This window comes from Accipiter gentilis, chromosome 6 (genome assembly GCF_929443795.1).
Source record: "Accipiter gentilis chromosome 6, bAccGen1.1, whole genome shotgun sequence".
Classification (NCBI taxonomy): domain Eukaryota; kingdom Metazoa; phylum Chordata; class Aves; order Accipitriformes; family Accipitridae; genus Astur; species Astur gentilis.
This window is the reverse complement of record NC_064885.1, coordinates 26,041,116-26,185,294: the sequence shown is the minus strand read 5'-3', so window position 1 is coordinate 26,185,294 and position 144,179 is coordinate 26,041,116. Positions and strand designations below refer to the sequence as shown.

Below are 144,179 nucleotides of genomic sequence, written 5' to 3'. Positions count from 1 at the left end.
TAACCCCCCCCCTTGCCTTTTTTTTTTTTTTTTTTTTTTTTTTTTTTTTTTTTTACTGGGGCTTTTTCTGGAACATTGTATCAGAAGTACTTCAGTCACTTATAAAAATTAGCATTAATAGAAACTTCTCTTTTGCCCCTATTAACAAAATTCACTACAGAGCTATTTTCTTAAGCAGCTTGCTTTTTATGAGCGTTCCTTGTCATCAAGAACTTATTTTTCACCATTTCTGTGAAAAATACTACTTAGCTGTTCCCATGCAGTTCATGAATGCTTAGTCTCCTGGCACTGAGTAACTCCAGCCTAGGCTGCTGAGGCAAGAGGCACAGAAATGCAAGCAGAAAAGCTCTCTCGCTTCTGGGTTTCAATGCTTCTGCTCCTCTCACCCAGGCAATATGGTGAGGAAAGCAGACTGGTAGGTGGGACAAGAGCCAGGATGAGACGGTGGAAGGAAGCACAGACTGAAACAAGGAAGCTGCAGGTGGAAGACTAAAAGCACAAAGTAACTTGATTATTTTTTTTGTTTCTACTGTGTTTGCTGAACTTTCTAACCTTACTGTCCTCCTACATAGCTTTTGTGTTATGAAGTCAAAAGTTTTACTAGGTTTCTTTTCTTGATCTATATTTATCTGTGCATTGTCTGACTTAAAGGACAAGATGACTGTTTAAATAATCATGTCTTCATTTGCTGCTGTGAACATGCCCAAAACTCCACATATGCAGGAATCTGCATCTGCAGCATTCTCAGTAAAAAAAATAAAATAAAAAAAAAATTCAGGTTTGTGTCCATACTCAATACAACTTTTCAATATAGAGTAACAACATATAAACAATGCTAGTTCAAGAGGAGAACTAGGTATTTCTAATAGTACTTCTTTTTAGATGTAAACATCTTTTATGGAATTGCTGTGAACTTAACAAATATGCAATGGCTTCCTGTTATTTGGGACAAGAGCTCATATGGGCATATGAGGAATGAAAAATGAAATGGTGCTTCTGCACCAAAATCCCTTTTAGACCTTGGTATCACTAACCCATTGGAAATGCACATGCACCCCAGATATCTACTTGACTAACACAACTGACATTCATGATGTTAAAGCAGCAGATTGTTAACCCCAGCTATAACTAGATTTTGCCTACAATATAAACCCATTTTTCCTTCTGCTCACAGGACTAGCTTTAAAGTGGCCCGTGCCAACATGAGTAACTATGATGTAAATATTATGTAGAATTGGTTTTAGCACAGCTCCTCGACTCATTTCTCCCAAGACCAGTGAACTCTGCAGAGCCACTCTTCACTACATCTCACTCACTGTAACTTCTTTTTGGGTGCCACATCATGTGCCTTGATCATTTCCATCTTCATGCATTTGGAAGGAAAACTCGGTGCATCAAAAACAGTGAGTCAATGCAATTATATAAATGACTAACAGCACTATATATACATACTTGATACATCATCCTGTCCCCTCAACCCCCCAAAAATGAGAAACCAAAAAGCCCCCACACACATACTTTGTTCTTGACTAGGATTTGCTATCTTTCACGTCATTCATCCTTCCCTTTGGGTTTGATATTGGCCTAAATAAAAGGATAATGACCCTGGATATGAAAATCCAGTACTTTCTTGCTGTTACACAAATAATTATCCAACAAATCCTCTGTATACTCAAATTTTCCTTCTGACATCTCTATTTACACTAGCAGCAGTAGCTCTTTCTTTCTCTGAGCCACATCATCCTCACAGGTACCAGGCCATCTTTAAGTGCCTAGGAACTGCTGTTAAGGACTTGCCTGGTACTGTTGCACATCACCTACTGCTTCTAAGAAGCAGCCCTTTTTCATTAACCCTTAGCACTCCTGTTTTCAAAATCACAGGGTCATGGTTCCTTTACAAGTTTATACTTGCATTTCTGCAGCTTGTATAGCTACTGTGGTCTAATAAATGACTGTTCAAATTCATAGGCTTTAGCCTGGGAAGTCAGTGGAGTAAAATTAGGAGGGAAACCTGTAGTTATTTAATCACTTAGATCCCAGCTCTGCACAAACGCGTGCATTCCAAACAGTGGTTGTACTGACTTCAATGAAGTTGGCAGAGCTTTGACAGAGCTAATTAGCACCAAAACGTGCCCAGTCAGGGCCTCTGCTACATCACCTGCAAAGGTCTGATCGACAGAGCAGTTAAAATGCCTGTAGCCATCTTATGCTAAAACTAGTCATGTGAACACAATAGCTGCTGCATGCTTTGTGTTGCAATTATGTTACAATTAGGACAGCAGCTACACATCTGTCAAGTATTAGGTATTTTTCACATAGACCCTCTGCAGAAAGATCACTAGATAAAAACCTCTGGGAGATGCCTGTTCACTCTAATCGCAGGATAAAACAAGATATGTGAGTATAACTGAACTGTGAAGTCACTGTGCTCATCTCTCAAGCCTATCACCGAGAGATGTGAACAGGCAGTTTGCCTGCCTGAAGCAATGCCGCAGTCCTACAAGAACAGTCTCCGCAGCTTTGGTCCTTTCAGTCCTATGGACACTGCAGGCATCTGACCATTCTAGGTCATCTCTTCCTGAATGAAATGTTAATACACTTAAAAAGCTGATTAGCTGAACTGACCCATCTTTTTTGTGAGCTCTTGGGTCTGGCTTCAGAAATCCCATAAGAGGATTTACTCTTCTGCAGCAGTTTGCATAGGAGCCCTGTAAATTCGGTCCAAAGGGCTTTTACTACAGGAAAATAAGCTGGTATATCATTTCACTGCAGTATACTTCAGATACAGCAAAAGCACTAAGAGTATCCAGGTTCAGCATTGATTTACATGAGGTCATATGAACATGATTATTATTCCTACAGAAAGCACATGTGTTGTAGCAAATGCAAACTGCATTGCAGGAACATGATGAAAGATGGAGAGCGAGCATAGGAACTCTCTCACCAGCTCCCTTACCCACTGAACAAAAAAAGACAGCAGCCAAGAAGTTAGACGAAGTAAGCAGGAAGCCTATATTTGGCAGCTCATCTCTACATGCTGCTCCATTTCAGAGCAGCAAACGAAGCACCTCTGGTAGCGCATTTCAATCCACAATCTTTATTCAGCTATGCAGAAATTTTCTAGACTCTGCACATGGCTGAAATTTTCTGTTTTCTATTTCAACCATTCTTGAGGTTTTTCCCAAGATGAAACGTGTAATAGCTATTAAAAAAAACCCCAAACAACAACAACAGTACATACACATCCCACCCCAAAACAATCCTGGTGACCTTTACTTTGCCAATGTTCAATGCTCCCAGGCTTTAGAACAGGAACCTGAAATTTGGAAGAATAGCATGTTTGTGCATATGCTCTGTGCTGTCCTAAATTTGCACAAATACATGACATTTTCCAAAGGTTTAGTAACTGAATCCTGAAACTTGTTGAACAGGGTAAAGGGGAGAGGGGGGCAGTGGAAGTACCTTGGACAGTTCTGATGTCCTTTCAAAAAGCAGGGCTAGACAAAATTCAGAGAGGACACGAGGTTGTTTAAAAGATAGGGAAATGCCTGTCATAGATGTCGAAGACTTTGAAATCTGGAAAAACAAACAACAGACATATGAGGTAGATCTTCAGAATTATGAACAGCATAGAGATAGTTCGGTGAGATAGCCCACTCACCATCTCTTTCAGTGCAAGAACCAAGTGGGCTCAAATGAAGCTAGCAAGAACCAAACCCCAAAAAACCCAAAAAGGGTTGGTTTTTTTCATACAAAAGTAGTAGAGCTGTGGATCTCCTTGCCATATGAAAGCAAAAGCTTATATGGATTAAAGAGAAACTGGACAAATTCATGGAAGAGATATCCGTCAGCAATTTCTGACTACATAAACACTGTCCCACACAACATCCTTGTCTCTAAATTGAAGACACATGGATTTGATGGATGGGACACTCTGTGGATAAGGAATTGGCTGGATGGTCACACTCAAAGAGTTTCGGTCAACAGCTCGATGTCCAAGTGGAAAGCACTGAGAAGTGGCATTCCTCAGGGGTCAGTATTGGGACTGGTGCTGTTTAACATCTTTGTTGGTGACATGGACAGTGGGATTAAGTGCACCTTAAGTAAGTTTGCTGACAACACCAAGCTCTGTGGCGTGGTCAATGCGCTGGAGGGGAGGGATGCCATCCAGAGGGACCTTGACAGGCAGACCCATACAAACTTCATGAAGTTCAACAAGGCCAAGTGCAAGGTCCTGTGCATGGGTCGGGGCAAGCCCAAGCACAAATAGGCTTGGATGATGAGTGGACTCAGAGCAGCCCTGCAGGACAGACTTGGGGCTGTTGGTTGACAAGAAGCTCAACATGACCTGGCAATGTGCGTTTGCAGTCCAGAAAGCCAACTGTATCCTGGGCTGCATCAAAAGAAGCGTGACCAGCAGGCCGAGGGAGGTGATTCTCCCCCTCTACCCCACTCCCATGAGACCCCACCTGGAGTACTGCGTTCAGCTCCAGGGCCCCCAACATCACAAGGACATGGACCTGTTGCAGCGAGTCCAGAGGAGGGCCACAAAGATGGTTAGAGGGCTGGAGCATCTCTCCTATGAATACGGGCTGACAGAGTTGGGGTTGTTCAGCCTGGAGAAGAGGAGGCTCTGGGAAGACCTTATAGCAGCCTTCCAGTACCTAAAGGGGGCCTACAAGAAAGCTGGAGAGGGACATTTTACAAGGGCATGTAGTGATAGGACAAGGGGTAATGGCTTTAAACTGAAAGAGGGTAGATTTAGATGAGATGTAAGGAAGAAGTTCTTGACTGTGAGGATAGTGAGGCACTGGAACAGGTTGCCCAGAGAGTCTGTGGATGCCCCATCCCTGGAACTGTTCAAGGCCAGGTGGGATGATGATTTGAGCAACCTGGTCTAGTGGAAGCTGTCCCTGCCCATGGCAGGGGGCTTGGAGCTAGATGATCTTTAAGGCCCCTTCCAACCCAAACCATTCTATGATTCTATGACATTACCTCAGGATGTTTCTGTATTAAAAATACTTGGCACTGGGGAAAGGGCTAGAGGATGTTGCTCAGACATATTTGTCCTGTTCTCATCCTCTATCCTAGACATTTACTTTTGAATTCTATTTGAGGCAGGACCTTGGGCTATAGTTTTTATTATTTAAAAAAAAAGCTTTCAGAAAAATCTCTTTATGCAGTTATTTCCATGCTGTTTTCTCTTAACTGATTGTAAGCTGTAAAGGACAAGCAGTATGTCTATTTGTGAAGTCCCAGAGATTTAAAGAAGGCCCGAAGTAGACAGGTCCCAGAGGACATCTAATGGAGTCCTCGTATGTATTATATTTTTTTTTATTCTTCCCAAAGGTTGGTCTGTCCTGACTTTGCTCCTTGCATATGTACCCTTGTCCCAAGAACAATAAGGAGGAAAGGAGAAGCATGGCATGGAGTTTGTCAGCTTACATCAAGAGGGGCCACATTATATCACGGGGGAAAGTCACTCTGCCTAACTTTCAACTATTATGTAAAGGAGGCAACTTGCCCAATAAAACAAGGAAAAAGAAGCTTCAGTAGGCTCTCCCAGACAGTGATTCAGAGTTCAACACCTACTCAAAAATCCTCTGAAGGTGTTTCCATCTCTCCTAGGCAGACCAAGAGACAAGCTGGAAAACACAGAAATCCAAGCAAAATGGCTAAATTTAGGCAGATAAATACCCCTTCTTGTGCAGATTGCAAATAAAGACAGAGCCTAAAGAGAGAACTATCAAATAAAGTGATAGCGATTACTTTTAGACTGTCCAGGAGTGATGGTATTTTATCATGTCATCACATCTAATAAACAGAAAACACAATTGAGTCACTCCGTGGGCAATTTGATTTGATTTTTCATTTCTCTGATGCTTATAATTCCATCTTATGTTAGCAACAGAGAGGGTTGGGCTGTGACAGTGATAACAGATAATCTAGTAGTGCATATTTTTGCCTACAACATGAAAGTAGCAAGTCATGATAACCCCTATCAGCAACAAGGACTAAAGATGAGACTTGCACACAGAGGCTTTTGCCAGCATTACTGACATCATTACACTGCCACTCTGTAGAAATCAGATGGCATTTTTCAGTGTAATAGAGCAACCTTCCTTCAGCAAAATGCTGGTGTTAGCTGAACTACTCTGCAGCTCTGGAAAGCTTGGAGGGGCTCATTTACACAGGTGTCAGTGGACTGAATTCTGCACTTGTATTCCCAAAATCCTCCATGAAGATATTCTCCTAGTTTTACTATCACTCAGCAACCTTTGCCTTCTGTCCTTCTGACTAAATATAAATTGTACGGATTAGCTGTTTTCACAGCTATACAAACTACTTCAGCTAATGGTTACCTACCTTTCACAAGCATAACAGCACTCATATCACAATCCAGGCAAATACTTCACACAATTCCACTCTATTCCTCTTCTAAATGTCCTTGAATTAATGTAGGTTCATAATTATCTGAGTATACACTTAATTGTTTTCAGATCAGTCCTTTTATTATGACTTTTTTTTTCCAGTTTCCCTTCAGTTAGGGTCAATTTAAATGTTTCCAGCTGAAACATCCTAAAATAAATAATCCTGTGACTACTATCACAATAGACAGTTCAAAGCACAGCATAAGTGTAGCAGAATTTACCTGTTGGGAACACAAAAGTAAGATAGTATCTTGAACTTGATAGTTAGATAAATTAAGTTATGCCTACTTGTCTCCTGCTGTTTTAATTCAGTGAGTACTCTGTGCTCCTGAATTGTGGTACAAAGGCATCTTAAACTGCTACAATGCTTAAGTGCATTGCCTAACCAGTGCTCTAAAGCACAGGAATAGACTACCTGCAGTGGTTATGGAAATGTTTAGCAGTGAGACTTTTAAAGAATACACTGAACAAACTGCTTCTGACAGTTGTTTAAGTATAGTTGGCATTACTTTCAGAGAGGGGGATTATCTTTCATGGTTTTTCCCCAGACCTATCTTGTAGAGTTTCATGGCATAGCCACATTTAAACCACAGTACAAATTTATAAAACAGCAGCAGTTCAGATACTTTGGGATTTGATGTGACTATATGGCCTTCTGAAGTTCCTTCCAGCCTGAATTATCCTCTGGATCTCTGTACAGAGTGCTATGTATCAAACTGTTCCCCTCTGTACACCACTGTGATTTTGGAAGTCAACGCACCAAATATGGAGAACTACAGAGGAGACTGGTAATATACATGCCTGCATATAAACATGGTTCTTCTACTGTACATTTCATACCCTTAATCTTGGTGTGTATATACATCCCCCATCTGTTTCTCTCTCTATTGTGGTCTGTTATACACACACACACACACACACACACACACCATTTCTTTCATCTTTTCCTCTGGGAAGATGGACCATGTTCTCTTTTCCTCTGAGAAGCACCACATTCTAAGAATTTCAATGGATGCTTTATGTGCTTAGAATTTGTCCAAAATGTTTATCATTCTGAAAGATCTTCACATCTAACTGAACTGTACTTACAGGTGAACATTCAGGACAATGAAAAAGTATTTGTCTGAATCTTAATTTGCAGTAAAAGTAACAACTTGGCTGCTACAGCAATAAACTTTTATGTAACTAACTTTGTGAGGCAGTAAACACTTTTCCCTATATATAATGGATTATGAGTATGTAATACATTGAGTTGGCTCTAAGATCTCAACACAGAAATAAAGAAAAATCCCAAAGAAATTATCACTTTAAAAAAAATGCAACATTCTTGAGTTCAATCTTCAGTGTAAATAGCTTCCTAATCTGACTAGTATAAATGAGCTTTTGATAAATGGTGTAATTTACATGTACTTACAAGATGTTATAAACCCACACAATAATTTTTTTTTCTTTCTCTAGAATTTGCTTCTTAGCAAGTGTTTTCTAACAAGAAAAACAGCTTCATGACTCCCTAAGAACAAGAACATTGGGAGATTGCTTCTGGTGACAGAAAAAACGTAGCTATGCCCAAAGAACCAGCAAAACTATAAAGCTAGTCTATTTTTTTTTCCCTAAAACTTCAGGATTACATAGCTGATACCCCAAAGACAAATTAAAGTTGATTTTATTCTTTCCTCATTATTATTATTTCTGGTTTTCTACTCCTTAGGTTAAGAAGGATTTGGAGATGCTGAGAACTGAATTGAGACGTGAAAACCATGTAACATTGTACTTCATACAAAACAGAACTCAGTCAAGTTTAAGAGGTTCATGTGACCTGCCCTGTTCATACAAGCCTGGGAGGAGAGGAGGAGTTCCCTCTAAATCATATGGCATTAATAGCCTTTGTTTTCCAATCTCAAAGCAACCAATTCTGAACAATATAAACCTTACTTCAGTCTAATGTTTATTCCCTGCTGTTTTTCTTTAATTCAACCAGAAATTAAGAACAAAAGCAGAGCTTGCATTTATATTTGTTAAATAAAAAATTTTAAAAAACCCAACCAACCAAAAAATACCATCCCCCCAAAAAAATGAAAATAAACACAACCAAACACTACACACCCCAGAGAAACCAAACTTACAAGGCAAAATTCCAGTACTGCACACATAGCTGAGCCCTCAGCTGAGCCTGCTGGCTTGTATGACACGTATGTCAACACTACTTTATTGTTCGCTGAAAGCAGGATCTAGGCACCCATGTAGTTGTGTGGTGTTCCATGCATTGAAATTATTCAAAACTGAAACCAAAGTTACTGAATGAAAGAATTTTTAATGCAAAAGCTCTGCTATTGCTATTTTCCTGTATATTATGATTTTAAAGAAATATGCCAAAACAATTATTTTGTGAGTCCACCTACAAGAATTAATAAAAGCCAATTGATAAATACTTTAAAGACTTCTAATGTGAGTGTCTTGACAAGCTTTACATGACTTTATTAAGGCAGAACAGCACAGTTTTTCAGAGTTATTTCATAAAAGGAAACAAATTCTTAGTTTAAACTCATGGCCACATTTTAAAGGAAAAAGAACTGAATTTTTAGGTGAAAAGAACAAAAAGAATTTTTAAGAACCAACTGAATTAGAAACACAAACCATGAAACAGCTGGTTCCACTGCTTTAATAAGTGACTTAGAGGTTTGCATCCATTCCTGGATAATTCCACATGGAGGGATATACTAATCCTTCAGAAAACCTTTCCTGCCACCAAGATAACCATACTAAGCAGGCTTGCAGACATCCTTCCCAAATGCTAGTCACTGGGAAAGTCAATCTAACCCGACAGAACTGAGAATTATGACTATATCACTTGAGTCTTTAAAAGCCTTTTTAGAACATACTGAAAGAATAAAAATTAGGGTTGTTCTTAGAGAACCATAATTAAGTATAAATGTTCATTTCCACCATGAAGAACATGGTTTAAAAACTATATTATGATAGTACCATTCCTGATGAAACACTGAATAAAGCCATTGACTTACACCTAGAATATAAGGGGGATGTTTTCCCCCCCTGTAGTTGTCCTTTTGATGAAAGAAACCAAACATGTTGTGGCCAATATCTCATTCTTTAACATAATAGCAAACGCGAAGATCAAGCCTTGTGTGCATAAATATGTAGTGAGAGCCCCTCATCTGTCATGAAACGGAGAAATGCACCACCACATCGTCACAAGGTTTTCCAAACTTTTGATACCTAACATCTGACACAGAAGAGTTTAGGCAACACACAAAACATTTTGATGTTCCACTGAGAAACAAGACCAATAAACTACAACCAAACTGAAAATATTTGCTCCAACAAACATGATAAAGTCATTGCATAAATGTTGGATTTGAAGATAATTATACAAGATATCAGACAGTATATATATATACAGGTATATTTTCAAATATTTATATTTTATCCAGGAACTTACATATATACTAATATGTGACTTTCAGATAAGGCACCACATATAAATGTGCATTTCTAATGGTGTTTTAAGGAACTGGAATGATGCCTATTTCCCATTCCCCCCTCCCCCCCCCCCCAAGGTGTTTAAATGCAGCCTCGAGTATAAATAGTATGGTTGTCCTAAGGATTTTATAAAGCAGTCTCATACATCCAAGTAGGCAGTATTTACTTATAAGACTCAGATTGTGCTAGGGAAATTCAAAAGTTCTGCCACTGATGTTGGAGAGAGCAAGACTGGACATTAAAGTGGATTCATCAACAGAAAAATAATCTAATGAGCACAGGGTCCAATAACATTACCTAGTGTTCAGCTTTGTAAAAAGAGTAGGGGAGTGGTTGCACGGATTTTGTTTTGGAAGACTGACAATAAAGAAATTTGAGCATGTACTATGGAGCAGTGTGTAAATGCATACTCCTGAGGTCTACTCCAAATATTTTATAGTATGTATATATAAAGTATATATAGTATGTATATATAAAGATATCTATTCAGTGTGACATAAAATATGAAAGTAAATCATTCAGAGAAGCAAGACACAATATAGTTACCATTAGCTTAGCCTTTCCCTAAGGTTTAAGAACCTGTATTTGAGAGCCATGGGAAAAAACCACGAAAGTAGGTCTAATTTTATCAAGCTTTAATTAAACACTGAACTAACTCAGTATAAAAAAAATGGTTTTGTATGGCTCTACTGTTATTCCATTTTGATTTTTTCTGTAATAAAAGTGAAATGCAAGGCCTAAATTCAGGAAATTATTTAAACATACCTTAGTTGTAACAGTGGACTACCCTTAATGAGATCTATACATGCTTTATACTATCTTGCTAAAGGCTGATTGAATAGATGCTTAAAAAATAAAAAGAATTTTTAAGAGAAAAAAAAAAAAAAAAGGCACAAATCTGAAACTTGAAGCCCAAATACTGAGCCTACTCCCACTTGGGCAATCACACAAAGAGCTCCACTGCTGCTGGGCTAGAGTTTTGAGCTCCTTAGTGGATATTCAGGTATTTTGAATTGCATCCAAAAATATGCTGAGCTATTAACATGGCAGATGTCAGAGAGTTGCATGACTGGAACCTCTGGTGTGTTTGGCAGAAAATTTTAAGTTTAAAATTTGCTATAAATTCTAGGAATCTGAAAGCAAATGGTACACTCCAATTTGAACAGAAACTGAAGAAACTGCCATTGACTTTAGTGAGAGGATGAGAGGACTTTCAGTCTGAGAAATCAGGGATCTGAGTAGGCTCAGCCTTCTAGCTAGCATTCTGATCACTAGTCACACTGCATTTATTACAATCTTGTCTAGGCTTCTTTCATTTCCTTCTCTAATCAGTAATCAATATTGAATTGAAATTTGGGTCCCTGGAAAGCTGCAGTGAAACAGTTCACTCATTTCTGAAGTATAAATGTTTTGGCAAGCCAAAAAGCTGCAAAAGTCAAATAGAAGCTCTGTCCTATTGTGTATTCCAGCTCTCTGGCATGAGTTATGAATGGCACTAAAAATCAGAAAAAAGGAACAGGCATTGTCTTAGTGCTCTGTCCCTACTCAGCCACCCCCAGCAACAGTTGCATTTGGAAAATGTACAGTTGCCTCCGAGAGCTGGAAGTTGAGATGTTAGTGCAAAATTTTCAGACACCACCACCACCACAATTTAAAACTCAGAAATTATACATGATAATTAATGTCAGGAGCTATACAAGGAACCCTGACCAAAATATCCCCAGCAGGTGGCATGGTCACTAAGCACAAAAAGTCCAAAACCAGTGTTAGCGCATCTAGGTACACACACCCAAACCCAGAACATAGCTGCTATATGGATGGGTTTAAAGTGCAATGAGAAGTCAATGCAAAAGGAGTCTGCTATCTGTTCTCTTTTTTGAGGATGCCGTGGTTTAACCGCAGCCAGCAACTAAGCACCACGCAGCTGCTCACTCACTCCCCCCCCCAACAGTGGGATGGGGGAGAAAATCGGGGAAAAAAGAGAAGTAAAACTCCTGGGTTGAGATAAGAACGGTTTAATAGAACAGAAAAGAAGAAACTAATAATGATAATGATAACACTAATAAAATGACAGCAGTAGTAATAAAAGGATTGGAATGTACAAATGATGCGCAGGGCAATTGCTCACCACCCGCCGAGCGGCGATTCCCCACCCCCACTTCCCAGTTCCTATACTAGATGGGACATCCCATGGTATGGAATACACCGTTGGCCAGTTTGGGTCAGGTCCCTTGGTTGTGTCCTCTGCCAACTTCTTGTGCCCTGGCTGGGCATGAGAAGCTGAAAAATCCTTGACTATAGTCTAAACACTACTGAACACCAACTGACAACATCAGTGTTATCAACATTCTTCGCATACTGAGCTCAAAACATAGCACCGTACCAGCTACTAGGAAGACAGTTAACTCTATCCCAGCTGAAACCAGGACAGAGGACATCTCAAAAGCACTCAGGGAGAAAAATGTAGACTGGACTAATTACATTGGTAACATCTGCCTCCTCCAAAAAAACCAAACCCTCTTTCCTAGGGTAAATGCAGAGTGCAAAAGGATTTGCTGGCAAGCAGGTGTAACAGAGTACATAAGGAATAAATTCAAAATTTGGAAAGAGTTACATTTCTCATGCATGCACTGTACTCTTGTACAGAAACAGAGCATGTACACATACACAGAGCAGTTTTATGGTGCAGGAGATGCAATCAGAGAGAGAAGAGGTACAATTCATGAAGAAGAAAAATGTCAGTCCTGCAGAGGACTGAAATTAGTCTGCTGTGCCTATGAAATGGCTTGCATAGACTGAAGCATTTTTCAGATTCCAAACAAATAGGTAATTCCAGTTCCCAAGGTTTTAATTAAAAGTCCAGCTTCACTCTGCAAAAAGTGGTGGACCTGGCATAGTATTTTTCATGCTTTTAGGTGATCAAGAGAGCAAATATGACAGAACGGCAAAGAAATCTATGGAGAAAGAGAAAGATGAGACAGTTTTTAAGATTATTGAATTATCAATTACTGACTGACAGCTGAACTAAAAATCCCACTGGGACAGTATGACAGTCACTATGGAGAGTTTGGATAATGCTGACTGCTTTTGAAAAACCTTGCCAGTGAAAATGTAATACAAGAAATGCAGGAAAAGTCATCAGGCATGCCCGTAAAAGCCAAAGCTACATGCGATAAATATGCAGTGCAAAATGTGAGCATGGTAGAATTATGTGGTTTTGTATAGGATCTTCACACCACACTTCTTAGCCATTAAAATTTAAACAACCTGGACCTTTGCAGTGGTTTTTAAATTCTAAATTGTCATCATTTTCAAATGAATTATGCCGTAACATTGCAAACTTCAGTAAGTAACAATAATGCAACATTGTAAGTATAAACTAATTCTTAAAGAATAACAAAACCTTCTTCCTGATTTTAATAGACTTAAAATGGGATGTGCATGACAGATATTTTTACAAACTTAGTCTATTATAATTTGTGGTCTTGATTTCTGTTCATTTTGCAAAATACTTTACATACAATATTTTCATTTCAAAACCAAATACCTACTAATTAATGTTGTCTTTTTTTTTTTAAGCAATCTAACGCTAGTCCTTCCTATTTCAAAATAAAACAAATAACTAGCCATTGCTTATCCACTTGAAAATAAATACATTTCAGCTTTGGAAAATTAAAAGGTTAGTGACAGGCACCATAAAATCTAATCCTTGTCAGAAGTCTTTATCAATGTAATAAAACATTTCCACTTTTGTCAGACCCTTTGCCATATTGGTATGTATTTTCACCATCAGAACATCAACATGCAAGATTAAACTTCTTAATAATAATCTTCATATTATATGTAGCTCCTTAAACAGAGCCAGTCTACCATTTTTCCAGACTGAACCTTAACACACCTCTTTATTGTCACTGAATTACTGTGGCCTGTTTAAAGTTTAATGGCTGCTCTGGTGATGAGTCCCTAGAGACTATCACTTACTGACAGACCCATCTAAGTTTCAAGACAACAGAAGTGCTAAAAGTATATAAAAGCAGTAGCTGTACAGTGGCAAATTAGCAGCACTGCCTCCTCTAAAGACATACAGTACAGCAATTGCAGTTTGACCCTGTGATGTTATTCACACACTGCTCAGTAAGCTGCTGGCCCCAGAGTGCTCTAAAAAAACCCAAACAAACCAACCCCAAGCAAACAAACAAAAAAATCAAACCACAAAACACCACCAAAAAAACACCAACCCAAACCAAAATCCCATCACCTAGTGAAGTTAGCTTAAAAATTACACAGATTTTGATTATCAATAGCTAGAATTTCTTGAGAGGGCTTCCAAGAGCTTTGTCTTTCAGAGCTCCATTTCATCAATTTGAATAGCTGCTTTCTCACATAACCAATATCAACTGTACTACAGAAATCTCCAACGTGCAGTAAAAACCCCCAACATTTACAACAGCTTTCTCCAATATTGGCCTTACTGTGTTTGCTCACGTTAAAGCAAACTAGTGACAACCTACCTTCTCCAAAACTGTGACAGATCCCCTTCTACAGCAACTGAAAACACTAACTAGGATGTGCTAAAGCAGACTCACCAATTTTTTACATTTGCATCAGAGAGAATAACAATTGTATTAGCATTACTGTATTCTTAAAACACTAGAAAAGAAAGTGGATTCTTGAATATACATGTAAATTAGTCATCTAAATTATTAGCTTATAAATACGAGTTAAACCTCAGAAATTAATTTTCTATTGGAGGTCTTTGATATTAAATATTATGTTCATTTTCAAAGGATTATTCATTCTAGCCTAAAGATGAAAATTCATTCTGGACAACAACCAAAAGCATTAGCTCTTGCAAAAAAAAATTTCATACAAAGCATATTTTCTCACTGCTAACTAACAGTAATTTTGAAATTCTGAAATAGTTTCTTCATTGTTAGGGCCAAAGATGCTATTACCTGCTCAGAGCACTTTAGAAATGCATCGGTGCAACAGTGAGCAGAATCTAATCCAATGTATTAAGATAGTTTTAGAGAAGCTTCTAAGATGCAACAATTACTTTGCATGGACAACTAATAAGCAGGTAATAGTAGTCAGTGAATAATTGGTAACAATATCTTCAGCAATTATAAAGACTTTATCCATAAGCCAAAGGATGTAATCTGGTGGTTTTGTTGGTTTTGGGGGGGGTTTGGTGTTTGGTTTTTTTTAACATTAACACTTCACTTAAAAAACAAAAATAAGGCCAAATATTGGCCGTAAATCCTGCAATTGTAATTTCTGAAGTAGGAGGGCCTCCATTAATGTGTCCTCTCTTGGTAACCTGTGGGAGCTGAGGGCTAGAAGAGGCTTGTCATGCTTCCAACTAGAATTTCTTGGTGCAGGCAGTAGAAATGCAACCCTTCTGGAAAGCAGCAGACATACCATGCACGTGCCACATGCATAGTCTGGGCATACACTGTAAATCTGACATTGTCACACATTAAACATACTCTGCATGTAGTGATCAACTGTGTAGTATATTTCTGATAAACTAAACATTTCTGCACACTGTGCAGTTTCTTAGCATGTGTACTATAGGAATACCTGGGGTTTCCAGCAGGCAGCAGCCCAGAGGAAGCTCAGTACGACGGTTCTTGTTAGACTGCCTAGCATACAGAAATATTAGACAAATGATGAATCCTCCCAGACCAAAATCAGCAGCCTGGGGAGAGTCCAAGGCAAAAATCAACGTGCATACCTCTAGAAGCAAGACTGAAAGCCCTGACAATTCTCTGAGGGAATCGCCCTTTAGACTAGTTTCACGTTCACCTCCCGCCCTGATCTATTTATGCACTTTTCATGCCTCTCTGTCAAAGGACTTAGAAGAAGCTGTTCACTCAGCTACATAACTAGTGGATGAAGCTCATCAAATGAGTGTGACCCTTATATGTATTATAGCCTGCTCATTAGAACAATAATCCAAAAATGAAAGACCTGGGTCTAATATCCTTCAGAAGGTTCATAGCCATATAAGCAATCTGTCAGGGGGACACTCTAGTGATCCCAAACAGCCCAAGATGGCAAAAAACATCTTCCCTGCTGAAACTATGCCATTGTATGAAAAAGATTTTGAGATTCAGTGGGGTACAAAAATACCAGAAAAAGAGCAAAACTCACCTGGGAAGGTACAGCCTTGACTCCATTCCATACTCCCAAGCTAATTATGCATTTTATTCAGAAAACGTCTTTATTTGAATGTTGTCTCTTTGAGCCTACAGTCATGAGCCTATAAGGCCAAGTAATTAATTTTCAATTCAATTTCATTTCATTTCACATTTCAAGATATAAATAGTTGAGTGCTACAAAAATATACACACCCCAAAGCCAAAACCACCTGTAAATGCTTTAGAGCTTTGCAAAGTAGTTTTCTGTATCAAATTGTATACCTTGCAGATGACACTTTACTAAACCACAAAAAGGTCAACTATAGTTTACAGCAGAAAATGCTAATTTACTCCCATCTTTTGAGTTTCACATCAGAATATCATAATCTTACATTATAAAATAGTCTCAGTATTATATTTGTATAATTTAATAGTTTGTTAGCACAAATCTTTTTGCCAGAATAAAAATTTAATGACATTACATATATGGACCAATTTTTAATATAACACCTACATGGTAATGGCCTGATCATTCCTTCATGTTAGTTTACCACATATTAACTCAATGTCAGAGCCATACTCATCATTTATAGCAGCGTGAGAGGACAGTCTTGTAGGAGAGGTCATTAAAGTGTGAGTCCTTCTTTTATTATGCTAATATAGGTAGGGGTTTTTTTCAAACAAGCAAAATCCATTACCAATTTTCTCACTTTTCATATAGAAAATGGGACTGGAAAGAAACTAAAGAAGTTATCCAGTCCATATTGTAACATCAGTGTAATGCCAAACCCATTCCTTACTGATGGCTTCCCAGCCATTCCCAAGAACAACCTGTGATAGAAAAGTCACAGATCCCACAACACTTTATTCCAGTGACTGACTGTCTTTAGACTTCCAGTCCTTCACCTAAACCAAATTTCTTAAGACACTGAGAATCCCTAAGTACTGTCATCTGCCAGGACAGCAGACCTTGGTAATGACTTAACCACAAAGAAAGAAAATTCAGGGGAAAACAAAACAAAAAATAGACCTGAAAAAAAGCCAAACCATCACCAAACTAGGACTCATTATATATTTATTGTGGATTTACTCATTTCTGGGAATGCCTAGCCACACCAGAAATCTGCTGATTTCATCCTGTTGTGCATCTTATTCCTTTGTTCTCCACAAATTCACAACATACATGATCGAGACTTCTGTCAAACAATTACAACTAGTGTTCTAAAAGCAGCGTGAATTGATTGCAAAAAAGGGGGGGGAGGAGGGAAATCAGATGTTTCAAAATTTTTCATGAAAAGACAAATTTATTTCACCCATTCCTCTTCCAATCATAAGCAGTTCATCTAATTCAAGTGAAGTTGTGTTGAGCGTCCACACGAATCACTCACTTATTTCTCAAATATACCATTCCCTATATGAGTCTTCAGTTATATTTCTAAATGAAGCATCTCTCTGGCTCCAACTAATTCTGCATTTAGCACTTAAAAGTCAGATACATAGCAGAAGTATACACCTTGCTTCATTGTTATCAGTTTCCTATATCAAAACGTAAGTAACAAACACCGAAGTACAAATTCACTGACAGAAGCCAAAAAGCATGTATTCAAAAGCAGAGATTTGTGAAATGAAATGCTTGCCTTCACATGCAGTTACAATATCCTAATTCTTATTTTTCCTCATAAAACAAAAAATTATTTCAGGACCCCATCAATCTCTAAACACTTGCCCCTTCGTTCCAAATCTAGATAAACTTTTTCTGTGCTCCTTCACCGCTATAAATGAAATTGCCTTTGCCTTCTTGAAACCTTCCCAAAGTGTGCCTTATTGTTAAAGTTACATATCTGCCTTATTCCTAGGTTGCTTTACAAGCAAATTTTCATTCAAAAGTGTTTAAGCTCTTACAAGTTTAGGCTCTGATGCAATCCTAGTTCTCATGGTTATCTCAAATAGTTATCCCGTAACTGGCAATTTTACAAGCTTCCTGAGAAAATTACAGAGGATTACTGGTGGAGGGACTGTTTTATTTAAACTTCCTCAGAAAAGAGAGTAGGTCTGAACTACATTTAAGGGGCTGCTCAGAGAGGCTTTCATGCCTGTGGCTCAACTGTACCTGTTGCAGTAGAAATATGCATTTCAGTTTAACAACTGGTATTTATGATTCTGGAAATACCATTAGCTACTATGGTGATGCAAATTGATTTAATAGTAATTTTGAAACAAACTTTTAACTCCATAGGATTTTGCACAAGACTGTGGGCATCTATTTACAATCTCCCCTTCTGCAGCTATTTAAACAACTGTACATGGTAATTTAGCAGCATAAAGTACGAAAAAGAAGAAAGGTCAGTGTTTTCATGTTTATTTACATCCTTCTGGCTTGCACAAAGGTTGCTAGCTTTTTGTTATTCTCTTGAGAGTTCAACCAGAGATGTCCAAAATGAGATTGAAGGACAGTGGACAGTCAGATAGAATTTTTTTTTTTTGGTAGTAGCTGCCCTAGCCTTTTCATACACCTGCATTTCATTGTCAGTATATTGTGTCATTTATTCAAATATATTGCATGAGCAATTTCTCACATTGCATCTCATGAATATATAATCCACCCAGAAAATTAACACACAGCAGTTGGCATACGCTTACATGAAAAAATCTACCAAAAAAGGAAACCATTTTCCTTCACATTTTAATTGTATGTTCTTACCACCTATGCAATTTTAATGCCTCAGTAGACATCTTAGAAAGCACAGAACACTATAGCTACAGAAAACCTCTATCAAATCAGACTTTCTGCATTATCATTTGCATTGGTCTTTGAATGTCCTTTTTCAGCCTCTTTTTCTGACCTCTTTCAGGTTTTCTTGTTTTCTGCTTGCCTGTCTAAATGAAGAAAAATGGATAGTACTTATTCATAGCTGCTATGAGGCCTTTTTAGTATGTCTCTTGGCTTGACTTCTTCTTCTACAGATATACAAAATATAATTCCTATTTAAAAAACTAACTGCTCCCAACACTTGAAAATTTCACCCAAGAGAACAGCCAAAAGTATGAAGCCTGTGGGACACACTATGTTGGAGGATCGTAGCTAGAATTAAGATAAAACTTCCAAAAATAGTTTAGTAATGAAAAATGCCGGTGACTTTCGGGAAGACTTAGAATTCCAGATCCCATTTTCAATATTTATTCAGAAGAAATTAAAAAAATCTATATCTATTCTAAATACAAAGCTGACCTACATAGTCACATCTGAACAACCTCTGGAGTTGTAGGAAGGGACAAGAATGAGCACATAGCTCATGCAACATTAAGTTTGAATGCTCAGAGAACAGGGGGAAGCCAAAAGAATTTTTTCCTCTTTATCCAAAAACCCAGGGCAGCATAGATGAACTTAAAGAGTATATTTGTGAATGTGTCTCCTTCTGTCTACTCTATATGCATCATCACCTTTAGATGACTAAAAGATTTCAGTTAATGCTACAGATGATGGCTCATTGCCTACCAGCTGGTTATTATTATCAGCTTCTAGCACAATTCTAATAAAAGTGAGTGCATTAGTTTTGACCTAAGAGGAACTAAATGGCTCACTTTTAGTTTATTGCAAACACCAGCTTCTCTCCCTGTGGAATAATACAGTTGAGATCAGCTGAAACACTCAGTTATAGGAACTCTCTAGTTTACTGGAATGAGACTGACAACAAACCATTCAGAATTTCAAAAAATCTGGGAACAACTTGAATATTCTTAATTTATCTTCCAGAATTTAAATGCAATCTCCTATCCCCTTCTCTTCCCCCACCTTTTCTGGGAATGCAGGTAGCCTGAAAATAGTGTAGGTTTGGGAGTTAGAGACAGACAGACTGACTGAATGAGTAGGTTTAATATTTAAACTTGTACATTAACTAAAAAATTTTGAGGTTATGTTAGAAAAAATTCTTTTTATAGTTACATATATGTATATAGATGAAAAATAAATACATCTACCACCCACATTCTATGGTGATGATCTGGATTTATTAAACGTGGAGCCATGTCATGCAGTCTGGAGCTAAGTGACAAACGAGAGAACTACGCAACCTCATCAATAACCTGATAGCACATGAGGTGATAGATTATGTATGATAGTCAACTACACAGTAATACAGCAAACTGTAATATCCATTTCAGTAAACAAACATCTCATAGACAAACATAAACCATGTTAGATGATCTATATTTTAAAAAACTTTTCAAAATAACTACACAAAAACCATGTAGCACCCCTTTTACATTCATTGCAAAAGGTAAATACTTTAGTTGTAATGGAATAACTACACATCCATCAAGACAGTAATCTATGTGCACAAACCAACAGCACAGCAAACGTGGACAAGGAGGATAAATAGAGGTGCATCAAAAATATTGTTTGATTAACACTAAGAGTGGCTGGAAGGCTACCTGGCAGAAAAAGACCTGGGGGTGCTGGTTGACAGCCAGCTGAATATGAGCCAGCAGTGTGCCCAGGTGGCCAACGGCATCCTGGCCTGTATCAGAAATAGTGTGGCCAGCAGGAGCAGGGAGGTGATTGTTCTCCTGTACCCGGCACTGGTGAGGCCGCACCTCGAGTCCTGTGTTCAGTTTTGGGCCCCTCACTACAGGAAAGACATGGAGGTGCTGGAGCGTGTCCAGAGAAGGGCAATGCAGCTGGTGAGGGGCCTGGAGCACAAGTCTTATGAGGAGCGGCTGAGGGAAGTGGGGTGGTTTAGCGTGGAGAAGAGGAGGCTGAGGGGAGACCTTATCGCTCTCTACAACTACCTGAAAGGGGGTTGTAGTGAGGTGGGTGCTTGTCTCTTCTACCAAGAAACTACTGATAGGATGAGAGGAAAAGGCCTCAAGTTGCACTAGGGGAGGTGCAATAGATTGGATATTGGGAAAAATTTCTTTACTGAAGTGGTTGTCAGACATTGGAACAGGCTGCCCAGGGAAGTGGTTGAGTCACCATCCCTGGAGGTATTAAAAAAGTGTGTAGACAAGGCACTTCAGGACATGGTTTAGTGAGCATCGTTGACGGTTGGACTTGATCTTAAAGGTCTTTTGCAACCTAAATGATTCTATGATTCTAATGCCCAAAGGCTTCTATTAGGATTAGGACCTGGCTATCCTAACTGGATGAAATTTTTTATTATGTAAGAGACATGGTCCCTGTATTGGGGATTTGACAATATCATATTTATTCTGGAAGTATTACACCTCTGTCCAGAAAATGCTAAGACATTGAGAGCTTTTTTGATCCTGCTTTGTAAACATACACCACATGCTAAACTTTCCACCTTTGTATTTCTAATTAGGTGAGTTTTATAAAAAGCAGCTCATAGGACAAGCAAAGGGAAGTGAAAAGCAAAACACTGTTTTCCCCAGTCCCCTACAACATTGATCTATTCCTGAAAATACCATTCAGTTACAGAATCAGTATAGACTGGCTAGATTTCCTGGGCCAAACCAAGCCATGCATAAGCACAGTTTTCAAGGACAGTTTTTTACTGCAGATGAACCAAACTTCAAAGCCACAGAAGCACAGAATTGCTTAGATTAAAAAGGATCTCTTAGGGTCATTTAGCCCACCCCCCCTGCTCAGCAGGGTCAGCCAGAGCAGGTTGTCCAGGACCATTTCCAGAGGGGTTTTGATATCTCCAAGAATGGCCAAATCAAAGTCTTAGTGTAAGTTTGGCTTCCTCTGACTTTTCAGGAATGATTGATGTTTTTTCTCACATGACAGTTAGCTCTGTTTGGGGCTATTGTTTCAGTTTCTGTCAGCTCAAACTAACAATGCTGCAGCAGTTTATTCTGCCAATCTTCCCAACAGAAGGGCCGATTAATTACTTTTAAGTAGCCCCTTGGATTTTTATAAAAGTCTAAACCAGCAAAATCTTAAGGTGAACAAGTAGAATAGTCTACATCCTTAAAATGTAAGAATATTGTATTCTCTGGCTGTGACTTTCTGTTATCCAGTGTCCTAGGCTGACACATAAAAGACAGACAGCTAACTAAAATGCCACAGTATTCTCTTCCTGTTGCCAATTCATATCTAAAAGCTGAGGGAAACATACACTCCCAGTGACAACTCTGAAATAAGTCAATGTGTGACAGTAATCGGGTCTCTTCTGTCAAGTCGAGTTCCAGGAAAAAGAGTAGGTTTTTTAAGCTATATGCCAACATTGTCAAGGAATAAGAACAATGGCACAAAGTAGTACTTGGCTATTTCCCTCAGAAATAAAGACTATGGGCTTTCAGCAAAGAGGAGAGCCAGCTACCTGAAACGAGAAAGTTTCTGGTAGATCTTGAAGAAATCAGGTCACAATGGCTGGCTCAAAGAGGGGATCTGAAATGGTGAGAAGCAGCAGTAGAAGAATCCGTGTCTGTACAAGACAGGTTTGTGGAGTTTTTGCAGGATGATGGAGCCGGACAGTAAAGAGTTACTAATGCAAAAAAGAGAGAACGAATCAAATTACAAGGTAAGAATCAGAGGGCTTCACAACAACTCTTGAGGATGTGATAAAAATCAAAGCAAACTATCTGCTGGAGTAAGAGACAGGTGAGTGGCAGTGTCTATAATGGAAAAATGATGGTTCAGAGCCATATCACGTCAGGGAACAAAGACCAAATGTAAAGGCGAGACTGAGCAACAAATATCCCCACCTCTAATGAAGGAAAAACCTCTCCTCTCTTTTTCTGTCACAGACCTCTTCCCCCTGACAACTCACAAAAGCAGACAATCTGAAATTAGAGAGTGGAACTGGAGTGCAAACATCACTGACATAACACGGTCATTTCCTTTCTCTGAACTGTCCCTAGCTGAAGGTCTCTGTCTTTTTCCTCCACAACAGAAGCAAAGCATCTCAACAGTACTGACAAAACTGTTCTGAAACCCAGAAACAGCAATGTGAAAACCGTATCTATAAAGTTAAAGGACTTAGAGCAGAATAGTTGAGAGAGCAAAAGTAAAGGGAGTAAAAAAGAAAAAAAGGAGTAAAATAAAAGAAGGGTGAAAACAGAAAAGATACAGAGAGAAAAGAATTGCATGCTGCTAGGGAAAAGGAGGGTAACAGGAGAGTTAAGGATGAGAGATGGTGTAAGACAGTCAAACAGAACATCTGTAGGCAAGTAACATCTGAGCCCCTTCTCCAAAATCTGTGAAGGTAAGTAAAATATAATATCACAGGGATAAGTTAATGTTAACAACCTTACCCTTGGTGGTGACAAGGTTTAAGTAACTAGAGTACATAAAACCAAACAAGGGACACACAGAATGGAGAGAGGCTACGATGCTCAGAATGTGTCCAAGGGAAGGCATCTGAGAGGTTAGATAAGAAATTTGAGCGTATTAATAACTGAAATAGACAGCCATGTTACGTGACTGGTAGTGTCTGTGTATGCTGTGTCTATGTGTGTCAACAGAGTCAGGCACAGCCCTATGATCAGTTGTACTCTTTAATTGTTAGTGTTTTCTGTTCAGAAAAAAAAAAGAAAACAACACAACCAGTCTGGATGAGGTCACACTGCTTTAAAAACTAAAGGAGTTTAGACATGAGCTGTGCCCTACTCCGTGCCCATGAGACCAGTGAACAGGCCTTGACCAGCTTTAATTAGTAGCCTAAATGCAACCTAAGAGACACCTAGGTAGAGTCACATGTGGACTCAGCCTGAGGTAACAGTAAATATATGGGGCAGAAGAAATTCTTGAACAGTGACAGAAAAAGGATAAGATCATGACAGTGAAGGAGGAGCAGACAAGCTACTGAACAAGGAAGAATGTGTGAAAGATTAGAAGCTCAGTGGCAACAGGATTGAATTTATCAGAAAGGGAATGCCGTGACAAGGAAGAGAAAATAGGACACTTAAAGTGCAAACCTGGAAATCTGATGTAAAGTCATGTAAAAATGACTTAGATGAAATTATAGTAACTGATCAAGTGGAAGCTGATAGAAAATATTAAGCACTGCATGGGTAGGGCAATGGTGTCTATTAGAGAAGAGCTGATGAGAAACAGAGTCAACAGGGTTGAGGGACACAACAGACCTGGGAGTCTGAGTGACCCCAAAACATGGAATGTACATGGTGAGGACTGAGGAGGAAGAAAGGGCATTAGAGCCTGTTTCCAGGAATGAAGCAGTGCAAGAGCATTGGAAGAGTGTGAAAAAGGTATGGCATGGTGCTGAGGGAGTCAAGTCAGTGAGGCTGACATGCAGGTATTAAACAGAGTGGGTTATGTTTCATGCAGACAAGCAGTTTCAACAACAACCTGGGCTTGCATTTCAGCAGGTAAAGTCTCCTGTTTGTCTGGCTCTGGATGTCAGGAATTTCCACTCACTCAGAGAAAGATTCCTCAGGTCTCCATGCTGTTACATGGGCTGGCTTTAGGTCAGCATATTTGAAGTGCTCCGCTAAGAGGCTGCTGTTTTCTCAGCTTCTCCACTTTCCATTTAAAACCCAACACTTCCCATTGCTTTGATTCCCATTTACCCTTACCCACCACAATGTAGCTATCAGCCTTGCCATCTCTCATTTGTTGCTTCACAAGTTGACAGATGACTGCTACAACAGCAGGGATAATCCATATCCTTAGCGCAAAGCCTTAAGAGGTATTTAAAAATTAACATGAAACTTTCTACTCTCGGTTATGCAAAAGTCACCAAGAACAAATCCTTCAGGTAGCCTTTCTTAACAATGAAAATTGTTGGTTCAATAGTTAAATGATACCATGCCTCTAACTGCAAAGTTGGTTTAAGAAATTTCCGCGCTGTAAATTGGAACAGAGAACAAAACCTGATTTAATATATAAAATAATTCCTTCCACATGCCCCAGGCCGTTCCAAAACTCACTAAACTTCATGATTTCATAATGTTGTGCCAACAAAAGGAAATAGCAAGGTGTAGAAAAGACACAGGAATGACATATTTAAAGGAGAGAAACACAGTATCTTTATTGCAGAAGGAAAAGATGTTTGTCAAAGCGTGGATTCAGCTGCCCTTGCTACCTGCCCTTCCTCTTTGTCTTTGAATTCGCTCCGCAAATCTCTGAACACAGCACTGACTAAAGAGCAGGGCTCACCATACCTCAGTCAAGTTTCCAGCAGTATTTGTGGACATGTATTAAGCTCTTACCATGGTTTCACTGCTGCATTCATCTGTTGAGCACAGTGTTTGCTCCATAACTGACAGAAGTAAAATACTCATCACCTAACTGGACAGAGCAGTTGGGCTCTGACATACATCATGAATGTATCGAAAACAAATCTCAGCAAAAGGGAGCTCTTGCCAGCATCTACAAGGTGATGACAGTTGTCTCCAGCCCTACAAGTTTCACATCTGAGCCAAAGGACTCCTACCGAACCCGGGAGGCTCTGAGTACACTCTAGCTCAGGGTTCACAAATAACCTGTGTTCGCACAATGCATCACCTGCGACTCAGATGCTTTTAATCTCACTTCTCCAGGACTAGAGATCAATTCTAATAATTTGTACTGCACAGATTCTCAGACGTGGGTGCACAAACATGACAAAGTCAAGCTACGAGACATTTAGTATTTTCTTGAAAAGAAAAAAAAAACCACCCCAAACCTGCTGCAAGTAACCGAATAAAATAGTCTAAAGGAGCGCAACGCAAGACATAAGTTGTAGCTAACTACGTAGGCTCCTTGTCTGAATTCTCGAGTCTCTCACCAAAGGCAATAAGACAGAAACCCGCGTCATTCAAATCGCATGGTTTACGGGGCTGGGGCCCTAAGTACATCACGACGCTCATAACGAGGAGTCAGCAACGACTGCCGGTTCACCCAACACCTCGTTGTCACGTCCCAGTTCCCACACCGCCAACAGAGCGCAACACCAGCAACTTCTTCAGGCGTCCTGCCCTCGGCGCCGCCCGCTACATCGCTTCAGCGAAACCGCAATAACCCCGAGCAGCTGCCTCCTGCCTCCCCTCATGTTCCGGCTTGGCACCCGCTGCCAGACGGCGCTTTGCAGGTGTGAAGAGTCCCGGGGACGGCGCTGCCGAGGGTGACCGCCGCTCGCCCGGGCAACCCCTGCCTGAGGTGCCGCTTTCGGCCCCGCCCCGGGCGGGGAGCCGCGCTGACCGCCGCCCCGGGGAGCGCAAGCCCCCGGCCCGCCGCCACCGCGGGGCCCGGCCGTGAGGGAGGGACGAGGGAGGCGGCCGGGGCGGGTAGGGGAGGAGTGAGGCAGAGGGCAGGGCCGGGAGGCGCCGCGCCGCAGCGCGCCGGGGCCGCGCTATTGCTGCTCCGACACCGCCGGAGCGGACGGTCCCACCGCCGCCGCCGCCGCCGCCTCCGCGCCCGCCATGGCCGGCCGCCCCCGGCCCGCCGCCGAGCCCGGCCGACCCCCGCCCGCCGCGCCCAGGTAGGGCCCGCGCCCCCGCCCCTCCCCGCGCGCCGCCGCCGCCCGCGCGCGTGGGGCTGCGCCGCGTCGCGCGAGGGGCTGCCGCCGCCCGCGGTGAGTAACGGCTCCGGGAGCCAACCCCTCCCCGCCCCGCCCGGTGAGGAGCGGCGCTGGGCGCCCGCGGGTCCCCGCCGCCTGCCCGGTGAGTAACGGCTGCGGGCGCCCGCCGGGTGTCCTCCCGGTGAGGAGCCGCGCTGGGCGCCCGCCGCCCCGGTGCCGAGGACCCCCCCCCCCTCCGCCTGGGCTCACTCACGGCGCGGCAGTCGGGAGCCCGCAGGGAAGGGGGTCGCCCCCCGCCCGAGGGCGGTCACGGAGGAGCGGGGACACGGCGGCCGGGCTTCGCTTCTGCGGTACCCGCGGGGAAGGCGGGTGGCGGCCGGCCGTGCGGAGCCGCGGCCGGCCGGGGCCTGGGAGCGGAGGGAGCGGCCGACACGGGCACGGCAAATTCCTCCGCGGCTGCGGAGGGGCTGGGGATGCGCCGCTACCTGCCGGGTGGTGGTCAGCCGCCCTGGCTCTGCTCTTACACGAAAAGCAGGAATTAAAGGGCTTTTCTTAAAATCGACCCCCCTCCCCCCATGGATTTTTGTCATCTAATTTTGCTGTAACAGCTGGGTTTCATACCATAGCGTCTTGAGAGTCGTCCAGTTAGTTAGTGCTTAATAAGATACCTTTAGGATATCGTGCTTAAATCCTCCGACGCATGTACGCTACCTAGTAAATCAGATTCTTTCACAATGAAGGAAGAACCTAAAAATCACTTTTATTATCCTAGCTCCACCGAACATGTGTTTATAGCTTTTATGAACAACAGATTAGGGCAAAAACTTCCTTCAAGACAGAAACTGATGCACAGGTAGGAGTAGCCTACTGGAGATGCGGTTAAGCATAATTTTCAACAATCACAAGTAAATTGCATTTTGATGATAGCAGGCGGAGAAAAGTATTATAGAAATTGTACCATTTAAGTATGATACGGACTATGGGAGATAAAAGGCATGTGTTGCAAATTATTACAATTTGTTTTGTTGTAGTTGCTTCCAGTGCAGCATCCCGATGAGGGGTAAAAATGATAGAAATAAAGTTCGGAGAAAACACAGCCTTGAAGGGAAGGCAGTGAAACGATATATAACTACCTGAATACTCGAGATACACTGGTTGGGGAAGGGAGGGACAACCACACTCAAGTTGGTGATAATTACTTGCAGGAGAAATTGCTTTTATTTACTTGAAGGAAACAAAAGGCTTTAAAGCAACCCCTCAAAGAGAGTTGACTAAATAGCATTTCATATCAGTAGACTTTTACTGACAAAAGGTTGATGTTTTCACACTTTGATCCGAATTGCCTGATCTAGAAATAGCCCTTCCCGATTTTTCCCTTGGCATTTCAGGGTGAAAGGAGCAAGATTTAGCTTTTTATTTTGTTAATCATGGCTAGTAATTTTGTATACAACTTTTACAACTAAATACCAAGGTGATTATACAAACTTTAGTATTTTATGGGAAGCCACAACCTGAAAGTGGGAGGGACTCAGAGTTTAAAGCCAGAGAGACTTTTAGGTTATCTGATGTGACATCCTATATTTCACGGTCTACAAGAAAAATTGGGTAGAATGCAATATTGACCCCAGTAGCCTGCGTCAGGATAAAATAGGTATTCCAAAGAGACATCCTTAAATATGCTAGGAATTAGACAAGCTGCTGCTTTCCTTGCTTATGATCTTGCTTTCATTGTTACACATTTACCTCCTCATAGGCATACAACCACCTTCCAGCTCCACACAATTGTTGCTAGGCTTTTCATCACTGCATAAAACTGAGGAAACCAGTCCTACTCCACTCCAGAGCTCTGCCATATGGTCATCTATTCAACCTGGCTAGGCCTGTTGCCCAGAAAACATTCTCTATTTCTGTAACAAAGCCAAGGCTTACCTTGCTCCTGTGTGCAACATACCTCTTTCTTCCTCCTGAAGTGTGATAGATTTTCTTCCTGTAGCTTAAACAAGTCAGAATTCCACACACCAAGAACTACAGCTCTCTTTTTCATCTCTTATCTCCTGCAGCTGGTATGTTGACAGGGGCATGTTAGTTGTTAATCAAGGTAACCCTTTCTTTGCTGAACAACCATGTAAACGTCATCCTTTCTGTCTGTGAATAAGGGTCAGAGGACTCCAGGAAAGAAGGTAACCAGAACAGTGAGTAATTTATTCAGGGCATTCCTGTCTTCACCAGGAAACCTTAGGAAAAAAGCACACCTAGGAAGCCATGGGACAGAAAACTTGTCCTCATACACCTTTAGCTCATCATGCCCACCATACAACATTTGGGCAACTTTAATTGGGGGCTAGTTAAAACAGCTGTCGAGAAATATGAACAATGAATGTTGGCATTTACCAGTTAGCTTTACAGGCCTTACCAAAGAAAGGTTTCACTGTCGAACTGTTATAAATCAGATAGTATTTTGCTTCTTCCCTACAGAATCATTTCAGGCATTGGCCTGTTTCTGTGGCTATTCATGCCTGATCTTACTCACCTACACCTAACTTCCTAAACCAAGGCCGCGGCTCTGCCCACCTTGCTGACTTCCTATCACACACTACAATCACTGCCTGAGTTCAGGATAAACTCAGGGTGCATGTTAATTCCTGTTCAATACCTTCCCTTGCTTTGTCTTCTGTATCTGAAGGCAGAAACATAAGCCATGGGTCTGGATGCCTGCAGCCACTGTGGAGCGGAGCAGAGCAGGGTAGTGGCCTTTGGGCATCCACCGATAAATTAACAATTCTGGCAGTAGCTTCTTGCAGTGAACGCTTACCCCGGGGATCAGTTGAGCAGCTGCAGAGAACTGCATGGAACTGGTAGCTGTCACTTTTTCTTCAAGCAGCTAAAAGGCATTTTTATTGCAGATCACAGTTGGGAAGCTGGAACTGTGATTATAACGATTTATTGTTTTGTAATGGTGGAAAAACAAAACTGCATTAAGACCTTAAACGTACCAGCTTGCCTCTTCAGGTGAGAGGCAAGAAGAAAATTACTTGAATTTTTTACAAATGAGCCAGGAACTTCTGTGCTTCTGTCCCCTGTGTAAGCCAGTGACTATTTGGGATGCTGTTGCACAGCTGCCTAGGGAGATACAACCACCCCTTTTGGACTATTTGGGATGCTGTTGCACAGCTGCCTAGGGAGATACAACCACCCCTTTTGGTAAAACTGCAGTTTCTCTGCTCAAGTTTATAAAACTAGACCTATACACATACGCAATTTTTGGCCAACCTTGTATATCTGTCTTAGCTGACAAATAAGAGTCTTCAGACACGTCTTTGAACTGGCACATGCTTTCAACACGCCTTTTGTGCGAATAGTAGAAAGAAAAGGAGGGGTAATAAGTGTTCTTCAATTCAGAATTAGAAGCAGCACTGGGGCTTAGAAGCAACATTAGACTTAACAGTAATTCAAAAGAATTAAAATGGATATCCACCCAACAGAGATGAGAAGTAGCAGATTTTATATTTTAAACAGTGAAAAGACAAGCCCAAAGAATATCTGGCTATTTCTGAAAAACTTACTCTCCATGTAGTACAAAAAGTTTTGTATCACCAACACGAAATTAAATATCTTTGCTACATCTTAATAATACCTGGCATAGTAGGAAACTTAGGCACATAGAGCACAGAGAATGGCTAAGAAAAACCTTTCTGATTTGTAGGGTCTTGTTGGAAACCAAACATTTTTTACATTTTATGAATATGCTAGGGCTGACCACAGATGCAAAGAGGTAGGTTAAGATATTCAAAGCTAAGAAGAGATCCAAAAAGCTGCAGCTGTATCAGACCTTTATTACAACTAGTAGGCATGTGGCACGCACTCATTGCCATTGGTAACTTATACAGTAACACTAATGTCACAGATTTCAGCTGACAGCTGCTCCTATGGCCCAGCAAAGCAGCCCAGCTCTTGTGTAACAGAGAAAATAGATTTTGTGGCTTTGTACTAAGATGCTTTTAGGAATGAGTGAAATAAAACTTTGATCCTTTAAGGAGACAAAATTGCAGGCAAAGACTCAAATTAGGAAGTTCAACAGTCATGGGACTAAGCTAGAGATAACAGTTTCTTTGAAGAAATCATTAAAAAATAATAATAATAAAAACTAAAAAAAAACCCAAACAAACAAACAAACAAACCAGAACAGCAGCACATAAGCCAACAGGAATTAGTACTAAGAATTTATTTTGAACAATTGTCAGTGATGAGTGGAATGAAATAAGCAAAGCCAACTACTCGGGGGGTGATGGGGTGGTATTTGGTGAGACTGACCACATAGCTCACAGATTTGTTCTCCGTATTTTTCTACCTCTGTGAGTAAAAGAGAAACAAATGTATTACAAGTCTTATTTAAATAGAAGAGGGCAAATGAAGAAATCCCCTGAACAAGAGTGTAATGTCAGAACTTTCATTATCAAGACAACTGCATGCATTAGAACAGTAGCTGGTGTCACATATGAGGATGAAATTTGTTTTTCTGCACTCGTGCAGAACCAGTACTGTAGCCCAACCAGAGAAATCTGTTTAATACTTGCTGGGTATGCTTTTCATTTGCAAATTAGCAGATGAATTTACCAGATGCTTTGAGTGGAGTGGCCAGAAAATTTGTCTAATGTGATGTGATCATATTGGATATTCACTACCTTCTTACAATGTCAGTTTGATTGTCAGTGGTGGGAATTCTTGAAATTACGTGCTGCATCCTGTTTTCATGGAGAATTACTTTAAACAGTTCATTATCCTGGCTAACCTATGTTGTCAAACACAGGCAACAATTCGCAGAGATGTGTTCCTTCAGTGAGGTAAGGGGAGAAAAAATTCAGCTAAAACCATAAGGAACTTAAATTGTCGAAGGTCATAAGCCTGTGGATGAGGAATCTGATCCCTTGAGGAATAGGACTGCGGGTGGCAGGAGGAGGAGGACTTGCAGAAGTAGTGAAGAAATTAACTATATAATTTCCATGCTTTGTTTCACTAACCCAGTATGCACTATAGTGACAAAAACCTATTGCTTATTTCGAGACTTGCATCTCCACTTCTTCCTTTATTTTACCAATCTCATCTGTTTTGAATTCTTTAATCCAGGTTACGCTAGCCTCCCATATGAACTTCACACTTCTTTTCCTGAAAACATCCATTAATCTGCTCCTTCAGTTCCTGCTCTGCTCCCGTACATCACTTCTCCCCTTTCTGACTGCAGTGCCTCTAATAGTGTCGGTCACTCTGTTCACAGTTCTGCCTATGTGTACCAACTCTTCTTCTTCATCACTCAGTCCTCTCTTTCTTCAAATGTCCTTCCCCTAGCACTGACTTGAGAAACCCTAACAAGTATCAGTGGTGGTTTGTTATGTCCAGAATTCGTTGCTATGCTGTTCGTTTTGTATATGATTTAGGCTATGACCTCCTTCCAGTAATCATTGTAAGCACAATTATTAGGTTAGCACGGTTTTGCCATCTCCTTCCTCAGCCCTATGTTAATTACTTTACTATTTCTTGTAACATGTAGTTTGTTAGGCTACACCCTGAGTAGGAGAGAGGGAGGCATGTTTAGGCTGGTGGGAGCCTTTATCTGGACTGTGCATAATGAACCCTAGCGCTAAAACCTGCTTCAGGTCGCTCCCTCACGCAGCTGTCATTCCCTAATGACCTGGGTCTACAAACATTGTAAATTAGAGCACCCTCTAAAGAACAGTATTTTAAGCCATGATTGGCACCTGAACAGCCAGAGGTCAGAACAGTAAGTCCCATATTCATACAGGAGCGTCTTGTGTGCTAGAGCTGCTGAGGAGCAGGAACACGCAGATGGGAGAGAGAGACTGAGAGAGCTCACTCCAGTGAGGATACCAACCAGCCTGGGATCACAGCGATGCTGGCAGTGGTCACTCCAGGGGTCCCTTCAAGAACACTGCTCTGTATTACATTCATTCAAGCTCGTCTGGAATGCCGCAGCTGTCTCTCAGGGACAGTATTTAATTATTTAACAATGGGGAAAGAGTTTCAGTATGAATGACCAGGAACGCAAGTGCTAATAGCCAAGTAGTTTTGAGCATTCACCGAGAAGTGGAAAAGGCAGTTTTAGTTTTCTATCAGAAGAAGAAAAATGAGTTAAACTTCTACATCAAAACAATAGCTTCAATTACCAACCCACTGGACAAAATGCAGCAGCAGCTCCCCCTCTCCTTGCATGTTGTGCAGGGTCCTGGTGGTGCTGGCTGTGATCTCTGGGGAAGAGCAGGAAGGGAAAGCCTGCGTGGCACCAGTAGAGACAACGCACTTTGAAACACTTTACACGTACCAGGAGCTCAGTGTCAGAAACTTGTGGGGATTGTTTCCTAAATTTTTAACCACCTCTTTGCTTATCAATGGATTAGATAGTGCTTCAGACTGCATGTACAGTACACCTTCCCTTTCTCCTGCTTCACTGAAAACAGAGGGAAAACTTATACTGGATATTTCTGTTTTTCTGTTAATAACAAGTACAAATTTAGTAGGTGCAGATTAATACTACAATTGCTAGGATTTGTTTGGTGCCTAGTGTGAATTTTAAACCTCCTTTTTTAGTCTTGTCAACCTTGGATTATTTTCATTAATCTCTTTAGTTTCCCTCATTAATTTTCTTCACTTCAAGACTTGCTTGATTATTATTAAATATCTGGCTGCTGCCAATGCCTGTGACACATAATAGGTAGTCAGTGGGGTTTTTTACCAAAGCTATGTTTTTTCTTGGTTGTGGCATCACAATTTGTTATATATCTAATTATTCTTGACCACGACTTAAGAAAGTTTCCTTTCTAAATCTTGATTAAATGTAATTTATAGCTGAAAGAAAAAGGACTTTTTTAAAAATTCTAACACAGAACCTGATGTGGCAGTGCACATTTCCCAGCTATTCATAACTGGTCAACAAGCCCTGTATAACCCTAAGTGGTCACTTTTAAGACTAGGATCTATCTTCTACAGTCTATTCTGAGCTGGCTCCATGCACTTGCAGTAACCAGCTTCTGAGTATTACAGGAGTTTTTTGTTTTCTGGAAAAATTTTGATTTATTATATGAACTGCTGAAAAACTGGAATTCATTGAACTAAGACATATTTGTGTTACAGTTAAAATTTTTTAAACAGAAAGATGCACTGAGTTTAGGAGGCCTAGACTTGGAGAATAGTTTAACTTCCATGACTGGCTTTCCCAAACACACACCAGACACCCATGTGGTGGGACATTGTATAGAATTAGTTACCTAGTGGCAGCTATGTAACCGGTTAGATTTGTAGATTATTTTTTTCTTGCATGGAGGTAAATGTTCTTGCTGAAGTGGCCTCACAGGGTGTATGGACTAGATAAGTCCAGAAAGCTTGAGTGTAACCGTTCAGCCCACAGACAGAACTGTTGTAAAAGTACAAGTGTTCAGCAGGACAGGGGGGCTGCCGTGCTTGTCTGTGCAGTAATCCTAAATTACTTGGGTACAGTAGTTTCACTTCAGCAAAGGCTCAGTTTACTTAGAACGTCCCATAAGACTGGACTTGTATTTTCTTTCAGCAATGAAAAACTTAGGTGGTCCTCATGTAGTCCTTGTGAGACTGCATAGTTATCAGAATTTCATATACCAGGCATAGTGCTTCTGCACCAGCGGTGGAGCTGATCATTACATGCAGTGGATCTTCAGAATAATAAACGGAGAAAGAAAAGATGTCTCTTAGTTTTCAGAAATGTGTTTAAATTAGGTCCAAATCCTTTTCCCCTGAGATTAATTTATAACTATCTATGCTATTTCAATTTGAAAAGGGAAGAGATCAAATCAGCAGGGTAACAGTTCAACAATGTGCTTATAGATTGTTCCTCTAATATGTTGTCAAGGCAGTATCTTCCTTCTCAGTGAAAAAATGTGTATTACCATTGTAGACACCGAATAAAAATGAACAGCTGATTTATTTTTAAACGGAAAAGATTTGCATGCTGTGATATTGAAATGAAAAACCCATCATCCTCACACAAATTCTGGAATAAGACCCTCCCCTCAGAAAAAAATAATTGTTTCTTGAATATGTGAAAATACAGAAGTGATAGCACGGCTATTAAGGAGCTTAGTTAAATGGTCACATTGTACCTGCCAATAAAGTCAATGCTAAGCATAATATATGCCATAATTTAGTGAAATCCCGTTATTCACATGCTTAAAAGTAAGTAGCATATATGAACTGTATCAGTGGTTTCCATGATGTAATTTAAATGTTAATGTAGTTACCAAATACAAAGTTTTGATACTTTAAAAAGTACAGCCATATTTCTAAGATTACAGAAATCAATACCGTACGTTATGGAACAGTGCATCAGAGTGTAAGAGAGAGGTGTCTTTGGGTACTACCATTAGCAGCAGATTTTTATTTAATATGAGGAAAATTAATTCATAGGTAAGCACATATTTGCTGCATGCAACAGGTGATTTTCTGATTAAGAAGGCACGGCTTTTAAGGTATCAGGTATTAGAAAAATAATTGAGTAACTACTCAAAAACCAGAGATGGACAATAAACAAATGATACAAATAGGAATAATAATCCAAATCCAGTAATTAAAAACATAAAAAAGAGGCCATAGGACCAGGTTTCCTTTGGCATGGATTACTTTTGGATACACAGAACTAGACCTCTCTTTCAAACTTTCTCCACCAGGTGAAGTTGCTACAGTGATTCCCCACTAATAAAACTAGTAATTTTGCAAACCTGGATTTAAGTGCATACATCTTTTTTGTTCCTTTGAATCAAAAGAACTTAAACCTTGCAGTGCTGATCAGGGTAAAACTTAAACACACCCAAGACATGAAACAAGAGGCAATCTCTACAATGAAGTTAATAGGAAGACCATGGCTGCTGCTAGGCTCTGCTGAAGCAGGGCAATATCCCTGCCCCAGAGACAATGAACACCTTCGGCATCATTTGTTCTGTGAGTTATGGTCATTTGGCAGTTTTGGATGCATTACAAAATACAAAAATTTCATGCTGGCATATTATTTTTTCAAAAGAAGCCTGGACAAGCTAATGGTTGTGATACAGATGGTTAATTTAGACACCTTTTTTGTTCATCATGTATGATCCAACTACATGGTCAGCTTCACTTAAGTTATTGTAGGATCATTCCTAGACTGTGGTGCAAGTGAACTTGTCTGTATCTGAACTAACAACTAATAGAAACGCTTCTATCTGCAAGGACCAAGCATGAAAAAGAGCAAGCGGCATCAATTTAACCTTTCTTAGATTCTCTGCAACCAAATCTCCTCTTGATTTCTGAGCGGATAACTGAAAATCCATGTCTACACATAGTCTGGTCTATATTTTCGCATTACATATAAATGCAAGAATACTAATTTAGCAAGTACTCACATAATCACACTGTGGGTAATGATAAGGTTATATGAGAGTTTAGCAAGCTCAGTCAGTGGTGCAGATAGTCCTGCTGGACCTTGTGCATCCCAGCGAGAACAAATTAAGCATTTCAAGCCCAGTTATCACAATAGTTTCATAGTTACTCTGCAGTTCATTGCAAAGCAGTGGCTGAAGATCATCTGTGGTTTATCTACATCATGCCACCAAAGAAAAAATTTAGATTAAATTAATAACGCATTGATATGATTCACCTTTTGACTCCCAGAGATAATGTCCTATGTTCCTTATAGATCGTTAGTAAGGCAGTAGATTTTAGGGCGTAGAAAGAAGAAGGATTCATCTTGCTAAAAAAACCAAACCTCAATCACAATTTCTTGGACTGAAATGTCATGCTTTCCTTATGCTGGTATAAGCTAGGAAAAAATTGAGAATGTTGCCTTTATAGCTACCACTCAATGCTGTTAAACACATTACAGTCCATGGAAAAAAGTTTCACAAATTCAAGCAAGCTAAACCAAAGACAATGCTTGTAGTTTCTTGACAGAATTATACAAAAGAATGTTTTATCATATTAGAAGCCATGATAATTAGAGGCAGCTTCATTTTTTCACATCTCTGACAATGTTATTATGCTTTTTAAAGAAAACAAGTGGGTTTTGAGGCCTTGCTTTCTGTAAGTTATCACAGATTGCTATTTATTATTAAATTAGCATCAAAGTTGATAAGATCTGTGTTCCTTTGGGATATCAGTAGCAAATCAGAATTGTTCAGGAATATTTCAGGCATGTAAATTATGTTAAAATGTGTTGTGAATAAGCAATGACAGAATGTATTCTTTAGCATTAAAATAACTTCAGAATGTACCCTGACATTTTAACTAGGTAGTTTATGAATGTAACTGCAGGTGGTCATAGAAACAATACTGGATTAAGGAGAACAGGAAATTTCTGTGAATATTTTAGGTGAAGACACTTATTTTTAGACTATTGTTTTACTTTTCTGGTATCATTAGTTAACATAAAACCGTATTGGTTTCTGAACACTATTATAATCCTAAAGAACATTTCGAAAGATTTAGCAGGTATCTAAACCAATTTGGCTTTCTTTCAAATAAAAAGGGTTGGAAACCAGAATAAGAGTTGAAGAAATAATACATAGGCAGGTACTTTTGAAAGTACTTTAGGTGCTGTTAAAGTAAAATATTTACCATAATCAAACTGAGTTTAGTAGGGACCAACATCACAACTCCATAGAGTAGTTTTGACCAATTTTTTGATATATAAATATGTTGGTGAAGCTTCCTGTCCAAGGAAATGAATGACAGTGGACTATGATTTGCCTTCATTTTTACAGCTGTAGAAATGATTTTACAATTGGTTAACTTTATTTCTGAGAACTGAGGAAGAAGGGTAGACTCTCCATGGAAGAATATCAAAGCTTCCATCTTTGCTCACAGCAGCAAAGTCTTGGTTCTCTCAGGGGCAGGCGGAAGGGAGTAATTCAAGCAGGTGGCTTCAAAATACCTGCTTAGATCTTCTGTTCTGCCAAACAGAAGATCAAAATGTCTTTTGTTGCTTGCCAAAATATCTGCAAGCCACCATTATGTTGGGGATGAGGGTAATCTGACCATTCAATTTAACACACTGCCTCCTTTATGAATTAGAACAACCACACAGGCTAGCATGGTTATTTGGTGCTAGGAGAGATCATTCTGCAGTAGCACTGTTGCTGTGTTATAAAAAGCTTGTCATAACACCAGTTCAGCTACTTGTATGCCACACGGATTCCTGATAATAGGTTCACCTCACTCTATTCTTTCTCCCTCTACTCTGTTTGACAGGTATCTCAGAAATGCCCCCCAAAAAGAAAAAAAAAAAAAAAAAAAAAAGAAAAGAAAAAGGAGGTTCTTACGCTTTACTGATTAGTTCTGTGGCTTACTGGTGGCTGAAGAGTCTTCAGGCTTTTGGAATAAATATTTTATTATAATTTCCTTTAGTATTCAGAAACATTAACTTCTGTGATATGGAAAACTGCTTCTTCAACTACACTATGCTGAAGTCAATTCTACGATCTCATAATTTGTAATAAAGAACACTACAGCATGATATTATGGCCTCTTGGCTGGTCATACACATACTTTTTTTTCCAAGACCCCAAGCTGTTCCATAATTCAGATTCTGTGTTTAAAAAGTTGGTTTTCCAGTTTCACCAGTTCCTTTTCATTAACAGCTTTGCCCTTTACCTTTTTTTAAGTAGCTGAAAGCGATTCTGTGACGCTAGGAAATTCCCAAGCTTCTCCCTTAAATATCTGGGGACAAGTCAGCCCCTTCTTAATCTCAGATTTCCAAAGCCAGATTTATTATTTGATTTATTATTTCTGAGGAGACCTGGTACAAAGAATTCCAGAAATTCTGTCGAACATTAGAAATATGCCATTCAAAATATGAAAGCAATGTTCACCTTCCTATCACGCACATAGTCCTGAGTGCCTACCACATTTCAATTACACCTTTTCAGTCTATTTGATTTGTAATCAATCTAAAAAGGAAAACACTGGAACAGCTAGCAAGTTTTGATTAGCTACATGCATTTTCTATTCAAATAAAATCATGACATACGCATTTACTTTTAAGTTACAAGCATCTTTGTCACATTTCTCTTCCTTTCAGAAATACTTAGTATCTGTCTTGAATTTAATTAATGAAAAGCTTTTATAGAGTAGATTTGAGATCTTTAAAAAGTAACCTTTAAGAAAAGTTGTCAGACAGTGAAATACTTGATTGCACGTGTTACACTTTGAGGCCTGTTTTGTCAGTATTTGATTCTTGTTGCTCTAATACTGGGAATCAAAAACACACTGCATGGGTCGATGACAAAAGCTGATTGAGAAGCTTGACTGTGAAGTTTGGCTATATAATATAAACAAGATGCCAAAAATTACTTAACAATCTAGTTAAGCCAAGATTAATATCCTCCACATGAAGTCACTGGTTTCTTGCTACGTCATGTTCCACTGGTTCTCCTGAAATGCCCACTTGACAGTGTGCATAGCAAGAGGATGAGGAGCAGTCAGAGAACACAACTTGTTTGTTAGATAAAAGAAACGTTTAAATCAGACTTTTAAAAGTTACCCAGTGGCTTATGGCATGAAAGCCTAATTTACAACATATTTTACTTCATCTTGAAAAATGCTGAGAATTTCCATTTCTAGTTGAAATCTGTGGGAGCTGCTTGCACGTTTGTTATGTATTTAACTTGGACCATATTTCAGCAGATTCCAACTGTGTCACAATGTTTTTTCCATTATCTTTAAAAGAAGTAAGATCAGATAACATCACACACTTGGAATATTATTCTGTACTGCACCAACAACATTAAATCAAGAATAGGCATTGCCATCAAAAGTGCAGTAATAATATAAGTTCCTTAATAAATACAGTCATGAACATTCTTGTTTGAGAGGAAAAACAAGTGTTTCCTCTTAGGTCCTCCTTTCTATGGCAGGAGAACAAGTGCTATTGTACAGTACACCTACATATGCTAAGTGAATAAGGAATTTTTTGTGGAACATCTTTTTTAGAATATTTCTGATTTTTTATTGCTTCTTGCTGACTTAGTAGGCTTAAATAGTAGCAAGTCTATCGCTTTGATGTAGAGAAAATTAAACTGGCTTATTCTGTTGTTTCTGTAATACCTGTGCCTGGATATAGTGAATTCAGTCTGTATATCTCTAAAATCATCTTACTGATCAGCACTACCACTAAGTCATGTACATACAGACTAATTAGTTTGAAGAATCCTTCCTTTAACAAGATTTCTTATCTTTCCTGCAGTCAAATCCTCAACAGTGTCTTAGTTTCCCACCTAGCTAGGACTCCAGAGCTGAGTATAGACTCCTTGCTTTTAGGGCAGAAAAGCAGTCTTGCCTATCTTTCAGTCCATCTCCATAAGGTGCAGTCCTTTAGCCCTCCTCAAGTTTAAGGGTCTATTCCTTAATCTTTCCCAGGTTCAGTCATTCTTCCTCATAGACCTTGTCTGGTCCCTAGTTGTTGATCCAGGGCTTCTTTTCATACCTTCTAAAAATCCTCCAAATCAGGAACTCTTCAAAAATGATTGTTACCAATACTGCATCCTACGTATCATTCTAGGTATTTTCTTTCATTGCTTAATGCACCCTACCAGGAGGAGATCTCATGGTTCCTCATGTGCCTTTTCTGTAGTCTCTTCTGGCCAAGGTCCAAAGCCTCTCCTTTCTAAGCAGGTTTCCTTAGTAAGCAGCCATTCTACCAGCATAACAAAGGTCCACCTGGAATTGTCCTAAAGGCATTTCAAATCCAGGGATAGGTGGGAAAAAGGCAGGATGCCTATCAGCAATATGTAGAAGCCCAGTTTATATTGGGTTGGCTGTCTGTCAGTAAACTACCGAAATATAGTTAACCATCATCTGTCATTTAGCTCCTGATTGCCACCTCTTTGATTTGATTGTCAACTTTTTCATCTGAGTATATCCTGCCGTAACTATTGAATGTGGAGAAGTTTGTCAGACTTGTACATAAAACCTTGTTATTTTTCCTTTAAGAATTCAATCAGTAAATAAAGGAAGGAATACTTCTAAGTAGATCGTGTAAAATTTAGTTAGTTTGGTTTACATTTATTCTTCAGTAAAACTTGTCTGTTCTTTTATAATATTTTTGAAATATGATTTGAAAGAAGGCTGATCATTGCTAATGCTTGCAGAGGCTTCCAGATTTGTTTGGTTTTTTTTGAATTTGGACCAGAATAAAGGGCATTCAGGACTCTGTGAAAACAGAAGGAAAAGGCTTTTTTATTGTGTGGTGTACCATAGTATGGGTTGTCTCTGCTCCTGTTTTTTATTAGCACATAGCTAAAGACATGGCCTTTTTGCAGCTGTATCACTGATAAAAATGAAACATAAATCAAGAGTACCCAATAGACATTATGAAATGAGCAATCTGAATATAAAGCACTTAAATTTCTATTCTTTTTAGTGCACTGATCTGTAAAACTAGCAACCCAGTCCTGTACCTTTTAGACTGTACAGAAACTCAGGTCTGACAATGACAGGAAGTATTCAGTATTTTCAGTTCCCAGTCAACAGCAGCCAAGGGAGACTGAAACAAGTCTATGAATACCTTACAAGATCAGACCCTGATATTGCCAGTGATTATACTCTGCCCATGGGTTCCAAATCCATAGCAAAATCAGAAAGACATTTGTTTGAGGTATTTATAGAGCGTCTGTTTGACTAACCATCTGTGCTCTGATTGAAGTATACACATGGTCCAGACTGAATAAAACCCAATTCTATGGATTAAAATAGTAACTTTGACACTGTTACATCTAAAGATTTTACTGCTAGTGACTTTGTTGACCTGTTTACATGTAAAGGTAAATTTTAAAACTGTAAAATCTGACACGTAGCATGAGGAAAGAGTGTGACTAGTTTGTCCACTTCAAAAAGGCTTTGAAATTAAGGGATGCTGTTTGAGTGCTGCATGCCTTTCGAAACTGCTGCTTTCTTAGGGTCTGGATTAAGCTAGCTGCCTTCCTCAGTTTCTGAGTAGCTTTTGGGGTTATTCTTGAGTGTAAAGGTAAGAAAATGCTAAAGTATTTGCCATGCTTTCACTTGTCTCATATTTCTATTTCAAAATGAGATTAATTCCTTTTTTTGTTTTTTATGGTGTTCAGTACAGTATTAGCAAAACATTAGAAATGTAGTTTACTATAGCTTGGAGTTAATTGTACTGAGAAACCTCACTGTGTTCGTTCAGTTTGCTTCCTTCATCAAGATTATCTTTTTCATGGATCAGTATGTTTTGTATGTTCAAAATGCTGAGATTAGGAATCATAATGAAAAGATGAAAAGCACTAATCTGTAATAGGATTGGTTCAAAATAGATATATAATGGTCACTTATTATTTATTGAAATTGCTCCTTAGGAACGATTATCGAACAGCAAGTTTTTGGAAGCTGGTTATGCTTGTTCAAAATGGTAGGAAATTGAAGTTTCTGATATAGTTTCACAAGATTAGTTTTCTTTAGTGATAACCTGGGGAATTCTTTAAATTACCTTTTCTTAGTTGATGCAGCACCATCTGCCACATCTGCAAAGATGATAATTATTTTTAGGAGCAGCTGTGTTTTTTGATTAAGTCTCGAGTCATCAAGGTAAGTATTTTTGAATTATTCAGTGTCAGAAAATAGAAGCAATTGTTTTGCATTATGGTCAATAAGAAAGGATGTATTTTTATTACAGTTAGTGCCATAAACTTCATAGCTATTTACTACAGTCCTCTAATTTCCAAGAAATTCGAGAGCATTTAGTCTTGTAGGAGAAAAAGTATCAGTCATAATTCATGAATCAGTAAGACAGCAGCTGGTGGCAAATAAGTGAATGTGGAGACTCTTCTGTTAAGGAAATATTAAAGTGAAAATGGTATACTTCTTAACACTGGGTCATAGGTCCAGGTTCCCAGTTTCAAATGCTGAATTGTAAATTAGGATCTCTCACACCAAAGGAAAAATCCCCAAATGAGCCATCCTTTAACAGAGATTCCTTATTATGCCTGTGGCCTTCCATGATAGCTCTAAATTCAGATAAGCATTCTCCATCACATAATAAACAAGGGGAGCCAAGCAAAGGTGAGAATCAGGACCTGAAACCTTCAACAGCTTCTTTTACCTTGTAGCAAAAAGGCTCTGATCTGTGCCAGATGCCTGGAAAGACTAGTGCTTTGTGTGAACTCCTAATGTGAAGTAACGAGTATAGTACGTGAATGCAGAGCTATCATTTGATGATGAGATGGCTACATCTCTGCAGCAGTTTCTTTCAGCTTCCTGCTGTTGAGGAACTAATGAGAGCAGGCAGCTTCTCAAAGATAGAATAGTTTTTCCCTGGGGACTTAATGAAAAGTAGGTTTATCTTACTGGCTTTGCTACAGAGCAAAGGTGGCAGAACTGCATGGCCCAAGGAGGGTCTCTTAAGACATCACATACACGTTAAAAATTAAAGCTTAGAAAGGGTGCCCACAGGATAAAGAAAGAGAAGGTGAAACTTTGATCTGAGGTGAGATAGTTGAAAAAGAGATGTTGAAAAGCCAAACCTGTGTTCCATGTTGAAAGACAGACCTGTGAATCTGAAGGTATCTAGACAGAACCTCATACACTGCACCTCCTTGACTTGCGGAAGACTCAGGCTTGTGACCTGGATGCCCAACCTGAAGAAGCTCAGCTAGGTGCTCATTTTTTCCATCAGTTAGTATGTACTACCACATATCTACTTTACTTGATACTTAGAGGTGTTCATGTAGCTGACCATCAATGGTGGCCAAGGTGTGTGAGTATGTGTTTCTCCATATTTCTTTTAGAAATTGTGTACCCATAAACTCACTGAGGAAGATGCTGTGGAGTCTAAGACTGTTTCCAAATGTAGCGCTCATAACTTAGCATTTCTTTGTTAAAATTATTCCGCTTTTCAATGACTGTGAACCCTGACTGCATAAATCTGTTTGCAAACAGTGGGAGCCTGGAGTTCGTATCACTAGCTCAACATTAGAGTTGAGCTGCAATGCAGCATGAGAATAAGGGTTCTGCTCTACAGTTATAGCACAGGAAATATGAACCCTAAGATAAAAAAGAAGCTCTGAAAGTGTTACAGATACTCATAAATGCATTGTCCCTTGTTCTATGAAACACAGTTGCTGATTTTACCTGTGCTCTGAATAATTGACTGGACGTGAAATACAGATCTGAGGACTGTGATAGCTGATGAGAATTTAGGTTTACCAGATTTCAGTAACACCAAAGGCAGTTGCTGCCTGTCTGACCTTAAGTCTGAGATGGAGCCTTTTCTTGTTCAAAACATTTAGTGGCATTCTACATTTACTTCACTCATCACTTACTTTTAACAAGCTTTTCTATATTTACAAATGAGGGTTTGTTTTGGAAAGAACACATATTTTAAAGAATTAAGAAGATTTTGCAAATCTTTGTGCCTTCCATATGACTAGGAAGACAACTTTACTTCTGTATGGAACGTGTAATATGCTACCCCTTACTGGAATATCACCCAGAGGTAGCACAAATTTGTTAATACTCCAGAATATGACTCTTAAACTACATTTTCCAGCTAGGCTTTAATGTACTATTCTATTTGTACTGTTTAATTAAGGTCCAAAAAGGCCTTCAGATAGTGGCCACACTATCATCTTTGTTGCTTTTAGACTCAGCAACACTTTATACACTGGAAGTTCAGTTCCCTGCACACAGAGAGCAAATAGTCATTATCAGCATATCAACTCCCTGTAGGGCAAAGCAGTGGCAAAGCCACTCAGTCTTCCTCTCAGTGAAGAGCAGGAGAAAACAATGGGCCTTGTACTTGAACCTGCAGGTCAGATTTGATTTGTAATTTACTATTAGATTGCAGAAGTGATGCATGTTATAAAACAAGGCAGTGCACAGCTTCTGCTAGGAGTACTGAGTTGTACCTAGTACAGAAGTTGCATTTAAATGTGGACTTAATCAAGGATGGTACTTAATTTAGACAATATTTGACCCTCTGAATATGAGGTTCTTATTTTTAATGAAGATATAAAACCAGAATGACTTCATATGTTTAGTGTCCTTCATTCTCTTAAAAGAACTCGGTATGAGGCCTATAAAAAGCTATTTTCTTTGTCAAATGCCACAGAAATTACTGCCCAGAAATATTGCCCTTTATCTATATAATCTGAGCAATGGAATAGAATTTTGTAAACAGACAAAAGTCGCCCTTCTACATACAAATGATGCTGATATCTTAGAAAGTATTAAGTGGTGTCACACTTTTCAAGTGAAGTCAGTTAACCTGCTGGTCTCACTTGTGCATATTTATTCAATCCTCCTGTGCAATTCATGAAGCTCGCCCCCAATTAGCAATTAATAAATGCTAAGTTAGTTTTATATTTTTCATTCACTCTTCTAATTCCAGCACATACACTTTTTTTAATAATCATGGAACAGCACCACACACATCAGCAAAATTCATATTGACAAAGTTACTTATCAATGGGAGTGGATATATTCATAATTGGTCCTAATTAGTAGTAGGACTACTACTACTAATAGTAGTAGTACTACTAATAGTAGTATCAAGTGAAATATACATATATGAATCTTTGAGAGAAAGGTAGCCTTACTGATGTTTCACTGTGGATTTGCGCAAAATGTGAAAGTAGCCTCCACTTAACATATTGGCTTAAGCTCCAGTGAAAGTGACTTATAAAAATGCATTTTAGTTTTTAATTGAGCATACTCGGAAATTGCACATGGTCTGTTATCTCATTGTAACTGATGAAAGATTATTAGTTAAGCCATGGTAACCTGGTCATTTGTTACGGTCTATCACAATGTGTTCCACATCTTCTCATAGATGATTTGCAATAAAGCACTCTAGAGACCCAATTTGAGAAGCAGAACTTGATCATGTAGGATACTCTTTCCCTAGTACATTTCTGGAGGAATATCCCTTTAGCACTGTATGGTCTTTAACTAAGATTACATCATGTCCAGAGAGAGAAGATTTAGTGAGCTTGCGACAATTTGATTATATGGAGGGAGATCTTACAAGACTGGCCTGAACTATTCCAAAAGAAAAGTGTGAGGGGTGGTACCAGCTGTGCATGCAAATAACTTGGCTGGGGGAACTTGGTTTTATGGTTTTGTATTTCACATCTGCACAGTCCCAAAGTAAACACAGTTCTGTTGTGTACAACTGACTCCCAAGAGTATGTGCATGACTTACCTTTGCTCTAAACCTACAACGTATCAAGCTATTCCATCTAGATTATGGAATTCAACTACTCCTGTTGTGTTTTTTAAATTTTAGTCAGTACCCCTTTACTTCTATCCAGGCAGGTAGAAATTCAGCAAACGTTTCTTTTGTCTACCAAGCTGAAATAATGCAGCAAGTATTTCATTCGCTGCTCCAAGCTGCCTGCTTAGGAAAACAAGCTACTACCACTTTTTATAGTGTCATTCAAGACAGGTGGATATGATTATAGGCACCTATATGCTATCCTCTAGTCTTCAAAAGACATTGGTCTGCTATTTTATATCCAAAGTATGTAGCTCAGGAGAGTTCCCAAAATTTTCCCAAAAAGGGAAAATTAAGGTAATAATAGACCAGTAATATCAGCAAAAGGAGAGTATAGACAGCTTCTTGTAATCTAAGTTACATCTCTTTACTGAACTGTATTTTGGTATCATTTGAGTTATCTATGTAGCTGAGTCGCTGGAAAGGTTTTTGGGGGTTTGTTTCTTTTTTGTTCTTCAGCAACTTTGAATCTCCACTGATGCGTGAAGTCCCAGAGCACCAAGGCAGCAGCACAAACAGTTCGGCAAGCAGTTTGGGAAGCTCTGTCACAGCATGTAAGAAGGTAACTTCTAAGTTTATGTTATATTCAAAGGCAGATATATCCCAGGTTATAGCTTTGCTTTTTAGCTTTTGTCTTTATTGTGGAATAAAGAAATTCAGCTGATACCTAAAAAAGAAAAGGTCTGATACAGAAAAATAAATTCTGCGTGCTGTGATGGTATCTTGCAATTTTGTCTGCCTGGTCTATACCTGTCTGGTCCCAAAGTATATTATACATATATGGGAAATAAAATCCCCCTGAACATTTCTATTTTTCTTCATTATCTGACAATATGAAATAAAAGCAGTCCGTAGTGTGAATACCTTAGGACTGCTCTTCAATAGGTGGCAAGTTTCCGGGACCCAGCCTGAAGGTCCAGAGCTTTGCTTCTCTCAGGTCAATACAATGGAGGGTCCTTCATGAAACAGCTTTTCTGCCTTCCCTAGTATCTGACTGGAAGGTTTTCAGCAACCCAGGATGTAGTATAGATTTGACTGTTGCTGATTTTGTTGCCTCAAAATGGGTTTATATGTAGTTATTTAATTTAGAGGATGCGGGGGTGGCGGGAAAGTGGTGCCGGTGTGTGTATGTATGTATGTCATTAGGAGAAGTCATATATCACAGATTATTTTACGTATGTAGGTGATTTCAGTACAACTGAGAATACACCAGTGAAGACCACGGATGCTTCCTTTTATTCCTCCTCCCCAGGGCCAGGTTATGGCAGTACAGTCCAAGGGAAGGGGGTACTTTGCAATAACCCTCAGAGCTCTACTGTCTCCTACAGGCATAATTCTAGAGCTGACAAGAAAACATTTGTTCTAATACAGAAATGTTATAAAACTTCACAGTTCATTCAGTTTTCCCATAATTCTTACTTTTTTTCCTTTTCCTTTCACTAGCAATAATAATGCTTTCCTTTTGTTCTTTTTTTTTTTCAAAATTAAAACAGTATGTATTTATATATGCAAGCAGAGAGAGAGAAAGATAAAACATGTAGAAGATAAAGATTTATTTTCCTTACCCTGAAAACCACACTGTGGGTGTGTGGGGTGAGTACTGTCTGTCTACAGAAATTTTGTTCAATGTAAAATCATTGGCATAAAAAAGAACTCAATAGACTGATGCATATGCTGAGACTGGGCTTCTCTAGCAACATGGCTAAAAGACAGCGTCAATATTTCATTTGATCAAAGGGTTTGTTTATTTGCAAAAGAATACCTGATTTTTTAAAAATGCTACTGAATGCAATTGGAATCTTCATATAAGCAGAAATAGGCAGAAAATCCATTGTGTGGGAGAACATCTTAAATTTTCATTTAATCTCAGAGTTGTATATTTTATGTAAGACTGAAGGACAGTGGCACAGCACTGAGAAGTGCCACCATTGTGTTTACAAATGGTCCCAGCTTGGTCACCTTCAGAAGCACTGCTCTCTTTTAAAGGCCAGCCTTTACCACATGATTTAGAGATACTTCACCTGTCTGATCACTTATATTTGAACTTTTCATTGTAACAGGAGTTGATTTTATGATCGTTGGCACACTGAAAGTGACTCACTTCTGCCAACACTTCTGACAAACAGCAGGATGTTTTGGGCTTCTTGACAGCATTGTTACAAAATGTGTTACCATTCTTTTATTGTGTGAAAAAGGATAAAGTTACCAAAGTAGGCCATTACCTTCTCTTTTAGCCTCTGTTAGTTACACTGATTTTTAAGTTAGATGTGTAATTGGTGGTGGAGTGAAACATTATGGGTTCCTGTTGCAAGGGAACAGTTTAAACAGTTAACTTGCAGTTTTGAGTAATTGTATTTGGCATGAATGGCTCCTGGCAGGAACCATATGAGATGTGGCCTGTTACTACACACACAAATCCGAATAAATGCAGAAGAGGTGCCCCTTGATATCTCATCTTATTCTGTATGTCCCACTTTCATATCTTTTTTGATGAATAGTAATTAACCAAAGCAATTAAGATGATCAGCCTCGAAGACGCAGATGTTTCATTTGTGGAGCAGAGCCTTTTTAATGTTGTCTCAGTTATGGATATTTACTGTATTTTAATGTCTTATGATCTAAATCAGGGAGCAGGAAGCTGTTACACTAAACTCGTATGCAATATTTTCCTCTGGGAAAGAGTGACTTTTCCAATCCACACTCTGCTAGAGGCTGATTTAGTTCATTGATTCAGAACACACTGAGTAATGCTGACGGCTGAGTCTCTAGATGAGAGTGGAAAAATTTATTTTTTTTAGAACCATGAATTACTGCTGATTTTACATTTAGTGCATGATGCAAATTCATCCTGAATTATTTTCTGAGTGTGATGATCCTGCTCTGAACCAGATATACAGCAGTGTGTGCAGCTGTTACATGTAAGTATGGTCAATGAATCAAGTTCTGCTTTCAATTGTACCAATGCAAATCAAAGGCAACCTCGCTGAATTCAGCAAAATTTCTAACAGTGTATGTCAGTGGGATTGGCCCAGAACTTGTTTCAATTAGATAAGAATGAAGTACAAGATTGGAGGGGGACATTTGGGCAAGTGATACTGTTTGCCTTAAAAGTGCAGGCTATATAAAAGAAGGATGCTGACTGACAGCTGAAGTATAGGTTTAGGTTTCTTATCCGTTGGTACAGACCAGCTTAGTATATTTTGAAAATATGCTTAAATGCAAAAATAACAATCAGAATGTACTGGTAGACTTACATCTCTGCAGAATACCAGTTCTCACATTGCATTTGATTAATTAATTAGCCTTGTTAATTTAGGACAGCTCCTTCAAGCTTATACACTTTTGATCATCACAGTCATACGTTATTTTACTATAAGGAATTCAGTATATTCCTTTAAAAGCATGACTATCCCAGCAAGTTTTAATACATATGCAAACTCCCACTTTATATAAACACATGCACCTAGTTAACAGGGAGAATTGCCTTACAATAGCAAGATGCTGTAAGAGGTATTACATTCACTCTTACAGTATGTTTGTCTTTGAATGTGATAATATTGCTGTCTGTTACGAAAGAAATATGCCCAAAAGTTCACATGGCTTCTATATATGCATTTTTGCATAGCAGGTGTGTGTAACTCTACTGTGATCAGCATTGCGGGGTGGCCCAAATTACCCTTCGTCCAAAGAAATATTAACGGGAAGGCTCTGAGCAATAGTATGTCTGTAATGGTCCTAATGCAGAAACTTGCATTTCATAAGGTAGAGTTTAAACTCATTCAAAGTTTACCCCTCATTCCTGCCACTGCTTACTCAAATGTCACCTTCCGTCTCCTGAACACCATTCAGATATGTGTTAAACCAGACCCTATGCAAGGAGGCCTCCCCCATGTATTCCTGCATGCCTCCGTTTCCCACAGCACTGTCTTTTCAGAGTAATTTCCAGAGGCTTATCAGATGATTTTGGGCCAAACTGTATTCCTTGGATTGCTGACCTCCGCCAGCTTCTGCTGCATGGACTCGAGTATACCTGGTTTTGTTTTTCTTACCTGTCTTCTTCAGATCCAAATCGCTGCAAATTATTTTCTCCGGCCTCCAGTAGTAAAAGTGTTACGCCTATTGCACCCTTCTTCACATTTCTGGCTGCATTCTCAAGTGCATGTGCAGAACTACTTATGCACACATGAGACCAAAATCTGGCCCAGGGAAAACATCATCCTACTAATGTTGTTCATCTCCTTGAGGTTACTTAAAAATCCCATGCTGTCCAAAACTTTCCTGTAATAATTTCTACCTTTGACTTCAAAGTCTATTATGAAAAGCTGCATACAAAAAATTATATGTACCATAAAGCCTTGCAAGTTATAAACCATCCTGGAGTGACCCAAGCTTGGCAACTATGACTTGACCGAACTGAAACATTTGTTCAGGAGAGTTATTGCTTCTGTTGGTGCTTCACCAATATTTGCTTCCTGATAAAAACATCCTCTGAAAGAAAGGTAGAGCTATCAAGGGTCATTTAACATCCCACAGGAGGAAAACTAGGTGAAGCTTGGACTACCCAGCTCTTCTCATGGGTTTATCATCTACAATTATACATCTGCTATGACCTAGCTGTTCTGAAATGTTGGGTGTGCACAGCAAGTCCTTACGACAAAGAGTAGTACCAAGGATTTCTGAAGTTTGTTTCTACATGATCATTTCTGCCTATTCCAGTTTCTCAGAAACTGTCTGATATTTGGGAAAGCAAGCTCTAAAGTGATTAAGGCTAAAGACAAATTTACTGTGATTTTTAAGGAAATGAAACAAGACTGCTTGTTACAGCAAAAGCTATTTGAGCTAAAGAGAATTGTTTGCTGTCAATGTTATGTCTTAACAGGTAATTAGAACTTCAACCCTTTAGAATGAGAAGATCTAGAATCAGATGAAATCTGAAGTCATATATGTGTGTGTGTGTGTGCGTGCTTGCATGTTTATATATGTTCAATTCTTTATGTCTTCATAAAAGCCTCAGAGGATGGTAATTTTTGGAAGAGAGTTAAAAAAAAAAAGCTTGATCCTAGATTTTACCAACCAGCTTATAATGGCTCAGTATTCCCACATTTGAAAATATTTCTAAAAAAAAGAAGAAGAAAAAAAAAGAATCATTTATAACACTGATAGGAAATTGTTTCTTTGGGAAATGAAATATATTATTTTCCCCATCTAGTCTCAGATTTAGTTATGGTGGCAGGAATCTTTTTGCACTGAGACAGGAGGTTATAAAATTTATTGAGCCCAGAGTCATTCAACTGGTAAACAAGATTAGCTAGCAGCCCCCAAGAAGAGACTGGTGTTCATGTGAAGCATTCATGAGCCTTTGTCATTCTCAGAAAAAATCATTTGGGCACAGTGCTTTTTCTGAGTATTCTGTGAACCCTAAATTTGTATTCAGCAGCTCTTTGGAAGAAATCCCGTAGCAGGGCTGGAGCACTGAGAAACAACTGCCACAAAGGTGCAAAGCCTTTGTGGAGGGCACCAAAGAAGGGCACTGAAGCAGCCCAAACTTAATGGACCGTGGTGTTCCCCATTGCCTCCTCATCCATCTTCTGCTGACTTTTATTCAGAAATCCATATAGAATAATACAGGGAGTGCAGTATTAACCATCTCACTGGCTTTCTGCCAGAAAGATAAAAATTAGAGTGGGTAGTAGTCTGTGGGTGGTAATAAGCTTATTTCTGGATTGCCCCGAGTGTTAGAAAATTGTGTCAACTGGCCAGATCAGCTTTCCACAGTCATTCATCTTCCCTGAGAAACGAAGAGGCCTTGCAAGTTCTTCCCACTTCTCTTCCTAAGAAAGGGATCTAGGCTTACAGATCAAGTGTTCCTGAAGTAGGACAAAGGTGTGTCAATGCAAAACATGCAGTAGCGTCAAGTACTGTGGATAGATTTTTTTTCCAGGTAGAGCAACAAATGTATATTTTAAAATATCATTATTCAAATAAAAGGCTAGAGAGCTAGAGTACAGACTGTTTCCATGTAATGCAAGAATTGTGAGAAGTACAAATAAAATATACATCCATTTCACAAACATACTTGTTAATATTGCTGCCCGAGGAAGACAATAAGCCATATAAAATGTTCTATAAGTAGCATAATTGTTGCAGCTATTCTTTTCCTGTTGTTACCTAGTTGTTTTAAAAATACTAAGGGTCCTTTTTTCATGGAAGACTATTAGGACAGAGACAGCAAGTAAGGAATTCAGTTCAATATAAGCATCAGACTTGCAAAACTGGCTTTGCCTCTTTATGGACTACAGATATCTGCAGCCCCATTTTGCTTTTGTTTGAGCAAAGCTTGTGGCATAAGCTGTAGGACTTAGTCAACACAGAGATTAAACGCAAAATTTTGGTCTTAGGGTACTGACTGAGCTCAGTACTCATTACAGCAGGTCTTAAGTACTTAGCTTCTCAAAAAGCAGAAATATGTGTTTAAGAAAGAGTTTGCAGCCTATCTAAGAAGGTGCTGGCAGAGTGAATAGTACTGATCTATTGTGGAGAAAGATACAGTATATCATAAAGGCTGCAACTTTGTGCACTCTGGTATAATTAAATAATTCGTTTTTCCAACATCTATGTTTATCACTTTAACACAGAACAAAACTCCTAGCAGTATTTTCCAACAAAAATGTTGGGTTTAGGCATCTCCTTCAAGTATCTCTAAGGACTTTCAGTTCTGAATGAATATAAGCTAATACTTTAGAGGATATATAAATCACTTGATCTAAGGCACATTAATGGACAGGTCCAAAAGGAACAGGGGTCCCAGTCTTGCCTCCCAAAGTTTTGTAGGCAAGATTACCTTTGAGTTACAACAATAGAGTTCAGGCCCCCAAAGCACAGTAGGACTGAGTAAATTTTTTAATTATTTTAACTATTTTTAACTATTTTAACAGATTCTCTGCAGTAACAGTCTGCTAGAATCAACAGACTACTGGCTGCAGAATCAGAGGACACCATGCCAAATTGGCTTTCTGGAAGACAAGTCAGAAAGCAACTGTGCCTCAGTAAGTACTCACTGTAATTTCCTCTGGGGAAAAGTCCACTGAGAGTTATTTGGGTAGGATGTGGGGCCAACCACAGTACATGTTAAATTAAAAAAAGTCAATGACTAACTGACACTGAAATTATAGCAATCTAGTTTCTGTAATTTCTAGCTTTCTGTTGAAAGCAAACATACAAAGCAAAAATGAATACAGATTTCTACATAAAGCACATTAATAAAGATTACTGCAGAGGTTCCCCCACATTTGGTTTTCAGACTTTGTGGCCCTCCATATTTTTTTATGTTCATAATCTGCAACTTACAACAGAGGAAAATAAGCCAAACAGAAAATTATTCCAAACCACAACTTGGTAAGTGGCAGGTTTAAAAGAGCAGATGTTTAAAAGGCTGCTCAATGTTCCTGAAGGCATAGAGATACAATTAAAGAGAAAACTCTTTTTATAGCAGATGAGGAGAAGCTGCTAAAGAACTCAAACAGAATTATTTTACATTTGAAATGAAATTTAAATCTCACTATTGTGGGTTATAATGCAATTAAGAACAGCTTTTGGTTAAGAGGGTACATGAAGAAATAGGAGTTATGTTGTTGCTTTACACACTAGCTACATGAAACTGGATGGAGGTACATTGCTATGATTGTAACAGTTTTTTATTTGATGAAGGACTCAAGAGAGCAGATCCTTACTTGGAATCCTGTTTGATTGCTACTCCTTGGCCTCAGTGAGCCAACAAAGGCTTTAGAAAGAGCAGTTTTGTCTCAGGTGAAAGGTTTCCAGCACTGCTTGTGCTGCACACAACCTAAAGACCAGCGGAGGACTCTCATGGACTCTGCTGGGATTCCCTCAAGGACATGGACATTTCAGCTCTAGCTGATGAACCCAGATGCCTGCTGTCAAGAAACTGAATCGGCATCCCATGGTGGTGATGACTGGAGGCTTTGTGTCTTGCCTGGGGGTGATGCTGCATGCTTGAGAACAGCAGCAGTGATACAACAGTGTAAGTGCAGCAGTTAAAGGTTAGGAATATGGTCAAAGGTTATAGGGCTCAATTCACTGTCATGCTGTCCACTGGACTATCAGTTTCCACAAGATAGAGTGAGCAAAAGACACAAGCTAATCAGAGTGTGCTAGTAAGCAACAATACAAGGTATAAGGTGAGAAACTAAAAAGACTCCTGTGTCTATTTTAGATGATGCTGGGTGAAAAAAAATGAAGGGGATATTAAGGAGTAGTGTTTAGTGGTACTAATTTCCTAGACTCCCCAAACTAGACAGACGGCAGTTCCCTGTTTTTTGAGCATTCTGCATGAATTTCCCAAGCAAAAGGGTCACAGTATTAGGAAGTACAAACATTGCTCAATTGCAGCTGAAATGCTGTCACTTGGAACAGTTTCCTGAGTACATTCTTAACCAGAATGGCATCATCAGGCAGGTAATCAATGGTATCCTTGTTTGATACACGAAAGGATTGCTTTTAATGCAGAAATCATTGACCACAGTCACTTGGTTTTACTATTTAGTACTTCATATCCTAAAAAAAGGCTTATTTTCTCAGAGGAAATGATTACTCCAAATAATAATATAAAAATGAATTATGACTTGCTTTTTGATGTGTTGAGCTTTGACTTTTTTCTTCATATTTCTTTGAATCTTATAGGAAATTATATCTATCTCTGATAGGATGGGGCTACTGAGAAAAGATAGCCTGTTAAAGTAAGACTATGCTCAGATTTGATTTAAAAATACCCAATATAGCTGCTTGATACACACTTTTCCTCTTGAAAGCACAGATCAGCTTTTATCTAGCCCTGGTCAGTCATCTTGTAGAAAAAATAAGCATTACTCCCACCATTTTGCAGATATGAGAGAAGAGGCAGAAGTACTGAAATGACTTTTCATTACAATCCCAAAAGGAGATTCTGAGATAAAGGGTTTCAGCAAGTCAAAGACCCAAATCTCACATGTGCTGAATGCCAACAATTTTCCCTGGTAAAGTAATGCAAGTTGTTAATTTTCTTTTAATCCCCTCTTTGTCAAAGAAAAGACAAAAAAGACAAAGGTCCTTCCTAAGAAAACAGCTTATGTTACTATAGTGTAATGGTGTAGTTCCTGCTTGCAGGCAGAGAGTGGGCACAGGTGCTCCATGAGGCTTTCAGGATACAGAACTGCCCCACAGTTCCTAATGCCATCCTAAACTACAAGACCCGGACTGACCCCTTTCTTAGATGGGAGGAATATTAGGATATGCTTTAAAACAAGGTCTGCCAAGCCATCTTGTCCCATTGCCTACTCCTTGTGTAGTGCACATACAGGACAGCCAGCTTTCCCTGTATGGCTTTCTGAACACAGTGCCAACTATACACACACAAAAAATTTCACAGTTTTCAAAGCTAAATTTATACCTAGTTGATTCTGCAATTTACAGTTATCACGATAGAAGAAAAGAGATTACATTGAAAGAATTTTATATTAATGAGGTTGAAGTAGAATGTACAATAATATATTGAGTGAAATTAAAATATCATATATAGAGAGCATTGATTTAGAAGCTAAGAAGCTATATATTATTTTGGAGCATTGCTGTTTACATCAAGAGAAAAGGTATTTGGTAGCCTGGAAGCATAGTTCTTGATCTGTCCCTGAAAGTTATGCTTTTGAGTTACTGTTGAATTGGTACTCATAAACTGTTACGAGCAGAACTGAAGTTTTGTTCATATTCCTGGTTAATTTATTCTGAGTGATAGTACAGTACAGAATTTAAATTTGGGTGCCTAAAAAGTTGCACAACTAATGTAAATACAAGCAGTAAACTAGAAAACTGAAATTAATCATCAAACTTGATATGTGAATCAGAGTGTAAACACTTTTTTTTTTTTTTTTTTTTTTCCCACGAATTGCTCTCCCCACTTTAGATATGTGGGTGGTTCATTTTGCTGTGCACAGTACATGAGCAAGCCAGGGAACAGGGAATACTTAACCACTGTGCAAGGATTAGGCATTAGTTCAGTACCATACTCGGAACCTGCAAAGCATTTCATTGTGAGTCCTTTCAAACAAGCAGAAGCTGCAGGAATGAGGGAGGAAGAAGGATATGAACATGGAATAGTTTCCCTAGCTTCTCAATTAGCAAGCAAACCAGACTGCCCTTAGCAGAAAATATGTTCTATCTTCTCTTTCATATGGAAGATTTTATAAATTGCTGTTGCCAATGGTGCCAGAGATGTTTTAATCAAACTGCCTCTGAAAGTTGTCATTATGTTTGCAGAAGGAAAAAAAGAAATCTCAAATGTAGTATATCATTAATGGTTGCTTTTCCCAAAGATAGCTCATGATACATTTAGCTATAGTGTTCAGTTTTCATTTGGAAGAGTTCATGTTTAGTTATAAGGGGTCTAATCTTACTGTAACTATAAATGCAACAAGATCATATGAGCATAGCTTTCATAAATGTTATATTCATTATTTTCCATTACAGATTAGCACAGTTAGTACAAGTAAAAATAGACTCATGGCTGTCCTACAACTATACTAACATTGATTTATTAAAACACTAAATATTTAACTCAGTTATAGAAGACTACTTTTTCAGAGAGAATTTTTTTTAAGCAGAACCGGCATTTTGGTACATGTAATAGTCCATCCATTTCCAAACTGGTTAATGAGAATGTAGCCATTATGATATGAAAATAATAAATTGTGTTAGAGGAACCGTATTTCATATTTGCTTAAGTTGGAAATCTTCTCAAGAGCTCTGAAAATTGTTATTTCAAATTCTGCCACCTTACAATAATAGAAGAAATGCTAGTCTGTCCATATTTAATCCAATGTTTCTGGTCATGTGCAAGGATGAACAATAGAAATCATAGGGAGAAATAATAGGGAGATGTGGTGTCTGTTCTCCATTTTTACGCCAATTTAGCAGTATGTGGTGATTTGTCTATGAAAAGAAGTGTTATATGTATAATGAGTATGATATGAACAGAGTTTGAAAGATTGTCTTGTCCTAACTTTCCTTTTCTACTTTCTGTACATAAAATTTTTGTCCAATTCTCTGTGTTTACATTTAGGAAATCAGATTAGATACACTGGGATTGAGTCCAGGGGGACAGGACTGACTGGCTTATGTTATTAGGGCTTTCTAGGGAGACTTCGCACAGAGGCTAGTCAGGAAGGAGCACCTGAAAAAGATTTTTCTGTGCTTGAAGTGAAGGCACAGTGGGAGAGAGTAAAGGCAAATCCTAGGTAGTAGTGCTGTTTGTTTTCATTTCTGTATTGGAATAAAACATTCTACCAGCTCTCTTTAAACGTCCCGTGGGTTGAAGTGTGCTACCCCCCTTATTTCAGATGACTCTATCTGATTTTGCCATGCTGTCTGCTTAAAAAGGTTAAACTCCCTCAAAGAAATTCTTCTTCTACATCAATGTTACGAGTGTTGTTTCCTCTTCAGAGAATATTTGAGTAATTGCTAAACACTAAACTAAACTTAGTTCAACTAACAATGATACTGTTTAGCAGCAGTTTACTGCTACAGATTAGAATATGTAGTTTCATACTAATATCATAATTAGATAGTATAAATTTTAAACATAGTTTAATTATGGAAGTCTTGTTTTGTTTGTTTCCACTGAATGAGAACTTAATCAAAATTCACCTAATAGAATAAAATACATGGATTCATGAGACATTCATGAATCATTCATAAGCTGCACTTAGTGACTTATATATGTAATTAAAGTATCTGTAATGTGACATTCTTATTACCCCATGGAGAGACTTCATAAAATAAATGTAGTTCCACATAAATATATATACCTTTGTCCACTCCATTATTGCCATCTTTCTCAGGACCTACATCAAATGCTTTGGACATGCTTTTAAGCAAACCTTATTTGAAAAGAAAAAACTGATAGATACTTTGTCCCTACTTTCCCTCCAAAGATCTGGGTTATATAATTACTAGTGCTGAACATTTGTAGTTGGCTTATTTTAGTACAAGTTAAGAAATTGAAATTCTTCCTTAATTAGATGATTTATAGTTTCTTCTAGCATTGGACTCTCCTAAAGTACAAAGTCTTAATCTTGCACACAGAAAAGTCATTTATGATTCTTCTTAGCACTTCCTAAGATTTGACATTTTTCTTTTCAATGCCTGTGCAGTAAGCATCAGCATGAGTAAGGTGGTATTGCCATGCTTCTAAAGATGTATCTTAATTGTCTTTTAGGAATTCTTAATGAAGAGTTATTTAGAAAAAAGTAAGATTTAAAAAAAAAAAAAAGTATTATAGTCCTGCAACAAATTTGGCATTCATTTACCTCAAGATGCTTAAATCATAGCAGTGATTTTTCCAGAAATTCTCAGGACTTTCATACTCTAGAGCAGCAACAGATATAAAAGCCATTAGAAATTATATTTGCACTGAAAAAAGATTTTCTCTCAAAATGGACCCAGACTCCAATAATCTCCCCACAAAATGTGATATCATGCCCTCTCTCTCTTCACATGACCATCTTGTCCCAACACAGAAGGCCTGGGAAGCAGGCCTTCCCGCTCCACACAGCCTAACAAAGCCCTTGAGAACCACTGATCTAGGAAAATACACCCTTCCCTTCCCAAGCAGTGTGCCTCCCAATGAGAGATAATGGGATTTCCAGACTTTGGCGGAAATACTGCAAACATTTTGTCAAATATCCTGGAGAAGTAGAAACACAAACTTTACACCCTTGAACAGCAGTGATAGATATGGAAGGTAGGAAATCTCTGCTTTTCAATTAGAACAAAGCAATTAAAAACAGTGCTTATTTCTTACTTTAGCATAACAAGATACCACTTTTTAAAGAATCAGGATGTGTCAAGGGCTCTAAAGCTCATTTTAAAATAATTTTATGTCTCCTTATAGCTGAAAGAAAGATCTGGCTTTGCAGGAGAGAACGGTTTCAATAAAGGGTTTAAAGATTTGAAACAGTCTTGAAATAGTCCAGCAACTTTTCCACTTGCAAGTACTCCTACTCTGTAATAACTTAAATACTCCATACAAGTATGCGTGTAATGTAGGCTATATGCATAGACATACGCAGCTGTATATTGGTTAGATCCAGCCCAAGGTAGCAGTGGAAGCACATGGCCAGAGTAGAGGGAAAAGGGAAGGACAGCAGCCCAAATTTCAGTCAAATTCAGTCTTGTTAAAGTACCCTCTCATTTAATTGTTGGCTGCTTTTGTCTGACCCCGTGCCATCTCCACTTTTTCTCCAAGTGGTCTGATGAGTGCTGGTGGTAGCACAAAGGAGAGTAGAGGACAACATGACTAGGGAAGTGGGGAGGGTGGAGACAGTAACCAGCAACTGGGTGGGCTTATGCCACATGGAAGAACCTCAATCCATCCACAGTACAGGAGAAGGAAGAATTGCAGATTGGCGTTGTTAGCTGCTTAGTTGAGTACAGAAGAACATAACCAGTCTAGAAGACAGACATTAGCATCTCAAGGAAAGGAAGCAATGCTTATATTAGTGAAGGGCGGCAAGGCTGTTGCCTTGGTGAGAAATAAAACAGATTGCTAAGAACGCAAACAGGTGATGTAATTATGGATCACGTTGTCTATGATCTCTCTGTTTACTGAGATAATGAAGAATGTAATTTTGCCATCATAGCAGCTAGATTTAAAGTACTAGCTGCTTAACTTGCTACTGTATAACTTCACTCTCCTAAGCAGGTATCTAAGCATTGCCAATTTCATTGCAGTTTAGCCATCAAGCTTTTAAACAGATTCAGGAGGAGGTTAAGGATGCCTTTATGCACTAATTTGAGCTGGTCAAATCAGGGCTTCTGTGGTCTCACCTCCTCCTCTAGCCCCTGCTTCATCTTTTTTACTACCCTGCATTTGTACAAATGTGTAGTAAGTCGGTTCAGACAGAAGAGAACCTATGAGAATAAGAAATTAGTTCTCCTGGCCAGTTCTTCCTTGAATCATCTCACTGTATTGTCAGACAAATGCCAGTGCTCACTCAAGTGATGGAACAAAAACATCAAGGAAACAGCTCCCACAAATTAATTCAAGTGGAATGATAACATATGCAGAAAGGGAAAATCTTTGGCAAGGTGTATTTTGAGGGAAAAAAAAGAAAGCAGCTTTTGGTTGAATTAAAGTAGATTATGAGTGGTTTTCATTCATTTCTTCAGCCAAGTCTTTTTAAAGATTTGACACGACATATCTTTGGATGTTTAGGTGCAAATATACAGAGTTATATTTTACAGCAGTCTTTGATACCAGAATTACTTCCAGGTAACTTGCTAACAGTAGTGTGGACACTGGGTCAGGGTGCTGAAATCTAAGCACTGGAACATTGAAAGCACTTACTTTCCCATACTGAAGGGTGGAGATCTAGTCTTACAGGAGTTCAGAAAGGAGGATGTTTCTTCCCAGGATTGGTAGCAGTCACCAGGGCTCTATATACAGCCAAGTATGGAAGTGCAATCTTGAATCCCAAAGGAGGGGTTTTTTTGTTTGTTGTTTTTTTTTAAATCAAAACCATATGTGTGTTCCTAAGTAGTGACCATACATAGCTAAAACAACTGTTTTGTTTTATTGTGTTTGAATGAAGATTTGCATTTCCTAGTAAACATAGCAAAGCTCTATTTGTCTGCATAAAATAGATAGACCTACATACTAAGATGTTTGCCCTCCCTCATGAGGCTGCATGCACACTCCCAGCAGTATGTCATATAGACAGGGGATTACAAGAGTGTTTATTTTACCTTTCACTCAGTAATTACTCAGCCATCTTCAAGAACAGCATTGTCTCTTTCAGAAATCAAAATCCATCCATTGCTTTCCAGATCTAAGCCGTAATTACTAGAGGTATTTTTAGTTTTAAGTCCCATCTTCCTATTCAGCCTGACGATACCTTAATTATATCCTGACAAGGAGCAGGAATCAACAGCTGCAGGCTAAATTGTGGCATTGAGTCTTAGTCATTTCTCAGGCTTGTGTGGGTGTTCATGCTGCTGTGGTAAGGAATTGTACCTTCCAGAGAGCCCCTCTCTCACTTGCACAGAGAAATAAGAAACCCTCCTCTTCACCAATTACTCTCTGCCTTATGGATCCCAGTGCAGGCCGAAACACTAGTTTAAACAACCACTGAAAGAATTACTTGTATAATCTGTAAAATATGTTTCTCATGTTGGTCTTGTTCATACTTGGCTCTGAAAAATATATCTTCACATATGAGCTAATGTTAAGGCAGAAATTAAATATGCCCTTAAAGGGTTGTATTTCCATATTTTCAGCACCATGCATGTATTTTATACAGCAGCCAAAAGCTGCCTCCTTAATTTTGGGGTGGGTAAAATTGACAACAGATTTTCTTCTCTTTTCTTCTAACTTCAGACTTGGACACACTTTAATCTTCTGTCTAGATCTGCCATCTTCTTTCCTGTCCCTCTGTGATACTTTCACACAGCAGTGTTTTCCTGTCTGTATTTAAGCAAACTGGATGCTTAGCCTTACTCTGGCAAAGCTATAAATAAACACCAGGAGGATCAAGTGTGGTGTCGCAGCTGTATCCCCTTCAGCATTTCACACTGGCATATCTTCAGTGCCTCCATGGTCTACCTTATCAAGAAATGGGATTCTTGTGCTACCTCCAGAGTGGACATCTGTAACTGCTTGCTGCTGTTATAACCACAGGTTCCCTCTAACATGAATTGCAGTGTGAGGCTTATAGAAATTTGTTAAACATAAGTATACAGGGCACTGGAGAAAGCAGATGGTGCATGTGGAATAAATATTTATTGGCATATTTTCTTTAAGTCATAAGTGACAATTAATTACATCAAACCCAAAGGAATAAGCCTTAATGGGAAGAATATGTTCACAGCTGGTTTTGAAGAAACAGATTATAAAGAGATGACTTGGGGTGATTCATTAATGCAGTCCAGCCACTAAAATAGGGATAGTCTCTAAAATATCAAGACACATAAATCAACCAAGTCATTTGAGATAGGCACCTTCTGAAGAGTAATTGGGACTAAATTTCAGGTATGTTACTGCTAAAAATGCTGGAGGGAGAACAGTATAAGACATCCTTCTGACAACATACAACATGCACCTAAAAAAGAATTGTGGCTGGGCTGGGGAGACACAGGAAAGTCACATCGGGACCTTATTTAGATGAACTTGAGTGACTCACAGAAGATAGTATATACTAGGTTGTCTGCTTTTAGAAATGCTTCATCAGGGCTTGCAAGAAGAGCAGTTGGAAACCTCATCTGCATGTTAGATAGCAGTTGTGCGGCTCACGGGGGAGATTTTTACATAGAAACTGAAAGTAGTAATGTGGGGTTTGTAGCTGTCCTAATGAAAATACAGAGCAAGAAGGGGAAAAATACTTTCTCCACTCACAGCTAGAGAGGGAAACTGTTACTCTCTAATCATGCGAAGGACCGTACAACAGAAGGAAGGCCCATACTTGGCTTCAAGTTGATGTTTCCCCAACCTGTCCTGCATCCTGTTGAAGTTCTAGGCAGAGAAGGTGTCAGTAGACTGCCATGGTCCTACTTTGACAAGGGTGGATTTTTTGATGGTTTGCAGTAGCCTGATTGCACTTTGGTGGGTCAGGAAGGTTACCACTGTATAGCTGAGGGATACCTGTCATGAAGCCTTTTGAGTTATTTAGACTACAGTGCAGAAGGGTGCCTGAGCTGCTTCATACTCTGGGGTTATCACTTGTAAATTCTCCCACCTGTGTAATACTGCTGCCTCACATTTGTGTACATCCTTTTGCAAGCAGCTACGTGGCATATCTAGAACTTCCAAACTAATATTTTTATTTCCACATCTCACAGCTGGTTCCTCTGCCAGAATCATTTTGGCAAGCATGGAAATTAATGCGAGACAAACATTGCATCCAAATGTTAATGGATAATTAGCTCTGTCTTCCAGAAGATGCTTTTTTATTCTGAGTCACTATCAGGCTATTTCAAACACCTCATGTAAGACATATTCCAATTCAAGATCCTCTTTAACCATTTAAATATAACGGATCAAATTCTACCGTGTGTGGAGGAGAGAGCTACATCTCTTATACCGTTCCCAGTCTCCTATCTAGCAAAAAGTTGAGCTATGTATATTAGTTATAACTGTTAATGATTCCAAAAAGAAGTTATGAGAGCCAATGGCAGGGAAAATAAGTCACTAAGATTTAGTCAGTGGGGCAAAGGAAACTGTAATCTAAACCCAAATAATTGCAACATAAAAGCAACAACTGGTAATTTTCAGTTTCCTTATTTCTTATGAAATATCTCGAATTTCCACAAAAAAAGTGATGTCAATCCTTATAACACATCCTTCTTCAGTAGGCATTTATCTCTATGCTCAGGGGAGGGAAATACTTGGAAATTACCCGATTACATTCTTCCATCCCATGACAGCACACCAATTCAATAGCAAGGCAGGAACCAAAATCCTGCCTGCTTCCCGAAGTTACTCGGAGGCTATTAGGAGCTAATAGCCTCCAAAGTTATTAGGAGGCTAAATAATAGTAATGGCAAAAAAAAAAAAGCGGGGGTGGGGGGGGTGGGGGTGGGGGTGGTGGAGAACACTATAGAATATTACCTGACACTCAACAAATTTCAGCTAGCAGTTAGTGAACAGTTGGGATCTCTCTCTCCCTCAGAAACCATAGGAAAGTGTCTTTTCCCTTACATGCTTTAAAACGTAGGTGTCACAAGCCTCACTGCTCTGCATGAAGGCATTTTAAAGAAGCACAGTATAAAACCAGAAGGAACCTGAATGAAGATCACACGTTAGGCATAATGAAACTGTACACACAAGAAAGCCACACGCACACACTCCTACTTCAGATGATGCTAATTTCCTCTTCATTAGGGTGGGTGTGACTGCATAGTTATATCTTTAAATAGCTGAGAAATTTGTGAGTGGGCCTGAGTGAATGCAGAGACCGTCTGCCCCCCAGGCAGCTTGTCTAATTGCCTCTGTTCCAGTTCAGTCTGCTGCTGGCTGCAGCAGTAGAGCTTCTGTTAAGTAAAATGAGCAGTTGCTTATTACACAGATAAACACCCATTCCCAGTGACACTGTGAGAACTTGAAGAAAGTACTAAGTTTGGAAATTCTTCTGTGTAGCTTTGTGCTCTTAGCATTCAGAGCATGAAATCTAACTTCCACCGTAAGTTGCACCTAACTGCAGTCGAATGTTTTGCCATAGGTGTTTTCTTCTCCAGAACTCAGGACCTTGTATAGACAAAGTGTAAGTTCATGTGCCCTCTGAACTGAAAGATCCTCTACAGCTGTCCATACAACATCCATTTTACCATCATAGTGTTAGCATACAGCTTTTTTTTTCCTAGCTACACTAAGAAAAAGTTACCAGGGGTAAGCAAAAGCAGGGATAGGAGTTTCTGTTTTGTAGACATGTTTACCTTCTCAAAGTATCAGCATAAGTAGGAGAACAATCAGGAACCACTCTACATAGTGTTACTGAAATTACCTAAAACACCACTCCTGATAATAGTGCAGGAAACTGGCTCAGGCTGAGGTTTCTAGCTCCTTTTCCAAAAAGGTCAATCCAATCCTCAACTGGATGCCAGAAATTTCTCATCTCTGCTTGTCTGCAAAGAAACTGGGAGCTACAAAAGCTGTGACTTTAATCATCACTGTAGGAGCTTCCAGGCCCCTTTCTGTAATATGAGCCCAATGTAGGGATGATGCCACATAAAGCATGTCAGGGAGCCTCACAGTCCCATTTGCACCACTGCTTTGGACCTACAGGTTTAAGAAGGCCATGAAGAAAGCAGATGTTGCCTTGGTAGAAACTTGTCTAGGGGAAGAAGAAAGTTCAGACCAGAAAATCTTTTTAATTTCCAGTTTCGTCATTTCAGATATGAGAAATTGAAAGCTAGGAGATTCTTGCTTTAAGGGGTTTGTTCTAAACCCATTAAAAGTGTTGTTCAGATATTTCTTCTCCAACCACATATACAAATAAATATGTGGAATGAACAACTCATTTTTTTAAGCTGCAGAGCTTAAAAATGGTAATGATAAAGCTAATAATCCAACTGACTCATGGATAGAAAAGATCTTTATTTCTGTCTGCTGCTGTTTAACTTGGTAGAAAAACAACCATGATTTCAGCAGCTGTGTGGTCTGGCTCTGGGAACACAGAGCTTGCGAGAATGGGTGAGTGTGCGGAAGTACAGGTACTTCTGCCTACTCTCTGCGTGGGATTAGGGATGGTTTCGATAATTCTGATGCAGTAGCCACCTCCTGCAGATTCCAGCAGATGTTTAACTGAGATATTCCATGCTCTTTTTAACTGGTGGTATGCAAATGTGGGTAGCATCATATTTTTCTAAGTAATTTTTCTAAGCATTTGGGAAGAATCAGTATCAAATCCATCAAAATGAGGTTTCCCAGTTAAAATCATTTTACGTATTATGAACAGTTTAAAGAATTTCCCAGCTTGCTTCTTAAACAGTGTATTTGGGTAAGATAAGTCCTTCCAGATACACACCTCTCCCCCCCCCCCCCCCTTCCCCCCCTCCTGAAATGTGCTTAAAGAACTGTGTGAGAGGAAATTATTTATCTTCACTCTCTCATACTGGATTCTGGAAATAGATCAGTATTTAATAGACAAATCAATAGATCAGACTTCAGCTGGGGCAAGACCTAAATCTGTCAAAACCTACATGTATTGGGCAAAACATTGTCCCAAAGCAGCTGTGGATTTGTGTGCATAAAAATAGTTTGACAAAGTAGTTTAATTAGATTCAAATTAGTTTGATTAAATATTTTTTTAAGAACCAAGAGAATACCTAGGATTACAGCCTCAGTAAAGAAGCATAATTATGGTTTCTGGTTGCCTGTTTACCAACAGAAATAATTTCAGGCTCAACTGAGAGCAATGAAAGAGCAAATTCAAGTTGAGGAGAGAGCAAATAAAGGAGAATTGTGGAAAAAGGAAATTTCAAAGTTCAGTTAAGGCTTTCTTTCTAATTATGCAGTGGCATTTAGGGTTTTGAGAGCATATATTTAAGATGTCAAATTAACTGACTTGAAGAATCTTTTTAATGTGACTGAACAACAGATTCTGCAAGCATGGTAAGCATGGTGATTCATGATTTCATTTCCAAAAAATTTGTGAGATCCGAGATGGTGGTATCATAGAAGACACTTTTTTTTTTAATGGATGCTAACACAAAGCAGTTCTCTAAAAATAGGCAGAGAAAAAGAGAGGGCAGCATCAAAGTAAACCCCTACTTATGCAAAAGCAGGCAGACCTACAGGCCCACTCCTTTTAGGGACACATTTGGCAACAGAGCGTCCCCCGATGGCTCCGAGAGGCTTAAATAGAAAGACAGAGGAGTCTGGTGTCTTGACAGAGCCATGTCAAATAACCTCCCACAGCAACAGGCTCCATCAGCAGAAGTTGAGCATTGGGCTTCAGCTTTTTTCAAGCCAAATTTTAAGCCCTTATGGTCTGTGGGAGGCAGGTGAGAAGAACAAAGAAGGCTGGAGGGTGGGTAGCTTTGATAAGGAGACAGACTGTGTCTCCACCAGTGCTGACAGTGGGAGAAGGAGGAACTGGTGCTTCTGCCCCACCAGTGTTCCTCTTGTGACTCCTCTGCAGTTTGCAGGATCTGGTGTCTGATGTGCTTGACTTGCCACACAAAGCTACCATTCTGCATGCTGGAGATTAGATCTTCATTTCCAGTCAAGACATACCTTACGACTCCATGTGGGTCAAGGCCTCCATGTGACAATCTGTAGTCACTTTCAAACTTGCTGGGTCGTATCTGTCTAATCTGACAATAGGCCAGAGGTCCCGGAGGTAAAACTTCCTACAGGTTTCACAAACAGATTGAACTGGGAGATTGTATAGTGCACCAGCTAAGCGTGAACTCAAACCTTGCTTATACAACAGCGAAATGAGACAAAGCCACTCCTTCAGAAACACTCTACTGACGGGAAAGTGGCAGTCAGATCTTGCACCTCAAGGTGCTGAAAAGTTAACGTAGAAATGTTAATATATAGGTAAGCAGGCTTTTCTAATCCCAACGCTCACGTAGCCAATCAGAAAATCAGCTGTTTTCCAGACCACTTCCTAAGCACAAGAATGTGTAATATTTCTTCTTTTTCAAGTAATCTTGCTGCTTCAGAGCTCTACCTATTTATAACCTGTCTAACAGCTGGAGCGGAGCTGCCCTGGAATTTGTAAAGCATGCGTGAGCAGAGAGATGCTATGCAAGTCTCCTTCAGCAGAAACAGAGGTCAGTCCCTAAAGGTTTAGTTTAAAATGACTGAAGCCGCTGGCAACCATATGTTATCTTTCTTATAGAACTTTAGTCAAAAATGATGAAAAGAGAGATTGGTGAGCCACAGCAGGAGCAAAGCCCACAGTGAAAGACTGAGCCGGTGAAGTTGGGCAATTAGCTTTTTGTTTGAAGCATACTGTTAAGAGGGCACACAAAGCAGAGGGCATCGCTGCTGTTCTGGGCTGCTCCTCGACTCTGACAAGCCTGGCAGTGACATTTTTGTTTTTTCTTCTTTCATATTACTGTTTTGCTGGTAGTTAGTGTCTTATCTTTATTGGCCTTTGTGTAACTGAACTAATGTAGGTTAGTAGATTTGAGGCTGTATTTAGAGTCTATGAGTTGCTGAATTTAGAGGCTATGCCTTATGTTGTGAACTCAGTGTTTAGAACAGGGTATGTTTTCTTCTGAATTGCAGTGGAAACCACTAGCTAGTTGCTAAGAGTTTGTTTTGTGTGGAAGAGGTCTCTAAAGAACAAACTGGTTCAGTCACAGAATAAGTGGATTTTTTTGTTTGTACTTTAACTTAATCTAGACATTTCTACAGGGTGACTCTGTTAGACATTGACAATAAAGTGCATGGAGCTAAGAAGGCTGTCATCAAACCATATCCATTATAAAGCTGTAACTCCTGTTGTTTGTAATATTGGTCAGCTGTAGCTGGATCTTTTGTGTGCTGAATGCAAATGCTGTTAAGGGAAGGATGAAACATTCCTTTTCAGAGGGGAAAAAACATGGTGGTATTGGTTTAAAAATTGGTTTAAAAATCTTAGGACCCAGGAAGCAAGAAGAGGCACTGAGACCAGGATGGGTTTGGTGGGGGGAAAGAAGAGTTTAGGGCATTATCCTGATCAGTTAGATTTTACAAACCTGATTTTTATTCTTAATGTGTATATTGATACATATTTATCATACAGCTGAGCTCAGTCAAAACCCATCGTCAGACCTGCATGTGTCCTTCCTTAGTTCCCACCTCACTTTCTCAAAAGCAGAGAGAACTTACAGAATGGTGTGCTTTTACTGCAGAAGGATCTCACTAACCAGTGGAGCAAAGGGGCCTGCTTTTAATCTAGAGACAATAGTTTCTGATCCACTGGATCCAGTCCTGAAGCCCTTTCCACAGAAGACTTTGAGTAGAGATTTATCAGGAGACATGTTTCAGGAGGTATGACAACCATGAAGCTGCTGATTTTGTCTGCTGCCCTGCAAAGTACCACCTCCCCATTTCTTCTTCCCCCACTGTAATCCAGAAAGAAGGCGTCTAAGCCCAGGAGACAGCAATACATCGCAGACCTGCCCACTGCGTGAAAGACAGTGTGAAAATGAGAAACATGGTCTAAACTATTATGCATACTAACATTATACTACAAAAGGGGGAAAACCACCTATATTGGGTATCATAATAAAGTGATAAGCATTACTGAGTAGTTGAGGCAAGTAAGAAAAAAATAGCTCAGTTTAAAAAAAATACCACACAAATACACTTTTCCAGACATTGCTGCTCTACCTTCTGATCTAACAGCTTATATGTAATTGTATAAAGCGCATTTTGCTCTTTCTATCCAGCTGATAGATATACTTAAGCTTTGGTAATACCTGCTCATTCATGCACCCCAGAAACCTGGAGCAGGCGGAACTTGAGTCTGATCATTCTCTCATAGTCACTGCTATGGAATATTTTCAATTTACATCTTTCTTCAGCACAATAATTTTCATTTTTAAATTAGGCTTAGCAGCATTTACTTCCTCATCTTTCTCAAGTACTGAAAATGCCTGTAGAGCACCATAGAACTGTTATGACATGCACAGATAAGCAGAATGGATTTAAGTACTTATAACTTTTTAATCTCCTTTTTTTACTTCTACATGACATATAAATGTCTGTCATGGTTTAACCCCAGCCAGCAACTAAGCACCACACAGCCGCTCACTCACTCCCCCCCATCCAGTGGGATGGGGGAGAAAATTGGGGAAAAAAGAGAAGTAAAACTCCTGGGTTGAGATAAGAACGGTTTAATAGAACAGAAAAGAAGAAACTAATAATGATAATGATAACACTAATAAAATGACAACAGTAGTAATAAAAGGATTGGAATGTACAAATGATGCGCAGGGCAATTGCTCACCACCCACCGACCGACACCCAGCCAGTCCCCGAGCGGCAATTCCCCCGCCCCCCTCCCCAGTTCCTATACTAGATGGGACGTCCCACGGTATGGAATACACCGTTGGCCAGTTTGGGTCAGGTCCCTTGGTTGTGTCCTGTGCCAACTTCTTGTGCCCTGGCTGGGCATGAGAAGCTGAAAAATCCTTGACTATAGTCTAAACACTACTGAGCAACAACTGAAAACATCAGTGTTATCAACATTCTTCACATACTGAACTCAAAAGACAGCACTGTACCAGCTACTAGGAAGACAGTTAACTCTATCCCACCTGAAACCAGGACAATGTCTTCAGGAAAAATATTTTATAGCAGTTTAGAGCAACATTGTACCAAATGAAACTATCTAGGTGTGTTAAAAAAATAGTAGGCAAATACTCACCTGCCCCAGAAATCTGAACATTCAATTTAGTAATGCACCATCAATGTTGTCTTCACCATATATCCAACATCATAATAATTCCCTGCTTCAGTTGCTTCTAAGATTTGAGAATGCATCTATTTGGCTTTGTAGACTACAGGCAGTTACATTTCTTGGCTTACCAAGACTGGCCTGGGCAGAGACTGCCAAGACAATCGGAATTTAGGGCTGCAGGGAGTCAGTCTTTCACCTCGGTTTCATTGTTAAATACCTCATTTTTCCAAGCCATTAAGTATTTTCTATTTTTTGGTGCAGTTATTTAGCAGAGTCTGGTCTATAGTTAACCACAACAGTTAAAACTTCCTAGCATTTTGACAACTGAAAGTTTCAACAATTTCTATGAAATCTTTTCCCTTGAAGTGTCTAAAATTTGGAAGTACTGTTTTATAAAGTTTTATCTTTGTCTTTCTGGAGCAGCCTGGTCACTGACATATTGTTCCAGACTCTGCTGATATTTGGGTAGCAGGCATCGGCCTGCCCTGCTAAGCAGGAGATCAAAGGATGCAGGAAAATGGGAGGGAGCAGGACTGGCTTCTGTGCAACCCAAAAAATGGTCTCAGGTTCATACGTATTATTTTGCTTAGGAACAAATCCTCCTTGAAAATAACATCCCCTGCAAGTTTGATGGAACCATAATTTTTCCATACCAACAATCTTCAGCTACAGGAAATGGAAAAGATTAACTTGAACAAAGCTAAAAGATGGTATCAATTACAGTTTATTGGTTTATATTTATCATTGTTTAATTTGGACTGGCCTTGAAATCAGATTTCTCGGCTTTGTTAACTGTCACAATTATAGTATCTAATCCTCTGAGATTCTACTTGACATTTAAATGGTACAGAAAGAAAGAAAATAAATGTAAGACCCAGCAAAAACGTAATTTAAGATGACTAATGCAGGCACATAAAGTTTTACGGAAATTTATCTTAATTTTGTAGTCCTGCACGAGCAGTAATACTTTCTATTAATTCTGCAGCAAGAACTACTGTTGACCCCAGTCTGTAAATTGAAATGGTGACAGAGAAACATAAACTTTTTAATGGTAATGAGAGACATGCAAAGGGTAGAAATATTGGGCTAGATATTGCTTTTGGCCTTCATGGGTGCAGAGTCATTTCTGTGAAGTTTTACATCCAACATGTGCATATTCATTGGGGCAGTCACTGAGTCGTTGATAACAAGATTCCCATCAAACACAATGAATTTGCCCAAGACCTCAAATTTCTGGAGCTGCGGTGTAGGGAGACTTCTAGTCTCCAAAGCCTGAGTCACAGTGAAAACCTGATAGCAGCTTTTCAGCACATGAATGAGAATTATATTGTACGAATTGTACTCAGAGGTGCAGACATTGGCCTCAGATGTCAGTTATGAAAGTTTTCTTTTAGTAAATAATTGTGGTGAAATGATCAAAGCCACAAGCTTCCCCAAAAAATCACACAAGCAGCCTCCTTTTACACAAGTCCTACCAAACCTAGGTGCTAAAAAAATTCCTAGGATCTCCAAAATTAGGAGGTAGTTTGTTTAATTATTAGCTAAAGGGTAATCTCATGTGACATTTTAGAGCATTTACTTTCAAATCATCATTTTACAGCTATTTTGTCTTAAAAAAAAAAAGTACTTAAAACTCTATTGGGATTACAAGACTCAAGAAGCTGCAAGTTTAAAGAACAGAGATATCAATAATTAGGGGTCCTTATAGACAGGCTATATATATATATGCACACACACATATATATATCACAAGAAGTGCAAGAGTTTTTATTTAGCCTTCACATTAGCATAAATAATTCAAGTGAAAATAAATGCAGGGTTCTTTTGGGGAGCTTTGCAGATCAGCATTTTGATAACCATCAAAACAAATGATCTTGTCATACAGACAGCAAAAACAGATGGCTGCATTACTAGAATCTGCTGGAAAAGGCATTTTATGCCATCTTAATACAAGTCAAAAATATGTGAATGTTACTGGTCATTTTCAAAGAGACAAAGCTTACAGAAAATTTCTGGACAGAATATGGCACATAGACAGTCCTTTGATATTTTCTGTGGGTTACAGTTTGATTTGTTTCAGATGCATGGAATAAACCAATATTTTTCCTTAGGGCTTTCGCTGACTTCAGCTCCTAAGGAAACACAACATGCAGCTATATGTTCTATGAAATAGACACTTACCATTCCAGTGAGGGATGCCTTGGAGTAGCTATATTTGGTTATTGTGCTGTGGGGAAATTATGGTGATCTAAACTATCTTTCTACAGCCAGGAGACTTTGACTTTGGTCTAATAAAAGTTTAAAGCTACTGTATTGTTTTTCTACTTTTGCACAGATTAAATTAGGATGAGAATATGGCTCAGAATCCAAAACTGCCATCCCATCACAGAGTTACTGCTGAGAGAAGAAATGAATGAGGTCAGACACTCCATTAAATCCTTAAAGACAACTGTCATAGCGATCGTGGTTGCTGTAAAATTTCACAACCCTCTTCACAAACTGTATCTTCACAGTTCTACATTTTAAAAAAGGGATAATGTGTTCAATAGCATAATAGCATATAAGAAACAATACACATCCTGAGAACAAACAATACCTGCCTAAAATATAAAGGGGAAACAACTTGGAAAAAACCACCAAGCCTTTAATTTCTCAAAGGATAATGTTAAATAATCAGTATATGACTGCATTAATGTAAGATGCACGTTACTCACACTGGGCACAGGGAGCAAGGGAAGATACAAACAAGCACAGTCAGATACATGTTAATTTAAAAGTCACATTGTGAGAGTTTCATACCTGCATCACCCAAACCAGGACAGAGAGGAGACAGCCGACTGCCCTGACATACGGCTACCTTCCCGCTCCCACCGCTGGACTCCTGTCAGCAACAGATGCTAACATTTAAAGTGAACAAAATAACTACTGAGTGTCATTGGGGAAAGCTTAAAGTGCAAGGAACGGCACAGTTTGAACTTGCCTTTCCTTCTGTGGAGATACGGTCACTGCTTCAGTTCTTTGCCCTTGAGGACTGCATTCTCATCAGTGCTTCAGCTGGTTTTATATACAAAACAACTATCAGGCTTTGGCTCAGCAGTCACTCAGCCTTCCTAGGCCACACCATTGTATCCTGCACATCCACTGGCTTAGGCATTTAAACTATATTTTTCCTTTGCACCCAGGAACTGCCTGCTCAGAATTATCATCTCCTGCTATCTCTCCTGGGGCTAATTATCTTTTTAACTTCTGTTTGTAGGAAATTAAACATGAGTTTTATGGACAGATTGCAGTGCAGTCCCAAACCAGTTATTTCCTCTAACTCTCTCCTGGGCTGTCTGAATTGGCACCTTGCATATCTAAGTAGACTTGGTGTTGTGACAGAAGACAGGAGAGAGGATGGAGAAAGCAGAGCAGCACAGACCTGGGACATAAAGACCCTATAAGTTCAGCTTCCAGACAGGATTTACATACTGATATACCAACCAGGAGGGCACAGAACACGGTGAGTTCTGCACAAATTACCCTGCAAATCCAAATACATACAGAGACGTTTAGCCTATGCTGAGGTACATGACACCTAGGCCAAAGCTGATGAGGGTCAACTGTATGGATACAGGGGCAGAGTGACAGGCATGAAGTGGTTTGTGCCACCTGAATGTTGTCCTGCCACCATTTTGGCATTTTGATACTGTCTTTAACTGCATAGTCGTAATTAACCAACTGACGTAGATTAGAATGAAGAAACCATGTTTAAGAGTGTCCTTTAGGTTACAAAGTCATAAACTCAAGTGTTAGAAAATGGCAGATACACAGTTCTCTGCTTCTTCATAATTCTGCACCTTTTTGCAGTCTTCCTGTTCATTGAATCAGGCGGAGATCCTGCGCTGCATAAAGGTGGGCATACGAGGTAGAATTAAGGTTGCACAAGCCATCTGTATATAGTTTTAATTTTCAAGTCCTGTCTCTTGTTTTGTCCTGGTTTCAGTTGTGATAGAATTCATTTTCTTCTTAGTAGATGGTACAGTGTGTTTTGCATTTAATGTGAGAATCACGCTGATAACACACTGATGTTCTAGTTGTTGCTAAGTAGCACTTATCCTAAATTAAGGATTTTTCAGTTTCCCATGCTCTGCCAGCGAGCAGGTGTACCAGAAGCTGGGAGGGAGCATGGGCAGGACAGCTGACCTGAACCAGCCAAAGGGATATTCCATACCATAGGACGTCATGCTCAGTATATAAACTGGGGGGAGTTGGCTGGGAGGCACGGATGGCCGCTCAGGCATCTGTCACTGGGTGGTGAGCATTGTGCATAACTTGTCTTTTGGTTTTTGTTGTTTGTTGTTTTAATTATATTCCTTTTCATTACAATTATTATTACTATTATATTCTAATATTGTTGTTAGTTTTGCATTTTATTTTACTTTAGTTATTAAATCGTTCTTATCTCAATCCACAAGTTTTGCCTTTTTTTCGATTCTCCTGCCCATCCCACTGGGGCAGGGGGAGTGAGCAAGCGGCTGTGTGGTTGTTGGCTGGGCTTAAACCAAGACAGGTTTAAATTCCTTTCTTTTAAAATAGATATTGAAATTTATTTGAGAGAATTATATAGAATGTATATGTATTTGGACTGGGGGGGGACACCACCTCTTGCAGCCCTTTAAACAAGTGTTAATCACAGTTCTTTACAGCGCAGAACACAAGAACTATGGCTCTCACTTCACTTACCAGAGTAACTGTATCAGTTAGGTGCAAGGGACAGCTATTATCCCAGTGAGAGGGAAGAATATAATGGATTTGCAGTTCAACCTCTTCCCTAAGAAGAAGCTGGAAGAACTCAAGCTTCATGGGGGAAAAGGGACCAAGCACCTCAAAGCTGTTTCTCTTCTCAAAAGCTGCTAGCAGCTCTTAGCTATTACAGCACTGTGCAAGAAGTTACTATTATCATGGCAGGATAAGCCCAGCCTTCAAACATCTCTGCCGAGTTAGTATTGTGACAGAGAGGAAGACTGGAAAACAAACAGATTTTCTTCTTAAGTAAAAAAAAGATATTAGTTTAATAAAAGCCCACAAGCTAGGGCTTGTTTTAGTCTCACCAAAAGCTCTAAGATATTTCATAGGACAAAGAAAAAGCCTTTCCTTACTGTCAGGTATTGGTACAGACAATAGAAGGAGGCATTACACTTCCTAAAACAAACAGAAAGAAATTAGTTTGGCAGTCTTTTATCTGGGGAAAAAAGTATAGAACTGAAATAGACTTCACCGTAGAACAGACACTTAAGAAAAATACACAGGTTTTTAAAAAAATTACTGTTGTTAGTATTATACCTCTGAGACATTGTTTCTTTTTACCATCAGTGTGCTTTTTTTTTATCTAGGGAATATTAAAATGCTAGTAGTACCAACCTTGGTTAATACAAGCTGAAATGAAAGCAATAAGGAAAATACAATAATATATTTCTTTGCTTGTCATTCAGCTGTTTGTCAGCATCACTACTCTGGAAAACAAGTGAAATTGCTTTACCCTTCCAAAGTGAGAGAACAGTGTTACACTTTTAATGATTCCCTGAGGCTATCTGTCAATGAGTAAATATATTAAGGATATAAGGTACTATACACACAAGTGCTTTATAAACAATTTTTTTTCTTAACATGTAGTTCTTTTAAGAAGCAATAGTCTTAATTTGCAGACAGTAGACACTGAGGCATCTGCATAGTGTCTACACCAACACAAGAGTAGATTTCAGGACTTGAAATTGTTGATATGGAGAATTTACTGCATACATCTCTTACCAGTCAGAGATTATAATGCAAAATAGTGAAGAAAAGAAAAAAAAAAAAAAAAAAGTTTCTCTATTTGCTTTTTATATGATCCTGGAAAGTAAAGGCTTCTTCAGGATCAAAGCTCAGAAATTTAGTGATGATAATCTCCCTGGTACTGTCCTATTAGAAATGTTTGGAGACTTTTATGAAGAGGAGGCCTGGGAGTCAGACCCCAATTTGTGTTATTCGTGTACAAGGATCTGCATAGGGGTTGCTATTTACAATGTGATTGTGTATCAAATGGTCTCTGGATATGTAGCATACTGCTTTCTGCCAGTACTGGGACTCTAGATTTGAGTGCAGTGGTACATGTTCACCAAAAGAAAAGCGTTGTTCTCACTTCAGCAAACAGGATTTCTGCACTGGATACACTACTGAACCAAAAGTAGGTATTAGCATCTAACAGGGAAGTTGTGGGTGACTATCTCACTATGTAAAGCCAGAATTTGGGTGGTGGTTTTTTTTTCCTTTTTGTATTATGTAACACCATTTAATTTTTGTTGTTTTCTCCCCTCAAAATAGATATTTCCTAAGCCAGAATAAAAGGCACTATCTTGATGTTTCTGCATGGTTTCCAGACAGTAGCTCAGTATGAGTGGAGAGCAGACACATTTTGGAAGTGAAAAGATGTTTGTGGGAAGACAAGGATGTGAGGTGTAAAGGAGAAGCGTATGGGAAAGGATAGACATTCAAAGATACTGTGATTAGGGCAAGGTTAGGTTCTAGTTAAACTAAGCTAAAATACATTAACTTGCATCTGATCCAAAGGAAAAAAAGTCAGAATTAAATTGAGGTTAACAAATGCTGATTTAATCTTGGCTCTTTCTTCATAATCTATGCAATATTTTCTTCCTACAGATTATGAATTATTCTGTAGTGTTGTTTTGCCTTGTTTTGATGGAGGAGTCTCTGATAGTTACTAGAAGTTCATCAAGCAACACAAGCTAGTGAGAGCTTAAATTTTGTATTACGTAAGCAGAAAACAGTGAGAGATTTTTCAGATGGATCTTTTTCTCTTTGAGCACCTCTAGTGAAGTATCTCCAAGAAAAATATCCTCACAGTGAACTTCCTAGAAGGTAGCAGTAGTGCAGAGCCTGCCAGGATGGAGCTGTAGAGTTAATTTATGATTACAGCAGTCACGTAGTCCCACCTCCTGCTCAAAGCAGGGCTAATCTCAAAGCACACAGCAGAACAGAAAAAGTAAATGAGTTCTTCAGTGTCTTTCACCAGTGCAAAACTATTTTTGTTTAAAAATTGCCTATAATTAAAACTGCAAAATCCACAGAACAGGAAAATGCTAAGAGACCGCATTGTGTCAACGGAATTTGACAAGTGTATTTAGAAACTGGATTCAGTACTGCCGTAGGTTTTATAATAGAAGTTCATTTTAAGTTCTGAAGAAAAAAAAAAAGACGAAAGATAATATCACTTTAAATAATAGATATTCCTGCTTATACCATTCTTTCTTCTACTGAGGCATTAGCAAGTTGTATACCATCCACACCACATGAAATAGAGGTGATAATTTTTTTTGGCTGCTTGAAAAGGACATACCTCTAGGATGGTAGTTGGTGTCACTGGTAGGAGTGCTAGTGTATAATACAGCAGACATGTACCATTGTGCCAGCATGTAGGTAGCAAATGACAAAACAAGGTTTACCAGAGTGTCGAGTGTTTGGCTGGAATGTATGTGCAGACACGACCGCTCCTACGCAGCTTTTTCAGAAAGCTTTCACACTGAATGGCAGTACAGAACCAGACCTTACCATTCTGGCATGGGGGTTTGGAAACAAAGCTCCTAAGTAACAGCCCTACCTTCAGGATGGTAGCGAACATGCTTGAGAGGACTACAAACTGGGCCCATACCTTCCAGCACTCCTACCATGGTTGCCAAATTAACGGTCGTCTAAGAAAACGCACCTCCATGCACCTGCGGACTCATAACCACATGTCACGGCGGGCATGGGACAGGTGCACATGCAAATCAAAGAGTGTAATTTTCTAATGCTCTGTAATAGCTACCCATTTCTGATATGCAGAATGCCTATGTATAAAATCCCAGTGGAAAGTAAGACAAATTTTTTCCTGTATAATTAACTGTAACATGTTTAGGACATTATGTAACTACCACATTATGTTGCTAGAGGGCATTTTAAATACTTTATAGCTTAGAAAATTTTATAACTATTTCTTAAAAGTTAGCCAGCCATAAAATGCAGATGACAGTGGCATAGCCTGATTGTTGATATTTTCAGAGAAATATTATTCCTAAAACTGTAAAAATGTTGGAAAATACATTTTTAAGTTCATCTAGAGATGCCATTAAACTATTTAAAAAGGCAAAGAGCTTTCTTTTTCAGTGAGGTTTTTTTTGGTTTACAATGGGAGGTCTGGCTGGATCTTTCCATCTGCTGTGCTGGCTGTTACTGCAGATGGTCCTAATCTGTACATATGGTATGTGCATATATAAACTGAAATCGGTGTTATCTTGGGGTAAAAGCAGGCACACAACAGGAGCTTGGATGCCTAACACAAGAATATTGCTGAAGGGGATTATTTAGAGATTTTCTTTTTCTAGGGAAAATTTACATAGAATTAGGGAAAGAAGCACTTAGTGTTTGCTGGAAAAGAAAAAAGAAAAGAAAAAAAAAAGAAATCACTCACCTTTTATAAGGTAAATTCTTGATCTGCAATTTGTTTGGCATCAGATGTTGGCTTCAGCTCAGCCCTGAATCTGTGCCAGGTTTTGGTTTAAATCATGACAACACCAAACTCTCATAAACTTCTAAAGGGTTACCTCCAGCGTTCATAAGTAGGACAGCCCGCCTAGCTTTGGAGTCCCTACTTCTAACTCAGAAATAAAGCTGAAGAGATTTTCTGTTTTCTGAAAATTAGAAAATGGCCTTCCAGTCATGTAAAAAACCCGAAAGTGTCAGAAATGAAATGGTCCTCAGATCTGAAGTTTCTGTTTAAGTCAATCTCACTACCATTAAATGGTTTCTGAAACTCATGATGATCAAGGAAAGAGCAAAAGACCTTGTTAAAAGTAGTACTTGCCAGTGAATCACATGTAAACTTGCTAAATAGTAAGCTGTTCTGCCACCTATTGCAGTGCCCAGTTAGCACTGCTGAAAACTTCTCCTTGCATATTGGCTCATGAATCAGTTAAAAATTATTTCCATAAAGTCTTAAACTTCTACTTAGGAAGTTTGGACAGTTAGGAAAAACACTACTATATTTATGTGATGTGGAGAAAACTCTAAAAGCAACTCACAATTGCACTTATGAAACATTTAGCAACAAGTGCCTGAAAAGGAGAAATCATTGGAAAAGCAAGACTTGAAGAGTTTATCTGATATATAATCAAATGCATTTTTAACATTTCCTCTATCTTTTCTAATATCCTCGGTATTACAGTTTATTGGCAACATTAGCTCATTCACCAGACAAACTAATTGTTACAGCAGATAAAGTCATGACTCTTGATCCTTCTTTCTTCTTTCTTAATATCTACTCTGGTATTCTCTTCACTAACTTTTCAACCTTTCTTGTACTAGGGAAAGGCTTCACGTATTCAGCTGCAAGGCTAGGAAAGGAACATATATTGACTTTAAAAGGATTGCTGCCATTCTAACATGACTTTATAAGCTACTGTTTCTTTTTCTCCCTTATTACAGGTTTGTTTTGTGAATTTAGATGCAAACAGAGATGACTGCAGCGATGAGCAAGTGAAACAGGTAACAGTCTAGGTCTCAATAACATGCACCGGGAATCTGAAATTATCTCAACATCAGGCCATATTTTATAGCTTTTCTTATTCTCAGTCCAGAAATATCTAATGGATTGTTGCAGCCTGCAAATTCACAGCAGTTATCATGTGATTGAACCTCTTGTTCAGCTTTGGATTTATCAGAGAAGTGAACATGGATATGTCATACATTCAATTTTTTAATTTGACATAATACTACAAAAAAACAATTTCTGATAACTCTCTCTTCTACTGCCAAAACCCCTTTGAGAATCTTCTGCTCATTTTGGTCTTGTTCAGCTGACCAGCCTTAGTCAGACTTCAGATACTTTGATTATGTGGTCTTCGGGAAGGTTCTAGATAAACAGAACTAAAAAGTACATTTTACCATTTAACTGAGAGTTTGGAGGGTAGAAAAATGGGATTTTAAAAAAAGAGAGAGAGAGAGACAAAAGCTTGGTTATTTTACAAACACTAAGACAACCTACATCATGATATACTATTTAGAATACATACCATTTGAAAAAAACCCTCAAATCTGAGAAAGTCGCATTTTGAAGATATGGCCTGGTGTCAGTTTTGAGTTTACATCTTCCTTTATCAGTTCCTTTTCATCATCCTGGCTTGGTGCCCACGATCGACGCGCAATACAGCGGCAATATGTGGTAAGTGAACAAAGGTAGGATCTCCTGACAATACGCAGGGAGCTCCTCAGTAAAGCAGTATGGTTAGTTTGCTGAAACCACTTTTAGCTCATGGGAGGAAAAGCAATGCTGGGACCTTGTTGCATCCTACAAGTCATTCATTAGCAGGCACTGCTTTTCTGTGCTGTTTTCTGCATCCTGGATCTGTGAAAATTCAGATGTCAAAAATAAATACGGTTTCTTGCAGCAACATGATTTTTCTGTTGAATCAGCAGGTAAACTGTGCAGAACAGCTCAAGAGGTTTAACTTTGCCACTGGTTGTTTTCTAATAAGCAATGGTTTTATTGTTGTTTACAATGTTTATTTAGGAACAAAAGCTGCAGCAAGTCACAAGGAAACACCAAAAGCTTCTCTCTCAATCTTAGAACTAGGTATCTGTAAAAGCCAGCTGAAACTGGCTTCATGCAGCTATCCTTTACAGTGCCTGGAGATGAGATTACTCCCTCACAAGCACAAATCACCTTTCAAAGCAGCTGCACGATTTTTACCTATCAGCCCTACCGCAGCGGTGCATTCACCGCCTGTGCGCTTCGCGTGGCCCTAAGCTCTTCCTTCGCAGCAGAGCCCGGTCGGCTCCCCAAAGTGCTGCACCCCAACATGCCCACAGCTGGCACTCCCCACCCGGCGCGTGGCGGGGACTGGTAACAGAGAGACCGCAATACCTGGCTGCATTTTAGAAAGGTAGTTTCTGGTGCAGAATCACCACATTTATTAGCCATGACTGGAAAATGATTCTTTTCTTTTAGTTTTCAGTGTACATACTAAAAATTCACTACTAGCACAGGTACTGTGTATTCTTCTCTAAGAGGAAACACCCTCGTCACAATTTTTGTGTATAATATGCCGTTTGTGTTACATAATGTGCAGTTTGTGTAAATTAGCTTTGAGCAGGGTGGATTTTTTATACAACACTGATGTGGTGGAAGCATTTCATAGAAGAATTTTAAAGACGCTAGCATAGCTGTTGTTTATATGAAATACATAACTATTTACTAATAGGCACTGTTAGGATTTTGCATTACCCATTTAACCTTGGAATGGGTTAAATCGGGGTTTTTTGGTGTAAAATAATCATCTTTCCAGATTTTTCCTTCCTTTTTTATTCTGAACAAAAGGTAAGGAACCGAAGTAAAAGGTATACAAAAAGCCATGGTTTCCTAGCCAAGAGATCTGATAAAATGTGGCAATTTAGGCAGTAGAAAAATAGAGATACGTAGAGAAATGTGTGTGATAACAGAAAGGCTATAATTTGAAAAAAGAAAGGGATGAGAATTTTTTTTGTACTATACTGAAACGTCAAACCGAATTGAAGCACTGAATTTAGTTATGTCAAATACAAATACTTAGCCTCATCTGAAGATCAGTCTACTGAAAAGTGAATTGTTCCCCAAAACTGAATTAGATTTGCTAAGCCAGAAAGTTTTATTTTACCTAATTTACTCTGAGGAAAAATAACAGTACTGCGAGCTTATGATGAAAAGGAAAAAGTGAAGTATCATTGAATTGCATAATAACTGAAGCATACAGCTGGGTGCCCGAGATCTGCATTCCCTTAATGGCTTTGCCGTTTGATGGGCTGTGTTAGTGCATAAAATGGAAGTGGTATTTACTTCCTCTGCAAGGAGTCATCCTCGATTCCCTGTTCATAAAGGAAGCACACCGAGATCCCTGGCAGAAAAGAACTGCAAGCGCTCTTAGAGTAGGTATTGGCCTTTTGGTCTGGCCTTTGTACACAAAGGAGCACAGATATCTCCTGCACACGCCGGGGACGCCTAGCAGTGTTGTAATACAAATCTATGTTACATAGCATTGTTCATGTTGTGACTATTACCACTTTTGGCTCTAGCAAATACGTAACAGGTAGAAAAAGATTGTATCATTTCAAATGAAAGGTCTTGAAGGTGTCCAGCGGAACAGCAAAGAAATGCATATTTCATCTGTGTATTAAATGCTCCTGTTATTCCAGGTTTAGCATTGCATCAATTTGATCAGCAATTTCCAGCTACCTTTCCCTTTGGTTTCTTGCTTGTCATATGCCTGGAGGAAAACTGGAAGATTTGGCCTGTTCTCATTACCATACTCACAGAATCTTTTCTGGTTTAGACAATAACAGACACAGTGTGTTCTCAGTCTCTCAGGAACTCACTCGTGGTAGGAAGGACAAGCATGTAGATGCACAAATACAAGCAAGCCGTTTAGCACATGACAATGTAAGGGATGACAGATTGTCCTGCTGGACAGTGGTGCAGAAGTTCATACTGTCACCGTTGTCTTGCCTGATAGCTCAAAAGAAAGAGTGTGCATTTTAACGCTGCCAGTTTTATTTTTAATCCACTCAAAGCAGTAAGTTCAAGTAAGCTTTCTAAAGGGACACCTATAAGTGGTATTTCGTTTTGATATTTATGAATATAACTGTGCAACTCAGACTTCATTACGTGAGAGCAAAAATCTATCTTTCATACTACAGAGGTTGATCAGCGTCTCTCCAAATCTCCCCAAACTCATCAGTTCGATGAATGTACAGCCACCAAAGGAAAATGAAATAGTCCTGCTGAGTGGATTAGCATCAGGAAACCTTCAGGCTGATTATGAAGTTCCCCAGGTAGGAATCAAACTCATCTTTAAGATCACATCACACCTGTGAAGGATAGAATTTGAAAAATGGAAGAAAGGAAGCTGAAAGCAAAGACCTTGCACCAGTTCGAGAGATGGGCGGGAGTTTGCAAACATAAAAAATAAATCTAACAAAAGCCTGTTAAGTGTGCATGGCGGCGGGGGAGTGACGCAAAGATAGGAGAGAGATTCTGCTATTCCCTCTAGATCCTGTGGATGTCTGGGTTGCAGCTGATAATGCTTTAAGCCATATTAGTGGCTGATCCTTCAGGGAAGGCAGGCATTGGTGACAGAGATGATTCATAAGCCCAGATTTCAAGAGTAGCAGGAGTCAGAAGGGTGGCACAGAGGGGGGGAAAGGAAAGATGTAACACTTTTTCTGTGCACATAGCTAGATTGGGCCACAGATCCTACAGACTCCCTTTCAGGTGAAGTCTTGCTACTTCCCACTTTTGTTCCCAGTCCATCTTCTCCCATGCATGCACCTCAGAAAAGAGCTGACGATAGGACTTGAAGATCCTAGAGGCTATTGTAAACCTGAATGTGACAATGGAAAATACCAAGCTACACTAACCATATCAGAGCTGATACCTCATTTAACTTCTGTCAACTTAAAAAGTAATTAATGCATTAATTAAAACTTAACATTTGAAGAAGCCAAAAGCAAAGTTCTCATGCTAACTCCTTTACTCCCATTATTGTTCCCCATCTGTGATCTGGAGGCCAAGAATTCCTCTTAATGACACCACATAGAGAAAGCAAGCAAATGGTAACATTTGCTTAAAGGCATTTTAATGCACAAGTTCCAGAAGCTTAACTCCTTATTGTAATAAAAGTCTTTTTCCTCCTTTCCATTTTTATCATTCGTTATGCCTGTTCATGTCTGTGTAAAGAAAAAGAATGAAAAATACTTCAGTATTTTTCAGCCTGATTCTGATCTCATTTGGCCAAGCATGAATTGGGAACAGCTTCATTAAAACTGCAGAGTTATCTTGGACTACAAAACTATCTCAGCAAACTTAAAACATGAGCAGGTGTCTTGTTTTATCTGCTGCAGAAAAAGAAAGCAGAAAACTTTTTTTCACTGAAATTAAATTGTGTACAGAAGTCTTCATGTAGCAGGCCCTGGAACAGCTGTATTGCAAAGATCATTGAATTTTATGTTATACCAATACGCTGATCTTTAAAGAGAGAAATTGCCTGGTTATTGATCTTTCTTGCCACTTGTGACTAATGGCTGAATTTAGAAAGATTTAAATAAAAAAATAAAGAAATAAGAGCACAAGCCCACGGTGAGAGCAGTGGAGCTCCAAACCCCACTTCCCTGGAGGGAAGCTGCTGCAGTAGATACAAGGTTGTTCTGAGGCCTGAATAAGATGACTCAAGTACCCAAGTCATCCCCATCTCTGAAAGAGTGCAGCCGTTGAGAATGGCAGCCTTCTCGGTGAGAGTGCAGGCAAGAGACAAATGAGAACTAACCTAAATTTCCACCCCATAAGATGAGTAAAGCTTTGCATTGAGGCTGGGTGACATTTATTGGCCAGATAAGCACATGCTATGTTCATCGTTACATTTGTTTGGCTTTCCAGAGAATTTAATTTGTAAGGAGACTCGCATAGTTTTCATACAAGGATTTTTATTCTGCCCCCTCAGCCCTTTTCACAAGTACAACCCTGCAAACTGTGGACTGGAGAAACAGCAGGGGAAGGCTGCATCTGTTTTTAATAACATTTTTCACAATATAGTATACGCTCAAGTCTGATTCAGCAACAATTTCTTAGCAGCTAGTTAAAAAAAAAAATCTGTATTTTCTCTATTAAACACATTAATTTATCTGGTTTTCTCTTCAAATACATTTTTTAGGTGGAAAGGAAGAGCAGGCTAATAAAGCATGCTATTCCAACATAATAGTCATCCCACTCCCTTTATTACTAGATATTTGCTTTGAATTCACACTCAAAGACAAAAGATCTAGGTTGGGGTTACATTATGCTAGATACTGTGCAAATGCACAGGGGGTCCAGGGCATCTTTTGCACAGCTTAAAATCTACCTCCTCGATCCAGAGCTGGCTCCACTCAAGCTGGCTCCTTCCTGGGGTCTGAAGTTAAAGCACAAGATCACAAGCTGCAAAAGCTTGGCTTTGCTTCAGAGTACATCCACACCGCAAACGTAGTCCCATGCAGAGATATCAACTTAGCTTTGTGGTTGTATAAATATCCAACGGTTTTAATATCAATAAAATGAGGATAACAAGGGTTCCTTCCTCTCGGTTTCTGTCCAGCTTTCAACTTAATTGTACAGCTTCTTTGGGTAAGACAGTTTTATATAAAGGCTCAGCACAGTACACAGTGTAATAATGGGGCTTTGGGCAAATAAGGAAATGAGAGGAAGAAGAGCAAAGAAACAAAATAAAACACTGTTTTAAAACAGTCTGTAGGAACATCTGAACGTGACCTGCTCTTAATCTCGCCAGCCAGTATTTACAGGACTGCCTTCGAACAAGTGTTGCAACAGAAATTATCCCAAAAAGGAATTCATGCCCACAAACGAGTCCCTCAAGAGGCAGGTAATACCGGGTGGTATGAGACCATTAATAACATTATGTCAGATGGCTAACTCTGACATGGCTAAAAGCAAGTAAGTCTCTGTCATTAAAACAAGAAGTTGATTGAAAACAAACCACTTGGTAATTTCAACAAAATAAAGATGCCCCTGTGGTACAGCTGGGTTCTCTACTAAAACTCCTGTATAACAAAAGTTGTCAGTCCAAGCAGTCTTATTTTGGCATATATGTAACTGCACACTGCATTACAAACATCTAAATGACAAATTGTATTGCCTTTTTGCAACAACATTCCCAAGATATTTACAGAGAGGGAAGATTAAAATAAGTTTTCTTTTTTAATTAAGTAACTGAGATTCTTTTCCCCTCTAGTGTCCTTGGCTGGCAGATGTCTGCTTGGTTCAATGTGCAAGGGGGGACAGGAAAAACAGCACAAGCTGCATCATTTTTGAAATAAACAAGTTTCTGATTGGACTTGAGCTCGTTCAGGAAAGGCAGCTGCAGATAGAAGCACATGTCTTAAAGCCTGAGGATGACACAAACTGCTCAGTGTCTTCAATAGAAGAAGATTTCCTCACAGCATCTGAGCACCTTGAGGATGACAACGAGGGTGATGAATATAAAACTGGTAAAAGCAATGGGACTGAGCATAATACTGCTGTTGTTCATACTGCAAAACAGCCATGGCAATGCTCACGGAAATTGCACTTGATGTTAATTCATGCATATATTTATCTGTAATTTAGAAAGCGGACAGCCATTCATATTTTTAAATTGTTGTTCAAAGACATGGATACGTGGCTGTGCCGTAGTTTCACAGAGCAGTAATGCATTACACAGTTGTGCAGCTGTTTTCTTTTTAAAGTTACAGGGTATTCTGAAAAAACTAATTTCTTATTTTTTCTTTTAATAGGTCATGAAAAAGTAAGTGTTTCAGAAGCATCTTCAGATGTCAAAAAAAATAAAGGAAAGGGATTTGAAAATCTCCACTATAGAAAAGCCAGGTTGCCACTCATTCTTGAAGGGAACTGCATTAATAAGGATAATGCAGCTACTAGAGTCTCTGAAGCTGTGAATGTTGTGGCTGAAGATGGCATCTTGCAACCTGAAGATAAGTCAGACCAGGAAATACTCTGGCAGAAGGAATTAGCTCGAAGAGCTACTTCATCCTTTAGTACTACTAATTTGACTGGCGAGGTTGAAATTTCCTGCTCAGCACACATGTTAGAAGATGTACCTTTAACCAAAATGGCTAAAGAGGAGCTGGGGCCTCTGTATGACCCAACAGCAAAACACAGCAGTAAGACAGATGGAGAGGACTGTGCAAGTATCAGGAAAACTGATCCTCCCTCGGAAAATGAGCAGGCGACTACAGGTCAGTATGCCACAAATTTAGCAGAATCTGTTCTGCAAGATGCGTTCATTAGACTATCACAGTCTCAACCCACTTTTAGTGAGGAGGCTGCAGTCAGCATCTCCGTAGGAAGCTCCTGTAAGTCAGAAGACGTATCTGCTTACCGATCGTGGAATGAACTTCCAAAGATCGTCATAGTGCAAAGTCCAGACAGTTCTGAGAATATATCTGACTGGCCAGGGTCTGCGTTCCCCAACCTGTGCCACTGGACTGAATCAGGAAGTTCTGCTGAAGTTTCGGATTACTTTGAGGAAGAACATTCAAACGGACACGGCCAGAGCGCGCTGGAAGTTGCCCTGGCTTGTGCAGCCACTGTTATTGGAACCATTTCCAGTCCCCAGGCTGCAGAAAAATTCAGAGGGGATCAAGAAGCCACAGACTCTAAAAGCGGAGCGGTTGATAGTGAGGACCTACACACAGCATCTTCACAGCTACTTGATGACTGTGCTAGCACAGAATATTCATTTCCATCTGCACTGTGTGGCATGACTCAAGTAGCAAGTGCTGTAGCTGTCTGTGGTCTGGGGGAAACAAAGGAAGAGAAGTACCCTGCAACTTCGAGCGGACTTCTGTCTGCTGCTCAGACTTCTGCAGCCATTACTCTTCATTGTAGCATAGCTATAGGAAGCAGCATGGAGAAGCTAAATGACAGCATTGCAGAAGCACTTCTCAAAGAGGCATCAATAGTTTTGACAAAACCCAACACATACAAAAACGTAGGGCATTTTATGGAAACCATAAATGGAAAAATTATTGAAACAGCAGCAAGGCCACGGATTCCACACACTGATGAAGTAATCAGGGATGAACTTGCACAAAACTTATCCAATATTATTCTACGACATTCTATTGAAGAGGTTAAGAAGAAGAGACAACTACACCCCTGTTCAGAAAACAGCTCAAGTACACAAGACATTTTCATGAACTCTGCAAACGAGTTGCTTTATAACATAATGTATTTCACTTTCAAGAAGATGAATGACATAAGACAAGTTGAAGAGTGTTCTCCCCTCTTTCCTGAGGGCACAAAAGTAGAGAAAGTAACAAGAGCAGAAGGATGGTCAACACAGGCAACTGCACGTGAAACTTCACACAGCCCCGTTGATCACTCTGCTGTTCAGCCATTTGGTACATCCTACAGCACTAGGGCTAGCAAAGATCTTGGAAAGGTCACAAACACTAGGAAAAGTAATGTGAAAGATGTAAATAGCAAGGAAAGTGCCACACTGAATTCAGAACCAACAAGTAGAGCTACAGGGCATAACACACTTGTTGCAAAAACATCTCCCAAGAAAAGATACCTGAAAAGAACCACACGAGACTGTTACAAATCCCCAAATCAGAGTAACAATCATCATCAGAAGAAAGACTACAGATCATTTTCAGACAGAGAAAATACCTTTGCAAACAATGAATGCAGGCATGGTGTTCAAGAACAGCTGTCTTCCAGTGCCACCATAAACGCAGAAAACCAGGCCAAGCATAAGTGTGATGCTGTGCTAAATAATGATGTTCAGGTTAGCTTGTCTTTATTAGGAAATCATGTCTTGCTTCCTTCTCAGCCTGTGCTACAGGTGAAACATTCAAGGGACAAATATTGTATAACAGATTTTGCAGAAGAATTGGCAGAAACAGTCGTCTCCATGGCAACAGAAATAGCGGCCATTTGTCTTGAAAATTCAGATGGAAAGCAACCCTGGTTCTGTGCGTGGAAGAGAGGCAATGAGTATCTGGTGACCCAGAGCTTATCATGCAGAACCATGAAAAGGAAAAAGGAAACCCATGCTAATGGTTCAGTTGTTCGGAAGCACAGGGCACCTAGACTTAGTGAGATAAAAAGAAAAACAGATGAGCACCCTGAGCTAAAGGAAAGGTTGATGAATCGAGTAGTAGATGAATCCATAAACCTTGAGGACACACCAGATTCAGTCAGTATCTTTGCAAATGAAGTGGCTGCCAAGATCATGAACCTCACCGAACTCTCCATGGTTGATAGCATCTGGCAAGGTCCAAACCACCCCAGGAATAGGCTGCACTGTGAAAGATGGAGCCGAGCCAAGGCCTCAAGCTGTGAGAGCATACCAGAGGAGGACTTGGATTCGAAAGCCTCTTTCAGCACCCTAGGCCTAATGAACACCTTTGGTCAGCCTGTGAGCCAGACAAGTTCTGTCTCAAAGCAGTCTAGTTGTGAAAGCATTACAGATGAATTTTCAAGATTTATGGTGAACCAGATGGAAAATGAAGGAAGAGGTTTTGATTTATTACTGGATTACTATGCAGGAAAAAATGCAAGCAACATCTTAACTTCTGCTTTGGAACAGGTAGCCAAGAAAAATGGTCACCTTAATGTAAGACCAAGTTGCCCATCCAAACAGTCCAGCACAGAAAGTATAACAGAAGAATTTTATAGGTATATGCTAAGAGAAATAGAAAAGGAAAATAAAGATAACATATCTTCACCTCAGAATTCAAAGGACTGGTGTGGCAATTTGCTGCCACCCTCTCTACGATCACCTTTTTGCTTTAGGCAATCGTCAATGCCTGACAGCAGATCATCAGGCTCTAGGCTAACAGTTAATGTCCCAGTTAAGGCAAATTCATTAGATGGATTTGCCCACCATCACCAAGATTCCTTAAGTGTACAGCCAGTCAGTACTGTGGCTTCTTCAGGTCTTTGCAAGTCTGACTCATGCCTGTACCAAAGATGCAAGACTGACCAGATAACAGATATGTTGATTCATGAGACGTGGGCAAGTTCTATTGAATCTCTAATGCGCAAGAACAAAATCATAGCAGATGAGGCAGAGGCTGCAGAGGCAGACCAATTTCACAGTGATTCCCCACCACAGGTGGAACAATATGCAAACAGACTGGCTGCAAATATTGTCGAAAGTGGTAAAAATTTAACTGTTGTCCAGCAGGATTCCTTTGATTATACAAGCCAAGCTCTTGTGCTGGAAAGCAAACACCCCCAAAGGGCAACTCGGATTAAATCAAAACCCAAAAGGGATGGAGTAAATTTGGATGAGAAAAAAGAGCATACAAAGAGCCCTGGATGCCTCCCTGCAGGTCAGCACAGGGAAGTGCCTTTAATTCAGATAGAAACCGATCAACGAGATGAGACAGGTAAAGACCTGGAGTCCTCAACTTCATGTGGCCCTTCTGAAAAGGAGCATCAAAGCAAAGAGAAGCCTCCAGAAGCTTTTGGTGGGAAACACATGGTTTCCAGTTCCCTGCAAAATAGGTAAGTGACGAAACAGCAAATCAGCACATCGCTTTGGTGTTTGTTGTAATTTCTCAGTAAAAATTATTTTGATAAAGAAAGAAGATAAGAAGAGAAGCACTTTTAAAGAAATAAACAGGCTAAGTTCTGACTACAGGTTTCTAATAGCATAAAATCACCCAATCATGTATCAACAGTGCCAATTTCTGGAGCAAACTTACATTGAATATGACCATGCTGTTTCCGAGATTCAAATCTAATACTACACAGACAAGTAAGTTTTCTCTCTACAGATATTTAAGTCTTCCATAGTCAAGACAGGAAAGACAGACAAAGTTTGAAATTTCATTTAGCGCTGGCTGATATCTCAATTTAAAAAAAAAAAATAATAAAAAAAATCAGTGTTGGTGTAAAACAGAAGATAGCAGAATTTGACCTGTAGTTCCCTGCTGTGCCTGTTCATATAACTAATGCTTTGTGTACCTGGAAACAAGACCAGACTTCCAAGAGCTTGAAGTTCAGCTCTGTGTTTACAGTCTGGAGCAACAAGTAATAAAAATTCTTTAGTGAAGGAAATAAAATAGTAATTAAAAGCACACCTTGCCTCCTTTGGTTCAAGACATCTCTGGTAGAATTTAGATAGAGAAAATAATAACAATTCATTTTATTTTAATTTAATTTCACAAAGTTTATACCACAGCTTACGACCCTCTCCTTGCAGTTGTACTCCTTTTGTTGGGGAATCTGCAACTTGCTTTGGTTAAGGCAAAGTGTAAGCCCAGTATGAGAGTGCAGTACAAATGCAGAGGATTGTTGTGGATGCTGTGAGGTTAAGATCAAGGCTCTTTCTCAAGGCATTACCTTTTTTAACTACATTTCTTCATCGTATCTGTTACTTCAATGGTATCTAAACTGCCAATCACTTGGAGCACTGCAGCACCCTATTATCTCAGAGTGCTAGAAAGAGCGCAGGTGCTAGTGTAGAAACCATTTTGTAGCTCATTTTATTCTAGGCAGTGCTCTGTTTTGACGTTTGACAAAGCTCTGCTTGAAGTGAGAAAGCAGGTACTTTACTCAGTATGGTAGCAGTTAGGTGGATAATTATAACGTCACTATTCTTTCATATTGACTCTCCCCCACTAACCTTCCTCTTCCTTGAAAGGCGACCTACTTTTAATAAGATACATTTAGAAATCTACCTGTTTGGAGTCTTGCCTCTTTGAAAATGAAGTTGGTTTTGCACAGTTTGTGAGTCCTTTAATAACAACTTTTCCTCTGCCTTTGATGCAGAGTTCCCAAAGTGGCTATAGGAAGCTTAAAGCAATAGGATTGGCAGGGCAGTTTTAGTAACCAGAGGCTACACCTACATGAGCATTTTGGTTCAGTGCAGTTCTGAATCATCTTGTCTCCATGTCCATGCTTCGGGTCTGTTTGCAGCGTGCAACACAGATTTCTTTTAAAGGAGTCTCAACTAGAAGCTGCACAAGTGTGTACCAGATGTGCTCGTACCCCTACTGGGAAGGCAAAGCTTCCAGTGGTTCTTCACATGGATTTGAATCACTTGTGGCATGGCTGTCTGGACCAAGACTAGACTGAAGTAAAAACCTAAAAAAAAATACATACATGTAAATATAAAAGCATCAGCACCAATTGCTTTGATCCACTCCTACTGCATGAAATTATTTGCTAGTGTAGGTACAGGCACATAGGACTTCAGGCAAAACATCAAGCAGATGTAGAGTCAATTAGAAGAAAAAAAAATAATTTAAAAAAGCCATGCAGGCCTGGGAAAAAGATCTTCAGCAAGGAAAATAGTTGTTTCTTGTATGTAGGCAGTGCAACAGACCCAGTCCTATCACGGTTACACAGAAACCGTTCCAACCGACTGTTCAGAAGCTGGGAACTGTCAGTTCAAAGCATCGCTAGTCTGAGATGTAATTGCGTAATGAATCAAATAAAACTCCAAAAGCCAAGTAACAACACCCACAAAAATCTCTCATGTTTTGGACCAAGTATTAGGTGCTACCTGCCCTGTATTAAAAATCTGAATAACACCACTACCCTGTGACCTGGCTGCTCAGTGCCTTCATGTTACTACAGATGACAAGTTTTGTACCTGAGGGGTCAGGGAGGACAGGCGTAGGTATTTGACAGATGTTGACTGCCTGATAGAGCAGAGGCCCTCAGGCAAACAAGTCCCTTTCTCCCTGTACAGGAGGCTGCCTCTCTCCAGCATCCAGCATTCATGCAGCTACTTCTCAGTTGTCCTGAGAATGAGAGCATGGCAAAAGGAGATATCCACAATATTAATGTCTCGGTATATTCTTAATCATGTTAATTACTTGGGAGCAATAGAATTTTGGGGGTGATCTCTTGCTCTAACTGAAAACAGGGCACCTCAGCCATAACTATAGATAAAAGTCTGGAGGCAAGAACTTCTCTAGAGGGATCTTGCAAATGCAGACCACCCAGTATATATAACAAAACTAGTTTTGTTTTAATTGTTATTCTGGTGCTGCAGCAATACAATTAATTCTTTCTTATGATCTAAAAAAAGGGGGGGGGGGGGGAGAGGGTGGATTATTACATACTTTTCTGCCTGCATATCAAAAGTTCCATGTTAAGTCTCACAAAGTTCACTTTTGCTCTGAAAAGTTACCGTAAATATAGGTTTTATTTTTTTGTTTGTGTTTGCATTTGTGGGAGAGTGTGTAAATATATAAAAATGTGTCATATAAATATGTGTGTGTGTGACATATGTCAAGTGTGCAGAATTATAAAGCATTTTTCCCTTAACCCTGTATTTTCTAAACTCAGTCTGGGCTCTATATTCAATCTGGTTTCTGACTACCTGCTGTACACCTACCTAGAAAAAGAATACTTTGTCCTTCCCCAACCTAAGCGGCAAAGATCTTAAAAAACAAAGGTGGCTAAGATTCATTAGTGATTCACAACCCACAATACTTTCCTACTTTTACTTCTAGACCTCTTTTGGATCTACAATGCTAACAAAGTAGAAAACCCTGGCAAGAAACTTATTCACCCATTAGTAGGACTGAGATTTAATGCCAACATATATTTCCAAGAAATGCTGACATTCTGCACTAACATATACCACATATTTCAACCACTGATTGACTGAAGCGCATTAAGCAATAGGCCTATGCAGCGAGCAGTTTTTTTGTACATGTAAAATCTTTTTGTACAAGTTAAACCTTTTCTATGCATAGTTCAGTATAAGGCTTACTTTGGTTTGTGTTTCTTTATAGCAGCCACAAGAAGATCCTTTTTAAAAAGCATCTCAGACCATATGTCCAGCTGGACTTTGTGTATAAATTATAAACTTGCCCAAACTCTTGCATCTGTATAATTTTGCAGCTTGGTTGACTTTAATGAGCAGCATTGCTTGAAGATTGGTGACATCAGTTTGTTTGCCTATATTACAATATCAATGTGCCTTCCTTATCTCCCTACCAGCAACAGTCCCCAGAGCAGACCAGATGCTGAAATCATAGGAGAGACAAAAACAGCTGAAGAATTTCCAAACCATCTCAGCAGCAGTGAAGAAAGCACTGGCAGCTGGTCCCAGCTAGCTAACGATGAGGACAATCCTGATGACACGAGTAGCTACTTACAACTCAGCGAGCGATCCCTGAGGTACCCATATTGTCTGTTCTCAGTATACAATATGGTCTAATCAACCAAGCCAATGATTCAACTACCATGCATCAAGAATGAGGGTTAACAGCTCGAGATTTATTCAAAATACTGTAAAAAAAAACAAAAACAAAAAACAAAAAAAAAAAAACCCAAAACAAACACAAACACCTAACAACAGTTCATCTCTCTACTTTTAAAAAAGGGGAAAAAAATAGCCACATTCTGGTTCTCAGCCAGGTCTTTTTATTGTTGGTGAGCAGCTAGATTCAGACAAAGAAAAAGCTTCCCAGCGCCACTCATGTGCCTCAGTCCTACAGTGAAAGGGCCATTGGACAAGCTAATTGCAACGGTCTTTCCTTTGATTTATTTGCTACTATTTGCATAATGTTTATTTTGGCATCTCCTTAGCTGAGATTGATGAGACTGCTATTCCCACCAGGTATCTGTGCACTGAGAGCAGAGGCAGAGCCCTGATCTGCTTAGACTGGCACAGGGGAGCAGATCAACAGAGGATGATGGAGTTCCCCCTGAGCAGGCATAAGTTCCAGAGCTCCCATTGCAATGTGCTGCTCTTTCTTCCTATTCAAGTCAGGACATGTGTTTAGAAATGTTACCTAGTCCTTACAGTTTAAAGTAAGTGATGTTAGTTTGACTTCAGCCCTTTCACAACTTCAAATTGAGCAAGACTTTTTCTTCACATGCTCTTAGATTAGGTCTTAAAATATTGTCAAGTAATTACATCTTTCTCTTGGGTTTAAGATGGCAGGGAGGGAAGACAGTATGGTAATGAAGCGGGGAAGAGAAAGAGTCTCTGTCAGAGAGCACTGTTGGCTAGCTGAAAAAATACTGAACAAACCTTGCCTGTCAGTGTGGGTGAACATTCATCCCATTAATGTAGTATCAACATTTAACAAAGTCCTTGGTCTGAGAGAGATAATGTATTATGCCTTTTGGCTCTGCATTGAAACAGAAATTGCTACAGCAAGTTGGAATGCATGGCATGCTGACACTGACTCAGAAAAACCTGATGGGGAAAGGAACTGTCTAATCAATCCTTCCAATGTAAGGAAAAATACTATTAGTTGCTTTTCCAGTAAAAATTATGTGGTTCAAGTTGACTCGCCATCAGCTTGTTTGTGCTAATTGACTTGCAGCCAGAAAATTCACAACCTGTTCATGAGACTATTACCATATCTGCATAAACATTCATTGTCAAATTTATAATGATGTTATAAAGTGAACTGGTACTATTTTTTCCAAATATTCCCAGATGTTTGGCTTCTTCATAAGAATGAAGTACAAGAGAGTATTTCTGTCTATTACTGGTCCCAATGAGCACTGGCTTTAATGAAAATCTCAGTCTTTCAAGGTAGTCAGAAACATAAGGGGCCATCAGTGTACCTGTGGGTTTTGTCAAATCCCTGGTAGTATTGGGGGTATGATGTAATACACTGAAACTGCTGCTGGTTACAGGCATGGACTCACCCAACAGGTAAGTAGTATGATGGGCAACTAAACACCTTCCTATAACTCACCACGTTCAGAGGTATCTGAATCTCTGTACCTGATAATCCTTCTTTTCAAGGACTCATTCAAACTGGTTTTTTGTTCGAGGCCAAATATTCATTGCATAAGCCATTCACAAGATAGTCCACTTTTTTCTCCAGTTTATAGCACTACTTGATACATGCTCCATCTAGAACTATTTTAATAAAAGCCTCATTATTTTGAGCAGATTAGTGTGCTTCATTCTGCAAACCACTTGCTGAGCCAATTGATTTTGTGGAACTCTACATAACAGGGGGCAGCCTACTCACTTCGCTTTGTACATAAATAAATTAAAGATGTATGGAGACATGTTCAGTGCAGCTTGGCACTAATATTTAAACTTTTGCTTTGTCAGCAATGGCAACAGCAGTACAACTAGCAGTCTTGGCATTATGGACCTGGAAATTTATCAGGAGAACGTGCCATCTTCTCCTATGATTAAGTAAGTAGTCACTGAAGTGAGACTTGATGTTTAGTCTAATTTTAACTGCAAATCATTTACGCCATCTAAAATGTGCCAAGCCCTGCTTTGCACCTGCTGCTGAGCCTGCTGTTAGTTTCAGAAAAAAAGCACATGCAGGTATCTGTGCAGAGTGGTAGCACTAGGCAGTGAAAGATTACAGAAAACCCACCCAGGTGACTCTCTCAAGAGAATATGGATCCACCAATCACTTTGCCTAAAAGACAGTTTTCTGCTGTATTGGTTTCCCATTATGCGAACTTTCTTCTCTGAATAACTTAAAATATTATCAAAACTCTGCTGTAATAGCAAGTCGGGTCAAGAAAATAAGGATCAATTAAAGTCAAAGAAAAAAATATGATAGCATTCTTTCCAAGAATAATAATAATTTGGCCCAAAGTACATCTTACCTGTTGTTTCTGGGCATGTTTCTACTGAGCATGCAATTAAATTATCACGAGGTGTGCAAGTACCTGCCTAAAGATTCTGGTACCCTGAAACCTGGTATAACTTGCCAGCTGGTGAATGTCACGATGCAGTCAGGGCATGGCCACTGTAGAAGTGTATAAACTGAACATCACTCGTTGAACGTGGGAACTTTGTGAAGTTGGTGACGTCAGAAAATCTTCACAGCTCATTACCAGACTATACTACAACTGTCCTGCTTTGAAGATGCTCTTTTTTTGTAAGAAATCTGGGCATTCATGTTTCTATAGAGTTACATGCATTCTCTCTCAGCTGCTGATTTGGAAACTAACCTTGTTAAAAAATTCCCATCTTTGTAGTAGGCAGTGATACCTCCTACACACCTTCCTAAAGATGACCCCTCTCCCTTATATTTCTGAGGACCAAAGGGATAAATTTTTTACTCCCCTTGTTAGGTTTCAGGGCTATTCTCAGGTGTTAGACAATAGGTGCGAGAAGTTTGTACTTCCACAAATCAAAGTCAAGGCACAGAATACATCTGCTGTTCAAACAGAGAACCGGAACAAAATCTGACGGGAAGGAAGTTATTCAGCACCTATGATTCTATGTCATGACAAACCATACATTGGATGCTGCTATTTTATTCTTTCCTCTCACATCTTACAGTAACCAGTACACAAGTATATATAATCTTGATTCTTTGAAGCCTTGGGGGAGATTCTGAAATCCTGTGAACGAGGGCAGTGAAGAGTAGCGTCCTCCCTTCCATACTAGAAGCAAAATCTTACACTTGCAGCATTCTCTCTGATTGAAGGCAGAATGAGACAGTGGAAATGTGTATTGTAAGTGCTGTCCCTCCAGGAGTGATGAAATGAATGCAATAGCCATGACATCAATAATGAATTTGCAGTCTCCTGCCACATGTACATGAGCATGGATATTGTGTTCAGAAATGGAAGCTGAAGCAGTGACCACATGCCTGGAGTTTTTTTCCTGCAGTTTAAGAAAGCAATAGTACATAAGAAATGAAGATCTTTGGAAATTTTTGCAAGGTGTAAACAGAATTTGTTTATCCAAACAGTTAATATATTTAAAACCAGCAGTAGCTGAAGTCATTAATAGTTATGATCGTATTTAACTATGAAAGATAGAACTAGAAAGCAAGACTGGAAAAGGTTCACCCAAAGAGTATAGCACTGCATAACGCAGGCATTGGAAGTTCAGTATTTCCGCCCAGGGTATGAGACTTGCTCTGTCTTACCATAATGTCATTTGCTTGTCATTATGTAAACTGTAAAGATACACAGATGCTGGTGAAACGCAATACACAGTGCAACCAGTATAAGTACTTCATCCTATTACAGGAATAATGCTGCAATTCCCATAGCTTTTCCTGATTTACAGATTAAATAAATGAAATATATTCAGCATTTTATTATTTCATCATCCGTAACTTTTTTCTTGCAGTTTTCTATGTCTTACATTGAGGGAGAAGTTTATCCATCATGAAGCAATGTTGTAGACTGTTCCTAAATATCACTAATAAGCTTTGTTGTTGTTTGTTTCTAAGTGAATTAGTAGAAGAAAAGGTTTTCCTTAAAGAACAGACAGAAAATACAGAGGGTAAGTTGAACCGTATCAATTAAAGCATACAATTTGAAGTTAAAACAAGTAATTGCACAGTAACTGTCGGGATTATTTTTCCAGAAAGTACTTCTGGGCTTTCAGTGGGAACAACTAATTGTCAAAAGGACCTGCTGGTGATAAACTTTGATCTGGAACCAGAGTGCCCCGATGCGGAGCTGCGAGCCACCCTGCAGTGGATAGCCGCTTCTGAACTTGGAATTCCGACCATCTATTTTAAGAAATCTCAGGAAAACAGAATTGAAAAGGTAGTATTTACAGAATTGGGCATGCTATGTTATGTTTTATTGAAGTTACTGAACTTAAAAGCAGATGCAAAACCATCATCAATCATTACAGCAAGATAGCAAAAACTACAGTTTATTACAGAAAGGGAGGAGAGGATTAAATGTATTATTTAAGGTACATGAAATATTTAGTAGATTGTCCATGGCACAAGAAACAGTATCGCCATGAGACCTTCTACAAAGCCTCTATAACATGCTTTGGTGAATCTGTTCACTTTTTCATATCGGTGCTGTGTTAAGTATCAATGCTCAAGGCAGAATTAACAGAGAGTCCATATGTGGCTGCATTTGAAAGGCTGCAGATGGCTTACATGGAGTTTAAACACGTAGCTTAAAAAATAAAAATCCCTTGCATGTGGGCATCGCACATACTGTCACTGAGGAGCAGAACTTTGTAAGAGCTGACTACAGTGCGAGACATAAGTTGGACTTAAGATTTGCAGCTTTGAAATTCCTTAGTCCTTATGCAGGTTCTGCCTTGCCAACAACACTGATTAGGGCAGCTGCAGGCAGGTCTGACCTTGTGCCTGGCTGTTCAGAAAGTGCTATAGCTGGGAATACAGCAGGGTACTGCAGGGGCCTGACAATTCCTCCTACATTTACATGAGATCTACCAGGGCCAAACACGTTGGCTTTATAGTCACTCTGTGCTGGCAGAAAAGGATTGCTGCTCACCAAGGAATGGGCCTCACTGCCGATACGTACAGAAGATCCTAATGGCAAAATAAAGATAATCCATATTAGCTCAGGTTCACCGACATAACAACACTACAAGGCTTCTGCACCAGAGCTGATGGAAAGTTCAGAAGATAGGCAGGAGGGACCTATCTGTGTAGGCATATCCTTATATTATATTACTACCCCAAGAGACAGTTTTAGCCCAGGCAGTGACCAACCAGCATTTCCAGTAGAACCATATTTGCAACCAGATATCTGTTACTTGGTAAATTAGACTGATTGAAATATTTTGCATCATTGTGTGGAAATTATGAAGCACCTCCCCTGGCCTAGCAATAGAAAAGTGCTATGCGTGCCAGTACTCTTTTGCTCCTCCTCAGGTGTGGCTTAGCCTCTGCCAACCACCATTTTGAAAGCAGAAGTCTATTTCCAGAGGGAGAGGGGCAGACAGACACAGACTACCAGAACTGAGAAACCTTCTGAGGGATTAGTCCAAGCCAGAGCACCAAGAGCAACACTGAAGTCCAAAACGGCCACAAGAAGTGCAGACTGTGTCTATTCCCAAATGATTAGTTAGTGCTCCATTGTAGATAGCCCTCAATGCCACTCAGCGTTTCAGGAATGACCAAAACAGCCCCATTTCTAAGGTCAGCAGGAACAGCTCAAGCCTTAAGGCTTACAAAAAGTATCACAGTATTCAAATCAATTAATGAAAACAGTATTACAAATCAGTATTTTGCTCTTTTATGAGAAGATCATTTTGAGGAGCAGAGATATTGTTTGATTTTCTTGAGTACATGCATTTGGGAATCATAAACATAATTTAAAATGCATTCAGCAGCAACAGTCCAAATTGCATCTAATTAAAGAAACAGCTGTCAGCTTTACCCATGTGCTTTGGCAAACAGTTAATTCAATTGCAAAAATACACTAGAGAATAATGAAGCACATCCTGCCTACAACAGTGCTCTTGGAAATCGCGTGCCTATTAAATATCATTAAAATACATATTAAAAGTTTAGGCTTCAGTATGTAAATAGCAAACAGCTACACTAACTAGAGAGACACAATATTTTCTTGCGCAGTTTAAAACTGGAAATGTAGAAGGAGCAAGCTAATTGGATATTGATTGTGAAATTCAAAGAAATGAAAAGCTTTGATTTTCATTTATGTGCTTCAGAAAAAAACGGGACCAGATGTATGACACTGTGAAGCCATTATTAAATACAAAGTGGACAAAATTCAGGATTTTTTACAGCTGCTTAAGAACATATACTTAACCTCTGGTTTATCTGGAAGTTTAAAAAAAAATAATCAAATATAGATACTTTTTGTGATTCAACCACAATTGTGGCAAATATCTTCATGTGACAGAAGTTTACCCAGGATTCCCTCTCACCAGTACTACATGAATATTTAAAATACTATGGGATGTCTATGTAGAAATACAGAAAGTTAAATATAAATTAAAATATAGCTAATGGTAATGAAGAGGGATTTTTTTTTTCTTTAGAGTGGATAGCCACACTTCCATTATTTTGACAGCAAGTTGTGGATAACAAGGAAAGTTGTGATCCTTTATCAAGCTCACTTTCACTGTTCTTACTTTCATTGCAATAAGTAAGAATTGATGAGAACAACTAACTTAGAAAACGTCATGAGATCGGACCAGTCTCTGGGGATCTATGGAACTTCATTTGTGAAGTTTTATGAATAGAAAGAACCTTTATGTTGCTGTGCAGTGAATCGTGTCCAGTTCCTCATACAGCAGTACATTTACAAAGGATGGTCTTACAGCAGTTTGTGTGTATTCATTTAACAAAACTTTAACCAAATCCTAAGCGTGTTGTGTTGGTTTTTTTATTTAGTTTTTAGATGTTGTGCAATTAGTTCAACGGAAGTCCTGGAAGGTGGGGGATATCTTTCATGCCGTGGTGCAGTACTGCAAGCTCAGTGAGGAAGGCAGAGAAATGACACCAAGTCTGTTTGATTGGCTTCTTGAATTGGGTTAAGAAAGTTCACCTGTCCAGCATTTTTGTTTTATTCCAGTTTAAATAAGCAGTGGTTTGTGTAATGCTCCAATTTCTGAACATCACTGAATAAAATGAGCAACGACATATAAACTCTACAGAAACGGCACATGTCCGTTCCACAACTGAACAAGGAGCAAAGTGAAACCAAGGTGTATTGTATCTTTCTGTATCATGAGGGACTCTTGACGTATTGTGCTATAGGATGTACTGTACTAGGAGGGGATGGATTTTTAGCCTTCTGAATGAGGGGACTACACAGTAAAAGCTTAAATTATCTAATATGTTCCATTTTATTCAGTTTGATTAAATCAATCAGCTAAAATGGGATAGTACACTAACATTCAGCTTTAAAACACCAATATTAGTACAGTTTAACTATTAGAACCAGAGTTTGTTCCAGGATGGCTGGAGACACTCACGTCCCTAGATGAAGAATTGATTTATTTATTTTTTTTTTTTTAAATCCCCATAGTCTGTTTAAGGGGTAAAAAAACAAACAAACAAACAAACAAAAAAAAAAACAAAAAACCCACCCCATACTTTTGAACACTTAACACCTTTGCAGCTAGACAATACAATAAAAAGCTGCTGAAAACACATTTTAGTTTCTTTCCATGCGATTATTTCTCTTCCATAGCTGTTCCTGATTCCTGTCTTCTTCTCAAGGAAATAAAATCTAAACTCTCAGTTACTACCCTTAAAAACTTCATTCCTTTTCACTTGGAGGCAATGCAGTTCAGTCTAGCTACACCTGGCATATCCCTGAACACAGCTCTGCAAGTCAGGGCAGCAGGTTTCTAACCCTGTCCCACCACACACCTGCCATGTGACCTTGGGCGAGTCATTTCACCTCTGTGCCTCAGTGTGCCTACCTGGTAAGAGGGAGTAATGATAATACAATCGTTACGTAAAGTGCTTCTGTTTAAAGCACTATGTGACATGCTACATATCAGTTAAAAGCAGTGAAAAAATGCTATTTTAATTTTAGTTTAATCAAATAAATTGTTAATAAGGTGAAGAAATGCATATCTGAAGAGAGTACCATCTCATCATAAAAATCTTAATTTTCTTAACTGACAAGAAAGCAAAATGATTGTTAAAATTTCAGTAGACATACTTGTTCATTTTGAATATTAGTGTTTGGACTATATGTGATAGTTCACATTACTATAACATTTATATAATGGTTTGATAAGATATACTATGGTATCGTCTTGTTGAGATGATCTGTTAGTATCACGCACTTAATGATACATTCTCTTGACTCTGCCAAAGAGATTGGTTTTGAATTTAAAAGTAAATATAACATAGCACTTCACAGCTCTTCTGCGATCTGTTTCTTTGAAAATATTTATCTTTCGTCTCTCCCTACCCAAATAGCGTAGTAGAAAACCTGCCTGCTTTTCCCAATAAAATATTGAAGAGATGGTTTATTTTCCATATAACAGTATATGCTTCTGTAATATTTCTTGAAAAAAACCCAACCTATCCTTTTGCACTAAATATTTTTGAAAATTTTGAAGTAGTTTTAAATAATTTATGAAAAAGAGCCATATTATCAATTTTGTCTTTAAAACAATTCCTAAACTTGCATGATTGCATCACGCATTTGTTCTGAAATACAAACTGTTAGTGAATCAAAATCTAACATGGAACATTAAACAACATGAGTAATTCTACATCTACTCTGCAGTATATACAAAACAGTGAAGGTCACTTTACTGTCAAGATAAAGGTCGATTTACTGCATACTCTGAATGTAACTGTGCAGTCACTGGGCCTGCTCCTAGGAATTGCTGAACATCCGTAACTCCCACTAACATGAGTGGCAACTCTGAATGCTCAGCATTTCTGAGGCTGAAAGTCAATAAAAAGCACCGAGTATTATAGACTTAAAGTGCTTTGAGTTAATAAATGGGAGTGTATATATTTTTAAACCAAATACAGTTAGTTGTCAGTATACAATTTTTTGCTGTGATAGAATAAATGTTTACTTATCCTACAAAGCACAAATATCATGACAGAGTTGTAACAGTGTGATGCAGTTTCTCTGTACAGTAGTTCTTAATGTTGCAATTTATTCAGAAATAAATTTATGTTATAATGTGCGTCCTCTTTGCCTTCCTAAAAAGTTCATGGATGTGCTATGGTTTTTTTGACCTATTAAATAATATTTGCCTGCCACCCCTGTAGCTTCTCAAAGCTCTGCTTCTGAATGAAAACCATGACCCATGGCCCGGACCAAAACAAGTCAGAGCAAGCTCCAGGTTCTTACCTCAGTACCAAAGCTACAGCTTTACTCAGGTTCCACAACTCATTCAAGTGATACAAGGATAATCATAACATTCTTAGTATCGCAGTATGATAAAAGAGAAATTACATGTTCATTGCTGAGAATTAACCCCAGAATAACTCCCAACATACCGAATCTCTGTTAGTGCTCACTCTAGCTGCTTTCAGCACCTGCAAAAGCGGGCAGGGGGTTGCAGAGACAGAAGTTCAGAATTTTCTTCTGCTTATTTAAGTTTGCACTGATATTTACTGCCCTACTGCCTAGGTGGTATTTCTATGACTAAACAGAAAAAGAAACAAACACTTATCCAAGTAAATTGGAACAGGACATGGCCACCATTTAAAAAGGCTGAAAAATATTAAAAGTCAGCTTTAAATACACATAAATGAGAACTTGATACTGCATACAATTTTAGGTAAAAATCTCAGAGTAAATTATATGCAGTTCAGCCTCTGAGTATACATGAGCATGATGCAGGTTGTTAATATCACAAGGGCATGGAGGGGGTGGCTGCTCACTCTTTCCCAGTACAAACTAAGACCCAACAAATGAAACTCACAAGAGCAAACAAAAAGAGGTGACACATTATGAAATGAGAGCCCAAAACTTGTACATAGATTCAAGTTCCCACTTGGGGAACTGTATAAGTTCTTGAAAGAGATACACCACAATTTACTAAAGAAGACAAACCCTACAAGCCTCAGGAGATGCCCTGGCCATCAGAGACCACCCATGGCAGCAGCAGACAAGTTTGCCTCAGCACCTGCTGCAGAGCTGGTCCCAGTCAGGGCTGTCCCACTCACCTTCCTACGCTGCAAGGCAGCTTCAGGGGAAGTCACCTTCCACCCTGGTGTCGACTCTACCACGCAGCTAATGAAGAGCAGAATTTGGCCTGTAGATACATTAATTCAAATACAGGAGAATTACCTACTAAAAAATATGTATTTAAAAACTTCAGTTTTCATTTTGTTTAGGGTGCTTTTAATTCTGGGATCATTAGAAGTTGAAAAACTATAATCTACCTCAATTTTGTCCTAACACCAAAGATTTTCATAGTGTCTTCAAGTAAATTAACCATTTTATTGTGGTCTATGATAGAAATAGTCACCTGTTTACAGTTATCCTATTAAATTCAGCAGGTAAACTTTCTGGAGAGGCTGATCTTACTGTTTCTCTTGTCTAGTTTCATGCAGAGCTACATGACAGGAGCATAGGAATGTCACCATGAATCCTGCACTCTGATTTTCAAAATCTCCAGGGAAAGAAACCCACCACTCCATTGAAATAAAAAGCCCACATGAGCTACATAAATAATAAAATAAATAATAAAGAATAAAACAAATTCCATCTGAGAAGGAAAGCACATCCATACCAGCGAATTTAAGAATTTTAATTCAAGGCAGAGCCATTCATAAGTATGAGCAAACTCATAATGCCACTTTTTCAAACCCACGCTAAAGCCAGTCATCACAAGGAACAGGCCGTCAGAAAGCAACTTGCAGCTATACAGCATTTAGCAGGACAGACAGTTAAATTAGATAGCTGGACTATCAAACTAATTAAAATAATTTGCAATGAAGACAGGTCTGGCTGATGTGTACTGTGCCCTCCTCCCAGCTTCAGCTGAAAGTTGGACAGTGAAGCACAGCAAACTGGAAAATATAACCAAGCAGGATAAATTTCATATCCTTTCACTAACTACCCAGGAAATGCAAGCGATCACACAGAAGCAGCTAAAAAAGAAAGTCTCAAAAAGTGCCACTTTTAAAACATGAGTGGGTATGAGTATTATTATCCTCACCTATTCAGAAAATAATTTGAATCTCAAGAGATACAAAAAGCATATGTCAAGAGCCCAAGTACACATCGTGTGCTTACATGGTAATTCTTGTCCTTGTCTTGTAAAATGTGCATTCAGCCCTGGGGAAGTTACATGGCACAAGCTAAGGGCTTTTTTCCCAGAAAAACAAACTTGTATATTCACAGATATGTATAGTGGAAGGATTCAGTGGTCTAAAGGACAGAAACAATACAGCAAATATGACTTCCACTATGACAGTCCTTACTAAAGCACACTTCAGGAGTCACCTGAGGTAATCCTTTTCAATAATGTCACAGTGAATCAAGTTTGCCAGCATGGCAGGATAATGTTGAAAGCCACATCCCACTCCAACCACGCAGCGATTAAAGTAACAGCTTGGCCAGCGTAAGGTATGTAGAATCCAAATGTTTTTATAAGATTAAAAAGGCACCAGACAATAGAGTTAGAGCACACACATACATGCTATTTTGGTTGCAGGGACTGAAGTAGAATTAGAGAAAAGGATCAGGCTGCTACCAGAGACACAGAATGGTTTCAGGATGATACATCTATACAACACACTTCTAACATATATCTCTAAAATTTATTAAATCTACACATGGGTAAACCAAGGTGCAGAGAGCCTAAAATCAAAGCATTCATATGATGGTACCTAGAGTACTTTTGAAGTTCTTAGGAGGCGCCAAGTCAGTACGCTTTTCAGCAGTGCTATGAATCACACCAGATGTGTGTTTCACATTTGAGCAGGAAACCTGGATAACTTAGCCCAAAGAGCAATTCTACTCACTCAGTGAATCTAGGAAGAGTCAGAAATAGAGCCCAGATGGCCTCCCAGTCCAATGCTTAGCCTATGAAACCTCAACCCACTCACAATTTTGCATAAAAAATAGGACAAGAGCGCAAAGCCAAAAGCTACTACAGATGTTTGATTCACTGAATCACTAGCATAGTATAAGAGAAAAATCATAAAAGAAAAAGCAAGAGAAAATAACCCAACCTGAAGGGTTAAGCCAAAAAAAAAAAAATTGACTTCCTAATTGCAGTCCCAAAGAATCTTTTTTTACTTTGTGATGGTTACACAGCAAGTCAGATTTCAGTTTTTAACTATGTAGCAGTATTTGTACACATTTCATTACACTAATTTTCCTCCATTTTTGTCAGCGAGAAATCCCCCATGTCACATCTATAAGTACAGGTACAAACTGATCTAGGGACACTGAGCAATTCTAAAGTAACACAGAACTGCATTACCCTTCCCGCCCCTTTCAATTCTGGATTACTGAGATGCACTTTTGATATCATAGATCTTTGCACAAGACAACAGGAAACACCACAAGCATTTCAGTAACATTAATATCAGCCGCTTCACCTACTCGTAAAGGTTTAATTTTAAATGATCTGCAGCACACTGCTTAGTTCTCCCACAACACAACACTACTTGAGACAACCAGGATATTCGCCAACTGATGACAGGCAATTTTGTTTCTTCATTTACACACAAGGATGCTGGCAAGCACTCAGAGACAGTCAAAACACATCAGCATTAGTAACTTCCTATTAAATTTAACAACATTTAGAAGTCAAGTCCATAATCACCCAGAGATATACAATATCAACAAAATACCTTCAAGTTCATTTTCTGCTGCATACTTCCTTTCTTCCTTTTTTCCCCTCAGTCAACATGCATACTTTGTTCAATCCTACCCTCTTTGCCTCTTCATCCTTCTTCCAAGGCTACTGGAAGAGACCAGTTGGCTCTGCTCCTTCTCTACTTCCCGGCAAAAAGCAACTGCAGTTTCAGGTGCTCTGCTAGGAAGTGGGCTGAGCTCTGCATAGGTGAAACCTGTTCGCAATTGCTGGTGAGAGGTAAGTCTGGGCTAGAGCTCACTGTAGGATGGTAAATAACTTGTCGTAGTTCCTCATCCACTTCTCAGTTTATATCACAGTCCTTGGCTCCAACTCTTTGGTGTGTAGAGTTTCTTCATGCTAGCCATAATCTTTGGGCAAGGATTCAGACTTGGAGTCACCACCCATATTATTTTTTTTTTACCTCAGGTGAGAATGGGAGAATAAGGACTGAGCAGAAATTAATGGAATGAATGGAAAGATGTGGGCAAATATGAAAGGGGGGTGAGTGGGAGTTTAACTACAGCATATATGCAATAGTTAATAGCAATGCAATTCACAAATGGTTGCTGGTTTTCTCCAGAAATACCAAGTGGGACATTGTATTACAAGTAGTGAAACTGGCATTTTAACTTAACACTTTATTACACAACAAAAAAATTAATACAAAAGTACTCAGAACAAGTGCATAGCAACACCCCTTTCACACCTGAGAGCATTATAATGCTGTATTTTTTTAAATAAAAGTTAGAAGTTAAGAGTGACACAGAAAGAAATGCGGTCATCCTACTGGATTCATTCACACTAATCATGATTTCTCTCAGGTGACTGAAATAACAGAGCCAGACTCTTCTCAGTGATACCTAGTGAAGAGGTAACATGCACAAACTGAAATATGAGAAAACATTCCATTTAAATATAAGGGGAAAAAAACCCAACTTTTTTTACTGTGAGACTGATCAAACACTACGCAAACGCTATTGCTCAGAGAAACTGTGGAGTCTCCACCCTTGGAGATATTCAAAACCACGTCAGTCCTGGGCAGCCTGCTTGGTTGATAGTGCTTTGAGCAGGGGTGTTGTACTAGACAATCTCCAGAGGTCCCTTCCAACTTCTACTATTCTGTGATTCCATATCTACCAGACATCAGCAAAGTCAAACCTATCAAAATCTAGATAACTTTTCTACTTCAGCAAAGCTGAAGGCGAACAAAGAGGGTAAAAGAAAACAGATCTGAAAGACTGAGTTTATTGACTATGAAACTCACAAAGTAGACATATACCAAACTGGATCTTTCCTTCTCTTCTTTCAGTGCCATATTCTACAGGTGTTATCCTTGCTTCCTAGTAATAAACACACATTATGAAGGAATCATTTAGCTGTATCACATGATTTATCCCTTTTTGTTAACACCTACATCAACAATCTACCCAGAATACTGAGGAGCCAGAGAAATATTTTTCTGTCCATGACTGAGACAGCAGGACTTACAGCAATATTTTTAGCTGAGATCATCCTGCATCCCATATTTTGGTAGTTCAGTCAAAATACCAAAGCAATCACAAATACTCTGTTCATGTCTTTCCCCACTCCCACAACTTTTTGTCTGAAATGAAAGAAACCTCAACAGAGTTCAGTGCCAAATACACAAAAGGTGTGCTCCCATTTAAAAAGCTTTGCTTTTTTGATCATCCAGACCTCCCTCACTGCAATGCATTGTGAGAAAATGGCTTAGTCACTGGTCTGATGCTAGCATATGCTCATAGGAGAGATTGTAGGGTGTGCCCATGCCTTTATACAAATTTGTACATGGACATATTCACTTAAGCCTCAGTTCAAAAGTGAGTTTTTAGCTTTTCTTGACTATATTTTAAGTTACTGCTGGTGCCTGCATTTGGGATATAGCCCCAGGAAACTTTTTAGACTCATTTTTTTTTACCATAAAAAGATTTCAAATGTCTCTCAAAAAAAAAGAAAAAAAAAAAAGGAATATATTAGTTACCTGTGATGATTATATCGCCTTTGTAATTGAAAGCACAAGAGAATATCTCATCAGTATGACCCTCTAATATCTGAAGGCAGTGTCCAGTAGCAGCATCCCAGAGTCGAGCTGTTTTATCAGAGCTGGCTGTTAGTATACGATTGCCTTTAGGGTTGAAACATACCTTTAAAAAAACATAGAAAAGAGTTATATTACTTAGCAAGTCAGTAAGTCAGTATGCCTAGAACAGGAAGCATATCTAGTGATTAAAAGATGAAAACAGAAACCAGCAGCTCTTGCATGCAGCTTTTCATCTGAAATTAAGGATAGTATTCCACTAGAGTCACCCTGGCAAACTTCTGTGGCTGAAAACTTTGTGTATGTAAAAAGGTGTACATACAATGGCCTCACTATAGCATCAAGATTTCAGGACCTTATCCCCCAAACTCACAATTGCTCCACAACTGTACCAACTATATTTAAATGTTATCATTATTCCATTGTAAAATTTATACATATTTTATTGAGTTCTACATTAAATAACATACATCTCTCTAATATCAAAATTTCCACTGGAGGCAGCTCATTTTGTAGTATGTCTTCATATTTGTTAAACATTCATTGCCAAAATTGCATGCATTCCCAGATAATCAGATATATTCTTATAGCACTAACTGGACAATACCAGGTTTATTATATAATGCAAAATTGCTTAATTACTAAGGGCAAAATGCCTGTTCCCCAGAAATCCAATTTCCAAGTAATAACCTTCCCAAGAGATCACAGCTACACAGAACATCTGCAGAAATAGATTGACTTTTCAACATGCTCCCAGATGAGCAGATTCTCACTTCCAGCAAAGAAACCATGCCAGCACTTAGGACCCTGGTGAAGCTGTCCCTAACCCATGCACATGTCAGCATGTATTCAGACTGCATTCCTCACTGCATCTGCACTGAGTGTGAAATATTGCAGTGAGTATATTAAGTAAGGAAAGACTCACTCTTCTGAACTTAATATTCTCTCAGTGGAGTGATTATAATAGCCAAATCAATACAATGAAAGCACATGAGTTTTTTCACTATGAACCACCCTAGTTTCAAAGTATTAATATTTCAATTACAAAATACATCAAACAAAAGCAGCACAGACTTAGCAGACTAGCCTGGAAGGTAGTGAAAACTATCCATTTGAAAGAATAATGAAAAGTTGCAAGCATTAAATAACAAACTTTGAAAAATGCGTACAATTTTAGAAGTAACTAAATGTATTTGGAACTGAACTTTGGCATTCAAAATTGAGCCGGACAAGACTTCTAGCAAAGTTCATGAGCACACTCCTCATGACTAAGTGATTTTTGAAACAGGCTCTATACTTCCAAGTCCCTTATGCACTTTTGAAAATAAGACTCTTCATGTATTTTGCCACAGAAATATGTTTTTTCTGTTCCTTTCCAAAAATTAGGTGTGCAGAGAAATGAAAAAGAGTAAAGAGGAGCAGATCTGGTAGAAGCAAGGAATAAGGGTGATGGCAAAAGCCTCAGGGGCAATAGCCTTAAGATGTCATCAAGAGACTAAAACACTTGTGCTTATTCTTTCAGAGAATCTGGGGACTCCAAGGGTATAATAACACAAGTACAATTAATGGCAGGTCAAACAGAAGCTCCATTAACTATGATCATAGTGAGAGAACATTCAGACAGCATCTCCTTCTCTGGTCCCCTGTTCTCTGCTCAGTGATGCAGAGACCCAACCTATATACTGTTTCAAAAAAAGGAAAGAGGTAAGGAAAAACAATCCTTTCAATGTTAACAAAGCCAGGTATCCATGCCTGGGAGGGACAGACTTCTTAAGTAGCTTGCTAGCTGCCACAATTCTAAGGAATCAAATAGTAAATAGCATGACAATATGGAGAGATGGCTCTTGGTGGAGCCTGTAGGAGTAGCACACCCTTAGTGTGTTATCTTAGGTAAGAATTGGGGAGTTGGAAACAATCATTGACTGATAGCTCTTAGTCAAAAGGAATGTTCTTTTAGTAAAGACAACTTCTTAGCCAGGCCTCTCAATCTTAAATATTAATGATTTTACCACCACATTCCTTAACAGTATTCCTGGTCATGGAATAACTGGCAGATTGGATGTCACATGTAATCAAATAAGAAAAGGTGCAAGCCACAAACAACTTACCTTTGAAATTTCACCTCCATGCCCTTCTAGCTTTGCAATGCACTTTTTTGTTTCTGCATTATAGACTCTTGCTGATCCTGTTGTAGTAGATTAGGAGCCATTTGTGATTGTTACACCTCAGCATGCATTTCAATAAGAACCTTTTAATAAGGCTGGAAAGACCTCATCCTCAGGTTTGATTTCAAAAGAAATAGAAGACAGTCTTAACACAGTTTCCCCAAAGGATAAAGCATGTCAAAAAGGATCTGTAATCTGGTTGGAAAAGGTTGACTTCTTAATGGTTTCTGCTGGAAAACTTCTAAAATGTGAATATAAATGTCCACATAGGCCATGGACTACTGAAGTCTGTAATTTCAGAATGCATGTACTATATATTCAGAAAGCTTTCATTGTGTTTCAGATATTCATTCTATTTAATGAGCTATTAATTATATTTAATAAGATATTGATTACATTTCAGGAAACTTTTTACATTGTCTTATGTCTTAATTTAGCAACTACAGCAAATCAGATCCAAATACTGCCCCCAATCCAGTCTGGTATCCTGTTTCTGGAAGTGCAAATCAAACCACTTAAGTATGTAAAAATAATACAGTATTGTCATTATGCACTATAATGTAACACTGTGCAGGTGAATACAAAAAGCTATTGCAATTCCTAAAAAATAATAAGTATGCAAAACTGCTGCATACCAATAATAAAACAAAATGCTTCTTTCACTACCTCCGTATTTTGTATTCTCTTGCTATGCATTTGGAAAGCCTAGTAGCAAATCCACCATTAAAATTCCAACTACCTTTTTCATTTAAGCCTAAATTTGAGCCACCCAAATCAAACTTCACTCAAAAGCTACTTACCTAAACATTTAAAATGCATTTCCAGACACAAGTGAAATGTTTCCCTGCAAGTTTGAAGTTAAATGGGAAAGACATGTTGAGTTGATTAAAGTGTGAAAAATAAGAAAATTTTCACTGGGGAGAACTTTAATGCTGAACTTTCTATAATGCAACAAACATTGCTTGATCTGTAGTTTCGAGTCGTGACACTCCTCTTTCATCAAGCTACATTCAAAGCAAAACCAAAGGAAATGGACAAAGGTGGTTTATGCTACTATTGCAATTCTTACAGCAGTCCCAGTCGCTTCACTTACCATCAGCAGAGGCAGTTGCAATACGCTGGCCAGCATAATCAAAGCAGACATCCAGTATTTCATCACTGTGACCAGTTAAAGTTGCTATATGTGTCCCAGTCATAGCGTTCCACAGCTGCATAGATAAATAAGGGTTGTGGTTTTTTTCTTTCATTGACTAATTTACTTGATAGATATCTAGTTGTTCCATAAAGCAACATGTATAGGCTGAGACGGGGAGCCAAAGGAACCTTAGTAGATATATGGATGTAGATAAGAACTGTTTAATAATTATCTAGCTTATAATGAAGTTAAAGAAATTTCAATAGAGGTAGTCATGTCCCAAGGGGATGAGAAGTGATGCTTAATGTTTGCATTGTTGAAGCTGGCTGGGGCAGGAGGTAGTCCCTGATGAGAAGCAGCAGCTGACCCCAAAAACCAGCCAAGACCAGCCTTGTGACTTCTTGGAACTAATTTTAATGTGAAGCGGGGATAGATCATGCCTATGTATAGGCGTATTGCAAAACTCTATGTATATGTAACACTTGACTGTATAAATTTGAAGCGAACTGCCGAGTCAGGCACGCACAACTTTGGTGGGACTACCCTTGTGCTGCCCAGCGCTGAATGAACATACCTACTTTACAATCTCACCAATTGTGGAGTCTGTTTTCCACACGTCAGTTTGGCGAGCCAGCCAGGAGGCTCTCTGCTCAGCTGCGGGACCGACTGCGGAGCAGACGCCCCTCGGCGCGCCCCAAGCACTTTCCTCGGAGGAGCCTCCGCTGCCAGCCGCTCACCGCGGGAGTAGACAACAACCTCCTGAAGCCACGGACCAAACAGTGTGTGTCACAAGGGGAGCCTGAAAAAGTACGGGCCGGGGCAGCTGGTAAATTGCGCAGAGACGTCTGGCGTGCAGCGCAGTGCCCGTATGGGAGGAGGGTACCCTGTATTGTGACAAGGGGGGATCTGCTGACCGATAGAGTGGCCGCCAGCGATCTTGGGGGTAGATCGAGCAAATCCGGGGTGACTGCTGCATCCCACTATCGGGAGCCAGGATGGACCTGTCAATGACTGGTATATAAGAGGCAGGAGAGCGTAAGCAGACCCCCTCGCAATTGCGCTTGGTACATTTCTGCAGCTGCTGAAAGGTTGTCAACTGGAGCGATGATTGTATGATGTGAATGTTTGGAAATTTAATGTTAAAGATTTTGTGTATGTGGAAATGTTATGTTGAGATTTAGATGTGTATATATGCTAGTTAATGTGTAAATGTCTAAAACTGTGGATTGAATGTTTGAGTAAAAGAGACGCAGCTCAGCTGCGGAGCGTGTGTGGAGTTCTGATCCGCAGTCTCATAACTCCACAAGGGGTACAGCGGGAGACAAACAAAGTGTGACTCCCTGATGATTTTGAACTTGAATTTATATGTTAGCGTTGTAATTGTAAGTTTGAGTTTGATTATCTTAACCATTTTGTGGTGTTGGTATAAGAAAGTCCCTGTATGGTGCATCACATAAATGTAGGTATTTGAATGGTGTCTTTTACATCCAGGAAATGAGTGCATGCCCTCATATGTCCTGCAATGTGTGTGGTGTAAACAGAGGTTGCAAATAGATTGTGGAGGGGATATTGAATGCCCTGAGTGTCGGGTTTGGACTCCCTGGGATAAGAGGGGACAGGCTACGTATACAGTTGAGATTGTTTGCGGTTGGAAAGGTAGCCGAAATAGTGAAATTGGCGTGTGGAAAGGAAAATTTAATCCCGGAAATTCGGGATGTGTGGGAGGAAAACTGGGAGAAGACTATAAAGAGGTGTAAGAAACGATTTGCATGGAAGCTTATTAAAAGGAGAAGTTATAAAATGGGAAACAATCAAGGGGGAATATTGAGGAAGAGTCCTCTGGGTTGTGTAACTGCCCACTGGAAAGATATTGTTGGGACTGGAGGTAAGGAAAATAAAAAGAACCTTATTAAGTATTGCAATCAATGGTGGCCGTTGTGTAAGTTAGAAGGTGATGCTAAGTGGCCACTTAATGGGTCAATAGATTATAATACTCTATTACAGTTAATGCTGTTTTTAAGGAGAGAAGGAAAATGGGATGAGGTTTCATATGCAGACATGTTTTTCACCCTCCGAAACCATCCGGAGTGGCAAAGGGACTGTGGAATGGTACCCCCACAGGACCCCATGGTGCTCGCAGTTGAGCGAGAAAACAAGGAGCTTAGAGGTAAACTGAGGCGGTGTTGTTTGGCATGTAGTATTGGACAAAGATGTACAAAGACAAATAAAATCCATCAGGCACCAGAAAAAGATCTAACTGATTTGTTTAAGCTTCCCCCTCGACCACAGGAACAGGATGCAGACTCGGATAGAACTCCGACCCCCCCCGGACAACCCTGTATCTTCCTGTACTTAGAAGAAAACTACCTCAACAGCTTTACAAGCACCTCTCCAAGAGGTGGTGAGGCCGGATGGTGGGATGATGTTAATCAAAATACCCTTTTCTACTGCTGACCTAGGGGAATGGAAAAAGGTTGCAAAAGATTATAGGAGTGATCCGGTAAGTGTAACTAAACATTTCCAATTTATTGTAAAACAGCATAACCCTGACTGGAAGGATATACAGCTATTATTGGAATATATGACCGAGACAGAGAAACAGCTGATTTTAAAAACAGCAGGGAACCTAGCTGAAGATCATTATAAGATTACAGGAGGGGACTTTAAGGAATATTTCCCTCTCCAAGACCCAAGTGTGATGTTAATAGATCTGCACATATGGAAAGATTGCAGGGGTATCAGGATTGGATTAAAAAAGGAATGGAGAGGGCAATCCCCAAAACTATAAATTGGTCAGCTTTATATGCAGTCAAACAGAGTCCTTCTGAGTCTCCATCTGAATTCCTGGATCGATGGAGGGATGTAATGCGCCGCAGCACACCACTGGATCCTGGGTCAGAGGTAGGAGTACAACAATTGGTCTCCCTGTTTTTGGATCAATCTACAGGGGATATAAGTCGCAAACTTCAGAAATTCAGAGGGTAGGAATTTAGAAATATTATTGGATGAAGCATGGAGAGTATTTAGTAACAGAGAAGAAGGATATAGGCAAGGGCAAAGGAAATTAATGGCTGTTAACCAGGAAGAAAGAGGAACAGGGCCTAGACGAGACTTGCCCCAACTGGGTAAGGATCAATGTGCTTTGTGTAAGAAATTTGGTCATTGGAAAAAGGAATGCCCAAAGAACAAGAAGGAGGATCAGAAGGCTCAAACAGGAAGAATGGTAGCCCATGTGAAGGGAGATTGACGGGAACCTGGGGAATCTACCCTAGCAGATCCAATGGTTATAATTAAGCTAGGGAAAACACAACAAGAGGTAGAATTTTTGGTAGATACGGGGGCAACATACTTGGTTCTGAACCAAGCTTTGATGCCCCTGGGAGATGATTATGTCATGGTGAAAGGAGCAACTGGCCAAAGTGAAAAGGCGTATTTTTGTAAACCTTTAAAATATAAATTAGGAAAACAGTGGGGCATTCATAAATTTTTATATATGCCCAACTCCCCAAAGGCACTTCTGGGAAGTGATTTGTTGGAACAATTGGGAGCAAAAATTGTATTCTTTCATTAGTACCGTTGTTGTTGTTGTAATTTCTTTGTGTTGTCCCAGCAAACTGCCTTTATCTCAACCCTCGAGGTCCAGTTTCTTTTTCTTTTCTCTCCTCCGTCTCCTCCCCATCCCACCGGAGGGGGGCGGAGGAGTGAGGGAGCGGCTGCGTGGTCCTTTGTTACCGGCCGGGCTGAAACCACGACAGTCCTTTTTGGCGCCCAACGTGGGGCAAGAAGGGTTGAGATAACGACAGATCTGGCCAGAGCATGTTGAAACAAATTTGTCATACGCATTTCTTATACTAGATAAATAGATGTTAGTCACAATGTTGTTTCATTTGTTTACATGGTGGCGTTTTGTAAGCTCTTATATGCTCTATGTATTGCCTGTAGTTGCGTATCTCATCTCTGGGAGAGTGATTGGGATTATCATTTTGCTGTACAGGGCAATGTTGACTTGTGAAATGATTACATCACTGGTCATGAAGTTAAGCTGGTATCTGTATGAGGCAGTGATATCATTTCCATACTTTGGGCACCTTCTGTTGGATTTTATTGGTAATTACACCCAATCCATGGGGAAGTTAGGGGGGGACACCTCCCCCCGTCCGTTTGCCTCCCTTTTCTCCTTCTGACTAATTACAACAGCTTTCGAGAATTTTGAATATCCTTGGTGTAATGAACGAGTTAACTTTGTTCATGAAATCGGGAAGGGAGAAGAGACATATTGAAAGTTAGCAGATGCCTTGTGTAAATAACAAAGCTTGCTTAATTGGTGCGTAAAGGTCACGGGAAGAGGGCAACGGCTATAACTTACTAACTAAGGAGGGAAAAGAACAACAGCTATAATCTACCAGATAAGGGGATGGACTCTGCCAAAACTGTACTTTTTCACATCAAAAGACATTCTACATCAAAAGACACTCGTCCTTAAGAAGATAAACCAAATCTGCTTAGTAACAGACCTGCATGAATGAAGAAAGAAGAAACAAGACAAGACGGAGACTTGCAAGAAAGAGGTGCATGAACTGTATATAAAGAATGTAACTATAACATAAAGTTGTGAGCTTGTGGCGGAGCACTGCCTCCCCGGCCGCCCAGCACTGTTTTGCTCTCCTATCGCTTGCTAATAAATTCGACTTTTTTTATTCACTACAAATTGGCTCCTCCAATTTGTCACGAGCGTCTATAACACTTGGGATGCGCAAGCCAGTGTGCTGTTAGAGCTATGCCTCCTGACAACAGGTACTGTGGCTACCCCAACCCTGACAACAGGCACCGTGGCTGCCCCTACCATGACAACGGGTACCGTGGCTGCCTCTACCCCGGTGACAGATACTGCAGCTAAACCAGAGTATCAGTAAAACAGTGCCAGTATCAGTCGCCCCTGTACAGAAAAAGAAACACACAAAGAAATCAGTTCGCTTAGTGAGAGATGAAGATGAACCAGGGTCATCGTGAGAACAGGAGAAAGAGACAGAACCTGAAATAATTACCCGATCTCTATCCCTGAGTGAGTTGTGTGACATGCAAAAAGATTTTAGCCGCCACCCAGGTGAGCACATTGTTACCTGGCTGCTCCGATGCTGGGATAGTGGGGCTAGGAGTGTGGAATTAGAGGGTAAGGAAGCTAAGCAGTTGGGATCTCTGTCTAGGGAAGAGATGCAACATATAGATGGGCTCAAGATCGAGGGGTGGACTTGACCCTGGACACTATCTCACAGGTCATCCATGAATGTGAAACATGTGCTGCAATTAAGCAAGCCAAGCAGCAAAAACCCTTGTCGCATGGAGGGCGATGGCTGAAATATAAACAGTGGGAGGCCTGGCAGATTGACTATATCACACTCCCACGAACACGCCAAGGCAAGTGTCATGTGGAAGCAACCACTGGATGGCTGGAAACATACCCTGTGTCCCATGCCACTGCCCAGAACGCTATCCTGGGCCTTGAAGAGAAAATTTTATGGCAACACGGCACCCCAGAAAGAATCGAGTTGGACAACGGGACTCACTTCCGAAACAACCTCGTAGACACCTGGGCCAAAGAACATGGCATTGAGTGGGTATATCACATCCCTGATATCACACACTGGCCTCCAGAAAAATCGAACGATACAATGGACTGCTGAAAACTACATTGAGAGTGATGGGGGGGGTGGAAATTTCAAGCATTGGGATACACATTTAACAAAAGCCACCTGGTTACTTAATACTAGAGGATCTGCCAATCAGGCTGGCCCAGCCCAACCAAGACTTCCACATACTGTAGAAGGGGATAAAGTCCCTGTAGTGCGCATGAGGAGCATGTTAGGAAAGACAGTCTGGGTTAGTCCTCCGTCAAACAGAGGCAAACCCATTCAAGGGGTTGTTTTTGCTCAAGGACCTGGGTACACCTGGTGGGTGATGCAGAAGGATGGGGAATTTCGATGTGTACCTCAGGGAGATTTGATTCTGGGAGAAAATAGCCAGTGAATTGGGCTGTATGATATTTAACTGCTAAATAACCTGCCAATGCATGTCATTGTATCTATAGTGTCTATATGCCATATCAAGGGTATTACTGTAAGAATTACCCAAATGACTGCAGGATGGACTTTTGAAACTGAGCCAAGTACAACAGCGATAGAACTTGAACTGGCACCCAGCAATTTCCTCAAGATCAACATCTCTGACCTGCAGACCAAGGGCGTGAGTTGCACCAAATGTACTAGCCACAAGTTCCAGAGGCAGCATACAACAACTCAACATCTCACACCATCTCTCTTATACTGAAGAACTGTAACAACAGATGGAGCCCCAAAAATCGATGGACACATTAGAGGGATAGCCCATAGGCTAAAGGAACACCATTTGCATGTGTGTGTGTGTGCGGGGGCGGGTGGGGGAGTCCATATACTTATATATAAGACAAGGAAAGTGGTAGTGGTTGATTGGAAAATGTAAGATCTGGGCATGATGTAGATGGTATAGAATAAGGGGTGGATAATGTCCTGGGTTCAGCTGGGATAGAGTTAATTTTTACAGGAACCTGGGAGGTAGGGGGCATAGCCGGGGCAGCTGACCTGAACTAGCCAAGGAGCTATTCCATACCATGTGACATCATGCTCAGTATATAAATGGGGAGCGGGCCGGGGGGGAGTCTCTCTCGACTTTCGGTGGGGGGAAGCGTCGGAGCATCAGGTCCCGGGTGGTGAGCAGTTGCACTGTGCATCACTCTTTTTGTATATTCTTTCATTAGTACCGTTGTTGTTGTAATTTCTTCGTGTTGTCCCAGTAAACTGCCTTTAACTCAACCCTCGATGTTCCAGTTTCTTTTTCTTTTCTCTCCTCTCTCTCCCCCATATCCCACTGGAGGGGGGCGGAGGAGTGAGCGAGCGGCTGCATGGTCCTTTGTTACCAGCTGGGCTGAAACCACGACAGAGTGGAACAAGGAGACTGAATGAGCCTTTGAGCTACTGAAAAAGGCTTTGATGCCAGCCCCGGCCTTAGGACTCCCAGATGTCAGTAAGCCATTTCTTCTTTACTCCCACGAGAAGCAGGGCATTGCCCTGGGAATATTAGCACAAAACCTGGGTCCATGTCGACAGGCAGTTGCCTACCTCTCTAAGCAGTTAGACACGACTGAAAAAGATTGGCCTGGATGCCTGCGGGCAGTTGCAGCTGTGATACTGAACATACAGGAAGCCCGAAAGTTTACTCTGGGCCAGAAAATAACTGTTTTGGTGTCTCGTACAGTATCAGCAGTACTGGAAGCAAAGGGTGGACATTGGCTCTCTCCACAAAGATTCCTGAGATATCAAGCTATATTAGTAGAGCAGGATGATGTGGAGATTGTAGTCACTAACATTGTCAACCCAGCTTCTTTTCTCAGTGGGAACACAGGAGAACCGGTACATCATGACTGTTTAGAAAACATCGAAGCAACATACGCAAGCCACCCAGACCTGAAGGACAGCCCCATGGAAAACAGAGAAACTTGGTTTACAGACGGAAGCAGTTACATCCTAAATGGTAATCGACATGTGGGGTATGCCATCTCCACCAGCCAAGAGGTAATAGAATCAGGGACTTTGCCCATGAACACCTCTGCACAGAAGGCAGAAATAATTGCTCTAACCCGTGCCCTGGAATTGGCCCAGCGCAAAGTTGTGAACATTTATACAGACTCAAAATATGCCTTTGGAGTTGTACACGCACATGGAGCAATTTGGAAGAAGAGAGGACTATTGAATTCCCAGGGGAAAAATATCAAGCACACAGAAGAAATTCTGAAGTTACTGGAAGCTGTCCAGCTCCCTGAGAAAGTAGCAATTATGCATATTAAGGCACACCAGGAAGTGAGCTCAGATTTGGAAAAAGGGAATGAACTGGCAGACAGAGAGGCAAAACAAGTGGCCCAAACAAAGGTAAAAATAGAAGGGGCTTTAATTCCTGATAAACAAATCTCCCTAAAAGGTAAACCAGAATATACCAGGGAAGATCAGAAGCTTATTACAGATTTGGAAGGGTCATATAATGAAGAGGGGTGGGCTCATACCCCACAGGGAAAACTAATCATTCCCTCTTGCTTACTGTGGCATTTGATATGGGAAGAGCATAGGAAAAGACATGGGGGGACAGAGGCTCTGTATAAACATTTGATAAGAGAAATTGTGGCTAGAAATTTATATACCATGGTGAGACAGGTGACTCAACAATGTGATCTTTGCCTTCAGACTAATCCTAAGAATACGCCCAAACTAGAAATGGGTCAGATGATTGGGAAAGGCAATGGGCCTGGACAGCAATGGCAAATTGATTTCACAGAACTTCCAAGAAAAGGTGGGTATCAATATTTACTAGTATTAACTGATACCTTTTCAGGTTGGCCTGAAGCATTCCCAACAAGAACGGCTAAAGCACGGGAGGTAACTAAAATATTAGTGCAAGAGATAATACCACGTTTTGGGGTTCCAGCAGCCATGTCCTCTGACAGAGGACCACATTTTGTCTCAAAAATAGTACAACAAATTACCTGCCATTTGGCAACGTCATACTCCATATCACCCCCAGTCGAGTGGTCAAGTGGAAAAAATGAACCACTTAAACAGCAAATTGCAAAATTGGGACAAGAAGCAAATCTGACATGGCCTCAGTCTCTCCCTCTAGCCCTTTTGCATATACAAACAAAAACAAGGGCGAGGGAAGGACTGAGCCCCTTTGAAATTTTGTATGGACGACCCTATGAAATACAGAATGGGGTGTCTGTGCAAGCTGGGGATGAAATTGTGACCTCTTACACGGTAGCATTGAGTAAGCAGCTCAATAAAACCAGGAAGCATGTGGCTGGGACTCGAGGAAGAGGTTTGGATGGACCTGTACATAATATACAACCTGGAGATTATGTATATGTAAAGTCTCTTACAGAAAAAACCCTGGAGCCACAGTGGGAAGGACCATTCCAAGTACTACTCAGCTCCTTTACTGCAATCAGAATCAAGGAACAGAACGCTTGGATTCATCACACCAGAGTGAAAAAGACACCCAAAACTCCATGAAAAGTCACCACGAAACCCGATGGACATTTAGTTTTTACGCAGTAATATGAGGAGTTGTGGGGACTCTGTGTAACACATGGGATGAAAACCTGTTTGTCAGCGATGCAGGTTATAGTGTTTCCAAAACACAGGGGATTCCTACAGCGAATGGAAAAAAATCGGTTGCGACGAAAACTCGAGTCCAACAAATATTTTGAGAGAATGCTAGATAGGGAAACAATGCATTATAAGTACTAGAGTTGGATATAGTAAAAGAATTTAGCATTTTCTAGAAAAGGGGGGACTGAGACGGGGAGCCAAAGGAACTTTAGTAGATATATGGATGTAGATAAGAACTGTTTAATAATTATCTAGCTTATAATGAAGTTAAAGAAATTTCAATAGACGTAGACATGGCCCAAGGGGATGAGAAGTGGTGCTTAACGTTTGCATTGTTGAAGCTGGCTGGGGCAGGAGGTAGTCCCTGATGAGAAGCAGCAGCTGACCCCAAAAACCAGCCAAGACCAGCCTTGTGACTTCTTGGAACTAATTTTAATGTGAAGCGGGGATAGATCATGCCTATGTATAGGCGTATTGCAAAACTCTATGTATATGTAACACTTGACTGTAAAAATTTGAAGCAAACTGCTGAGTCAGGCACGCACGACTTTGGTACTACCCCCATGCTGCCCACCGCTGAATGAACATACCTACTTTACAATCTCACTGATTGTGGAGTCTGTTTTCTGCATATCATAAGCCCTTTCTGATATCTGACAATGTATTAACATGAAGCTTGGATATAAAACAATGAAGAGTAACTGTTTAATCAGTTTAATGAAGAAGTCCTATATTTTTTATTTCAGTGTATTGATTAAATGAGCCTTAAAATATATATTGTTATTTAACTGGACTTCACTAAAATGAATAAGCTTATAGGTTTTGCATTTAGTTGTAAATTCTTTAATGAATTGCATATTAGTTTAAAATAATGCTCTTCCATTTACAAAATATATATTTTATATCAAGTAGCTGTATTCAATACAAACTCAACTTTCTTACCATGCATGTTTTGTCCATTGATCCAGTGACAATGAGAGAACAGTCCCAGTTGAACTGTGCACTGCTAATCTCTCCTCGGTGACCTATTAAAGTATGTAACATCCTACCAAAAAGAGAATTTACATTTTTAGTGTGTATTTTGATATATGCATATAAATTATAAGTAAAGTTTATAAAATAGTATAGTTAAGGTGTCAAGTCTTCACCATTTTATCCATTAAAGCAATTAAATGGAGTGGTACAGCTCATTTAGGATTCTAGTACTACATCAATTCTATTTTTTATCTTTGAGACAGAGAGGCAGTAAGGAATAAAATGCCAAAGTTCTTCGTTCTGTTTCAGAAATATTGCAGTGAATATATTTCCAGTGAAATGTGATGACTTTCCAGTGCCAGAGACAGATTTCTTGTATTCATCTACATACAAAGCACATACAGCAAGTTTTTTCACACTACTCTCCCATTATCCTACTTCAATGAACTGTAAAAAGTACATCTTTAAAACTCCATATAATCTAAACCTTTTTATAAAATCCACTTAAGATCAATGGAACTTAATCAGGTACTTAATGTGAGCATATTCCTAAGTAACAGGCAAATGAAAGCCAAACTGAAATATGATTTCTAATCCTCATTAATTCTAAACTTCTTGCTGCAAAAGACTGGCAATACTAGTTCCATTAAATTCTTCAGCTTTAGCTGAACAGAGAGGATACAATTGGCCACTATGGCTTCCTATGAATTACTGGCCTATAAGGCAACGAACCCTAAAAAAGATTAGTTGATATACACATATTGAAGGATTAGTAAATTAGGTTATTATCACAATGCTAATATCACTGTATCATTAATAGAAAACTGTTTTAACTAATGGATAAACTAATGACTAGAAAAACAACTAAATGAGTTTAAGTGACTGAAATGTTTTTATTCATTGCACAGGATATATAAGGGTAGCTAAATGAGTATATATGTTAAATGAACAGCAAAGCAAATCTCCTGAGCCATTGAATTTTCTATTTGTTTATGATAACAAAATCTTGATTATACTCATGTCATTTTACAGAATTACTCCTTCTACTTTCTAACAATGTGAGGCCTGCACTATTATAATTGTGTAGACCTTTATACAGTAAAACCAAAAATCAACAAGCAGAAAACAACAGTAGAAAACTTCTTCTGTGAACATATTATTTGGCCATCAAGACTGCTGTTATTGTAATACCCAATACCCCAAATACCTAATAATAAAAAAAGTTTTAATTTAAAAATTAAAAGCTTTAATTTCCAAATTTCAAAAAGGCAGTCCAGGCTTCACACTTCAATGTAAATATCTGATCAATAAGCAGAATAAATAGCAATGTGTGGAACATCTCACAGAAACCACTGTCTATCAGATACACAATTAGATAGAAGCCAGAAAACAGGCTTGTGAAATGCCATAAAAATTTTGCATTTAAATTATTTTAAAAAAAAGAATCCACTTCAGTCATAATACTTCTTTAGCCTTCAGTTCCAGTGAAATTTAATATGTGGATGTTCTAATATTTGCACCATAATTGCAAAATTGCAAATAAGAAGGAACTGTCTCTCTCTCAGCATCCTGGTGTCCAGCATCCTGACCCCAGTTACAGGCTATTGATTTGTCAAAGGAACCTCTGAAGACACCTTCAACTGAACTATAGCTGACTGTATCTACCATGGAGAAATTATTGAAATATTGACCTATATTACAAAGGCATGTTTTTCCCTTGCCCCCCTTTTTTAAAAAATTTTAACATTTTATGAAGAAAATCTTGAACCTTCTTGAAATTTCTTGTCCCTACATCAACTTCCCTCAGGACAATTCTAGATACCTACCCAGAATAAAACTGAGGAACCCAGACACTCATCAGGCAGCCAGCAAGATTAACAGAAACTTCAGGTTCAAACTCAAATTTGGAAAGCAGTGTTTCTCATGTATTTCATATGGTGAATGATGGGCACACAAAACCTCACCTACAAGTTTTTTGCAAATCTACATGAACCTGTATACAGCAAAGTATGATTTGTTCACAGTCTTTCTGCCTGCAACTTTTCATTATTACTAAATCTATACATGCTCAGATGCCATCTAAAAGGCTGAATGCTGGCCCTGGCACAATTATATTACCTACTAGGTAACTACTAGAGCTGCCAGTGTTTAAAAAGGAAATTTTTCCTTCATATTCCATTTCCTGGTATTGACCATGATTTAAAGTCCACATTCATTTCTTAGGAAAAAAAAAAAGAATGCAACAGGAAAATCTCAAGACTTTGACTTTACTGCAGGCTCAGACGAGAAGCTGGAAGAAGCAGCTGTTTTTAAACAAAAATATTTGCAAGAACACCAGGCTGAATGAAGTTGAATCCAAAGGCCCAATTTGCTCAGGGAGTGCCTCCTAAGTATTTGCATACCAAACATTAAACTGCTGGTGTTGAATAAGCTCAAAGCTTACAAGATCAAGCCTTACATGATTTACTATGTGTACATTATTTTTTAAATCACATGATTACTCTCATTTTGAAGCAATACACATTGTTTATTACCCCAAGTTATCACTATATACACATTTTCTTTTTATATATAAATTTCAAAGATATTCCCCCTGCTCTCACAAAAAAGAAAAAAGGCATGACATCTGAAAATGTAATAGAACTGTTCTCTTCATAAATTACTTTGTCAGTAATCAGGGCAATCATTTTACTATTCTATTTATCCTGAGTTTCCAGTTGAAAAAGCAAGTGGATTTGTCAGGATAATACAACAAGTTCATATTTAGCTACTACATTATTATTTGTTGGCATCATAATCAAGACATTTTGTTCTCTGGAGTCGGAAGGGCCCAATTTTCTCCTCTTTATAAATTTATACTGACATAAAGGATTGTGAGAAGAAAAACTGACCCTCTATAGTTTTTAAAGAAAATGTGACCAGAATAATTTTCTATGGCATAAAATATACTTTCTTTCTACTTAAACAGTCTATTCCACCTAGAAATTCTAGACACCTTCCAAACCACGGGTTTCCATGTTGATATTTTCCTGTTTGGAGAATTTATCAGCAACAAACACGGGATCTGCCCAGTTTGTGTGCTTCCTCAGTGCTCATAAGATGGAAATTTAGAACAAAAAACATATACAGAAGCATTTCATGAGCAGCATTCCTCTTCAGAAGAACAAAGGGAACAGGAGCAACAAATGATAAGATGAAGGAACGCATACTCTAAATAAAGCAAAAATACAAGGTCTGTAATTCGTAGCTCAACATTGTCTCTTTCATTTGTCATTAAGCCATGCAATGTAAAATTATATTTTTTAGTACTTTAGTACCTGCCAGTGCCAACATCCCACACTGCTACTGTATGGTCAAAGGATCCAGTGATAATCCTATCTCCAGTGGTGTTGAAAGACAATGCAATAATTTCTGCTGAATGTCCCTGAGAGAATTTTAAAAAAAGGGAGCATGAGAAAGCAAATTATAACTTTTCCATTAATGTAGTTTAATATGTAGCTTTTTTCAGCAGCATAATCCTCCTATAACCCTTCAATATGTTATTTACTGTCTTGACCAGTATATATATATATATATACACATATATATTGAGCACACCCTCAGTAAGTTTGTGGATGACACCACGTTGGGAGGGAGGGTTGACCTGCTCGAGGGTAGGAAGGCTCTACAGAGGGATCTGGACAGGCTGGATCAATGGGCTGAGGCCAATTGTATGAGGTTCAACAAGGCCAAGTGCCGGGTCCTGCACATCAGTCACAACCACCCAATGCAGCCCTACAGGCTTGGGGAAGAGTGGCTGGAAAGCTGCCAGGCAGAAAAAGACCTGGGGGTGCTGGTTGACAGCCAGCTGAATATGAGCCAGCAGTGTGCCCAGGTGGCCAAGGTGGCCAACAGCATCCTGGCCTGTATCAGAAATAGTGTGGCCAGCAGGAGCAGGGAGGTGGTCGTTCCCCTGTACTCGGCACTGTTGAGGCCTCACCTCGAGTCCTGTGTTCAGTTTTGGGCCCCTCACTACAGGAAAGACATGGAGGTGCTGGAGTGTGTCCAGAGAAGGGCAACAAAGCTGGTGAGGGGCCTGGAGCACAAGTCTTATCAGGAGCAGCTGAGGGAAGTGGGGTGGTTTAGTCTGGAGAAGAGGAGGCTGAGGGGAGACCTTATCGCTCTCTACAACTACCTGAAAGGAGGTTGTAGTGAGGTGGGTGCTTGTCTCTTCTACCAAGAAACTAGAGATAGGATGAGAGGAAATGGCCTCAAGTTGCACCAGGGGAGGTTTAGACTGGATATTGGGAAAAATTTCTTTGCTGAAAGGGTTGCCAGGCATTGGAACAGGCTGCTCAGGGAAGTGGTGGTGTCACCATCCCTGGAGGTATTCAAAAAACGCATACAAGGCACTTCAGGACATGGTTTAGAGGGCATGGTTGATGGCTGGACTTGATGACCTTAAAGGTCTTTTACAACCAAAAAGATTCTATGATTCTATGATCACAATTTCGACAGAAATATCTACTGGACTGTGGAATATTCAGTATCATAACAACTGCAAAAAATCAGGCACATCACTTAAGCAGTGAGCAATTGTCCAGTGATGTCATCGGTGCATATTTTCCATATTTGATTTAAACAGAATCGCATTTGTTCACCAATACACACTGAAATCAGATGATTCATTTACAGTAAACTACAGTACAGTTTGTCATTGGTGTTGGTGGAGAGTGTTGGAAAAATGAATGTAAGCACACTTATAAGCTAAAGTTTCACACATTCCACTGCTCTTTGCTCTGCTCAGGGCTCTGAGAAAGCCAAGGAGGAGAAAATGCCTTCCTCACTCTGTAGGCCACGTACACCAAAGGAAGCTTATGCACTACCTGTTATTTAGTATTTACATGAGAGAAATACATTGAAACAGCACAGGCCAATCTGAACCTGTGGAATCCCCGCAAGTCACGTAGAGCAGAGACATCACAACCTAGAGGTAATTGGATGGTTGTCCTCTGCTGATGTTTACAGGAAGAAGATCCATACAGATATCGTGTCTGACATTAATGTTCTCAGAGTTAATGCAGAGGAGGTCATAATTTACAGTATAGCAACATGTTTTAATGAGCAATGGAAGGCATTCTAGTCTATAGCAGTACTGTCACTGAAATGAGAAAATTTGTCTTTTGATATATAGAACTTCTCATAAAATACCATAGCTTTAACATTGCCTTCAAGTTTTCTTAATCTGTTTCATAACTGCAGTCACTCTGGGGCTACCTAGTAAAAGAAACTCTGCAAGTTTTGAAACTGTTGTAATGGTTATACTATTATTTATCTCAGCTAGAAAACTAAGAAAGCAAGGAACACCTTTAGAAACATAAGGAAGGCAAACATACACTTAAAGTGACTATTTCTTCTCCTTTCTCTATATTCCATAGTTTGGCAGTGGTATCCATGCTTCCAGTTGCCACCAACGTACTCTGAAGATTAAATGATAAACATACCTGTAGCAAGAAATATTGGATGGAAAAAGTGGGAAAGGAGACTATTTATAAACATTTTCTCAAAAAAAATGGGTCAGGATTAATATTTTTAAACAAGACAAAAGTCTCATTTAAGATTTTATGGTATACAGAAACACTGCAGAGTTCTTCCAACAGCTCACTAGAAGAGCAACAAATCCTTATCACATAGCTCTGGACGACTACTCAAATCAAATAGACTAATTGGCTGCTTTGCAACAGCAATGCATTAAAAAGACTTACTGAAAGATAGCCTGGATTAAAATTCACTATTTAGGTTCTTCATTTTGTGTCACAGGGAGAAATTATTTAGTTCACAAAGTTTTAATGAAAATCAAGACTGAAGCAGTTTGTTAATTTGTTAACAGTGCATAGTTAACTGGCAGAGAACTATGTATTCAGTATCAGTATCTGTAACACAATAAACTTGTGCAATCTTAATAAACAGCTACAAATTTCTAAACCTCCTCCTCTAACTCCAAGAAGTTTTAATTACACGCACACTTTCACACTCTTGCATGTACACTTATCCTCTCACACAGGATGACTGGGTTACAAGTGCACCCCCCTTCCCTAGGAGTATGTGTTCCCCTACTTGCACATACCTTTCCTAGGAGACGTGAGTGCTCTAGCTTTAGTTGAACCCATGCCACTTCCTACAATCTGCTGATCCACATGCCAGAGAGAAGGCATCCAAACTCACATATGCACATCTTATGGGAGGGACAAGGGTGCCTTTTTGTTGAACGCCATACTACCAATCCACTAGCCGGATGCCAACTCCTCATGGTGTCTCCAAAAGGATGGCTATGCTCTCTGGTCTAGGCAGAGACTGTGATGCCCAGCGTGACTTCTGGAAGCACCAGAGCCGGTTTTGACAACTGCTGCCTCCAGACTAATGTCTCCTCCACCCTGTTATAAATGGTCTTCTTTTATCATCTTCTACTTCTTTCTTTTTCTTTATTTCAAAATTCTACTTCTTTATTTCAGAATTGTCTTTGAGGTTCTCCAGTTACTGTTCAATCCAACTGACAGTCCTCCCTAACACTATCATTTGGTAGGCTTCCTCTTTAACTTGATCAGTTTGGGGCAAAGACCCTCCAGACAGTTTTTTGTACCCACAAACACACTCTATACACTCACAACTCTTATCTTAACAGGTGTCATTATCTAGGCCATTTGCCAAGAAATTGAGAGGCCTTTAAATATTTAGCTAACTGATTTGTGGAAGCAAAATCACTGCAGCCTGTCTCAATAAGCAAACACATTCTCCATTGTAAGGGATAACTGTTTCAAAGTATCCAGAGATTTAAAACCCACTGAAACCAACCTCACGTTCCACGAAGGTATACCATCATTTTCTCACACTGGTTACAGGCCTCACAATCGACAAATTAAATTCCAATTGTTTCCAGAAACAATTTCAGGAAATGCTTTATTGAATAATGATTGTATAGCTATTTTTGTTAAAAAATACATTCTGCATTGAAATTAAGAGTTTCAGTGGATTTGCTGTGATCTTTTAACTCGGAATGCTATGTATCAAGATATTTGCTGTTGCTAGTAGGGCTTCTAGTGCACTGGAAAGGAAACCAATCATTTTTAAGCTTAAGCTGTTTTCGTTTCATACACCTTTGATGTTTCACCATCCCACATATTCCCATTTAACACACTTAAAATTTCAGAAATTCATTCTTCTGTGGCTCCAATTGGTCCTGTACGTGAAGTACAGATCTCAGCATGAAAGTGAGCAATACAAGCAATGATGTTCTTGTGTATTCAGGTCTGCAAATATGAAAGGCAATACAAAATATCTAGAAAAAAATGAGATATGTAAACAAACCAAGGAATAAATATGTGCAATAAATTGAGAATTCTGATTGTTATGGTATTTTTCAAAAATGTTTTAACATTTAGCAAAAAAAAGAGAAATTGGAAAAAAGTAAAGGAATAAAAATATCATGTCAAACTGTATACAGTGTTTCATTCTATTTCTTAAGAATTGTCAGACTATCTTTTCTTGCAGTGCAGAAATGTTCACAATATCTGAATATGTGAATAGATGCAGCAGAATACCTGCCCCTTCCAATGTCAGCTCACAGGGACTTGGAATCCACAGCCATCAATGATGGTGTGAGGAAACATAAAAGAATAAGAAAAGTCCATCAGTACTCACTATTTCTGCACTATGTCCTCTGAAAGTATGATAACATTTTCCTGTTTCTGTACTCCACAGTTTGCAGGTTTTATCAAAAGATCCAGTGGCAATCTTGTCACTAAATGGAAAAAATTCTGTCATTATTTTTTTTTTTAGGAAAAAAACTCTGACTTCAAAGACAGTAGAACTCACAGAAACAATACCTAGTCATCAAAGCTTGCATGCATTTTGGTGCATCCTGCCGCACTACAAGATCTTGGAGCAGGATTTCACGAACAGAAGTTATGTTAAGGGTAAAAATTAGCAGACATAATTAGTTTCTAAAAAAGCTACTGTGCCTATCCATTAGCACAGAAGTGTTCATAACTGATGACTAATCTGCATTAGGGATAAGGTTATCTGCTGTAATTCCAGATGTATTTAAAAGTTATGTCATTTAATCAGATAGTGTCTGTTTATCAAGACTTATAAACTCTTATTATAAGCAGTATATCCAAATTTCAGAGGTCAAACTTCACTCCCACTGAAGTCAGTAGAAGTGTTATGACCAACTGCAGTTAAAACAAGACTGAACTGAAGTGAGGTACCCAGAAAATGTAGCAAGAGACACTGTACCAAAACCTAAAGATTAGCAGAAAAAAAAGTTCTTTTTTTACTGAACTTTTAAATTAAAAGTAGCCCAGTGTTGTCATCAGGTTTTTGCTTGCTATATATTGCTTCTCCATTTTTTTGTTACAGTCTAGTTATTGATCTTTGCACAGATTTTTGTCATACATTAGTTTCTTCAAAGTATATAAAAGAATTTTATTAATTGCTTTTTTCAAAGTAAAGAATAGTATCAGAATATAAGACATTGATACAGTGGATTCTAGGTTAGATAAAGGCTTTTCATTTAGAAGGAAATGACAATGCTCCAAATAGCATAACAAGTCTTTAACATTTATTTCCTGATGTTAACTGTGTATTGCTTAACTGATAAATAGGACATCTGACAGTGAAAGAAGTAATGGGATTCAATATAAAAATAAGAATTAATTCCTCTTATTTTGCAGAGAAGAAAAATTATTTACTCATACATGACAGCTTCCTCAGGAAGCACATGACAATGAAACTTCAGTAGCTAACATGTAATTCCCTTCACCTAACAGGCGGCACTTCTAACATAGGGCAAACAGTTATTGCAGAAAACAAGAGGCACAGATTCATATTTGACGTTCACACAGCGGCACCCTGTGGATTTTATAAAAATTACTCAACAGCTGTGACACTTCTAAATCATGTCCTAAATAATAATGAATGTGTAATAGCAAATGGAGAAATCCACTTTTGTTATGATGGAAATGTCCTTTCTCCTTAACTGAAGCAATACAAGCTGTCATAAGTACTTATATCTCACATCATATACAATTACGTGGAGGCAGTAAAGAATGATTAACATTCAGAACACAATCTGTTCATGTAGATATTATTGAAATAAATCTGTGTTTCAGTATATTAAACTGACTTATATATGTATTCTTCAAGACGCTGAATACCTAATGAAATTTATGTTTTGACTTTCTAAATTTCATTTTTAAAAATTATAGCAGAAAACATGCTTGAATGTATCTCTTATACAAATAATATAGTGTCGTCCCATGGTGATTAGCTATAGTTGAACTTTACAAATTCAGAATTTGAACTCTTTCAATTTGAAATAGTCTATTTTATGTTAAAGTTTGAGTAATCGTTCTGTATTTGCAAAATAATATGATTAGCAATTATGATATATCTCAGAGAAAATGTATTTACCCATACGGATTATTGAAAGCTATTGCATAGACAACGTTTCCATGTCCCTCTAGTGTACGTAGCTCTTCTCCTGATGCAGTATCCCATACTTTGCAGGTTCTGTCATAGCTTCCAGTGATAAAGCTAAAGCAAAGAGAAATTAATTTCTGAATACAGTAAATATCTTACCGGTCCTGACACATAGTCAAATGAGTTATTTCCACAGATTTCAGTTAGCACTGTCTCAGACCCTAAATCTCTTTCTGCTTTCAAAAATATAGATTTATGATCATAGAGGTTACTTTTTTTTTTAAACATTACTCATAAAAAAACCCACCCTTGTTTCTAATCTTTAAAGTATTTCATCTAGAAAGCAAGCTGCTGCTTTCAAGACAGGAAGGAAAAAATTATAAGGCATATGCCCACAGTGAAATCAATTAACATGAAATTCCACTACAGTGAAAGTCCCAAATGAATTTATGTCAAAGACTCATTTAGCTTTTAGTAATATTCACTTTATTGCCATAAAGGTGCTTCTTTCTGAAATATGGTAATTGTCAATAAACTATCACCTTGGAAGAAAAAATTACATAAATTGAATGTCACCCGCTACTTTTTTGCATCTCCCATTCGTTCTCCCACAGAGGCCTGAAATCTAATCCCCAATCATGATGGAAGCTGCTTATAAGCAGCAGAGGTCAATTTTTTTTTCAGCAAAAGCCCTGAAATTCCTTTACAATTTAATTTACAAATACAAAACTTCAATTAGTGATTATGTATTTTGACTTTGAAAACAACTTACCGGGAACCAGATTTGTTAAACGCTACATTAGTCAGTGGTAATATGTGTGCTCTAAGTACCTGAAATAGAAGTGGGGGGAGGGAAAAGAAAACAACATTTGATGCAAATAAAAAAAAAAATTGCTCAAAATATTCAATAGGTTAATATTTTCTCCTCCTCCTGTCAGATTAGCAGTTATAGCTGTAATACATTAATCTCTAACTAAAAAATCCCCCATGCCTCAGCAGGTTATCACTGCAGATATTATATAGTATTGATTTCAAATTTATATTTTACTTGAATGAACTGTCTTTTCCCCCATGTTTGCTTTTTCTCCACCTTCTCTGAGACCAGCAAAGTAACCCTAGACCAGAGCTGAAAGGGCAAAAACAAATGAGTGACGAGACCATGCCTGGTGAGATAACTGATGAAAGATATCCCAAATAATATTAAGCCTTATACAGTGACTAAAGAGATCCAGCTGAATTGAGTATTTTGAGTCTTTTAGGTTATGGAATGTTTTTAGCTAGTATATGATTTTGTTTTAAAAAACAGGAAGAACAGAAATAAGCTACTGCTACGTCCCAAGAGGTTGTGACAAAAAAAGGCATGCAGAACCATAACAAAGACACTTATCAAGACAAAATTCAAAGAGGGAATTTCAAATTTGATGTCTGCCTGTATTGTGTAGGTTATGGAGGTCACTGTTTTTCTAACATTGCTTCTAAGGTCCTTTAATCAGACAGTATATATGTTTCACTTAAATTATCTCATAACCATAATAATACATATTAAGATTTGTTAAACATAGGTGAAAATGGTTTCAGATACTGCCAATGAAGGTCAGCATACCATGAAACTTTGAAAATGACAAAAAAAAAAAATAAATCTGGTTTGTGTTTGAATAAGCTGGCTACTGTATAACAGGGTTTGCATTTGAACAACTTTCACCTATTACAAGCTGGCTTCTGCTTGATTCTAAAGCATAATAAAAACATAACCTAGGAAATCACAGCAATTGTTGACAGTGAAGTAAAGGGATGTTAAAAATACAGCAGTGGTCCACTTGGTCTTCTCTGTAGGGTAAGAATGAAGAAGAAATTATTTATTTATTATTTATGCCATTTAATCACTGACATATTACCAGAGCTTCAACTTTTTCTTATCTCTAGCTTTCTCAGCTGCCTGTCTCCAAAAGGAAAATGAAAGGAGCTCAGAAGTCTTCTACTCAGAAGAGTAGGGACTGATCAAAATGGAAATAACTATGGTCAAGTGAAGGATTGACAGAGAGAGAAACAGAAAATGTATTTTATGTTAGAGAAACAGCAATTTCTGTTCTCTAGAGAAAGTAAGACAAGTTGTACTTTCAGCTACAGCAGTGGGAATTGGCAATCAAGATGTGGAAAGGACAAAAATATTTTGCTTTTTTTAAAAGAGCCACAGTATACAAATATCAGCATATGAAAATAGATAGTTATGGAAATTTATGGAACTTTGATCCATGACATTTTTAGGGCTCCATGCAGGCATGTCTGAACAGCAAACATATTTAACAATTATGAAAAAGGGAGGAAAACAAGATGGGTTTATGTTCAATTCCAGATCCCTGGAGTAATTCTGTTCTTCTAATACCCAGGGCTGCAGTTGCTTCATCCACAGAACTTTAAGCAAGCAAGAAATGTTTGTGCAAATGATACAATAATCAAACCCTAAGGCAATATTAAAAAAAAGTTCTGCAAAATCTGCTACAGCAGTCCCTAAGACAAAAATCTGCAAATCACTACAGCATACAATTGCTACGTAATAGTTCAAGACGTGAGAAATTGTCACAAAATCTTGTTTTTCTGTGGGGTGCCTAATACAACACTGTCACCACAATTATTGGAAATAAAGAAAAGATGGATTTATACACTCATTTAAGATTATGCTCCAGTGCAACAGGAAAAAATATTAATTTCCAAAAAATGCAAACACATGGAATAGTTTTTGGGGAAGAAAAAAAAATTGTCATTCCCATCTACCTCTTGTATTTTATTAGTATGTCAGAAGCACCTGATATTCATGTTTCATTTACAAGCCTTAAATGGAACTGAAACATAAAACAAGTTATTTTCACACACTTCTAACTACTCTTGAGTGAAGGCAATAAGCCAGCACTGACTGGATTTGCCTGACTCTCATATTTCCAAATACAGAAGCTCAAACGTGGCACTATACCCAATGAAGAACAAATACATTATTTACACTGAAATTTGAACAAGCATTTGATTATTTGTCAGTCTCTGTGATGAACACACAATTTTAAAAGCTTGTGAATAGCAAGGCATTATCTCAGTTGAGATAAACAGAAACTTTTTAAATTTAAGATGCCTTATTACATAGCTCTGTTTTCAAGGTTAAATACACAGACCTTTACAGAATTCACCCAGATGTGTACTGTTGGTCAAAAACCCGCAAGTTTTATCTAGCAATATGTAAGGGCCAAACAAGCCAAACAAGCCAACACAAAAATTCTCCCTTTTCTCTCTAATTTTAAGGTAACCATCAATAACATAGCACTGACCAGCAATTTTTAACAGCTACGTATTGCCATCTGCTGACACAATAAAGATAGCTCACTTAATTATTTCAGATTGCAACACGCAATCTGTGGAAGTGATTTTATTTTTATTTACACAATTAAATACAATTAAACCTATTCTCTTCTGACAGACTGAATCTTGTATGTGAAGCCCTGAAAGGTCTCTCTAATCATTGTTCTTAAAAAGCTTACTCATTTAAAATAAATTTTTAAAGTTCTGCCTGTAAGGTGAAGATCAAACTATCAATATTAAAACATAATATTAATGGCAGAAAGTAATGACAACCAGTATTACTGTATGTAGCAGAATACATAACCCCCCCATAGTTTTCACAAAATTAAGAACAAGTAGGCAAAGGTATGAAAATATTTTGAGCCTTTCCCAAGAGCTAATTTACTTGGGGTCTATTTACAGGTTTTGTTTAAACATAACTATGGGTATTGCTGGTCCACAGAGTCTTATCTGACAAATAAGAGAATTATTTCTTTTAATCCAAAACACACCCTTTTACATAAGTCTGTGTAAACAGTGTCTAGGAACAGTTATACCTCCCAGCCTTTTGGGGGAATTCCTGGAAGACATAAGCAGGCCAGACTCAGTTGCTCTAAACAGTGCAGAGGTGATTGAAAAGAGCCAAGAAATTGGTCATAAAGTCCAAATTTTGTTCTCAGGCACAACACACAGCAGTAAAAACATACTCACAACATCACAACTGAAACCCCCAAAATGCCCAAAATTATATTAAAGATGCCTCTTACCTTAAAAAGACAGAACTTGTGATCCTCTTTTTCCCCTAGCTTCTCTTGCAATCTTCGCACTAAATGAATTACGTGTTCCTTGCATGAAGCTGTGATGAGAGGTTCTCCTTTTTGAATTTCTTCTACTAAGGCGATGGCGTCTGTGCTAATTGGGGGGGGGGGGGGGGGGCGGGGGGGGGGGAGAGAAAACCAAACCACCAGATTTCATCCTCTGGCAATAACTATGAATATAAAACCAAGAATATTATTTACCTGCAGAGAAACTGAAGTAAGCAATTGAATTATATGCATTTATGTTATTCTGTAACAGCTTAAAGGAATATGGATAATCTTTCTTTGTTTCTGTACTTCCCCCCCTCTCTTACTAAAGTGTTTCAGCAAGGTTTGACTTTTACAAATTTTAGCTTGGGAAGAAATTTACCTTTTCAAAGGGTTTCCACAGAGGGTCAGACATCGGAGATGTGTATCCAAAACTGATAGTTTTGGAATAAATATCTAAATTAAAGTGGAATTTCATAAATTCCAAATGAATTGCCCATGAAGTAGAAACAAGATAAATTATACATGGAGAGTGTTAAAATTATCTTTGTCTGTGGCTTCACAAATCTAGGCCTGTTCCTGTAACTCTTAGTTATGATAATAACTTCCAAAACGTGATCCACAGTCTATTGGTGTCCATGGAGCCCCCAGGAAGTGGTTCACAGCTAGTCTGAGGAACTGGATCATCTTTTCATATCATCAGATAAACTGCTGATTCCTGGCCATCTCTGAGAAACTTGAGGTTTGACAATACTGAGCAGTCAAAGCACCAACATACACTTAAAACTAGTCCTAGCAAGAAAGCCTAGCATTTCTGTTAGTATGTAAGTTTTTGCAGTCTAAAGGGGATTTTCTCTATCAGTCCTCTAAATGGGAGCCACTAACATCCCCATAAATTAGTATCCTCTCGGTGTTTATACTCCTGCTAAGTAATACCAGACAACTTATTTCTTTCACAAAGTGACTTGTTCGGTTTTATCCATAGTACTAAACTTGACAGTTCCGGGTAGACAAAAATGAATAATTTTTAAGTATGGATTTTACATCTTGCACCTGCAGCCTACATTATCTACTAGCTTTGGCCCACATGCAAGGACTCTTCCATATCAATGCTGGTATTAAGACAATCATATTACTTCATGCCCTTCTGCCTAATAAACTCTATGGATATTGGCAACTTTATTTAATGGTGGCATTCTTTTATCTTTCTGAAGCTCTTCCTACCAGAGCTGGCTGAGTAGAGCATGTAGGCTGACTACTATGACCAAAACCATGTTAACACCCTCAGATTTCTTTTTTTGGGGGGTTGGTTTTTTTTCTTTTGGGTGCCTAGAGGGAGGCATTAGCTGGAGGAAAGTAGAAGAAATAGTTTGAGAGTTGAATAAAACTTGGCAATCTTTCCATGGTGTTTGATGACAGTCAAAAAGTTCTGTGGAAAAATTCCACTAGATTTGACATGCAAATTCATGAAATGTTCCATACTTTTTATGTGTACAAATAGCTGATGGGAGGGAATAGAGGGAGGCAGACTTTTCTCAGTACTGCCCACTAAGAGGACAAGAGCCAATAAGCACAAATGGAGAAATAAAAACCCCAACCAAACAAACAACCCACACAACCAAACAAACAGGAAATTTAGTCTGAACACAAAAATACACCTTTTTGCTGTGAGGGTGATCAAACACTGGAATAGGTTTCACTGAGAGGTTATAGAGTCTCTATCCAGGAAATATTCAGAACCCAACTACACATGGTCCTGGTCAACCTACTCTAGCTGACCCCGCTTTTGATGGTCTCAACAAGTCCCTTCCAACATAAATGATTCTCTTATTCTGTGACATGACATTATATTCTGTCACTGAATGCACAAAACAGCCAGTCAAATACAGTCTCAAGCACTGGTACATAAATTACACGTAGCTAATTCAGCATAGTTACTTGTTAAGTCAACAATCTCATTACAAAAAATTTGTCCTATTCTTCACAATGAATACATATGACAGTTTCAGATTGGTGTTTTCCAACTGTCTGAAAGCCAGAGGCAGACATGATCGAATGTTGTCGTCCACACAGCAAGTCTCACTTTGCTTCCTCATGAAGTGACCTCTGCCTTCTACCTTACCTAATGATATCCTATCAAACTTAAATCTAAACTTGACTTTGACTTGACATTGTATTTTTTATTCTTCAGTTAGACCAATCCCTGATTTTTAGATATATCAAGCTCCTGCAATTTCTTTCATCATCTGTAGGAGAGTAGAAAATCAGATTATGCACTCTTGCTTGTTCTTTCAAAGAAGCCAACTGCAATTAGGTTCGCAACAAAAGAAACCAGAAAACTTCCATTACTTGCAACAGAAACAGATACTTAGTTTCTCCACACAAACATATGAGAGGGAATCACTTAATTGCCTACCTTATACCACTTTAGCTATGGTTGTTATGAGGATTAATTAATTAACAGGAGAGATCTGAATGGATGTCTAGTTGTTATTTTCAGTCATTTCAACAGAGGTCATTTAACCAATGTAACTGGGGGCTGAGTTTGACCCATTTTTTGAAAACATTCTGAGGATCAGAAACACTATTACAGAACCTAAGAACTAACTGTCATTCATCACAACATTACAACATTAAGCACTGCATATTTCTGCTGGCTTTGTACAGGCATCTTGATAATCATAACTCTATAAGCAGAATAAGGCTTCACCTCTAAACAGAAAAGCATGTCAGTAATAATCAGCTGGAATGCAAGATTCTGTATTTAAAATAGTAGAAGAATGATTTAGCTATGTTATTTTCTTTTCTGTGTGTGTGTTTTAGTGAAAAAAAGACATAGCTGACCTGAATTATGTTTAAAACAATCAAATAGAGTTGTATATGAGCATGCTATAAAACAGCAGAGAGTCCTGTTATCTGAAATAATATCATACTTACTCAGGCCTAAGATCAAGTAGATCTATAGATCTGGTCTTTGGCTCACCACCTTGTACATATTCCAGAATAATTCCTTAAAAAAAAAAAAAAAAAAAAAAGTGATAAAAAGGTCTTGGTTAGATGTCCCGGATTTTATAACATGCACTGTAGACAGCAATGCTTCCACTTTTACTGCTCTACTGACTTCAGCAGACCTAATTCCAGTTCTTGGAACCAGAAGGAAGTTGGCTGTTCTTGCTGAGAGCTAGCAGGGTGATGACCAAATCTGATGTGTTTATATCATAAAAGATATTAAACATTATTATTTATGAGCCATTTTCCATTCTGGAAATGAACAAGCTTTTTTCCCCCAACAACTTTTTGCATTATTTCATCAGCTCTATTTTCAAAGAAGCTGTCCTGAAGATACTTGCTGTAGTTTGGTGTTCCAAGAAGCCTGGAAAACATGTTTTACATAACCTGGTATATTTATTTCATTGATTGCAAAGGCCCGTGTGCAGTATTGTACAGAAAATCATAACACTTTCCACTTCTAGGTATGCTAGGGCACCGCTGCACTTTCTACTGAGCTGAAGGATTAAAATGATTAACCTCATTGCTTCCTGTTTTGAAACAGTTGTTAAAAAAGTTCTGCTGCTCCTTCGTTTTCTGTAGGAAAGGATAATTTAGATGAATTTTTATGTCATTTTGCATTTTACCAATTCCATAGGAGAAGTATTTAATTTGAAATAAAGATCTGTTATCACAATACACTTCCTGAGCTGGCTGTCTCCCTCTTGTTTCACTTCTGAAAATTCATTAAGTCTCCTGACTAGGTTCGTAATAAATGATGAAGACAGCTTAGCAGCATAGCTTTTCAAAGCATGACTCTGGTCAGAAAAATCACAAAACAAAGAAAGAAAAAATAAGAAAGGTAGCAACTTTTTGCTAAACGGGCCTGTTGATAACACATATACATTTTTTGGTGGCAACTACTGTCACTTTTGACTTTTTAAACTCTGTCCTACGGTGCTAATAAGGCTGACTTGATTTTGCAATGATAAGTCATTAATCACAGCCCCGATCAGCAATGAGCTGCTTCCAGCTGGACGTCTCTCAACCAACCCCAGTGCCAAAATACCCGCACCTGAAGTCAATCCAGCTGCAGGGGCGCGATCTACCCGCTTACTCCTGCCCTAGCCCATGACAGAGGTGAGGAAAACCTCCATTACAGGAGGCCCCCCCCGCACCCCGCGCCTCCCTGACAGGGCCGCCCGCCACACGCCCAACGGCAGTCCCCACGCGCTGCCGCTGCCGCGGCCGCGGCCCCGGCCCCGTCGTGCGGGCGCAACGGCTGACAGGGCAGGGAACCGGCCCGGCCTCCCCGCGCCCCTCTCCGCACCCGGCGGGTAGTAGCGCAGCAGCAGCCGCCTCAGCCTCATCCTCCGCCGTCGGCCCCGGGGCTTCGGCCCGCTACCATAGCAACTCCCAAACAGCTCCTGCGCGCATGCGCGCCCCCTCCTCCCCCTCCCCTCCGCCGCCTTCGGGCGGGAAGGGCCGCTAGGCGCCGCGGGTCGGCGGTGTGGCAGTCTCCCGTCACGGCTGAACGCCCGGCGTGCCCTCGGGCCGAGCGGGCTGTGTCAGACATGGCGGTGGCTCTTCAGGCCCCTCGGCCCGGCTCTTGGCATATACACGGCTAGCGCGGCAGGGGGGCCCGGCTGGGCGGCCAAGGCCTGCCGTGAGGGAGCAGGTCGCCCTGAGTTTATATGGCACTGTTTTATCTCCTACTCTAAATTCTTTTCTATGGATTCACAATGTTCAGGGCTTTTTACTGTTAGTTTATTTCATCAGAACTATCCATTATGACTGCAAGATGTTACCAGAGTAGTAATAGCCAACTAGAAGCCCATCGCTATTTGTACAAACTTAGGTTTGCTTTCTCCCAGGTGCGTAGACTTATAATTATCGCGCTGAATTTTATCTACCTTTTATTGTCCTTTCACTTAGTAGTGCAAGGCTTCTCTGCAGTTTTCATTGTCAGCTCATCTTGATGACCCTGAATGCCATCAGCTAGGACTGCTCACACCACATAAGTCATACAAAGCTGCAAGGGCTTCTAATTTATGCCATAGAAAGGCAAGTATCAGATCTTCAAAGGCTACAGTGCGCTAAAAAATGATAAAATTTGGAGTGCCAGAGCCACAGCTAATGGCATAACAAATATATGAAACCTATTTGAAAAGCAAATAGTGACTTAATTACTAAGGAAACCAGGCAAAGATTTAAAAAAAAAAAAAGAAAAAAAGAAAAAAAAACTAGTAATCTTAATTTTTTTAAAGTGAAACTCGGGACAGATACATGAGTACAAAAATACTGTTTCATCAAAGACAGAAGAAAAAATGTATTTGAAAAGAGATAACCGACATGGAATTGTTAGAAGATAATGTATTACTAGAACTAAAAATTTGAGTCAAGCTTTATGCAGAAATGACTGTAGAGCATCAACAGGAGGAAGCAGTGAACACGTTTTCATTTAGCAAATCTCCTCATAGCCCACATTATTGACAATGGGTCAACAGAAGACAGTCCCAGTCAGTGTTTAACAATACGTGACTTTTCCAAAAGCACCCGTATGGCTCCCTACAGCTTCACTTTGAAGACAGTCCTTTGGTTTTTGAAAGCCAGGAAGTAAAACACAATGGCCAGTTCCAGATTTACTTTGGGACATGACTGGGGGAGAAAGTGGTCTCTGGGTTTTTCATTCCCATTTGTTTGTTTAAATCTTTTGTCTTATTTGTATGTTGAAAGTCTTGAGGCAGATAAGAAATATTTTCATTAAAAACAAATAATTTGAACAGCTTTCCAACAGAATTAACTTACTTGGACTAACCGTATTTCAAAAAAACTGTTTGAACAACCCCTAGTCTTGGTGGTCTCCAGTTTCTTAACAGCTTTTTGTATTTGTTTAACATAATATGTATTCACCCAGATTATAATTTCAGAATATAAATATTTTTCTGTTCTTTTAACTTAAGTGATGTGAACAACGAACCGGGCACAGACGCTGCTTCCTATGTTAACACCTTCTTTGTTCTTTGTAAACACACATTCATGCAGCCTTCCCGGTGCCTTCAGGATTAATTAACACCAACTAGAAGTGCTACATTTAATTTTTTTTAGTCAGGTTGAAAGGCTTGATACTTGTCTACAGCATAAATTAGGAGTATCTGCAGTTCAGCTACAACTTACATAGTAAGCATCTCTTCAATTCTGTACTTTAGGGTTGTAATTGCATTGTTGAATCAATTATTGCAATATTCTTGAGCAATCATGTTTTTCAAGGTTTTGCATATCATATGTCAACAAGCTCTTTTTTGTTTGCTTTTCATGAGACACGGAAAGGAAAAATGCAGCCCCAGTCTAAACAGGGGAGAGGGAAGTGGAAAGGCTGCAGAGCTCCATGATGTCAGTACCTGGTGGTTCAGCATGTTCTCTCTTCACTTTCTTGCTGTAAATCTCCATCTGAACATTCATGCCTCACAGTTTGTCATCGCCTGGGATTGAGAGGCAATAATAACACTGGAAGATGCTAAGTCAAATCAGGCCTCAGCTCTGACCTCCTTTCCTTGCTTCTGTAAGAAGAAGATTCAGGAACATTGGAGTCACAACAGAAGTCAATCCTTCTTAGCTCTGTGCCTGCTATCCAGACTGTGCCAAAGAGGCGCTGGCGTAATGGCCTTGTTTGCTCTATTCCTATATAGTAACTAGAAAAAATTGCTGACCGCCTGAGCGGGGAACAAAGAGCTAACACTATGCTGAATTGAAGTTTTTCCCAGAGTGCCACCCAGGACGGGCCTGTCTGCAAAATAAAGGTATAGTAACTAGCAGTATGTTTTCTGACAAAACAGAACCACAGTTGTAGCACAGGTAGGATTACCTAAGGAGACTTTAGACAGCAAAGGTAAAAACTGTAGTGCGGGAATGAAGGGAAGGACTTAAACACAGCTAATTACTTGAGGACTAGTCAAGTAGGGCTTCTGATGGTACAGCAAACTGAGCTGAAGTCCATTCCACTAAATCTTGACCATTAAAAGCAGAAATGGAACTCTTTTTCAAGTTCAGGGAAATGGGCAACTAGCATATACTTTTAGAAGGAGAAGTTTTAGACTGCTGGAGCAAAATTGTTGCCTTGATATTTTTTAGCATCCAAAGAGTTCACATAGCCTCTAAGCCATGAAAGGCCAGCTTCAAAGAATCTGCATACACACCATAGAGAGTTCAAAAATATCTACACTGGAAAGAAAAATTAAATGCTGAGATGTTCATCCAGGATCTGTAGCGATTTTTCTCTCTGGATGAGATAATCAGCTTTTACGTACAGAGATCAAAAGTATTGACGTTATCAGCCTGGAAAGGTGCATCACTTGATCCCTGTGCACTTTTGCTTATGTCAGCAGTTCGCAGGAGTGGCAGAAAGTTAAGATACTATAAACCTCACTATCAATCAATATTCAAAAGCCTTTGAAAGGCTGCAATGTACACTTATCTAGAGTGCTGGAGACAACTGTGTTGGACAGTATGAAGCAAAGTTAATACAGTCACAATGAAGAGCTTCCTTTTATGAACCCCGGGTTTTTCCTGCCAACAGAGGTTCTGAAAATCTCTCTTTTCTTGAGCCAAAGTACTGTCCTGAGAAGGATAACAAGAAGAAAGTGTTTCTGACTCAAACACACTCTCGCTTGCAGAGAAGAGCAGGTTTTAGGCTTCCTGATCTAAAGTTGTATCATGACCCACTTGTTCTGAAGTAGGTCAGTCTGTGGTATGCTGAACTAAATCAGAAAGGCCAGCCCAAGAGTAGTCTGAGTTAAGGGAAAGATGTAGAAAGCCACTTCCTATTTGCTGTGTTAGTAATGGGTGCAGTGCATTTTTACTAAGGGGAGTTTTTGCATGCTGTCCTTTCTTGCATGCTGTCCTTTCTTATAATTGTCAGATCTGTCAGATGCAGAAGGACTGTGCGCTGATATTTCCTTGTTTCTGCTGGGTGAATTAAATGGGTTTAGGTAATTTTTTTCAAGGTTGTTTTATTCTGGCATAGATAACCTGCTTCCTCTTGCCCAAACAGACACCGCTATACACATATACTTCTCTGTGCATTTACAGTTCCTTCTCACTTCTGCTCTGTTATTTCCAATGCTAATCATGACACCACAGCCATGAAAAATGTTAAAACTATATTACTTGTATAAGGAACATGATCCTTTGGGAGTCTGCTATTTGCTAAGTAAGAGCTATTCTGGGAGAAAGAGCTGACTGTGTTATACAACAAAGTGCTCTCTTTCCGAATCTTTGCATGGCTGTATTTATCAATTTAAAATTATCTCAACTTAAAAAAAATAAAATAAAATAAAAAATTCCTAGTTGCTATTTGCCTAGAAAGTGTGTCACCTACAAGTTTCTGTTCACATGAATAGATGTATGTGTTGTTTACCTACAGTGAGATAATAACAAGCACCAGAAAAGAACAGTAGTTCTCTTCTTTGCTCTTTTCTTCCATCTTCCATTTCTGACAAACTGCTTACATATCCCATGCAGTCAGGCAAATTCCATACATTCTTACTTGTTTCAGTCAAATTTTCACTTTGCTGAAAAAAGCTTTTCCTTGCTGTCCACTTTTTAAAGGGAGACCCTCTCCTCTTAACCTTGCCAAGCTGATGGGTAGACCTGACAACAAAAAAATACTCTGCAAAAAACCCAATAAAATATATCTATCTTACCCTGTCTGAGAAGAACTCAGAAATGCCTTTAATCTTTCTTTCCATGATCCAGACTGGGGGGGTGGGGGTGGGGGGGTGGG

The 144,179-nt window shown here is 39.2% G+C and overlaps 2 protein-coding genes across 6 annotated transcripts; one reads left to right on the top strand and one right to left on the bottom strand.

Annotated features, from left to right (window-relative positions):
* Positions 1–26,590: 26,590 nt before the first annotated feature.
* On the top strand, positions 26,591–101,005 carry SPHKAP (SPHK1 interactor, AKAP domain containing). Of its 5 annotated transcripts, XM_049803889.1 has the most exons (12): positions 26,591–26,638; positions 46,250–46,352; positions 52,726–52,836; positions 79,231–79,290; positions 82,474–82,608; positions 85,557–85,812; positions 86,098–89,842; positions 93,299–93,478; positions 95,385–95,471; positions 97,486–97,538; positions 97,623–97,807; positions 100,393–101,005. In XM_049803889.1, the coding sequence occupies exons 2-12, from the start codon at positions 46,269–46,271 to the stop codon at positions 100,534–100,536; spliced, it is 5,040 nt and encodes a 1,679-aa protein (XP_049659846.1). In that variant the 5' UTR covers positions 26,591–26,638; positions 46,250–46,268; the 3' UTR covers positions 100,537–101,005. The 5 variants fall into 5 exon arrangements, 4 of the variants coding, with proteins under 4 accessions (XP_049659846.1, XP_049659847.1, XP_049659849.1 ...); XR_007506438.1 differs by lacking the exon at positions 100,393–101,005 and having other exon boundaries at positions 97,383–97,538; positions 97,623–97,667; XM_049803890.1 differs by lacking the exon at positions 95,385–95,471.
* A 6,445-nt stretch (positions 101,006–107,450) lies between these two features.
* DAW1 (dynein assembly factor with WD repeats 1) lies at positions 107,451–139,768 on the bottom strand. Its single transcript, XM_049803906.1, has 13 exons — positions 139,728–139,768; positions 138,347–138,419; positions 135,371–135,515; positions 132,052–132,110; positions 131,271–131,393; positions 129,498–129,597; positions 127,196–127,303; positions 125,138–125,244; positions 121,788–121,890; positions 111,616–111,730; positions 110,466–110,542; positions 108,301–108,463; positions 107,451–107,641 (listed from the first exon to the last, which is right to left on the bottom strand). The coding sequence occupies exons 1-13, from the start codon at positions 139,765–139,767 to the stop codon at positions 107,607–107,609; spliced, it is 1,248 nt and encodes a 415-aa protein (XP_049659863.1). The 5' UTR covers position 139,768; the 3' UTR covers positions 107,451–107,606.
* Positions 139,769–144,179: the final 4,411 nt, after the last annotated feature.

Bases quoted from the DNA above. Each gene is read 5' to 3' on its own strand.
- DAW1 (XM_049803906.1), bottom strand. From the start codon at position 139,767: ATGAGGCTGAGGCGGCTGCTGCTGCGCTACTACCCGCCGG. The intron at 127,304-129,497 runs GTGAGTACTGAT...TTCTTGCTACAG, and splicing joins GAGGACATAGTGCAGAAATA to GTATGTTTATCATTTAATCT. The intron at 108,464-110,465 runs GTAAGTTGTTTG...GTTTTTTTAAAG, and splicing joins ATGGAGGTGAAATTTCAAAG to GTATGTTTCAACCCTAAAGG.
- SPHKAP (XM_049803889.1), top strand. From the start codon at position 46,269: ATGCGTGAAGTCCCAGAGCACCAAGGCAGCAGCACAAACAGTTCGGCA. The intron at 89,843-93,298 runs GTAAGTGACGAA...TCTCCCTACCAG, and splicing joins TCCAGTTCCCTGCAAAATAG to CAACAGTCCCCAGAGCAGAC. The intron at 93,479-95,384 runs GTACCCATATTG...TTGCTTTGTCAG, and splicing joins CTCAGCGAGCGATCCCTGAG to CAATGGCAACAGCAGTACAA.